Source organism: Hyperoodon ampullatus, assembly GCF_949752795.1.
Source record: "Hyperoodon ampullatus genome assembly, chromosome: 7".
Classification (NCBI taxonomy): Eukaryota; Metazoa; Chordata; class Mammalia; order Artiodactyla; family Ziphiidae; genus Hyperoodon; species Hyperoodon ampullatus.
The window spans coordinates 106008337-106152515 of NC_136920.1; the positions used below are offsets into that span (position 1 = coordinate 106008337).

The 144179-nt window shown below is 38.0% G+C and overlaps 2 protein-coding genes across 3 annotated transcripts; one reads left to right on the forward strand and one right to left on the reverse strand.

Annotated features, from left to right (window-relative positions):
* Positions 1-45: 45 nt before the first annotated feature.
* On the forward strand, positions 46-3878 carry SLN (sarcolipin; the record flags this gene model as incomplete). The annotated part of the gene is made up of 2 exons (XM_079709118.1): positions 46-129; positions 3709-3878. The coding sequence occupies exon 2, from the start codon at positions 3783-3785 to the stop codon at positions 3876-3878; it is 96 nt and encodes a 31-aa protein (XP_079565244.1). The 5' UTR covers positions 46-129; positions 3709-3782.
* Positions 3879-45787: 41909 nt separating this feature from the next.
* ELMOD1 (ELMO domain containing 1) lies at positions 45788-116853 on the reverse strand (the record flags this gene model as incomplete). Of its 2 annotated transcripts, XM_079708625.1 has the most annotated exons (11): positions 45788-45960; positions 56118-56251; positions 57348-57398; positions 60326-60349; positions 60853-60921; positions 64574-64707; positions 93271-93400; positions 96706-96803; positions 97653-97681; positions 97819-97964; positions 116837-116853. In XM_079708625.1, 11 exons carry the CDS (start codon positions 116851-116853, stop codon positions 45788-45790), a joined length of 1005 nt encoding a protein of 334 aa, XP_079564751.1. The 2 variants fall into 2 exon arrangements, with proteins under 2 accessions (XP_079564751.1, XP_079564750.1); XM_079708624.1 differs by lacking the exons at positions 60326-60349; positions 116837-116853 and having other exon boundaries at positions 97819-98095.
* Positions 116854-144179: the final 27326 nt, after the last annotated feature.

Below are 144179 nucleotides of genomic sequence, written 5' to 3' on the forward strand. Positions count from 1 at the left end.
AGACTACTTTAGGCCCTGCCCAGAGCCCAGGAGTCCAGACAGCCTGGGAGACGAGCAGGAGTTGGAGCCCACGTTGGAGAGAGAGAGAAGAAGCCTACTGCAGCCCAGTGTGTCCTTGACCCTGTTCAGGTAACAGCAGGATTTTTAAGCTTAGCATACAGTGTGTATATGTGTACAAGTTGCAAATGAGAAAAGCAGAGGAATATTTACATTTCTTAATAAAATAGGCAATGCCTATTGTACACAGTATTTCTTAAAGTAGAAAGTGAATATTATTGATTCTTGTTTTCCTCTTTTTACCTTATGCATTTTCTCCCTCCCAATTAAAAAATTTTTTCCATATCATAAAGTATGTCTTCCATGTTTTCAAAGTCTCCATTCAAAGAAAGTCAATGTCAAACAATTTATTCAGAGTTCTTTATTTCACCATATGGCAATCACTTTAGATCATATGGTGTGATCTTGACTTCAGGAAAGATTCAAAATGAAGCCAAAATTGTCTTTGCAGGTTAACAGCAGAAAAATGGAAGATCGCTGATCTGAGGTTTTACCTAACTTTGGTATAAATGTGTGTGAAAGTAGAGTCCACCCCCTACAGTTAGCATATGTGTTGATTGAATTGGATTCATTAGAAATTCTCACCTTAATGTTGTGCTTTATTATTTTAAAAATATACATAAAAAAACAGATGTTTACGTTCACCATCAAAGTGCAAGAAATAGTAAGAGGTAAACCATAGGAAATAAATAAGTGTTATGGGTAGCCTGTCAATTCAGAGACTATTGAAAAAATTGTGAAAAGTGTATAATACATACTGTTTGAACAATCATTTTAAGGCAACACCTATATAAATATCACCCAGGCCAAGAAATAGATCATTGGAGAACCCCAGAAGTCCATTCTTCATCACCTTCCCCTTTTGCCCCACCATAGGTAATCATTATCTTAATTGCTGAGATAATCTTATCCATGCTTTTCTTTATAGTTTTATCATCTCTGCATTCCTAAACAATATAATTAAGTTTCCTGTTTTTGGCTTTGTAGAAATGGAATCACATTCTGTGTTTCTTTTTGTAAATTCTTCTTTTGCCCAGTAGTTATGTTTGTGAAATCCACCCATCTGATTATGTGTTGCTGTAGTTCATATATTTTCTTTGCTCTATAGCATTCCAGTGTATGACTATACCACAATTCATATCCATTCTATTGTTGATGAACATTTGAGTTGTTTCCAGCTTAGGAATAATATGAAAATGTTGCTATGAACATTCTTGTATATGTATCCAGGTATATATGTGCATGAGTTTCTAGAGCAGCAGTGAAATAGCTGGATAAAAGGGAATGAGTGTTATCAACCTTAATAAAAAAATGTCAAATTGTTTTCCCAAAGGTCAAAAATTTACACTAGCCAGGACAGTTATTTGCAGTAATAACTCATTCATGTAATCACTCCTACGGAGTAACCACAATTCCAGCAACTATCTCCAGTCTGCCAGTTCTAGTTCTGCCTGTAACTTCCTATGTGTCATTACAGAAACAACTTAACATCTCTCTAAAAGTCATTTTCTCAGCTATAATCTTGGGAGAGAGAAAAATCAAGACAAAACTTGCCTGAGTTGTAAAGTTCACAGAGTTGTTGTGAAGGTCACATTAACAAAGCTGTGGACAACTTTCAGCAACCTTTTCTGAGTATGTTCTTGTTGGGCCACTATCCATGATTCCCTTTACTTAAGAGCTTTAATCTAATAAGATTTGGTGAGATGGTTATTTTGTCCTCCCTGAATTGGGTTGTTTTGATCATTATAAATAGGGATGCATATTTTTTGCATATCTCTGTATTTCTTCAGAACTTATCCAAACAAATTTGTGTTTTAATCAGGGTTCAATTTTATTAATAAATTCATAAGGAAGAATCTGCTTTAGCGTCTTTAGATTCCTTTACCCCTAAGCTCCTTACCTTCTTATTCCCCTCTGCTCTTGTGTACATTCCACACATTCTCTCTACTTCCTTTATACTTCATTTTCTTCTCTTTACTTTCTCCTTCAAACAAATTTTTGTAAAGATTTTCATTGGAAATTTACTATGTCCTTCATGTGGAGGGCAAAAATATGAATAAGAATTAAAAGGAAAATGAAACATAAATCAGTTATCATTGGTCATATTTTAAACCAAGATTCAACAACCTACTGGTTGATATCATCTTATTTGAACTTGTGTTGTTATACCAACAGTTACATAATATGAAAAAGGATTATTCAGCTGGTTTATACAATTAATAATTTGGTACACTAATATAACAAATACAGTAATTACAATTAATAATTCAGTCAGGTTAGATGGTTAAAAATACCATTCAGGCCAAAATCTTGCTAACAACATTTCTTGCCCCCTGAACTTCCACTCTTAGCAAATAAACAAAACGCTCTTTCCCCCTAAATTTTTCACTCCATAGTAGACTTTTGTCCTAAATATTTAAAATTTTATCTTTAATCTTTAATTTCATTTGGTTTGCATATACACAGTGCCAATTATGCCACATCACTGGAGGCAATACTTTTATGTTCTCAAAGTATGGTTTCCTGCATGTACTACCTGTACAGACTATAAAGATACCACTCTTGCTTTTTGAAGTGTTTACAAAATAGCACATCCTGGACTTGACTAAAAATAGCTGGCACAAGCCCTTGTTGAAATATAAGTACCCATGGGGTTTACACTTGCTCTTTGGACTGAGTGCCTGTTATGTGAGGGACTTTTGGTTGACCCCAGTAAGCTCTGTGCTCAATGCAGGGCTTTTTTAAGAGGCCAAGCAGCTGTTGAACTAGTTCATGCTTTCACAGGGTTAGACAAAGTTAGGTCAGCCTGAAACCTGAAAAATTATGGTATCCTATTTCTATATGTAATTCAAAGCAAGAACAATACTAAACCACATTTTTTCTGTTTTGGTGACCTTGCTTGCTGGTACTCTAAGTTAGCAAAGCAATCACACACACAGACACACACACACACAGAAATTGGAGAGAGAAAAATGGAATATTTTTTATTTCGTCAAAGCAACAATATAATGAGGACTATGTTGGTCGTTTTGATATAAGGAAAAAAAGCCAGGCTCTCTGTATAAGTCAGGGTTCTTCAGAGAAACAGAACCAATATGGTGTATGTGTGCATGTGTGTGTGATATAATTGGCTCATGTGATTGTGGAGGCTGGCAAGTCCAAAATCTGCAGGGTCGGTGGGAGGCTGGAGACCCAGGGAAGAGTAACAGCTCTAGTCCAAAGACAGTCTGGAGGCTAGAAATCTGAGATTAAAGTATTGGCAGGGCTGATTTCTTCTGGGGCCTCTCTCCTTGGCTTGCATATGACCATCTTCTCCCTGTGTCTTCACATGGTCTTCGCTCTGTACATGTCTATGTCCTAATCTCTTCTTCTTTTAAGGAAACCAGTCATATTGGATTAGGACCCATTTAATGACCTCATTTTAGCTTAATTACCTCTTGAAAGACACTATCTCCAAATATAGTCACATTCCTCAATAAAAAAATGAAAAATATATAGTCAGATTCCAAGATACTGGGGGTTAGGATTTCAACATGTGAATTTAGGGTGGACACAATTCAGCCAACACGTTCCTCTTCCATAATGCTTCTGTTTCCTTTGAGGAAAGAATGCTCACTAATTTCTTATGTTTTCTTTGTTACTTTCGGTTAGGAGGTAAGGACAAGCGGAGGTCTTTTGTGTGCCTTCAGAAGTCTGGCATCAGTTCTCACCAAGCTGCTCTGAGAATGGAACGATCCACCAGGGAGCTGTGTCTCAACTTCACCGTTGTCCTGATTACAGTTATCCTTATATGGCTCCTTGTGAGATCCTATCAGTACTGAGATACCACAGCTCCTGGAATTGCCTGCAACACTCCAGAACTGTCTTCTGTATGCGCTGAGATCCCACTGCTGTCATGGGATGCCTTTTCTGGCACCCCACGGCACTTCTGACCTGCTCACACAATATTTGGGCTGCCCCCAATGCTAGGATTGATTGTGTGATCTCTAAAGATGCTGCTCTCAATGGCTGCCAAGTGTTTGCCAGGGAGCATTAGATTTATTCCCCAACTCTTACTGCAAATGTGTCAGACAAGCCACAAGGTTAAAAGTAAACTGGATTCGTGATGACATAGAATTCTAACAAGCCCCTGGTATGTTTCACCACACATCCCTTCATCCCACACTCAGCAACCAAACTCTAAATCAACTGCCAGAAGAAAGAAATTGTTAAAGGAAGTCTTTGTCAGCCCCTATAGCTATCATGTGAATAAAGTTGTCAACCCCAAAAAATGACTTTTAGAATTTATTTTACCTTCTACTTGTGATACTGCATTTGACCCTTGGCTGGGATTGAAGTGACAAATATTACAGTATTTCTAGCATTTGAGATAAGCCAAGATCCTCCAACTGCTGAGGATTTGAAACCAAGTCAATTAAGAGTGTTATATTTCAAATAATTCCATTGGTTCAGTGCTCCTCAAACTTTCCCTCTGAACTAGTCCCAAAGGCGGAGGGAAAATAAATCCATTCTACTAGGAGGTCTGGAGCACAGCCTGAACTGTCCACTAAAAGCACAAAATTTCTTTGAAGCCTTGTGTTTTATTAAAATTCACAAAAAAGTATATTTTACTCTGTAATATCTCCATGTTTGCTTTAATATAAATATTTAAAATTATTTGTCACTGAGTAAAACTAGAACATGAGTCATGTCTCTAAGAGTAGCATATTCCAGTTTAGTTATTGTCATTATGCAAATAGAGCTAGTTACTAATAAACTACAGTTATAACAAAGAGAGAATAAAAAATGCAACATATATGTTTATGGAAGAGACATGAAATAGACATTTCTTAAACATGTTACTAGAATACCCCACACTAGACAGATCACATTTATTCCCTGTGCCAATTCTGAGGTAACCATGGAGAAAGGGAATATTGTTAAGCCTTATTTTTCATAGCACCTCTCATAAAGGCATTCCTTGCTGAATTTAGCCTATCACTGCCATTGCCTACTTAGCATTGTGATTCTCATCCCTGGTGGCACAGTTTATGTACTCAGGGGTGATTTTTCAAAATATTTATTCTGAGTCCTCCTCAGACCAATTAAATAAAAATCTCAGGGGGTAGAACCCAAGAATCTGCATTTTTTGAAAGTCCTTTAGATAACTATATTGTGTAGCCAGAGGTGAGAATCACTGATACCTACCAGTATTTCCCATACTTTGATGTGACTATGAATCACTGGGAAGCCCCTTTTAAATGAAGATTCTAATTCAGTTTGGATTCTGATACAGTCTGGACTGAGGCCTGAGATCTTGCATTTTAAACAAGCTCCTTAGTAATGCTGATGCTATAGTCTGTGGTCTCCACAGACTTAACAGATTAGAATTGTGGGATTAGCACATTAGAATCACCTAGAACCTTTAGAAAACGAACCAAGCTTGAGCCTTATTTCCAGGAGTTTCTAATGTAATTGTTCTGGGGTTGAATCTGAGAATTATTTGTTTTTAGAAGGACTCCAGATGATTCTAATGTGCAGCCAAGGTAAAGAACCCTGATATAAAGGGAAAAGTGTCATTATTTCGATGGGTTCCCACCAAATTTGGGAAATAGCAGTGTATGTTCATCAATGTAATGTTCCTAATTTCAGAGTCAGACCACACATATGGTTGTGCAATTGTTAATGTTTTAGTGTGCAGCATGCTTACATGGCTCCAGGCCCTTTGGTAGAGAGTTACTAGTCTTTTTCTTACTTAAAGAAAAACTAAGAAAATCTACCAGTGTTTATGAATGTGTTTGTGATGGTGTGTGTGTGGTGGTGGGGAGGGGAATGGACAAACCAAGTGACAACATTCCCTTCCCCTAAGTTTGAGTCTTGGTGCCAGCATTTACAACAGGTACCATTTACTGAGTCTACTGTATATGAAGCCCTGAACTAGGCACTTTCCATACATTATGTCATTTAGCAGATGTGGGAACTGAGGATCATAGGCCTCACTAACCAGATGTAAGTAGTGAAGCTAGGATGACAAAATACCATCTTAATTTCTTTTGGGGACTGCATACAAACCATGTTTCACTACAGATCTCCAAACCATTTGATTATAAGTTTTTACCATCACATTCTTTTGCATTCCAAAATATCAACTTAGTTAGATAAAGGTAACAGTTGTAATTCCCTATGCAATTTCTCTTTGCTTGTCCGTTCTCACCTGCTTTTCTCTCCTTATCTTCATATAATTGGGTCTACTGATAGGACCCATTTGTAGACCACATTATGGGTCACTTTTGAAGAGGTAGGACATCCTTTAGCTGGGGTTAGTAATTTTGCCTAATTTCTCCCATGTTCAGGAATCCTAGTCACTATAGTTAAATTCCATTCTCACTTACCAGTTTCGTTTTATGTATAATCTTCCTTGGTGCCTGGGGTTCCCTGAATCATCACATTACTACTTCAGTGTTAGCCCCAGTCACTCAAAAGCTGTCCAGTCACCCCCAAATAAGACGCCAGTTCTCCTCTGGAACCAAAGCATTGAATTCTGGTTGTTAATGTTCTAGCTCATGGGCTTGATCCAAACTAGCTTCTTTCTCTTTAGTTCATTCATTCATTCAGCTTATGTGAAATTATGTGTTGTATATTGTACTAGACACTAGAGATAAAATGGAGAATGAGGCAGACAAGCCCCATTCTCATGTAGCATATGATTTAGTGGGGGAGACATATATGAACAGGTGGTTATTATAACATAAGTTCTTTGACAAGGGAAGGATAAGGTGTTGTTGTGTTAGTTGCTCTACGGCATGTGAGATCTTCCTGGACCAGGGCTCGAACCCGTGTCCCCTGCATTGGCAGGCAGATTCTTAACCACTGCACCACGAGGGAAGTCTCTTAAATTATTTTTTAATACTTCTTTCTCTCTTTCTTTCTCTCTCTCTCTTTCTCTTTCTCTCCCATCTCTCTTTCTTTCTTCCTTTCTTTCTTTCTTTCTTCTGCACCAGATCTTAGTTGTGGTGTGCAGGATCTTCATTGTGGCATGCAGGATCTTTTCAGTTGCAGTATGTGGACTTCTTAGTTGCGGCATGAAGGCTCATGGTTGCAACGTGAAAACTCTTAGTTGCAGCACGCATGTGGGATCTGGTTCCCCTACCAGGGATCAAACCCTGGCCCCTTGCATTGGGAGAACAGAGTCTTACCCACTGGACCACCAGGGAAGTCCCTCAATTTTCAAGCTGCATAAGGTTAAGGTTAAACTGCACTTATAAACAGCATACTGCACACTTACTGTTTGTTAGGGAATTATTTTATTTAATTGTCTTTTACCTTGTGAAGTGTTTATTTTTATTCATAACTTATATCTTAAAAGTGAGAAGGCTGAGGCTCAGAAAGGACAAATAACCAGCCACCAAACATAGAGCTAATGAAAGGCAGAGATGAGAGGCAGATTCAGTTTTTCCAACTCAGATCAAGCAGAGCTCTTTCCAATCACCATGGCTGCTCCTTTGTGCTGTCAAGTAAGAGATTCTAGGGCAGAAGGCACATTCTTTTACTCTGGGCTAAAAGTGCCAAAAAGGCACATATCAGAGGCCTCTAGGCAGATACTTTAATTGTCCTACCACTCAATCATATAAGGTGTACAACTTATATTTACCAGGAGTTTAAAACAAAGCTTTGGTTTTTTTGTCATCTTTTCTTTGTTTTGTTTTGTTTTGTCATCTTTTCTTTGTCAATCAACAGAGCAGTAGATAAGAAGGAATAAGAATACCAATGGCTAATTAAGCTGATAGAAATTACTGTTGATCAAAATATTTGTTCCTTGATGCAAGGTTGGTTGTTGCCTGCCCTGGGTCCATCATGTCCCTCAGTGGTGGTATTCTTTGTCTGTGTCTGGGTGTGGGTGTGGGGGTGTGTATTTATATTTGCCTAGTTATGCACTTTTGGGGGAAACCAATCAGACATAGTGAACAAGCACAGAGATATATGCTGCTGGGGCAACATTTTATAGGCTATACATTTTATCAATTATATCAAATTATCACACAAACATTGTATACTTTTAGCAGTAGATTTAAAGCAAGTAGTGATACATGTAATAAGTAACTATACTCTGTGATAACTTCACTAAAAAATTTTCTTTCCATCCTGAACATTGAGGTGAAAGTACAGCTAAAAGTAAAGAAGAAGCTTTCCATTTTGATAGGGAGACAAACATTTGGTAAACAGTACAACTGAATTAGTAGGATGAGTCTTATAGGCCTGGTCTAGATTTTTGTGTCAGTTGTCTACCACTTCTGTTTTCTTCTTGACCTTTTGTAGGTGTCTTTTCTCCTCTATTTGAGCATTGTTTTTATGGTGAGTTTGAGGTCAGAAGTCCTTTCAAAAGACCAAGTTCAGGGGCCTTTTTAAAGTGGGAAATATAAATCCAAGAGTCAATTCCCTTCAGTTTCACTGCACATGAGCTAGTTAAGAGTACTTGATAAAGATTCTTCCATCTAGGTTGGAGAGAGTCCTTTAAATGATGTTTTTTCTAGTATGCACAATCTCCTGGTTGCTGTTGATGGAGCACCTGATCTTCATCCAAAGATATATTACTGTGGAGAGCTTCAAAATGAGCTTAGAATGTCCTTTTAATAATTCAATTAAACTTTACAATAATGTAACACAGCAACAAGGAGCCATCTAGGAAGTGAGTCTTAGTAAATACTAAACCTCAAAGACAATTAACAACACAACACTTAATATCCACAAAGGTATATTACTGATACAAGTTTTTAACTCTAAAATTACCCTCATTTCTACCAAATACAGCCAAATTAAGACTAATTTGTTGGCAAAATAAGTCTGGTTTCAATAAACTTGTCCTAATTATTTGTGTAAGTGTAATTGATCATATAGACTCATTTAAATTTGGCTTTGCTGGAACTTTTCATTAGGAATCTCCAGTTGAACTTTATAAAGACCTCTCAAGGGAATTCCCTGGTGATCCATTTAGAAATAACCAGTTTCAGGACAAAATCACTTTCTTTTTCCTTAACAAAAAAAAATTTTGTTCCTCGTACTTTCTCTTAGCAACACATATCTTACTTTACATATACAGTCCTTTTAAATTTTTAATTTCTAAAAACATATGCCACTTTATAATAATTTCTCAATAAAGCATATAATATAATATAATATAATATAATATAATATAGTCTCTCTGCAATAAGAGGTCAAAAGTAGGTAAACATGGAATTCTTTTATTTATTTATTTATTTAGGTTGTGCTGGGTCATAGTTGTGGCAGGCAGGCTCCTTAGTTGTGGCATGTGGGCTCCTTAGTTGTGGCATGTGAACTCTTACTTGTGGCATGCATTGGGATCTAGTTCCCTGACCAGAGATTGAACCTAGGCCCCCTTCATTGGGAGCATGGAGCACACACACACACACACACACACACACACATATATATATATATATAATATATATATATATATGTGTGTGTGTGTGTGTGTGTGTGTGTGTATGTATATTGTGTAACTAGAAAAAGAACAAACAAAACCCAAAGTTAATAGAAGGAAAGAAAACTCATAATGATCAGAGCAGAAATAAATGAAAAAGAGACTAAAAAACCAATAGAAAAGATCAGTGAAACTAAGAGCTTTGAAAAGATAGCCAGACTCACCAAGAAAAGCAGAGAAAAAATGAAAAAGGAGAAGTTACACCATACAGAAAAATAAACTCAAAATGGATTAAAGACCTAAATGTAAGATCAGATACTATAAGACTCTTAGAGAAAAGCATAGGCAGAACACTCTATTATATAAATCACAGCAATGTCTTTTTCAATCCATCTCCCAGAGTAATGGAAATGAAAACAAAAATAAACAAATGAGACCTAATTAAACTCAAAAGAGGAAACCGTAAACAAAATGAAATGAAAAACCAACCCACAGAATGGGAGAAAATATTTGCAAATGATTGATTGACAAAGGATTAGTCTCCAAAATTTACAAACAGTTCATGTGACTCAATATCATAAAAACAAACAACCCAATCAAAAAGCGGGCAGAAGACCTAAGTAGACATTTCTCCAAAGAAGACATACAGATAGCTAAGAGGTACATGAAAAGATGGTCAACATTGCCAATTATTAGAGAAATGCAAATCAAAACTACAATAAGATATCACCTCACACCAATCAAAATGGCCATCATCAAAAAATCTATAAACAATAAATGCTGGAGAGGGTGTGGAGGAAAGGGAATCCTCCTACACTGTTGGTGGGAATGTAAATTGGTACAACCACTATGGAGAACAGTATGGATGTTCCTTAAAAAACTAAAAATAAAGCCACCATATGATCCAGCAATCCCACTCCTGGGCACGTATCTGGAGAAGCCTTGGTTTGAAAGGATACATGCATCCCAATATTCATTGCAGCAGTGTTTACAATAGCCAAGACACAGAGCAACCTAAATGTCCTTTGACGGATGAATGGATAAGGAAGATGTGATACATATATATAATGGAATATTACTCAGCCATAGAAAGAAATGAAATTGGGTCATTTGTAGAGATGTAGATGGACCTAGAGCCTGTCATACAGAGTGAAGTAAGTCAGAAAGAGAAAAACAAATACTGTATATTAACACATATATGTCGAATCCAGAAAAATGGTACAGATGAACATATTTGCAGGGCAGGAATAGAAACACAGACATAGAGAACAAACGTGTGGGCACAGTGGGGAAGGGGAGGGTGAGATGAATTTGGAGATTAGGTTTGACATAAATACACTACCATGTGTAAAATAGACAGTTAGTGGGAGCCTGCTGTATTGCACAGGGAGCTCAGCTTGGTGCTCTGTGATGACCTAGATGGCGTGGGGGGTGGGGGGGGAGTGAGGTCTAAGAAGGAGGGGATATATGTATACATATAGCTGATTCACTTCACTGTACAGCAGAAACTAACACAACACTGTAAACAATTATACTACAATAAAAAAACACATAGCAGAAAAATAAATAAAAACAAAACCAAAAAACTTTCCACAAAGTGGGTATAGAGGAAAGATACCTCAACATAATAAACGCCATAAATGATAAGCCTACAGGTAACATCATACTCAATGGTGAAAACCTGAAAGCATTTCCTCTAAGATTGAGAAGAAGTCAAGTATGCCTACTCTTGCCACTTTTATTCAATGTAGTATTGGAAGTCCTAGTCACAGTAAACAGATAAAGAAAAACAAAAAATAAAAGAAATCCAAATTGGAAAAGAAGAAGTAAAACTGTCACTGTTTGCAAGGACATGATACACAGAAAATCCTAAAGATGCCACCAAGAAATTACTAGAACTCATCAATGAATTCAGTAAAGTTGCAGGGTACAAATTAATACACAGAAATCCGTTGCATTTCTATACACTAACAACAAGTGTATAGAAAGAGAAATTAAGGTAACAATCCCATTTGCAATCACATAAAAAAGAATAAAATACTGAGGTATAAACATACCTAAGGAGGTAAAAATCCTGTATCCAGAAAACTGTAAGAAACTGAGTAAGTTGAAGACAACACAAAGTGATGGGAAGATAGACCATGTTCATGAATTGGGAGAATTAATACTGTTAAAATCACCACATTACCAAGGCAATATACAGATTCAGTGCAATCCTTATCAAAATGCTAATGACATTTTTTCACAGAACTAGAATTTGTAAGGAAATTTGTAGGGAAACACAAAAGACCCCAAATAGCCAAAACAATCTTAAGAAAGAAGAACAGAGCTGAGGTATCTTGCTCCCTGACTTCAGACTATATTACAAAACTATAGTCATCAAAAGAGTATGGTACTGACACAAAAACAGATACATAGATCAATGGAACAGAATAGAAAGCCCAGAAATAGAACCACACATTTATGGTCAATTAATCTACAACAACGGAGGCAAGAATATACAGTGGAGAAAAGACAGTCTCTCCAATAAGTGGTGCTGGGAAAACTGAACAGCCATGTGAAAAAGAATGAAATTAGACCACTAGCTTACAACATACAGAAAAATTAACTCAGAATGGATTAAGACTTAATATAAGACCCGAAATCATACATTTTCTAGAAGAAAACATAAACAGTAGCCCCATTGACATTAGTCTTAGTGATATTTTTGTGGATCTGACTCCAAAGGCAAGGGAAACAAAACCAAAAATAAACAAATTGGATTACATCAAATTAAAAAGCTTTTATACAGTGACAGAAACCATCATCAAAATGAAAAAGTAACCCACTGAATGGGAGAAGATATTTCCAAATCATGTATCTGATTAAGGGTTAATATCCAAAATATGTAAAGAATACATACAACTTAACAACAAAAACCCCCACAAACAACCCATTAAAAATGGGTAGTGGACCTGAACAGGCATTTTTCCAAAGAAGACGTATAAATTGGTCAATAGGCACATGAAAATGTGCTCAACATTGTTTTCATCAGAGAAATGCAAATCAAAACTGCAATAAAATATCACCTCACACATGTCAGAATGGCTATCATCAAAAAGACCACAAATAACAAATGATGTGGAGAAAAGGGAACCTTCATGCACTGTTGGAGGGAATGTAAATTGGTGCAGTCACTATGGAGAAAAAGTATGAAAATTCCTGAAAAAATTAAAAATAGAACTACCATATGATCCAGCAATTCAACTCCTGGGTATTATTCAAAGAAAATGAAAACACTAATTAGAAAACATATGCACACCCATGTTCATAGCAACATTGTTTACAATAGCTGATATATGGAAGCAACTCAACTACCCATCAATAAATGAATGGATAAAGAAGATGTACATATATACATATACAATGGAATATTACTCAGTCATAAAAGAGAAGGAAATCTTGTTTTTTGGACAACATGGATGGGCCTAGATGGTATTATGCTAAATGAAATAGTCAGACAGAGAAAGACAAATACTGTATGATTTCATTTGTATGTGGAATCTAAAAAATAAAACAAATGAACAAACATAAAACAGAAACTGAGTTATAGATATAGAGAACAAACAGGTGGTTTCAAGAGGGGAGGGGGTTGGGGAGAGAAAAGAAATAGATGAGGGAGATTAAGAGATACAAACTTACAGTTGCAGAATAAATGAGTCATGGTTATTAAATGTACAGTGTAGGGAATATAGTCAATAACTATGTAATATCTTTGTATGGTGACATATAGTAACTAGATTTATCATGGTGATCATTTTGAAATGAATAGAAATATTGAACCACTATGTCATGTAACAGGAACTAACATAGTATTGTAGGTCAATTATATTTAAAAGCAAGCAAAGAAACTACTAAACTCATAGAAAAAAAGATCAGATTTGTGGTTATCAGAGGTGACTGGTATGGGGAGGGAGAACTGGATGAAGGCAGTCAAAAGGTATAAACTCCCAGATGTAAGATAAGTAAGTACTAGGGATGTAATACACAACATCATAAACACAATTAACACTGCTGTATGTTATATCTGAAAGTTAAGAGAATAAATCCTGAGTTCTCATCGCAAGAAAACATTTTTTTCTATTTAATTTTGTACCTGTATGAGATGTTGGATATTTACTAAACTTATTTTGATAATCACGTCATGATATATGTCAAATCAATATACTGTATACCTTAAACTTATACAGTGCTGTATGTCAATTATATCTCAATAAAACTGGAAGGAAAAAGAAAGATAAGGAGATCCAGATATCAGGAAGAAGTCATTGAGACACCCAAAGAGAGCTGTGAAGCCAGGGTTGGGGGGGTCAAGGTGCCCATGCTTGGTACCAAGTGCCAGTCCAAAGTAGACTCCAGTTGATTTCATTGGGTTTTTCTAATATCCTGCCTGCCAACTACACAAAGCAATGTCAATGAAAAAAAAATCCATAATAGGAATAGAAAAGTGTTTTATTTGAGCCAAACTGAAGACTAAAGCCTGGGAGACACAGATTCAAGAAGCACTTGAATTTTGTTCTGGTAGACTACAAAATGGGGGGGGGGGATTTATATAGGCAAAAACAGCAAAGTTACGTAAGTTGTTTGTAAATAATTAGGACTGTAGCTGGCAAGAAAGAAGGGTGCTTGTTAAATAAGTATTGGTTGGGGTCTGAAATGTTTGCAGAGTTGCAAGGGGAGACCTTGAGATGATAAGGTTGCAGCTGGCAGCTGCTATCAGCTATTGTTCTGAGTATGGCTGGTGGTGCCCTTGTGTTTGATACAGTTCAGAAAGTTCAAGTTCTCAGTGATGCAGGAATGTGTCTGAAACCACATCCCCAACAGCCACCTGGCTCCATTTTGGATGCCTGAACCACAATTACTCAATTTTGATTTTTAAATGCATTTTTTTCTTTAATGTTTAAAGCAGATGTGCAATCTATGTTTGACAGTGCATAAGACAGGCTATTTTAGTTAGCATAAAGCTCAAGCCAAATCAAATATAAGCCAGAATGACTTCCATATACCTCAATATGTGAAAATTTCTTTCATCATAGTTTCATCTAGAACATTAGCCAGTTACTGGAAACTAACACAACATTGTAAATCAACTATACTTCAATAAAAAAAATTAGCCAGTTATATACACTTGCAGGAATTTGTCACATCGGGAGATGTTTTCATCTCCCAATCATTAGATCATTTTAAAGTAAAGCATTGGAAAGAGCACAGTCTTTGAATTCACAGATTGTGTTTTGCTTACTAATATGTGACCTCAGACAAGGTACCAAACTTTTGTGAGTCACAATTTCCTTAGCTGTAAAAGTAGAGTATAGTATCTTCTTTGTAGGAAGAAGATTACATTAGATATTATTTAGATACCTTGTGTTTAATTAGATAATAGTGCCTGGAAGTTAGTAAATACTCAGTAAGTGGTACTTAATATTATTATGACATAAGTAAAGCATTTACAATGCTTGAAGCATAGTAAGCCCTAAAAAAAACCTGTTAAGTGTTGGTGGTGGGTAATGCTGCTGCTATTTCAATGCTTATCTTTTAAGAAAGAACAAAAAACACCTTGTGAAAGTTGAGGGATTCTTTTTTGAAAGCAGAGGAAAGAGAATTTCAGATTCATTTACTCCTGAAGAGACAGCGTATTTCTCAAAATGCAAAGCCTTGAATTACAATATCTGAAACACTTATTCAATTGTGGATTTCTGCACCAACCCCAGACCAACTGAAATGGAATCTCCAAAGGTGGGGTCTGGCTTGCTATATTTTAAATCAGCTCCTTCGATGATTCTTATACTCACATTTGAGAACCACTAATTTACAACTTACTCGAATGCCAATCCACAGGATTTGCATCTCTAATGTTATGAAAGATTTGGCACTGGTTGGACTGAGAAGTTCACACGTTTTTACTTTCTCAGAGGGATCACAGAATTCTCACCCTCATATCCTTGAACTACAAATTTACATTCTTCCCTTTCTTTCCAAGGAAAACTCTCTTTGCATTCCCACCCTCCATTTTTAGTCAGTTCCCATGCTGGATCTATCGATTCTCTTCCAAACAAGTTTGCTTCTTCGTATCTGCAGATTCAGACCTGATCTACAGCTCCACATAATAAAAGTTTTTTTTTTTTTTAACATGAGGTTATAGCTTGTATGCAAGATTTCTATTTTGACACATTTTCAGAAAAATTTTGGAGTTGTCATTCAGGTTTTAGTAGCTTCAGAAGCATTAAACATCAATAGATTTTTCCAAATTATGTTCCCATTTGACACTCACCTTTTTCCTGGCAGCCAGACTGTACCCCAGGGTAGAAAATCAGCATAGAGCAGTTTTCACTTTAGACCTCATATTTTAAAAACTCAGAACTTTGTTACTCTCTGCCTGGGTAGGAAAAATGAAAATTTATTCACTATTCTCAACAGTAGCCATTTCATCCAGGGTCTGCACAATGTGATATCAGTCTGGAGGAAGTGTTCACAGGCTCCAGCCTATTCTGTCTGATGCAGATCCAACTGTGAATTACTTTTCTTCCAATCACTTACACACTTTATGTTTTTCTGACACAGCTTCAAAAGAACCATGAAGTAAAAACTCTATTTTCAATACATGCTCTGTCTACAGTGATAACAAGTATAGTGAAACTCACCACCCATGAACTCACATACATTCTGCCGAACCCTAAGACAATTTGTCTTCACAATGCAAACTTTTCAGATGTTCAGAGTTCTCATGATGATTATCTAACAATTAACCCCCCAAACTGCTCCTGTTCTTTGCTGTATATCCCTTGAACTTTCCATCTTCATTCAGAATGACAGGGCATTTATAGTGTCTTAAAATCAATTTTGATATTTCTCTGTGTGTGGAAGAGCAACGCTTGGAATCAGGTGATATTGTAAGCACCCCCCCTTTATAAAATGAAGTATAGTTGATTTACAATATTGTGTTAGTTTCCAGTGTACAGCATAGTGATTCAGTATTTTTGAAGATTATACTCCATTTTAGGTTATTACAAGATAATGTGCTATACAGTATATCCTTGATGTTTATCTATCTTATATACAGTAGTTTATATTTGTTAATCCCATACCTCTAATTTGTTCCTTCCCCCTTCCCTCTCCCCTTTCGTAAGCACAAGTTTGTTTTCTATATCTGTGAGTCTGTTTCTGTTTTGTATATATAGTACATTCATTTGTATTTTTAAAAAAATATTTATTTATTTATTTTTGGCTGCATTGGGTCTTTTTCTTTTTTTTTAGCATCTTTATTGGAGTATACTTGCTTTACAATGGTGTGTGAGTTTCTGCTTTATAACAAAGTGAATCAGTTATACATATACATATGTCCCCATATCTCTTCCCTCTTGCATCTCCCTCCCTCCCACCCTCCCTATCCCACCCCTCTAGGTGGTCACAAAGCACTGAGTTATCTCCCTGTGCTATGCGGCTGCTTCTTACTAGCTATCTATTTTACACTTGGTAGTGTATATACGTCCATGCCACTCTCTCACTTTGTCCTAGCTTACCTTCCCCCTTCCCACGTCCTCAAGTCCATTCTCTAGTAGGTCTGTGTCTTTTTTTTTTTGTGGTACGCGGGCCTCTCACTGTTGTGGCCTCTCCCGTTGCAGAGCACAGGCTCCGGACGCGCAGGCTCAGCGGCCATGGCTCATGGGCCCAGCCGCTCCGCGGCATGTAGGATCTTCCCGGACCGGGGCACGAAACCGTGTCCCCTGCATCGGCAGGCTGACTCTCAATCACTGCGCCACCAGGGAAGCCCCAGGTCTGCGTCTTTATTCCTGTCTTGCCCCTAGGTTCTTCATTGCTGTGCAAGGGCTTTCTCTAGTTGCGGCGAGCGAGGACTACTCTTTGTGGCGGTGCACAGGCTTCTCACTGCAGTGGCTTCTCTTGTTGTGGAGCATGGGCTCTAGGCGCACAGGCTTCAGTAGTTGTGGCTCACGGGCTCTAGGGTTCAGGCTCAGTAGGTGTGGTGCTTGGGCTTAGTTGCTCCATGGCATGTGGGATCTTCCCGGACTAGGGCTCGAACCCGTGTCCCCTTCATTGGCAGGTGGATTCTTAACCACTGTGCCACCAGGGAAGCCCCCATTTGTATTATTTTTAGATTCCACTTATAAGTGATATTTGTCTTTCTCTGACTTATTTCACCAAGCATAATTTTTTCTAGGTCTATCCACGTTGCTGCAAATGACAGTATTTCATTCTTTTTTATGGCTGCATAATATTCCATAATATTTCAACATTTTCTTAATCCAATGTTCACTCAGTTTTCTTCCATGTCTTGGCTATTGTAAATAATGCTGCTATGAGCACTGGGGTACATGTGTTTTTTAGAATTAGTGTTTCCATTTTTGTCTGGATATACCCAGGAGTGGAATTATTGTATCATATGGTACTTCTATTTTTAGTTTTTAAAGAAACCTCTATATTGTTTTCCATAGTGGCTGCACCAATTTCCACCAACAGTGTACATGGGTTCCCTTTTCTCCACATTCTCTCCAACATTTGTTATTGGCAGGCATTTTGATGATAGTCATTTTGACAGGTGTGAGGTGATATCTCATTGTGGTTTTGATCTGCATTTCTCTGATGATTAGTGTTGTTGAACATCTTTTCATGTGCCTGTTAGCTACCTGTATGTCCTCTTTGGAGAAATGTCTATTCAGGTCTTCTGTCCATTCTTTGATTGGGTTGGGTTTTTTTTTTTTTTTTCGATATTGAGCTGTATGAGCTGTTTGTATATTTTGGATACTAACTCCTTGTTGCTTTCACTGTTTGCAAATATTTTCTCCCACTCTGTAGGTTTTTTCATTTTGTTGATGGAAAGTTGTGTTTCCATTTTCACTTGTCTTGGGGTATTTTGTGACTTCGTCTTTGATCTCATCATTGATTCACTGGTTTTTTAGTAGCATGTTGTTTGTTCTTTTACCATTTTTCTTTCTGTAGTTGATTTCTAGTTTCATACCATTGTGGTTGGAAAAAAATGCTCAATATAATTTCTATCCTCTTAAATTTGTTGAGGCTTATTTTGTGACCTAGTATATGATCTACCTTGTAGAGCATTCTATGTGCTCTGGAAATGAATGTGTATTCACCTGCTTTTGGATGTAATGTCCTGTAGATATCAATTAATACCAACTGGTTTATTGCATTATTTAAGAATACTGTTGTCTTATTGATTTCCTGTCTGGTTAATATGTCTATGATGTCAATGGGGTGTAAAGTCTCCTACTATTGTATTATTGTCAATTTCTCCCTTCATGTCTGTTAGTATTTGCTTTATATATTTAGGTGTTCCTGTATTGGGTGTGCATATGTTAATGAATGTAATATCCTCTTTTGTATCAATCCCTTTATCATTATATAATGCCCTTCTTTGTCTTTCTGTACAGGCTTTGTTTTCAAGTCTATATTGTCTGATCTGAGTATTGCTATCCTCACTTTCTTGTTTTTGTTTGCATGAAATATCTTTTTCCATCCCCTCATTGTCAGCCCTTGTGTGTCTTTCACCCTGAAGTGAGGCTCTTGTAAGCAGCATATAGATGAACCTAGGTTTTTATTCAGTTAGTCACCCTATATATTTTGATTGGAGCATTTAGTTCATTGACATTTAAAGTTATTATTGATAGGTTTGCACTTACTGCCATTTTAATCCTTATTTTCCAGTTGTTTTGTAGTTCTTCTGTGCTCATTTCTTTCTGTTTTTCCACTTGTGGTATGATGATTTTATTTTGTAGTATGCTTGGGTTCCTTTCTTTTGTTTTTTTGTGTATCTATTGTAGGTTTTTTATTTGTGGTTACCATGGGGTTCATATATGATGAACCATAATTATATCTACTTGATTTAAACTGATAGTCATTTAAGTTCAAACACATTCTAAAAGATCTATATTTTTTAGTCCCCTCACCCTCATTTTGTGCTTTTGATGTCATATTTTATACCTTTATGTTTATTCCTTTACTGTTTATTGTAGTTATAGTTTCGTTTACAACTTGTCTCTTTTAATCCATGTACTGGCTTATTTAAGTGATCTTCAATCCTTTCTATATATTTTCCTTTCCTACTGTGATTTTCCCTTTCCTATAGATTCTTCTTTTCTATTTAGAGAAGACCCTCCAACGTTTCTTTTAGGGTAGGTTTAGTACTGATGAATTCTTTTGGTTTTTGCTTAACTGAGAAGTTCTTTATCTCTCTTATTCTAAATTATAATCTTGCTGGGTAGAATATCTGAGGTTGCAGGTTTTTACCTTTCAGCACTTTGAATATATCATGCCACTCCCTCCTGGTCTGTAAAGTTGCTGCAGAGAAATCAGTTGATAGTTTTATTGAGATTCCCCTGTATATGACTTTGCTTTTCTCTTGATGCCTTTATTTTTTTTCAAGAGGGTACTAAATCATTTAATAATTACACATGATAATGGATGATACACAGGCTTCATTCCCATCTATGACTTTATCTGGTACCATAATTCAATTTAGATATATTGCATAGGATGTGCCAACAATCATATTCATAACTAAAAAACTCCATGACTTTGCTTGGGTGACCCTTTTAATTGTGAACTCCAGGTCACAACACAGTAACTGTCAGTTCAACTACACCAAGGTTTCTGAAGACAATGGCTTCTCCACTCAAGCAGGTTGTAAATAAATTTCAAATGGAACTTGGTATCTTGATGCCCTTAGAATTCTGTATCTTTAACTTTTGCCATTTTAATTATGATATATCTTGGTGTGGGTGTTTAGGTTCATCTTGTTTGGGACCCTCTGTGCTTCTTGTATCTGGATATCAGTTTCCTTCTTTAGGTTTGGGAAATTTTAGCCATAACTTTTTCAAATACATTTTTGATCATTTTTTCTCTCTCTTCTCCTTTTGGAACCCCTATAATGGGGATATGGCACATTTAAAATTATCTCACAGATCTTGTATGCTGCCTTCATTTTTTAAAATCTGTTTTTCTGTCTGCTGTTGTGATTGAGTGATGTCCATTATTCTGTCTTCCAGATCACTTATGCATTCTTTTGTGTCATTTAGTCTGCTGTTCATTGCTTCTAGAGTGCTTTTTATCTCAAATATTGAATTATCTATTTTTAATTGGGTCTTCTTGATATTTTCCAGTTGTTTTATTACCAATGCTTGAATTCATTGTCTGGTAGACTGATTATCTCTGTTTCATTGTTTTTTGTTTGTTTGTTTTTTGTTTTTTTCCTTGCTCTTTCAATTGAGATCCTCTGCCTTTTTGTTTTATTTAACTTTCTCTGTCTCTATGAATTTAGATGAGACAGCCACCTATTTTGGTTTTGAAGGGGTGTTCTTATGTAGGAGTATCCCTATGCAGACTGTGTGTCCCCCGTGCCCTTGGGGGGAGGGCTGGATATGATGTGGATGCCAGTCACCTCTTTCCTCAGGTCTGCTGACTGCTATCATCTGGTACGGGGTGTGGCTGGTTTTGGAAGAGCTAGAGAGTTCTCATGGTGTGAGGTGGGACATCGTCTCTAGTCAGTGGTCATCACCACCATGTTAGGGGTGGCATTTGCTCCCAAATTGCTTAAGCAAAAGCCCTGAGGTTTGGGCTTGAGCTGGGTCTGTTCCCTTTAAGTGTGTGTTTTTTCCTTCTCCCTTCACTGGGACTTTGCCCCAAAGGAGGGGAGTGCTGTTGTAACTGGGGCTTGTGTGCTTACAGAGGCCCGCCTGTTTAAGTGTCTTTGGCTCTGTTCAGATGCAGCCCATGGTTGTGTCTTTTTCTCTGTTCTGTCCACCTGAGATCTAGTGCTAGCTTGTGGCATGGAGTAGGCGGAGCTGGAGCATTCACTTGGCTAAAGCTGGGGAGTGTGGTGTGGAGGTTGTGGAAGTTCAAGTGGCTGCACTGATGTCAGAAGTGTAGGCTGCTTCTATGGCACTGTTTAAGTGCCAGTAATGGCCACTGCCAGCCCACCTGGACAACACTGTGTTCCTGGGTTTCCTCTGTGTCCCTAGATCCCATCTTTTCCCTGGTCCTTGCCAAGCTGTGGCTTGGAGTGAGTGGGACTGGGGTGTTCACTTCACTCAGACTGTGAAGGGGCGTGGAGGTAGCAGCTGCTAGGGCAAACCTCTCTCTGCCCTGCCTAGGGCAATCTAGAAACACCTTCTCACTCCTCAAGAGTGGAGTCTAGGCTTCTTCAGCCCTTCTATCTGTCCCAGTGGTTCCCCAAGTAGCCAAGAGAGGTTGTCTCCTATTTGTAGGACCCCAGGACTGGGATGCCCAGTCCGTGGTTTGACTATCTCACTCCTCAGGGCAAGTGTCCACCATTTGATCTCCCTTTTCCTCTGAGTCCCCTCCCAGGGGCACAGGTCCCAACCCAGTACTTTTCTTTCCATTCTACCTGATCATGTGTGTACCTTTCTTACAGTCTTTGTTGTATAGGAGTCCTCTGCCAGTTTCCAGTTAGTTTTCCATGAGTATTGTTTCATGTGTAGATGTATTTTTGACATGTTTGTAAGGGGAGGTGACATCCATACCTTGCTGTCTTGATCCCTCTCCTCTGTCAGGCCCTTTTTATAAGTCACTACTTCCAACTGCACTCTGTCAGAATGACTGGGGTGATATTCATATAGCAGACTAACCGAATAAGTGGAAAGCTAAACTTGTAAGATTTTATTTTGACACGTGATAATATCTTCAAACCTTGATTTTGGAAATGAGAGACAGCCATATATAATTTGAGAGATTGCCAACCTGAGATACATTATGCATTATACCATATGTCACTGACTTTAATGATGGTTTTGGACCAGTTCATTTTTAATGTCACTTATGAAAGATCATATCTTTGGTTTTTAATATTACTGATGGTTATTCCTGACTCATAAAGCATTCTCTGCCTGAAAAAGATGTGTATAACAAAATATATTTCCCTTGAAGATCTCTGCAGTTGGTTCCATCTTCCCTTTTCCATCTTTTCCTGGTATTTTCTGTGTCCCAAATATGCTTATTCTGATACCATAATGATTAATATGGACTTTTAGCTCAGGTTGCATTTAATCTGCAAACCTGTCCCCCCAAATAAAAGGATGTTCCTTCTATCTACAATGAAAAGGTAAAGTAAGCACAATGCTTCAGACTTAGATGTAAAGACCACATGACTACTCATATATGGAGATGAGCATGAAAAAATATCTCTTCTGGGAGAAAATGATGCAGTAGTATCTGACCGCAGGGCATATATTTTGATAAGTGCTATTTTTTATTTGCAATTCAAGTAAATTGGGAAACATTCTTCTGAATATCTTATTTCACATGTATACAACTGAAAGTGTTGATTGTGAGGCTATCTATGACCAGGTTTCTCTTGCCATGGACTAGAAAATATGTTGGCACATCATCCTGACTGGATGTCCAGGCCCCTCTATTAATATTCAGCTTTTTAATAGTACAATTACCTGAAAAGAGTGGGCTCAGAGGTGCTTGAATCAGAAGCCTGCCAAATCTCTCACTCTTTTTTATGGTAGTTTAATAATAAACACTTTAACTTTTATTATGGCTGGAAGTAGAAAGAGAATTTTAGCAAGTGTTGAAATTTTAGCTGTGTGTAGGAATAAATAGCCCTGTGACCTCTGAGATTTCCTACAATATCATTGGATGGTTTCCCTGAGAATTTTCTTTACAACTCTCAGATGCTAAAACCAGCTGCTTACAGATCTCTTTCCTTACTCTCAAAGAACATGATCTAAATATGAATCATCATAGGCAGCAAGATCTTGACTAGAAAATCCTCCTAGTGACACAGTATCCTATTGCTTGAGAGATGCCAAGGGAATTCTTTCCACAGTTTGTTCCTCAGAAGAGGGAATAGTGGAAAAAGCAGGGCTTTGACAACAATTAAACTTAAGCTTTAATCCTGAGTGAGCCACTTATTAGCTTTTGATTTATGACAAGTAAGTTAAATTTCCTAAGCCACAACTTTCTAATATAAAAATGGAGATAGTATCACCTACTTCAGAAGGTAGTGGAAAAAGTAGGAATAGTGCATATAAAGCACCCAAATATAGATATTCTGTATAAATTATACCTTGTAATTATGAATTTTAAGTTGAGTCTTGTTCCTAGAATGGAGCACCATTTCTATATACAAGGTAAGTTTTGAGAATTAAATGCCCCACCAAGTTTCACATGCTAAGCAATACATTTGTGTGTTGGAGGTAGGGGTATGCATGAGACAAGACAAGAATAAGAAATAAGATGCTGGGACTTCCCTGGTGGTCCAGTGGTAAACAATCCTCCTTCCAATGCAGGGGACACAGGTTTGATCCACGGTTGGGGAACTAAGATCCCACATTCTGCAGGGTAACTAAGCCCACGCACCTCAACTAGAGAGAGAAAACCTGCATGCCACAACTAGAGAGAAGCTCCAGCACCACAATGAAAGATCCTGTGAGTCTCAACAAAGATCCCACATGCTGCAAACAAGACCCGACACAGCCAGAAAGAAGAAAGAAAGAAAGAAAATATTAAAAAATAAATAAGATGCTAATTTTCATCTTTTTAGTAAAATTTAGTATTTTAGTAAAATTTTAGTATTCTCTTCCACCTTTCCTTTCTCATTCCTTTTTCTCATTAAAAAAAATAATACGTTAAGTAATACAGTATTTAAAGTATACTTTAAAATCAAAAGTAATACATCAATGCATTTTTATTTAAAAAATGAACACAAACATCTTTGTTATTCTGGTTTTTTTCTGACTGGGGAGAGTCAAAATAGCTGCTATTATAATGATGAAATGCTAGTAAGTAAATAACCAAGGCTGGCTCTCCCTGTTAGAAGTAAAAATTGTATTAACTATTCTCACACATTAACTATTACATATGAAGTTTAGAGTCAGTTTTTCAAATTTTACAAAAATTGAGATTTTGATTTTAATTACATTGATTTATAAATTGATTTTACAAAATGTAATACCATTTAAAGATTAAATACTTTCAGCCATGAACTTGGTGCATTTCTCCAAATTTCCTAGTATATTTTTTAAAAATGTCCTTCAGTAAAATTTATACAGTTAACCCTTGAACAACATGGTGGGGTGTAGGATTTCCTCCTTGCAAGGATTTCCTCCTTGCAGTCAGAAATCTTCACATTCATTGCTCCTCTGTATCCACAGTTCCACATCCAAGGACTTAACCAACACTTGCATTGTGTAGTACTGTAGTATTTACTATTGAAAAAAATCCATGTATAAGTGGACTCATGCAGTTAAAAAAGTTAATTGTAGTTTTATTTAAAATATCTTATATATTTCTCTTTTTAAAAGTTTCATAATTACTTTATTTTTTAAATTAAAGTATGATCAAAATAAAACATTATATTAATTTCAGGTGTACAACATAATGAGTCAATATTTTTAGATATTATGAATGGTCAGTACAATAAGTCAACATCCTTCACCATACATGGTTACACATGTTTTCTTTTGATGAGAACTTTTAAGGTTTACTTTCTTAGCAACTTTCAAATATACAATAAAGTATTATTAACTATAGTCATCATGCTGTACTTTACACCCCTATGACTTTTATTTTATAACTGGGAGTTTGTACTTTTTGACCTTCTTCACCCATTTTGCCTATCCTGTCTCTGGCAACCATTAAGCTGTTTTCTGTATCTTTTTTTTCTTTAGATTCCACATATAAGTGAGATCATGCAGTATTTATTTGTCATTTTCTGTCTGACATTTCATTTACCATAATGCCTCAAGGTCCATTCATGTTGTTATAAATGTCAAGAATAAATTCTTTTTTATGAATGAATACTATTCATATATATGTATATAACATTTTCTTTTTTCATTTGTCCATTGATGTACACACCACTTAGGTTGTTTCCATATTTTAGCTATTGTAAATAATGCTGTAATGAACATGGGAGTGCATACATCTTTTCAAGTTAGTGTTTTTATTTTCTTTGAATAAATACCCAGAAGTGGAATTGCTGGATCATATGGTAGTTCTATTTTTAACGTTTTGAGGAATCTCCATACTGTTTTCTATGGTGGCTGCACTAATTTACCTCCCCACTAGCAGTACACAAGCATTTCCCCAAAGGTTTTATATATCTGCTATTAGATTTATTCCTACATATTTCTTAGTTTTTTGCAATTACAAATGGAATATTTTTCTATTAATTAAAAAATTAATATTGCCATGAATAGTATGTATATTTTATTTTTTTAATAAATTTATTTATCTTTATTTTTGGCTGCATTGGGTCTTGCTGCTGCATGCGGGCTTTTCTCTAGTTGCAGTGAGCAGGGCTACTCTTCATTGCAGTGTGTGGGCTTCTCATTGGGTGGCTTCTCTTGTTGCAGAGCATGGGCTCTAGAGTGCAGGCTCAGTAGTTGTGGCACACGAGCTTAGTTGCTCTGCAGCATGTGATATCTTCCCGGACCAGAGCTTCCCATGTCCACTGCATTGGCAGACAGATTCTTAACCACTGTGCCACCATGGAAACCCAGTATGTTTATTTTATATCCAACCACGTTACCAAACTCTTGTTAGTTCCAGGAGTTTGGCAGTTGTTGCTTTGGAATTTCTAGGTGAACAATCACATATCAGGCTTGTAGTGATGTTTCATTTCTTCCACTCAAATTTGTATAGCTTATGTCCCTTTTATTCATGTTGCATTGGTTATGTTCTCCAATAATATGTCGATTAACAGTGATAATAGAGGACATCCTTTAGTTGTTTTTTTACTTTAATGTGAATGCCTCTACAGGTTCCCCATTAGGTATGATCTTTTTTTTTTCCCCCCGGTACACAAGATTCTTACTGTTGTGGCCTCTCCCATCACGGAGCACAGGCTCCGGATGCGCAGGCTCAGCGGCCATGGCTCACGGGCCCAGCCACTCCGTGGCATGTGAGATCTTCCCGGACCGGGGCACAAACCCGTGTCCCCTGCATCGGCAGGCGGACTCCCAACCACTGCACCACCAGGGAAGCCCCTAGGTATGATCTTTGATGTAAGCTATTAGCAGATGACTTTTATTTGGTAAAGAAAGTTTCTTTATATTCTGAATTTGTTAATTTAAAAATTCAGGGTATAGTTTTACTTTATCAAATGCTTTTCCAGCAACTATTGAGATGATCATATAGTTTTTTTCTCATTTGATCTAGTAAATAATTAAGCTACTTTTATCCCTGGGATGTATCCTACTTGATCACAATATGTTACACTTTCACTGTACTGTCAGAGTTAGCTTACTGTCTTATTTAGAATTTTTGCCTCTGTTCATAAGGGGGATTGTTTTTTCTTTTCTTTTCTGTGTTGTCCTTTTCCTTTCTGTGTTGTTCTTTTCTGTGTTGTCCACTCCAGGTTTGGTAATAGAATAACACCAGTCTTATAAAAGTTGGATAGCATTCAATTTTCCCTTTATAACTTGTAACATTTTATGTAACATTGGAATTATCCTTTATGGAGAATTTCATTGGTAAAATTATCTTGGTGGAATACAGTTATTATGAATAGATCTTAGACTATACAATTTCTTATATGATTACTAAGTTATCTAGATATTCTATTTCATGGGTCAATTTGTATAAATTATATTTTCTCTTAAATTTTTTAATTCTTCTTGGGTTTTAAATATATAGGAAGTAAGGAATTCAGACCAATACTTGTGAAAAAATAACTAGGAAAGCTGAAAAAAATATTTAAAAAATATGTTTGTAGATTTTAGGTAGCTAAGAAAGGAGTGAAGAATTACAAGGTCAAAATCATGGAGGAAAGGGAAGCCCAAGAAGTGAACTCAATATTTGGGAGTTTTCTTTCCCTATTAGTTTCTAGATTATGAAGTCACTGATAGGGTGAGTATGTTTTAAGCAGCCTTTAGGAACTAAAGGAATAAACATTTGAATTCAGAGTCCTTCAAGAAGAGGAGTAAGCTCCTAGTCTTTGGGTAAGCCCTCAAAATATTACCCTAGAAGTAAGATAAACCAGAAGTAAACTGGCCTTCATAGTAACTGAAATCCAGGTTTTTATTCAATCTGACAATCTCTGTTTCTTAATTTGTATGTTTGGACCATTTACATTTAATGTAATTATTGATATGGTTGGATTTAATACTATCATTTTATTATCTGTTTTCTATTGGCCCCCCTTTTTTGTTTTTCTGTTTCCATTTTCCTGTGAATGCTGTGTATTCCATTTAAATTTATCTATTGTCTTTTTGATTATATATCTTTGAATAATTATCTTAGTAGTTTCTCTGGGGATTGCAACATACAAAATTTCATGGTGTACTTAGAGTTAATATTTTACCACTTCAAATGAAATGTAAAAATCTTATAATCATATAGGCCGTTTTACCCTCCTTTATTTATATTGTAGTTGTCATATGTATTGCATACACTGAAAACCTCAAAATGTTATCATTTTGCTTTTAATAGCCATACATGTTTTAAAGAACTTAGAGAAAAAATAGCTTATTTATCTAGATCTTTACCATTTCTGTTGCTCTTTCTTCATTCCACGTATCATTCTGATATCATTTCCCTTCCCCCTCAAGAACTTCCTTTAACATTTCTTTTAGGGCAATTCTGCTGCCAACAGATTCCCTTAGTTTTCCTTCATCTTAGAATGTTTTTATTTGATTTTATCCTTGAAGGATATTTTCATGATATATAGAATTCAGGGTTGACCATTAGTTTCTTTCAGCACTTTAAAAATATTCTACTGTCTTCTGACCATAATGGTTTCTTATGAGAAGTCTGCAATTATTCAATTTGTTATGCTCTATACACAATGTTTTATTTCTCTCTGGTTGCTTGTAAGAATTTTTTCATTATCTTTGGTTTTCAGTAGTTTGGTCATTATAATTGTGGTTTTCTTTGAGTTTATCTTGTTTGAAATTCACTGAGCTTTTTGAATCTCTAATGTCATGTCCTTCAAGCAATTTGGGATGTTTTCAGCAATTATTTTTTCAAAACTTTTTTTCTGCATCAATTTATTTTTCTTCTTTTTTTTGGACCTTAGTAACAAAAATATTAGACCTTCTGATATTTTACTACAGGTCTCTGAAGCTCAGTTCAATTTTTTTAAAATTGATTTTCTATTTGTTGTTCAGATTTAATGGTTTCTATGCATCTATCTTTAACTTCACTTACTCTTTCCATTCTGATATTAAGCCCATCAGTGAATTTTTGTTTTAGTTATTTTACTTTTTAATTTTAAAAGTTTCCATTTAGTTCTTGTTTTATAGTCTCTATCTCTTTGCTTTGAAGTGCTCAAAAGTGACTACATACACAGGTTTAGGGGATCTATTTCTCCAGCTCTCTCCTTTCTATAATTTCCTGAATATATTTTAGCCATTTTCATGGTGCTTAGAAAGCAGAAGTGTTGGCCACTCCATGCTGTTACATACTTTCCATAACTGGGTCTGCCTTAGGAGCAAAGCGTAGAGAGAAAATCGAGAGAAAACAATTAAGAGTATTATTTCCCCAATACTCTTAAGACCACAGGAATTCCTTTTCCCAGTTCTTCTGTAATAAAATACTTTCTCTGAATTGTAGGTGCCTGCAAGATCATGACTGCTGCTCTGTTGCAAGAGTGCAGCTTCATGACTTGCCACAGGGCAGGGTCAGGAGATTAGTAAAAGAAAAAAGGGGGGATTACCTGCACATTTACAACCATGCAGGGCCCCTTACCTGGTCTTTTAACTAGAAAAAGAAAGTTTCTATTGGAGTTTTTCTGTTCATACCTGCTGTGCAGTTCTGGGATTTGGGTTGCCCTACAGTCTAAATTAGGAGATATGGGTAGAAAAACAAAACCCAGGAAATTCACCACTGTAATGATTGTTATATGAGTTTTGAGAAAGTGATAGCAAGTTTATTCATTTTAGCCAATACCAGAAGTCCTTGAAGTCTAGATTTGAATCATGTAATCCCTGATTGGCTTAAAGTGAAACAAAATTGTTAGCACCACAGTAGTCTGGCAGAGCAAATGAAAACTCTCACAAGAGAGACTTTCTATCATAATCCTGGGCTTCACTTTAATTAAAAATTTTTTTGTGCTTGCTTCTGTGCACATATATTAAAATTGGAATGATACAGAGAAGGTTAGCATGGCCCCTGTGCAAGAAAGAGATGCAAATTCATGAAGCGCTCCATATTTTAAAAAAATTTTCATATGCAATATCTGGCACTCAATAGAAAATAAATAGATATTTGAAGAGAAAAGAGAAAGTAATCAAAAATAAGAGAATGATGTTCTTGGATTAGAAGAATCAATATTGTCAAAATGACTATAGTACCCAAGGCAATCTACAGATTCAATGCAATCCCTATCAAATTACCAATGGCATTTTTCACAGAATTATAACAAAAAATCTTAAAATTTGTATAGAAAAACAAAATACCCAGAATAGCCAAAGCTATCTTGAGAAAGAAAAGTGAAGTTGGAAGAATCAGGCTCCCTGACTTCAGAATATACTACAAAGCTATAGTCATCAAAAGAGTATGGTACTGGCACAAAAATAGAAATATAAGTCAATGGAAGAGGATAGAAAACCCAGAAATAAACCCATGCACCTATGGTCAATTAATCTACAACAAAGGAGACAGGACTATACAATGGAGGAAAGACAGTCTCTTTAATAAATGGTGGTGGGAAAAATGAAATTATAACACTCAACACCATACTCAAAAAGAAACTCAAAATGGATTAAGGACCTAAATGTAAGACTGGACACTATAAAACTCTTAAAGGAAAACATAGACAGAACACTTTCAGACATAAATCACAGAAATATCATTTTCAATCCATCTTCCAGAGTAATGAAAATAAAAATGAAAATAAACAAATGGGACCTAGTTAAACTCAAAAGCTTTTGCACAGCAAAGGAAACCATAAACAAAATGAAAAGACAACACACAGAATGGAAGAAAATATTTGCAAACAATGCGACCAACAAGGAATTGGTCTCCAAAATTTACAAACAGCTCATGAGGCTTAATATCATAAAAACAAACAACCCAATAAAAAATTGGGCAGAAGACCTAAATAGATATTTCTCCAAAGAAGACATACAGATGGCCAAGAGGCACATGAAAAGATGTTCAACAGCATTAATTATCAGAGAAATGCAAATAAAAACTACAATGACGTATCACCTCACACCAGTCAGAATGGCTAGCATCAAAAAATCCACAAGCAATAAATGTTGGAGAAGGTGTGGAGAGAAGGGAACCCTCTAACATTGTTGGTAGGAATATAAACTGGTACAGCCACTGTGGAGAACAGTATGGAGGTTCCATAAAAAGCTAAAAATAGAGTTACCATATGACTTTGCAATCCCACTCCTAGGCATATATCCAGAGAAAGCCACGGTCCAAAAGGATACATGCACCCCAATGTTCATTGCAGCACTGTTTACAATAGCCAAGACATGAAAGCAACCTAAATGCCCATCAACAGATGAATGGATAAAGAAGAAGTGGTACATATATACAATGAACTATTGCTCAACCACTCAAAAGAATGAAATGCCATTTGTAGCAGAATGGTTGGACCTAGAGATTGTCATACTGAATGAAGTAAGTCAGACAGAGAAAGACAAATATTGTATGGTATCACTTATATGCAGAATCCAAAAAAAAAGTGATACAAATGAATATCATCAAAATAGAAACAGACTCACTGACTTAGAAAATGAACTTATGGTTACCAGAGGGGAAGGGTGTGGGGAGGGATAGTTACACAACATTGTTAATGAACTATACTCTAATATAAAATAAAATGTTTAAAAAAATAAGAGAAACAACAGACAATAAAGAAGACCCACAGAGAGTATAGCTAATGGAGTCATTAGACATGGACTTTAAAATAATTCTACTTAAAATGCTCAAGGAAAAATTATACATTGTTATGAAGTTGTCCCTTGTATTCTCTCATAGCTTTTAATATTCTTTGTATCTGCAATTTAGTCTTCTTTTAGAAGGATTGCCACCTTCTTGTTTCCATTTGTGGAAAGTGCAATACCCCAATCGAATCTGTGTCTCAGTTTCCTTATCGGTTAAAATGGTAGTACTTCCCTTTAAACACTGTTGTGAGGGCTGACTTGATACATTTAAAGTGCCTAGAATAGTGTATGTTACGGTGTAAGCACTCAATAAATTTAGCTGTATTATTGTTTTTATTATTAATATTTTAAAGCATCATTAGTTACCACTATATTAATTCTTTTTTTAAAATGAGGCCCTATCTTTTAAATAGCCTTTTAAAAAAATTTATATATTTTATTTTTTAATTTTTGGCTGTGTTGGGTCTTCATTGCCGCGTGCGGGTTTTTCTCTGGTTGCGGTGAGCAGGGGCTACTCTTGGTTGTGGTGTGTGGGATTCTAATTGCAGTGGCTTCTCTTGTTGTGGAGCACGGGCTTTAGGCACACGAGTTTCAGTAGTTGTGATATACGGGCTCAGTAGTTGTGGCTCATGGGCTCTAGAGGGCAGACTCAGTAGTTGTGGCACATAGGTTTAGTTGCTCTGCAGCATGTGGGATCTTCCTGGACCAGGGCTTGAACGCATGTCCCCTGCATTGGCAGGAGGATTCGTAACCACTGTGCCACCAGGGAAGCCCTATGTTACTGTTTTTAATTATTTAGATTGCTTTCATTTTAAAGTAACACTAAATGGGCATTTTTTATACATCTTTATTGGAGTATAATTACTTCACAACGTGGTGTTAGTTCTTGTTGTACAACAAAGTGAATCAGCCATATGCATACATATATTCCCATATCCCCTCTCTCTTGAGTCTCCCTCCCACCCTCCTGATCCCACTCCTCTATGTCATCGCAAAACACTGAGCTTATATCCCTGTGTTATGCTGCTGCTTCCCACTAACTATATATTTTACATTTGGTAGTGTATATATGTCGATGCTACTCTCACTTCACCCCAGTTTCCACCTCCCACACCCTGTGTCCTCAAGTCCATTCTCTATGTCTACGTCTTTATTCTTGCCCTGCCACTAGGTTCATCAGTACCCTTTTTTTGTTGTTAGATTCCATGTATATGCATTAACATATGGTATTTGTTTTTCTCTTTCTGACTTACTTCACTCTGTATAACAGACTCTAGGTTCATCCACCTCACTACAAAAAACTCAATTTTGTTTCTTTTTATGGCTGAGTAATATTCCATTGTATATATGTGCCACATCTTCTTTATCCATTCATCCGATGATGGACACTTAGGTTGTTTCCATCTCCGGGCTATTCTAAATAGTGTCACAATGAATATTGTGGTACATGTCTCTTTTTGAATTATGGTTTTCTCAGGGTATATGCCCAGTAGTGGGATTGATGGGTCATATGGTAGTTCTATTTTTAGTTTTTTTTTTTTTTTTTTTTTTTTTTTTGTGGTACGCGGGCCTCTCACTGTTGTGGCCTCTCCCGTTGCGGAGCACAGGCTCCGGATGCGCAAGGCTCAGCGGCCATGGCTCACGGACCCAGCCACTCCGCGGCATGTGGGATCTTCCCAGACCGGGACACGAACCCGTGTCCCCTGCATCGGCAGGCGGACTCTCAACCACTGCGCCACCAGGGAAGCCCTATTTTTAGTTTTTTAAGGAACCTCCATACTGTTGTCCACAGTGGTTGTATCCATTTACATTCCCACCAACAGTGCAGGAGGGTTCCCTTTTCTCCACACCCTTTCCAGCATTTATTGTTTCTAGACTTTTTGATAATGTCCATTCTGACTGGTGGGAGGTGATACCTCATTGTAGTCTTGATTTGCATTTCTCTAATAATTAGTGATGTTGAGCATCTTTTCATGTGCCTCTTGATCATCTGTATGTCTTCCTTGGTGAAATGTCTGTTTAGGTCTTTTGCCCATTTTTTAACTGGATTATTTGTTTTTTTGATATTGAGCTCCATGAGCTGTTTGTATATTTTGGAGATTAATCCTTTGTCTGTTGTTTCATTGCAAATATTTTCTCCCATTCTGAGGGTTGTCTTTTCATCTTGTTTACAGTTTCCTTGTTGTGCAAAAACTTTTAAGTGTCATTAGGTACCATTTGTTTATTTTAATTTTAATTTTTATTACTCTAGGAGGTGGGTCAAAAAAGATCTTGCTGTGATTTATGTCATAGAGTGTTCTGCCTATGTTTTCCTCTAAGAGTTTTATAGTGTCTCACCTTACATTTAAGTCTCTAATCCATTTGGAACTTTATTTTTGTGTATGGTGTTAGGGAGAGTCATAATTTCATTCTTTTACATGTAGTAGTCCAGTTTTCCTAGCACCACTTATTGAAGAGACTGTCTTTTCTCTATTGTATGTCCTTGCCCCTTTGTCATAAATTAGGTGTCCATGTGTACCTGGGTTTATCTCTGGGCATTCTATCCTGTATCATTGATCTATATTTCTGTTTTTGTGCCAGTACCATACTGTCTTGATTACTATAGCTTTATGGTATAGTTTGAAGTCAGGGAGCCTGATTCTTCCAGCTCCGTTTTTCTTTCTCAAGATTGCTTTAGGTATTTGGGTTCTTTTGTGTTTCCATATGAATTGTAAAATTTTTTGTTCTAATTCTGTGAAGAATGCCATTGGTAGTTTAATAATGATTGCATTGAATCTGTAGATTGCTTTGGGTAGTATAATCATTTTCCGAATATTGATTGTTCCAATCCAAGAACATGGCCTATTTCTTTATCTTTTTATGTCATGTTTGATTTCTTTCATCAGTGTTTTATAGTTTTCTGAGTACAAGTCTTTCACCTCCTTAGGCAGGTTTATCCTAGGTATTTTATTCTTTTTTTTGCAATGGTAAGTGGGAGTGTTTCCTTAATTTCTTTTTCTGATTTTTCATTGTTGGTGTATAGGAATGCCAGAGATTTCTGTGCATTAATTTTGTTTCCTGCAACCTTACCAAATTAATTGATTAGTTCTAGTAGTTTTCTGGTGGTATGTTTAGGATTTTCCATGTATAGTGTTATGTCATCAGCAAACAGCGATGGTTTTACTTCTTTTCCAATTTGTATTCCTTTTATTTCATTTTCTTCTCTGATTGCTGTGGATAGGACTTCCAAAATTATGTTGAATAAGAGTAGTGAGAGTGGACATCCTTGTCTTGTCCTGATCTTAGTGGAAATGCTTTCAGTTTTTCACCATTGAGTATCATGCTTGCTCTGGGTTTGTAATATATGGTGTTTATTTTGTTGAGGTAGGTGCCCTCTATGCCCATTTTTGGAGAGTTTTTATCATAAATTGTTGTTGAATTTGTCAAAAGCTTTTTCTGCATCTATTGAGATGATCATATGGTTTTTATTCCTTAATTTGTTAATGTGGTGTATCACATTGATTGATTTGCATATATTGAAGAATCATTGCATCCCTGGGATAAATCCCACTTGCTCATGGTGTATGATCCTTTTAATGTGTTGTTGGATTCTGTTTGCTAGTATTTTGTTCAGGATAGGATCTTTGCATCTATGTTCACCAATGATATTCATCTATAAGTTTCTTTTTTTGTGATATCTTTGTCTGGTTTTTGTATAAGGGTGATGTTGGCTTCATAGAATGAATTTGAGCTTGTTTCTCCCTCTGCAATTTTTTGGAAGAGTTTGAGAAGAATCGGTGTTATCTATTCTCTAAATGTTTGATAGAATTCGCCTGTGAAGCCATCTGGTCCTGTCCTTTTGTTTGTTGGAAGATTTTAAATTATGGTTTCAATTTCATTACTTGTGATATGTATGTTTATATTTTCTAATTCTTCCTCATTCAGTCTTGGAAAATTGTACCTTTCCAAGAATTTGTCCATTTCTTCGTGGTTGTCCATTTTATTGGCATAGAGTTGTTTGTAGTAATCTCTTATATCCTTTGTATTTCTACAGTGTCAGTTGTGATTTCCCCCTTTTCATTTCTAATTTTATTGATTTGCATCCTCTTCCTTTCTGTCTTGATGAGTCTGGCTAAGGGTTTATCAATTTTTCTTATCTTCTCAAAGAAACAGCTTTTAGTTTTATTTATCTGTGCTATTGTTTCTTGATTTCTACTTCATTTATTTCTGCTCTGATCTTTATGATTTCTTTCCTTCTACTGACTTTTAGTTTTCTTTGTTCTTCTTTAGTTGTTTTAAGTGTAGGGTTCTATAGTTTATTTTAGATTTTTCTCTTTCCTTGAGGTGAGATTGAATTGCTATAAACTTCCCTCTTAGAACTGCTTTTGCTGTGTTCCATAGGTTTTGGGTCATTGTGTTTTCATTGTCATTTCTTTCTATGCATTTTTTAATTTCTTCTTTGATTTATTCAGTGATCTCTTGGTTATTTAGTAGTGCGCTGTTTAGCCTCCATGCATTTGTTTTTTTACAGTTTTTTTCCTGTAATTGATTTCCAATCTCATAGCATTGTGTTCAGAATAGATGCTTGATATGATTTCCATTTTCTTAATTTTTCCAAGGCTTGATTTGTGATCCAAGCTATGATCTATCCTAGAGAATGTTCCATGAGCACTTGAGAATAAAGTGTATTCTGTTGTTTTCGGAAGGAATGTTCTATAAATATCAATTAAGTCCATCTTGTGTAATGTATCATTTAAAGCTTGTTTTTCCTTATTTATTTTCTGTTTGGATGATCTGTCCAGTGGTGAAATTGGGGTGTTAAAATCCCCAACTATTATTGTGTAACTGTCAATTTCTCCTTTCATTGATGTTAGCATTTACCTTATATATTGAGGTGCTCCTATGTTGGGTGTATAAGCATTTATATATGGTATATCTTCTTCTTGGATTGGTCCTTTGATCATTATGTAGTGTCCTTCCTTTTCTCTTGTAACAGTCTTTATTTTAAAGTCTATTTTATCTGATACGAGTTTTGCTACTCCAGCTTTCTTTTGATTTCCATTTGCATGGAATATCTTTTTCCATCCCTTCTCTTTCAGTCTGTATATGTCCCTAGGTCTGAATTGTGTCTCTTTTAGACAGCATATATATGGGTCTTGTTTTTATATCCATTCAGCCAGTCTGTGTCTTTTGGTTGGGGCCTTTAATCCATTTACATTCAAGGTTATTATCGATATGTATGTTCCTATTACCATTTTCTTAACTGTTTTTGTGGGTCTTTTTCTTCTCTTGTGTTTCCCACTTAGAGAAGCTTTTAGCATTTGTTGTAAAGCTGGTTTTGTGGTGCTGAATTCTCTTAGCTTTTGCTAGTCTGAAAAGCTTTTGACTTCTCCACTGAATCTGAATGAGATCCTTGCTGGGTAGAGTAATCTTGGTTGTAGGTTTTTCTGTTTCATCATGTTAAGTATATCCTGCCACTCGCTTATGTCCTGCAGAGTTTCTGCTGAAACACCAGCTGATAACCTTATTGCGATTCTTTTGTATGTTATTTTTTGTTTTTCTCTTGCTGCTTTTAATATTTTTTCTTTGAATTTAATTTTTGTTAGTTTGATTAATATATGTCTTGTTGTGTATCTCCTAGGTTTTATCCTGTATGGGACTCTGTGCTTCCTGGACTTGGGTGACTATTTCCTTTCCCATATTAGGGAAGTTTTCAACTATAATCTCTTCAAATATTTTCTCAGATTCTTTTTCTCTTCTCTCTCTGGGACCCCTATAATTCAAATGTTGGTGTGTGTAGTGTTGTCCCAGAGGTCTCTGAGATTTTCTTCAATTCTTTTCATTCTTTTTCTTTATTCTGCTCCTCAGCAGTTATTTCAACCATTTTGTCTTCCACCTCACTTATTCGTTCTTCTGCCTCAATTATTCTGTTATTGATTGCTTCTAGTGTATTTTTCATTTCAGTTATTGTGTTGTTCATCTTTCTGTTTGTTTTTTTGTTCTTCTAGATCTTTGTTAAACATTTCTTATATTTTCTCAATCTGTGCCTCCATTCTGTTTCCGAGATTCTAGATCATGTTTACTATCATTACTCTGAATTCTTTTTCATGTAGATTGCCTATTTCCTCTTTGTTTACCTGGTCTTGTGGGGTTTTACCTTGCTCCTTCATCTGTGACATATTTTTTTGCCGTCTCATTTTTTTTTTTTTTAAGCGTGGGATTGTATTCCTGTCTTACTGGTTGTTTGGTCTGAGGCCTCCAACACTGGAGTTTGTAGGCTACTGGGTAGAGTTGGGTGTTGGTGCTGAGATGATGAACTGTGTGAGACCTCACTCTGATGAATATTCCCTGGGGTCTGAGGTTCCCTGTTAGTCCAGTGGTTCAGATTCAGAGCTCCCACTGCAGGAGCTTCTGCCTGACCCTGGACTCATGAACCAAGATCCCACAAGCCACCTGAAGTGGCTGAAAATAACAAAGTAAAAAATAAAATTAGACTAGGAAACTAACAGACATGTTAGAAAGAATAGGTCCCATGCCCATATGTGGGGAGGGCCTATGCTTAGGACCCACAGGGCTAGAAAAGGCCCTGTGTAGGTGTGGGTGGGGCTTAGGCTCAAGCAACAGAAGGGACCCAGGCGTCCCCCCACCTCTGGTCTCATAGGGCAGGGGATCTCACCTGGGAGCCCAGCAGGCTTCCTGGGCTTGAGTGGGCAGGGTTATTGCACTCCTCTCCTCTCCTGCTCCTCCTGGATGGCTCGTCCTGCTTACCTCTCCTGATCTCCCCAGCCTCCCGCCTATGCCCCCAGCACCCACGTGGCCTGGATGGGGCTTTGTGGGGGGGTACCAGCTTGGGAGCTCAGCAGGCTCCCTGGCTCAAGTGGGCCAGGCAATCGCCCTCTGCTCCTCTCCTGCTCTTCCCAGAGAGTCCCTCTCACCTACCTTTCCTGATCTCCCTGGCCTCAGGGGCACCGATCTTGTCTGGCCTCCAATTCTCTTCCCCCCTCAGTCCCCCTACATTCTACTGGTTCACTTGGGGTTCCTCCTGTCTCCTTGTGCATCAGAGTCTCCCACCAGTGGCTGACAAGTGCCCTACTTGTGGGGAGACACTGACTCCACATCTTCCCACACTGCCATCTTGACTCCACCTCCCCTGCATTATTTTGATTGTCATCCTCTTGGTGCTTTCAAGCTCCTGGGTTCGTTCTAGGCTCAGACTTCAAATAACTTCTCTGATAATTGCCAAGTTGCAACTAGGTGGTTTCTATTCAGGTAAAAAGTTTGGTTAGTAAGTGAAGACTTTATTTGTTTTCTCCATCATGTAGGAGGTTGGCCACCTTGACTGACACCTTGAGAGAAGGAAACTCTTTGAGAATGGCCATCAATGGGAGTGTGCTTCTGGGGCAGCACCAGCTTTGGCTACTGTAGGAAGCTTCTCAAGAAGCATTTGGGGTGGGAGGGCAGGCCATCCACCTGGGACCTGTGTCCATATTGATGTCAATTTTGTGGGGTTGCTATAACAAAAATACTATGGAATGAGTGGCTTAAACAACAAACATTTGTTTTTCACATCTCTGGAAGTTGAAAAGTCCAAGATCAAGATGCATCTTTGGTATCTGGTGAAGACACACTTCTAGGTTTGTAGATGGCCATCTTCTCACTGTATCCTCACAGGGGAGAGAATGAGAGAGAAAGGGAGAGAGTATGGAGAAAGAGACAGAGAGAAAGAGAGGGGGGGAGAGAAAGCTCTATCCTGTCTTTTCTTATAAGGATAAGAAAGGGCTCTTATGAGGGCTTTCCTATAAGAGCTCTAATCCAATTCATGAGGGTTTTACCCCCAAGGGCCCCACCTACTAATTCCATCACATTGGGGGTTAGGATTTCAACATATGAATTTGGGGGGACACAAACATCCAGTCCATAACAGCCCTCCACCTTCTCCATATTAACTCCTGTTTGTGCCTCTGGGTGGATGACAACAAAACATGTAGTCCTTTGTTAGAGGTGGGCACAGGGTCAAGTTATATTGACAAAGTAAGTTGAGGGAAAACAAAGGAAGTGTTTGATTTACTTCTAAACTATTAAAAATTGAGACTAAACCTCAATATCCTCTAGAGCAGTACTTCTCATTCAGTAGGTCTGGGAGGGGCCTTCAATGATTCATTTCTAACAGTGCTCATGCTGGTGGTCTAAAGACCAGACTTCAAGAAGCAAGGCAGTAGATTTTAACTATGAGGTCCATGAGACCAAAGGCACCATATTCTTTTCCAGTTTTTCCCCAGACTTGCCATGGTGCCTGGCACAAAAATAAGTTCTCAATAAATGCTTGCTGAATCAAATTAATGGGAGACGTGGGCTTCAAGGACAAATTTTATAGCTTAATTTTCTGTTAGAATAAGCTCACAGCCAAAAACCAAATAGATAAAAGCCAACCATAATTAGACATGTGTTTAGTACTTTGGAGTTTCCCAAGCACTTTAATTAATGATAGCTTATTTGAATTCCACTCTTACAATAATCTTCTGAAAGTGAGCTGTCATTATTATTTTTCCATTGCAGATGGTAAAAGCCAAGTCAGAGAGGGTAAGTAATTGGCCTAAGGAGGCTAGCAGCACATACACTGGAATATGGGTCTTCTGCTTGCTAGTTTTTCCTGCTGTACTCTGCATAAATAGTAAAAACTCTTGTTATCATACTGCTTGAGGCTGTTGATGTTCCTGTTCCACAGTAATTGCTACATACTTGGCACAGAAGAGCTAATACACCTAGAATTAAGTGCATGGGTGTGATATGAGATTTGGCAAAAAATAACTCACAAGCTCTCTCTGGGCTTCTGGGACAAACCAGATGCTCCTGAAGGCTCTTCACTCTCTCAGCAAAAGGAGCTACATCCAAGCTCAGCTCCCCTGAGGACCAGAGTTTCCCTTCCTCAAGGTAGCATCCCATAGACCCCAAAGTCTACAGGACAGGGCAGCTAGCAACCAGATCCAGACTGTGAGGCTACAGAGTGTACCCGTCAGATCATTCCCTCTGCCAAGGTTGCTTTCAGGTTTGCCCCCAAAGACATGAGAACAGTAAGGGTCAGGAGCTTTCCACCTGAACCCAGACCAACAGTGTGCCACAGCACACAGGCCCTGGTGGCCTTGGGACAATGGGAAGCATTTACACCATTTTTTCTCTTACTAATCCTTGCTTTAGAAAATTTCCTAGTAAAATCTATTCCAAACCCATGTCTTGGGATGATGTGGAATTCACTCGAGCCCTTGTATGGTAGGTGGCAATCACGAAGGGACTCCCCCCACCCTCCCCGCCCTCAACACCGCCTTAACTCACCTTGCATAACAGAGGGGGTTTAACTGTTGTTTTACAAATTTAATCTCACCTTTCTCTTCTCTTTGCCACACTTTCCTAGTTGTCATCAACTTTCTCCTATAGCCTCTTTTGCAAGGCATACCACAGTGCTAGGTACATAATAGATAAAATAATGGGAAGGTGCCAAGTCAACATTTTATTTTTTACTACTCTACCCTGGTCTCCGTGAAGCATCCCAGGGATGTTAACAGATGACATCACACATGTTAGTGTGCCTGTGAGTAGTAGCATTCTGGAGGCTAAGTCAGGTCAAAGGGGCACAAGAATCTTGGCAGTGAAAGGAATGTTTTATTTACAAAGAGTTCACATGTTTGAAGTTCTATGAGTTTCTCTTTGCACAGATACATCCTGAGTATATCGCAGCCAGGCCCTGCAAGGCCCACTTTGCTGAGGTTTCCCACAGGGGGGCCAGAAGGAGTTATGCAGGTTTCCATTGCTCTTGGGGGGAGACAAGGATCAGGAGACAGAGCTCACAATCTTGTCGGAATTGTTCTTTCTGTATCAAGGAAGAAATTCTGGCCAAAAATGTGGGAAGTCCTGAGGGACAGTATGGCAAGTATGAATTCATCCTACAGACATCTGAGAAAGAAATGTTATTTACATATAGTATATTATCACTTGGGGGGGTAGGTGTGTACATGTGTTTATAATCTACACTGTACAGTAGAAAATAATTCCAATTAAGTAGATAGCATAATGATTAAGTCAAGGCTTAAGGCCCTGGGTTTAAGATCTTGTTATGCTGTCTTATCTATCTCTATTATCTATATCTATCTATCTATCTATCATCTATCTATCTATCTATCTATCTATCTATCTATCTATCTATCTATCATCTATCTATCTATCTATCATCCATCTAACATCTATCTATCTACATGTATTACCTTTTGACCACCTTCACCCATTTGGCCCACCCCACACCTCATGCCTCTGGCAACTACCAATCTGTTCTCTGTATCTAAAAGTTTTTTTTTTTTGATTTCACATATAAGTGAGATCATACGGTATTTGTCTTTCTCTGACTTATTTCACTGAGCATAATGCCCTCAAGTTCCATCCTTGTTGTTACAAATGGCAGGATTTCCTTCTTTCTCATGGTTGAATAATATTCCACTGTGTATATAAATATATCATGTTTTATCCATTCATCCATCAGTGGACATTTAGGTTACTCCCATGTCTTGGCTATTATAAATAATCCTGCAATGAATATGGAGGTGCATGTATCTTTTTGAGTTAGTGTTTTTCTTTCCTTTGGGTAAATATCCAGAAGTGGAATTTCTGGATCTTATGATAGTTCTTTTATATTTTTTAGGAACCTCTGTACTGTTTTCCATAGTGGCTGCACCAATTTACATTCCCACTGACAGCACACAAGGGTTCTCTTTTCTTCAAATCCTTGCCAACACTTGTTATTTCTTGTCTTTTTGATAATAGCCATTCTAACAGGTGTGAGGTAATACCTCATTGACGTTTTCTTTCTCTTGAGACCTTTGGTAATATATTTTAAATCTCTAAGCCTGCTTGTCTAGAAAAGCAAGCATGCAGTCTCATTTTGTATGTTGCTGAGGAGATGAAATCATGCAAGGGAATGGCTAGCACAGTCCTGGCACATGGCATCAGAACTCACTAAATTTTAGCTCTTGAAAAGGAATCCATACCAGTATCTCTTTCATCTTCTAGGACTTGATGTTATACTTTGTCCGGCTTTTCTGCCATTTTGTTTCTAGATTAGAGCAGTTACTTCTGTCAAGCTCCCTGAAGAGTCAGAGGGACTGCTTTGTTGGAGTACGCGTCACTACAGCTCAGTTTCCTAGATGTTGCTATGGACCTAGCTGACACTTTCCTTTTTGTCTGTCTCTTCTTTTCTTCTCTCCATCTCCCATCCCCTAGCCCTACACTCCACCAACCCTGGTCCCCTCCTCATTCCTGTTCAGTTTGGATGGCCCCCTATGTTTATGGATCAAGATAATTTGTGGCCATGGAGTTTGATGGCCAGGTTTTATTTCCCCATTGCTGACTTCCTACAAGCCCAACCTGTTCAGCTGACCTTCCAGCTCAGACCAAGCCCATACCTCTGATGGGTCTTTAAGATTTTGGGTAGTATACATCAAAATGTCTATGTCCCTATGATGTATTTCTCCTGCCAGAGGTTAGAAAGTGAAGAAATTAGGTTGCATTTGTCTAATTGAGTTGTGGGTAGACGATCCTTACTTATATCTGTCTCTTTGTCTCTCGGTCACCTAACATCTCAGTTTCCTCAAACTGTCCCAGTTCACCCTACTGTCCTAAAGAAATTATTAACAACATCCTCTTTTTCTCTCAAAAGTGTCCTGGTTTGGAAGATATATCTTCCAGACCTATCTTTTAGGTCTGGTATATATTTAAGCTTCATTTCAAATAGAAAAGATGGTACGTTACCAAGCAAAAAATATTTTTTTCAGTACAATAACAAGAACTGTGAGAAGAAAAGTCAGACTGAAGTCATAATTTTCAGAAATGGTGCTCCAAAGAGTTTTCTTTCTGTAGTGCAAACTGGAATGTGTTTTTAATCATAGCAAGTAGTGTTTTGAAAAACTTGGTAGAAGCATGCTACATAATTTACATTTTAAGTGGTCAACTCTTGTTCAATGAAGTATAAGCAAACTAAAAATGCTCAAGGGAAAAACACAAACACATCACACATTTTTTAATGCCTTGAAAGCTTCTGCTCTTTTTTTTCTCGCCTCACTTCATATTACAGGGTAGAATGCATCTTCCACAAAGAGGTGCAAACAAGAAATCTAATAATACTCAGAACTAGAAGGAGCTGGCAGAGTTTGTTCATCCTAAAATTGTGCAGCCATGTTAAGATATAACAGAAAGAAATCATTCAAGGAGCTGGGAGGGAAAGCTCCTAGCTTTGTTACCATCAACTATCTCTACCTGAACAGAAGAGACATGAGCTGGTATAGGTGCCACATATTATCAAGCCATGTTAGTGACACAGGACCATAGTGGATAGGAAGAGACAATGCATACATGTGGCTTCAAAGGCTGTACTGAACATGGAAGAACACCTTTATATATAGCAGCTACAGCAAATTCAGGGCTCCCAAGGCAGACCATTTACTGGGTTCACAAATTCTCACTTACTCTGGAGAGGAATATATATTCTTGTCACTACTCATGGTATATATCATGCTTTAACCAACTCCTTCCCTTCCTCATTCTAAGAAAGGACACAGGGCTATAAACGATGCAATGCAAAATCCTGCCACCTGGCATACAGCTGAAAGGTAAGGAACAGCAAAATCCCAGAGGAGCTAGAATGGACCAGGAAACAACAGGCACCTTAATGTTTTCTATATCAGCTGTCTAGCAGTAGACAAATCAGGCTTCAGAGGAAGCTGCAAAGAAAAAGCTTGATTTTATTCTTTCATTAAAGCAACACCAGGCCTCAAGATTCGTTAAATAAAAGCAGTCTCTCAGACATGACATACTGGAATTCACACCTGATTACTCTGAACGCTGGCATGATTTATGTTCAGCTTCAGCTTGTCTGTCTTTGACATTCTACCCACTCACATATCTGCATATTCAGAAGCTGTACAAGCACAAAAATATTAAAATGAAATACACTATACATTACAGTAGAATGACATGTAATTTATTCATAACTGAGTTAGGCAGTACTCAAAATTCACTTAGATAAGCAAGTGAGTACACAAACATCTAATAATACTAAAACTGATAGTCAGAAGGTATAAAATACCATGGGTATGAAATGCCATGGTAAATACTATTCAACAGACTACAATCATAATTAATTCCAAACTAAATCATGTGGTTTTTTTTTTTTTTTTTTGCGGTACGCGGGCCTCTCACTGTTGTGGCCTCTCCCGTTGCGGAGCACAGGCTCCGGATGCGCAGGCTCAGCGGCCATGGCTCACGGGCCTAGCCGCTCTGCGGCATGTGGGATCTTCCCGGACCGGGGCACGAACCCGTGTCCCCTGCATCGGCAGGTGGACTCTCAACCACTGTGCCACCAGGGAAGCCCTAAATCATGGTTTTTAAAATGATTTTAAGCAGTTTTGAAATGACTTGGTTTTGTTCTCCTTCCAAGCAATTTATTTCTTCCACTGATAAAAGACAAGGTCATTAGTTTCAAGAAATATTACAGAATGACATAGCTCAGGTTCTTCTCTTGCAACACATTTTCTTGCAAATTGTTTTTTAATATTACCTCTTGACATAGACAACAAACCAGCCAGCACTCAGTGCCCCAAGCAAGGATGCCTGGATCAGAGCAGTGCCAGGGTGTAACTCTGAGTTCAGCAAGAGGCAGGCAGTGAAAAAGCTTTTGGAGCTTTTGCAGTGTGCATACTTCTTTTTTGAGGCTCCAAGCATCATAAACATATTTAGGCAACCAAGCCAGTAAAATTATGGGAATAAAATAATTTGATGTCCAGATGACTATGCCACAATTACAACTGGAGGTAAATTACAATACAATTCTGTGGTACTTCAAAAAACCCCAGCACCTACCTAAATTTGCTTCTTGTTAGCCTCGTTACATTTTCATGAAGTGCAGCAGTATTTGCAAGAATGATTTGTCTTATCATGTGTCTGTTTGTATTATTTTAAAGTCATACTTTATTGGAATGAGGTCTAAGCATGAACCTGGCTTGAAGAGCTAGCAGCTATAGTCATGAAACATATCAATAAATTAAAAGGCTTTCACAGAACAAAATTCAGTTAAATCTTTTACATATAAAATACAGCTAGAGAAATACAATTCTTCAACACTAATTTATGAGGGAGAGGAAGCCAATTTAAAAAAATAGAAAACTCTCTCCATACCAGGTGTCAAGGCAAGATGTAACACTGCATGATGCCACAATATGAGCAGTCACTGGATGACAGATACTGCAGAAATTGTGGTATTTGGGGATCTGGTAATTATGATGAAGATGTGAAAACACTGTACCAACAGGCATGCATACAAACACTGTGTGCATTCAGTGTGTGAGCTGGGACCTAAGCAGAGATCTAACACAAAAATGAGGCACTGTCCTGGGGTATCCATTAAAACCAGTGTGGGTGACTATATGTTGATTAAACCTTCCGAGGCAGCAAAGTGTGGGCACAATGCCATGTCTGGATTCTGCAGCTGTTTTATGATCCTCTTGCGGAATTTCTCCCGCACACGATTAAATTCCATTATGTCCATGGGGTCCTCTTCAATCCAAAACTTATGAAACTCGTGCATCAAGTAGCCTGTTAGAGATAAGACAGTGACAAGAATGCAAGGGAAAAAAATCCTTAATCGTATTCAAAATCACCCTGAATGCTGAAAAAGGTGTCAGACCAACGAACAGCAACCATGTCACTCAAAGATAAGATCAAAATACAGCAAATACTACTGTTAAAATTATTCTTTAAAACCAGTGCAGTAGAAGCTACCAACCTGCAAGATTTTTGCAATTGGTCCTAGAATTATTCTCACTCTGCTCAAGCAGGAAGAAAAATCAATTCTGCCATTTCTAGAATATGAATAACAACTGGAACATATTTTGAAAGGTCGACAGTGACTACTTCATTCTTCACCTCCTGATTAAATTAACATAATGGTGTGATTTTTCAAAAGTACTCCACTCAGCCTTTTTTCTCTTGATATTTGATTTGAGTGAAGTTTTAAATTACCCCGACAAATCAAAAGAATGCGTTCTGACAATCTATTATGAGAAAATAAAAACTGCAAATTAACTCTGAACAATAGAGTGGTCATTAAACTATATGAAATTGTTAATAAGAGATCTTTGCTCTGAAGCATAATTTCATATTCAAATACTTTTTTGTCTCAAAAATGTTATGTGGATTGGGAATATTTTTGGAATAAATGTTAAATATTTGATATGAGAACCTACTTATTGTTTTGTTTCCCCACTGTACCCCTCCCTCCTCATTTAGAATTGAAATGTGAATAGCTTTTTAAAAGACAGTAATAAGTATTTGCATGTAGTAAAGCAAAAGTAAGCTCAAGTGTCTCTATAATAAGAAAAAAGTATTTAAGGAAATAATACTAGTTAGAAAAGTGGAAACCAAACATTACACAAGCTTTACTTTGTCTTAATATTAGAAGGCAGTAGGAGATAGTTCAGAGGAAGGATTCTGGAGCCAGAAACCTGGTTTAAGTCCTAACCCTTCACCTCCATGGGAAAGAGTAAGCAGCAGAGATGACAGAGGGCAGGGGAAGAGAACTTTGGAACAAATATACTCAATTCTAATAGTAAAAAAAAATTCAATAGCTTTTGTTTTTCTGGTAACTAGCTACTTATGGGATAACTTTTAACATAGTTCCATAGACAGATTTTTAAAAACCTTTATTCATATCTCACTGTAATACAAAATTAGAAATGACCTTCCTTCATACCCCCAACACACACTGCCAGATGTGGGTCTATTTCCACAAACTTACCTGGTTACTCATTCATTACATTGTTAAGTATGCTTGTACATCTTAAAGTATATGGTCTTTCTCTTCAACTATACGGGGAAGGGTAGTAAGGAGAGAGAGAATTTATTTTATTCTTTCTTTGGGTTGACTCTTTCCCTCTAGGCTTGGACTGCCTCTGGGCTCTCTATACACATTAACACATCTTGTTAATCTGTGTTAACACAAGTTAACATATTGAATGCTTTTAACATCTCAGATGGGAACACATACCAACCCTCACCCAAATGCCTCTGGGCTACACCAGCCAGGGCCCACTGCCACTGTAGTGGGAACGTGACCATATCAGAGAAGCCCCAGATCAGAGGTATCAGCAATCCCAGGAGCCATCCGTCTGTCTCTGATCCATCTGATGCTTGGATTCCCTGTGGCAGCACCCAGTATTGAACTTTTCTGGTGACAACACTGACATTAGCCTGCTCCATGAATGAAGGATCTGATTCTTTAGAGGTGCTTTCTCACACTGGGCCAAAATTTCTTGCCCCATATTTCTTGGAACAAATTCAATCCTTCTCCAACTCAAGTATCTGAAGTGCCCTTTATGCCATGAAGTTAAGCATCCCCATTTCTTCTTACCATTTCTCATATGTCATGACTTGGAGTCTGTTTATCATCCTGGTTGTTTCATCACACACCAACAGAAATTCTTTCCTCTCATCTCAGTATCTTATTCAACCAAAAGAATTCAATCATCTACCCATCCGAAAGTATCCCAAGAATGGCATGAGGTACTTGTAAAAAATGAAGACCCTCCCAGATTCAACCAGACATCGCAGTTCAGTAAGATGAATCTCATGTCACTGAAGTTTGAGATCCATTGGTTTAGAAGATGCCCTCTTTTTAAGTTCCCTTGGCTTCTTTCTGAATGTTATAATTTTTATGGTTCTAAATAAAATCTGTGATCATTTATAATTTCTTCTTCCTTGCTAAATAAAATACACACATAATTTTCCTGACTTTGCTTCTGAGCTCAAATAAACATACCTGACCTGTTTTGTATATAGAGTCAGGTTTCCAATACTGATGAATTAAAAACATCTCATTGGTATCTCATGATTAATAAGTTATTTACCCCTATTGACAATAATAAGTAGGCACTGTGAAAAATACTTTAATGAGAAATTCACTTTTCCACAATGTACATTCTCACTCTAGAAATGGTCTAGGGTAGCATAGAGTTTTAGAAGAATACAGATCCCTTTGGTTTCACCATTTTTCTACCTTACATGCAACTACAGTAAAACATTTTGAAAGGTTTAAAAGACAGGCTAGGAGAAGAGTAGAAGGGAGAGGGGTGGTTAGTAATCTAAAACCATTCTCCTTTCTCTCAAGGCTACAAAAGTCAAGGTGTAAATCTTGCAAACTGATTCCCTAAGACTCTCTTTATCCAGTCAGAAAAATAATTAGACACTGTATAACATGATTTTTTATCAAAATGTAGAAATGGTGGCTTGGCTTCCAGGGTACATATCATAATCATAAAACTCCACTCATTTATATAACATTACAGAGTGTTCATAAATGCATGTGGCCAATTGATCAGTTGGCCCATCTGCCAATTAACAAATATGTAACAGATACAAGAAAAAGGTAGAGTTCTTATGCTCCCCAATTCTCAGTTTCTTGGAGAGGGACCAAGGTAGAAGTTTTCAGATGATGATTTGCTAGCTAAGGAAGCTAACAAAATGGCGTGAAGAGCAGAGGATGGAAAGAGGGGCCAGGGTATTGCTTATAGTCTATTATTTAATTCTTACAGCAGCTTTATGGAATAGGTAATGCAGATGAGGACATTGGGTTTAGAAGAGATACTTATACCTGGAAGCTGGAAGCCAGTACCTGAAATCAGCTGCCTTTTCCAGTATACTTTCTTTTTCTGGTTCTTATTTTTACTGAATAGCTCCTTTTTTTGAAGGTCAAAGAAAAGCTAATTCTTTATTCTCTTCTTGCTATTGTACTTCCTTCTGCTCACTACACCTAATCTTACTTTATTTCAATGTAGCTGCCTGTTCAGTGGAGCTTTAGATTGAATGTGATTTTCATAGCATACTGACTTGGCAGTGCAGTGCTCACTGAATAATACTGTAAAGTCAAAATGATAAGACCTATTATATTCTTATATTCTTTCACCTAGATGAAATACCTGTTTGGAATAATAATTTGGTTTTCCAACCCAAGACTGCAGCATATTTGTTGTTGCTTGAATGTGTCTTGGTTTTGCTTCACTGCATTCGGTTAGTAGACTGCAGAGATACAAGGACACAGGTAATTGCAAGAATACTACAGCGAGGAAGCGCAAAACTGATCATGTCTGATAGATGAGCAACGAATTCCGGGCACAGTTTGCTTCTTCTAGAGAGACCCGAGTCCCTCTGCCTCACCCCAGTCCACAGGGGGGTTGCTGCTGTTTCTAAAACCTGGTGAGGGCCTTAAAAAAAAGTAATCCCACTGCTTGCTTACTCACCCAGGTTAAGATTCTCTTGGAAGCCTATCAATTCAGGCCAAGGCCAAATTTTTCCAGAGTAACTAGACTTCCTTTCTCCTGAAAAGGACACCAGCCAATATTTTTGCCTCCCATCCATCCATCCATCCAACAAATATTTACTGAGCACCTATTCTGTACTAGGTTCTGTGCTGTGGATATAGTCATGAACAAAACAAATATTCCTGCTCTTATATGTCAATTCCTATGATTCTAACTTTGATTCTCTCCTGCAAGAACTCCCCACTGTATGGCTCTGATTTTCTCCTTAATGCTAATGAATCCCAAATCTGCCCTTGCAATTCTTCAGAGCTCCACAACCTTATATTAGAATGCCCACTATTCATTAGAATGCCAACTATTTCCCAAAAGGAACGCACCCCTGGTATACCTAAAACTAAACTCATTCTATTTTCCCTCAGAATTGCTTCCCTGGCTTCCCTAAGGAACATAGTAACTATAGAATAGGGTAAATACGAGGGGTAGAGAAACAAAGCAAGGGGTCCTATTTATCTACGTTTATGCTCTTTCAAATGGCTTACGAAACTCTTTCAAGATATCCCCCTTCCCCATTCCTGTTCTTACTACTGTCATCTCTAGACACCCCTCCCCCCACCCCAAATCCTATGCTCTATTCCTTGAATCCACCACGCTGTTTGTCTTGTGGCCTTTGCCTGTGCCACTCCCTCTCACTGGACCACTAGGCCACCACTGCTATATTTCCTGCTACCTATTTTTCAGTTCTCATGGAAAGTGGAATTTGCTTTAGGAAGCTTTCCCTGACGCCCAGACTGAGTGAGATTTTACTTCTTCAATAACAAAATTCTTCCCACTGTGTTTTATTTGTTTAGATGTCTGTCTTCCTCAACACAGAATCTGATCTGTAGTAAAACCTCAATATTATTTGCTGGAAATGGTCAGAATTGTTACAGGAGTAAATATAATCATCTAGTTGTCAAAGTAGGAGCTGTAATCATAAATGTAGGGGACTTACATTTTCCATTAACAAGTCATAAAGATGTATGTATTTTACAATTTGCTTTTTCATTCAACTTATACATAATTTATTTTATTTATTTTTTATTGATGTATAGTTGATTTACAATGTTGTGTTAATTTCAGGTGTACAGCATGATTCAGTTATACATATATATGTCTATTCTTTTTCATATTCATATTATAGTTCTCTGTGCTATACAGTAGGTCCTTCTTGGTTATCTATTTTATATATAGTCATGTGTATATGTTAATCCCAACCTCCTAATTTATCCCTCCCCATCTTTCCCCTTTGGTAACCATAAGTGTGTTTTCCATGTCTGTGGTCAGTCTATCTCTGTTTTGTAAAAAAGTTCGTTTGTATTTTTTTGTTGTTGTTAGATTCCACATATAAGCAATATCATATAATATTTGTCTTTCTCTGGCCTACTTCATTTAGTATGATAATATCTAGGTCCACCCATATTGCTGCAAATGGCATTATTTCCTTCTTTTTTATGACTGAGTAATATTCCAGTGTGTGTGTGTGTGTGCATATATACATATATATCACTTCTTTATCCATTCATCTGCTGATGGACATTTAGGTTGCTTCCATGTCTTGGCTATTGTAAGTAGTGCTGCAATGAACATTTGGGTGCATGTATCTTTTCAAATTATAGTTTTCTCCAGATATATGCCCAGGAGTGGGATTGCTGGGTCATATGGCAGTCCTATTTTTAGTTTCTTAAGCAACCTCCATACTTTTCTCCACAGCGGTTGTACCAACTTACATCCCACCAGCAGTGTAGGAGGGTTCCCTTTTCTTCACACCCTCTCCAACATTTATTATTTGTAGAGTTTTTGATGATGGCCATTCTGACCAGAGTGAGGTGATACCTCATTGTAGTTTGATTGGTATTTCTCTAATAATTAGTTATGTTGAGCATCAAATTATACATAGAGTCAAATAGTTTAATAAGTCTTGTTACAAAAAGCAAACAAAAACCCAGCAACACTTCCTGTCCTAATTCCTGCTTCCTTAAAGCAGCATTTCAGCTCTTCCAGCTGATTCTTTGATTATTGACCTCCATAGCTCTAAATAACATATTTTCCATTGCTTGATTTTTTGACTTGCCTCATCTTGAAGATTCTCTTCTCTTTCCTCTCCTATCGTTTTCCCTCCTCTCCCTTCCCCTCTTCTCTTCTCTTTTTTTTTCTCATGGATTTCCTGCTTTCTGTACCTCACTTATTCCTCTTAGGATTACTCTCTTATTTTATGGAAAAATATCTTTCAGTGGCTTCCTTATAAAGGTACAAGAAGGTAAAATGTTTAAGACCTTGTGCTCAAAAAAATGTGTTTATTCTACTCCACACTTAATTGGTAAGTTGGACTGGGTATAGAATTCAAAACTGGAAATCATATTCCCTTAGATTTTAAATAGTATTTGCTTAAATTTTTGAAGACATTATCCCACTCTCTTCTAGAATACAGTGTTGCTGTTGAGAAATCCAATGTCATCTTGACTCCCAATTCTTTATGTGACAGATTTGGAAATTTTTAGAATCATCTCTTTCCTATGTATTAAAATTTCACAATGATATGGACCTGAGTGTGAATCCATTTTAATCTATTATCCTGGTGCTTACTAGTTTAAATATGAGAAGTCATCCTTCAGTTCTGAAAATTTTTCTTGATTTATTTGTTTGATTCCCTCCCCTTAGTTTCACTGTTCTTTTTTCTGGCACTCCTTTTATAAGACTTTCAAGAATGGTCCTTTAATTTCTCAACCTTTATTTTCTATATTTCATCTATAATTTCTGTTCTACTTTCTGGAAGTTTTCAGCTTTATCTTCTAATCCTTCTTGGAAATTTCATACCTGTTATCTGACTTTTAATTTCTAAGAACACTCTTTTATTCTCTGAATGCTCTTTCTATGGCACCTTATTCTTGTTTCATAGTAGCAATTTCTTCTCTTATCTCTTGAGGATATTAATGATACATATTTTTGAAGTTTTCTTCTCTCTGCATGGTTTCTGTTTCTTTATAGTGGCTTTATTTATGCCTGTTTTAGACACTCTTTCATGTTTGAGGCTTTCCTTACTGTTCTTGTTATCTAGGGCTGCTTAAGAAATTATTCCAAAATTCAGTGGCTTAAAAAAAACATTTTAATATTCTCATGAATTCAGTGGGTTTGGAATTCAGAAAGGGTAGAGGAGGAATGGATCCACAATGTCTGGAATCTCAACTAGGAAGATCTGAATGTTGGGGGTGACTTGACAGCTGGTGGCAGGAATCATTTAGAGGCATCTTCACTCACAAGTCTAGTGGTAGATGTTATCAGCTGGGACCTCATCTGGGGCTGTCAGTCAGATTACCTACATATGATTGCTCTGTATGTCCTGGACTTTTTTACAACACAGAGGAATCAGATACCTTACATGGTGGCTCATGCTTCCAAAGGCAGCTCAATCCCTGATCTCCCGATCAAAGCCTTTTCTCTAAAAAAAAATTTTTTTTATTGATGTATAATTGTTTTACAATGTTGTATTAATTTCTGCTGTACAGCGAAGTGATTCAGTTATACATATACATATATATACATATATATATATATATATATATATATATATATATATATATATATATACACATTCTTATTTTAATATTCTTTTCCATTACGGTTTATCATAGGATATTCAATATAGTTCCCTATGCTATACAGTAGGACCTTGTTGTTTACCATTCTGTATATAATAGCTAACATCTGCTAACCCCAACCTCCCACTCCATTCCTCCCCCAACCCCCTCTTCCTTGGTAACCACAAGCCTGTTCTCTATGTCAATGAGTTTGTTTCTGTTTCATAAGTAGGTTCATTTGTGTCATATTTTAGATTCCACATATAAGTGATATCATATGGTATTTGTCTTTCTCTTTCTGACTTCACTTAGTATGATAATCTCTAGTTGCATCCATGTTGCTGCAAATGGCATTATTTCATTCTTTTTTATGGCTGAGTAGTATTTCATTGTATACATGTACCACATCTTCTTTATCCACAGAAGAAAGACTTTTCTAATGTAGCCCTAAAAGTCACATAGTGTCAAATCTGCTTATTCTCTTGGTCAACCAACTGGTCAGCCCAGTAGGGCTGGGTGAGAGGAACATAAAAACCTACCTTTTAATGGGAGGACTATCAAAGAATTTGAGAACATGTTTTTAACCATCACACTCAAACATCTGGTAATATTTGGTTACCTGTAAACATTTTTTACTAAATAAAAATCCAACTGGATTAAAAGCTGATTGGAAGCTCTGAGCACGTAGGTAGGGTTTGTTGATGGTGAGCATGACTGTAAAGTGATATGACTGGGCTGCTTCACTGGGGAGACCCAGAGGTCAGCATCTTCAGCTATCTTCTCTTGAGATGTTCAGATTTCAGAGAAGGCCCTTGTCAGTCTCTTGCCAAAGTGATAGGAATTGGGTAGGAGAAGGAGCCTGGGTCTCTGTCTTCATCATCACTTTCAGTATGGTTTGTCATCAGCTGTACTTGATTCTCATCAGACCAGAGACCCTTTATTTTTCTCTCCCTGTAAAGTACACCAGCCTCTGCTAAGAAGGGGTAAGGACAGAAGCTGTCTCCTGGGGAAGGGGATTTAGGCCTCTAAGTGCTTCTTAATGTATTTTCAAGCAATCTTGCTATTTTTGGTCTTATTATGTTAACCCTCATTTCTGAGATATCTAATGCTGCCAATTTTTGAACCCTTTGGGGAGTCCTGTGGAATAAATCAAGTTGCTTCTTACCTTTCCATGCCACCTATTAAGGATTTGCTCTCTCAAGACTACTAAATCATTTACCACTTAATCTGTTTTCCAGATTTCAAAATGAGATTTTCATGCTTTGTTTCTTTTTTTTTTTTTTTTTTTTTTTTTTGTGGTATGCGGGCCTCTCACTGTTGTGGCCTCTCCCGTTGCGGAGCACAGGCTCCGGATGCGCAGGCTCAGCAGCCATGGCTCACGGGCCCAGCCGCTCCGCGGCATATGGGATCCTCCCAGACCGGGGCACGAACCCGTATCCCCTGCATCGGCAGGCGGACTCTCAACCACTGCGCCACCAGGGAGGCCCTTCATGCTTTGTTTCTGATTTTTATCCTTGTGGGTTATGCTTTCTTGGGAAAATCCCTTTCTATTAACTTTAGTGTAATTTCAGAAGGGAGCATAATGCATACACTAATTATGTCATCTTTAACTGGAAGTCCTGCTTAAGCAGATATAAAAGAAGGCAGAATCCTAGATAACATAATCACTATTAATTTAGGAATTTAGATAAAGTAAATGGCTGTTAACTTGTGACTTTATCACATTTTAAAATTGAACTGGGGAACAACACTCTCCTGTGGTAGATTTGGGGTGGAATGATTGTGTCTTAACCATACTTAGAAAGAGTGGCAGACCTGTTTAGCAACATAACAACAGAAAAAAGGCTGAAAGAAACATAAGGAGAAGAATTTTGAAATTTTCTTGCTAAGAAAGCTCAGGTACAAGGCCCTCAGTGCAGTAAGCCTGGTTTAAACGGTTTAAAAGACATTTCTCCTTTAAATTGCTTAGATTGCTTGAAGACTTGGTAGACTATTGTTCTATATTCCTCCATATCAGTTTATGTCTGGCCAGCAAGGATCATAATGACACACAGCTACCTTTTAGGATTTTGCCTCTAAAATTAGAGAATAGCATCTGAGGGCTCTACTAAACGGTCTCGGTCTTTATCTTCTGAAACCTCAGCACAACTGCAACCTCAAAGGATACCCCTCAGGCAAGGACAACATAAGGCTCTGGTTCAGGGTCAAAAATACTTCTCTCTACTAGCACCTACACTTAGAAAGGGCTGCAAACACTACCCTCTGTAGCACTAGTAGTGGTAGCAGTAAAAGCAATACCAATGAGAACTCTACCACCATCTATATCACCCATTAAACCACCACCTTCTCTTTCTAATGTTCACTGAGCACTACTATGGGACTAGCTAATAAAAAGCCTTTTTATCCTCATCTCATTTTACCTCCATAGCAGCTCTATGAAGAAAGGACTCATTTTATAGATGAGATAGCTGAGGCATAGAGATGGTAGTTAATGTAGATCTGGGAGTCAACTCAGGCTGTCTTTAGAGCCTGCACTCTTAAGTGTTATGCCATGCTGGATCAGAGGAAGAAAGACATCTCTGATGTCTTTAAGTCAGATGGGAAGTTGATACATTGAATATTTATTAAGCAAGAGCTGGGAATGAGGAAAGATTCATGATGCCTGAAAATATGTGTAGGTTGTGAATGAGAAAACAAAATCAAAACCAAAGAAGGAAGTTCAAAGGCTCCAATGCAGCCAAATCATAAAGATGTCTCAGCTTCAACCCTTGTCTAGAGTGTTCTATAGAAACCTATATCAATAATTAAGCAACAGGACACTTACAGAATGTTTGCTGGAAGTGAGATAATGTTGGAGCTTCTGGAGCGATGTTGTAGAAATGAGTTTTTAGAGCTCCACTCACCAGTAGATTATATGTCAGATCAGTTATATTGATGCCCACAATTGCAAACGAGTACCTGTAAAGTGCAAGCCACACCAACTGTATATCACAAATGAGAAGTAAGCATTTCAAAAAATGATAATTTGATATTTAAATTGCTATTATCAGAGTGTCAGATTTCCCTTCTCTCCCCAACTTATCAAAACCCTGAATCTTATAAATTACCAGAAAATTTTAATAATATATGCCAAGAGAATTGAAAGTTCGCATGCTTTGAATTGGTAATGCCATTCCCAATTATATGAGAGAAAAAAATGGAAAATGGCAAAGTTTTATATGCAATGATAGTCATTACAGCATTATTTATATGGCAAAGATGTAAACTATTCATATATCCTAAAAAAGATGATTGGTGAAATAAATTATGGTAATCTCATATAACATATTACAACTAGTAAAAACCATACTCCTAAAGATTATTTAAGCAGGATATAAAACATTATGTATAGAACAAGCCAAGTTTTATTATACACACAAATGTGTAGAAAAACTAGAGTGAAATGCCACAAAATATTAATATGGGTATATTAGCGTAATATTATGATGATTTGTTTTGTTTACTTTCCTATATTTTTGAAATTTTCTATAATAAATCTTATATTACCTTTAAAATGAGGAAAAATTTAACTAGTATTTTAACACTCAGGGTATATTTTCTAGTCCATTTTCTACATGTCTATCTAAAATTAAGTGAAACTGAGTTCTTAAGTCCTCTCTGGTATTATAAATCCAGCACATAAAAAAAAAGGAGTTCTCTGCTCAGAAAAATTTTTGGATGAAATGGGGCATTATAAAAAAAGACCTTCTAAAGTAAACTTTTAACTAATAGCCTGATACTTGATAGAAATCCTTAAAAGAAGACTAGCAAATACAATTCCAAATTATGATTTTTGAAAATCATTTCCATACAGTTATAACTTTCTAAACTTCATCACTTGGTCACAGGCAAAGTAGTATCATATAATCATACAAGTAAATACAAAAACATATAAACAGGTCCTTTCCAAAATTCAACTGGATTATGTATTTCCATCAGGACAAGTGCATTTTCATCCTTGTCATTTTTTGCAGTGCTCTTCTGACTACCTTTATATATGAAGTCCCACACTCACCCAATTGCTTTATCCATCCTTTTCTTCTCCCATTCTGCTTTGCTGAATTTGCTGAATAAATGAATGAATGAGTAAATAAATAAATAAGACTTCTCTAATTGATACCTGTTCTCTTTTAATGTTTTTCTTTAAACTGTTGACTAGTTGTGGGGATGTCTGTAACTCAGTTATCAAACACTAATCAATTTAAATGTTAATAACTTAATTAACTAAAAAGCGACAATACAATTTATATGGAGCTCAGAAATGGAATTATTTAAAGCCATGCTACTTATCCCTTATTCACTATAGTACAGCAGTGAGAGACAGACCTAAAGGCCAAACATACTCTTTTATATTATCCATTAATTATCAAATAATACCTCCTCCTCTAGCAAGATGCTACCTCAGTAATGATTCCCCACTGCATTTCGTTTGGTTTTCCCTCATGGCAACTATCTTACTCAGCCTTATTTGTGATGTCTGGCACACAGCAGATGCCAAATAAATGTTTACTGATAAATAATTGAGTTAGTGAAAAAAGGAAAGAAGGAAAGAATAAAAGGGAGAGAGGGAGGGAGGGAAGAAGGGAAGGAGGAACTTATAGGTTTTAAAAATTCTGTTCCAACAAGTGCTGTGGCATTTCCTCCGGCTAAGCTAAGACAGCTAAATCATAGTAGCTCCATTTTAATTCATTTTTATAATTTGAGTTTCTGAATAAGACTGAAGAAAGGGTTCTATAATAAAAGCATTCTGAAAATACAGACTTGCATTCTATTACTTTGTGTACTTTCTTATTCCCCCTATTCTCACCCACTTCCATACTGCCAATATCTTGTAGGCAGGAACCATGTTGCACTCTTCTTTGTGGCCAATGTGAACTTTCATTCAGTGTTCTACACTAAAAATTGTGGTTAACCTTGGAATTAAATAAAAATTTAAAACTAGAGTTATTATGAACATTTAGCTTCCATCTAAGTAGGAGGAAGGAGAGTTCTTTATAAAACAATGCAAACACTACATTAAAAGACACGCATGTAACACACACAAAACACAGGCCCACAAAAACATGATGCAAACTGTTACTTTACTATACTTACTTTCTACTCTGTAAATGACTGGCTCTAATTCAAAGTAACTGTCTTTAATTCATGTTAAAATAAGCCACTTCTTTTTAAAGTGCAACAGCCAATTAAACCAACAAGTCAGCCAAAGAGGCATCAGGAGATTTTTACCTTAAAAGACTCATATCCAAACTAAAATGAGTTAGGTGTGAAACTTAAGAAATTTTATATAAACAAATTTATAAGGACCTATATTCTCTTCAACAAAGCTTTGTAAATACATAGTATCTCTGTATTTTGTTAAATTAAATCTATCTGCATTGGAAATATAAGAAAAGGCCAAATGACCTCCACTCATTTGATTACTTATAGGATATCCTGGCCCAAACAGAAGGAATTCCTCTCTTCAGGAAACACACACCCAACAAACAAACAAAAATACAACCATCAGAATTCTTCTCTTAAACTTGAACCTACTTTTATCTCTCAAGTTACTTCAGAATTCAATAGATTGATCTTCACAAGAGCAATAACGTATAATGCTTGCTGAAGGGTAGACAGGAAAGAACTTTCCTTAGTATTTTATGGTTTCTCCCTATTCAACACCTGAAATATTCAGGGCCTGAAAAAACCTATGTTGATATCACTATGGGTTAATATATAATTCTTTCAGACATTTGTGAAGGACAGCAGCGTTTTCAAAACATTCTTATTTGTATTCAATGACATTTACCATCAATTTGAAGTGATTAATACTTGAACTTCATCTAGTCAATTTTATTGTAGCTTGAGGGACAAAGTGTGTGCATGCCCACACAGACACACACATACACACACACACACACACACAAATACTAGTCTCTTCTTAAATCAGAGTAATCACACCCTCAAATAATTCCTCTCTAGGGGCCAACACAGGATTTAAAATTATAAAGCCTTTCTTTGAGAATGGCTCATAGACAAAATCAATCCCTCTCCAATGGTTAATAAAAAAAAAATATTTTAAGCTTATTGTCACTTCCCAAGGACCATGGAGGATTCATGTCTTTTAACTGATGCTTCTCCAAGGAATGTCAGTGCACACAGACTCCCCAGCCAATTTTAATCAGAGAAGTTTCAGAGTCTCTACATTACAGAAACATGTAATTCAGACAATGTAGTTAAAAAATGAAAACAGTTTGATTTTAACCATGTGATATATGAAGAAAAAGTTATGATTTTAGTGCTGTTTTCAAAGTAAATAAAACATAAAGAAAATGAAAATTTAAACTTATAAAAAGGTTATAGTTATAAATTTGGGAAGTATAGGATAATTTAATGAATCTTAGCCAATGGAAGCTAGAGTACGTATAATAGTAAGATGGGAGGGGAGCCACAAAGTCAACGTGTTTATAGATTTTGAGAGTTGTATGATAAAATTTGGGACGTATTTAGCAAACATGAACACTAACAAGATAACCTCTCATGCTGAGGAGAAAAAAGTGATACAAAACTATGAGTACAAAATAGAAAAACTCCTATAATAAGAGTAACTAAAGCATGTATACACTCTTTATAGTAATACAATTAGAAATACATTAATAGAAGAGGAGATTTGCTCTGTGCAGCAACATTCCCAGATGAAATGTCCCTCTCTTGGAGTAGATGGGGGAAGAAACGTGTGGTAATGTGTTCAGCCTTTAGATGAAGTTTCAAAATGTTTCTCCAACAGACATGGCTGTAGAAAGGCTCTTTGACATTTTCTATCAGGTCAGTCTAATCTGGTTTTTCCTTCATCAAAACACAGCCCAATATAATGAACTATATTACACAAAAAGTTGGGAAATGCTTGCTTTTTGAAAAACGTTCATGAATTTATATTACTTTAAAAATTCATACCCATACTTATTCTAAAATAACATAAAAGCAAGAAAAAACAAAAACAAAGAAAAATACCTTATTTCCTCTTTAGTGATATCTCTAACGTAATCAGTTAAAGACAAAAATTTAGAAACGTAAATGAAAATGCAAACAATTTAGAATCTAGAATTTTATTAAGAAAAAAAAAAAAAGAGCTTCAGCAATTTTAGACTTTCTCACTTGGTCCCTGACTTCAAGACTTCCATTCTTCCCTCTATTCCCCCACTGTGGTCCCTTGTCGCTGAACTCTTTCTTCCATACTCTGCTTTCTCCTTCTTCTATGTCCACCTCCTCATCTTCCTAGACTCCAGAGATGTTATCAACCCCTCAAGTACACATCTCACTTGAACAGTGCCACTTTACATCCTAAATCCTGTAACAAGTACCTGACATTATAACCTTCCTATTCAGCATTTGTCAAAAGGGCTTGTTTGGAAGAGCTTTAAGCCTCACTTCTGGTGGGTTGACTCTCTTGAGAATCTCATCAATAGAGCCAAATAGGAGATGAAATTAATTCTACCTAATCCCCAAAGCCTAATCCACCTTTCATTTTCAACAATTACCTGCATTTTGGATGAAGAGAATCAGATAGGACCTGCTGAGCTGCTGCAGCATCCCTTTCTGCAAAATACCTGCAGTTGGAGGGAAAGAAAACCATAATTCCATACCTTTTGAATACATTCATTTCAATCCAATTTGAGGCCATTTTGGATTCAGAGATGGACACTAGCATAAGCATACAACCTGTGTCAGCTCCTGCAGAGAATGAACAGCTTTTCATAATAGAATTTTCCAAATATAATGACAGTATAATAGGGTAGTTGTAAAACCCACAAAGATTTAGGAATGATTCTAGTAGGTTTGAAAATTTAATTATGAACTTTACCATTCCCTAGCGAGCCAAAGATATTCTTATTAATGAGGGTTATAGATTTTTATTAGGAAGGCAGGATGAGGCCTCTCAGAAGGCAGAAAAAATCTGGATGAAGGGACATGGTAAGAGGCTGTGACAGCCAAAGTGAAGAGAAAGGATGAGACTAGAGGAGGTGATAAAAATTCAAATGTATTTTCTTGGAGAATGTTCACGAGGTGTTAGAATTCTGGATGAAAATATCTTATGGAGCTTAGAGATGTTAAAAAAAATTCTGTTCTGAGAAGAAAGGGGCAATGAAGCTTACAAAAAGCTTACATACCTTCAAACATATATCATAAAAAATACTTCATAAAGACAATTATAAAATACAACTACATATAGCATGTATTATTTAATTTGATGTGTATTTCCTGCATATATCTAAAGGATAAAACAACCTCTTAAATTTTCTCTCAGAAAAGTTCAAAGCTAGTCAGCAAATTTAGTAAACATGTCCATGATTATTAATGAAATTGAGTCTCTTCATACTTTTGTTGGTCATTTAGGTTTATAGAATAGGTTTAAATTAGAATTAGGTTTCTGTTCACATTTCTTGGTCCAGTATATCTAAAAATGTCCTCAAATAAATAAGCCTACAGATAATAATATACTGGATATAGATCCTTTATCAATTATGTGAGTGTAAGTCTTGGCTTTCTTTTCATTTGATTTATGGTGGCTTATAGAAGATTTTGATTTTAATGTGTGAGGTTTATTGATTTGTCTTTTACAGTTTGTGCTTTTTTGGTTTTTATCTTTAAGAGATCCCTCCTTACTCACATATCTTAAAGATTTTCTTCTAAATGTTGTAAATATTTGTTTTTGACATTCAATTTGTAAACTGAGGCAAGGTAGAGATTTAATTTAATTTTCAAATGGAAGGCCAATTGCCCCAGCTCTACTTATTTAAAAGCTCAGCCTTTACTCACTTATTTGTAACACCACCTTTGTCATCAAAATTTACTTTTTTATTCACTCACATTACATGATAGTGTAACATTTAAAACATTTACCAGTGGGGAGGGGGAGGAGGGAAAAAATAGGAGTGGGGGAGTGGGAGGTACAAACTATAGGTATAAGATAGGCTACAAGGATGTATTGTACAACACGGGGAATATAGCTAATATTTTGTAATAACTGTAAATGGAGTGTAACCTTTAAAAATTGTATAAAAAATTTATCATTTTAAAAAAAAGCATGGGTGATTATTAAACTTCCTAAATTTAAAATAAAAGATCTTAGGGGGAAATGGGTGCCATTAAAAATGCCATTTTTTCTTTTAAAAATATATCACTATCCTCACTAGTAGGGTAATGTCAAAGGACACAAGAACCAACCTAAAAGAACTCCTTTTTTCTTGAAAAATAATGGCTACAAATGACCCAATTTAAGCATGAAAAAAATGAGCACAATTATTAAATCACATAAACATACAAAAACAAGGAGTTAAAATGATAATTTAAAAATATAAAGCCCCCCCAAAAAAGTTTGATCACTAACAAGGGGACTAGGGCACCAATTCCTCACTCTGAAAATTGGCAACTTATTTACTTGAGCAGCTGTCCTGCCTATATTTTAATTTATTTATTTTACTTATTAAAAAAAATTTTTTTTTTGGCTGTGTTGTGCCTTCTTTGCTGCGTGCGGGCTTTCTCTAGTTGGCGGTGAGCGGGGGGCTACTCTTTGTTGCGGTGCGCGGGCTTCTCATTGCGGTGGCTTCTCTTGCTCCAGAGCATGGGCTCTAGGCATGCGGGCTTCAGTAGTGTGACACATGGGCTCAGTAGTTGTGGCTCGCGGGCCCTAGAGTGCAGGCTCAGTAGTTGTGACACACTGGCTAGTTGCTTGGCAGCATGTGGGATCTCCCTGGACGAGGGCTCGAACCCATGTCCCCTGCATTGGCAAGCGGATTCTTAACCACTGTGCCGCCAAGGAAGCCCCCTGCCTATATTTTAGATAAACCAAATAACCATATTTAATAAAGGAAACTGTGTTTACAGAATTTTAGGCAACAACTGTAGAAAGAATAACAGAATTAGAAAAGCACTCTTTGCACAATTAATTGGTTCAGTGAAGATAACTGGAGGAAATGCTTAGATAAAGGGCTGATGGGGACTTTCTAACGGAGCCATCAGGCTGTGATTCCTCTGATCCATCTCAGCATAAGACTGAGAGTGGGGATGCTGCAGGCCTCCCACCAAGATGTCAACATGAACCTATTCAAGCCTTTCCAAGTACCTCTGATTTTCAGGGCGTACCGGGGTTGGGTACAAATGCAAACAGACAAATACAGATTGTTGGATATTTTATAGGACAGTTGACCTAGAATCTTGCGTGAATTAATGACATGATGGAGGGGCAAAAGGAGAGGAGGGAGGAGGAGAGACTGATTTAATTAAAAAGGACCAGAGAGCAAAGTAGAAATAGAGATTCTGAGGTAGAGAACAAACGTATGTCTACCAAGAGGGCAAGGTGGGGGGTGAATTGGGAGATTGGGATTGACATATATACACTATGATACTATGTATAAAATAGATAACTAACAAGAACCTACTGTATAGCTCAGGAAACTCTACTCTATGCTCTGTGGTAACCTAAATGGGAAGGAAATCCAAAAATGAGGGGATATATGTATACGTATAGCTGATTCACTTTGTTGTACAACAGAAACTAACAGAACATTGTAAAGCAACTATACTCCAATAAAAATTAATTAAAGAAAAATAAGATGACAAAAAAAAAAGACGAGAGAGATATAATCACTAAGTGCAATGCATAGATCTTACATGGAACTGTATCAGATCAAACCAGCTGTAACAAGACATATTTGAGAGAATTGGGTAATTTGAATATGGTCAGGATATAGATGGTACCAAGGAATCATTGTTAATTTTGTTAGGTGTAATAATGTCATTGGGGTTAATGTAAGGTAATATTGATGTCTTTTAGAGCTATATATTGAAATATTAGGATGAAAAACAAACAGTATAGGATTTTCATTAACACACTTCAACCAAAAAAACAAGTGTTGCAAGTATTCCAAAATCTCAATAGTTACTGAATCTGGATGATCAGTGTAAAGGGGGTTCTTTATAACCTTTCCTCTGTTTTTGAATACAATTTAAATTTTTCATAACACAAAATTAAAAATAAATTTGAGATTTGTTTAAAAGAATCCATGAAGTTTGCCAGATAAAAGGAAGATGGTAGTAGCTTTTTAAATTTTATGAACCTGAGTTCGAGTCAGAGGACTTGAATGTTTTCCTGGAGTCTCCTGGGAAGTGGCTTTTGGGACTAATAAGTCAACTTTGACATTTCAGTGTGAGGAGACCAGAACACCACTTTAAAACTCAACCATTTTTCATTTTACTTACTGCAAATTGTACAGTCCCAAAAGTCCCATTCCTCGAAAATCTGTTTTAGGATCATCACCTTGGAAACCAATTTCACACCACTGCTTAGAAATCCGGGATTCCAGCGGAGTATTGGGCTTCAAGAATTTCCATAACTGAAGAAAAGAAAAAAATTAACCTGTTGATATACACACATATAATACTCTTTCTTATTGACTGAAATTTAGTAACCTACATTATTAGGAGGAACTTTGGAAATCTGAATATATGCAAATACATTACAATTGAAGATTTGATCATCTTTCAATTATCTATCACAGCAGTTCTCAAAGTATGATCAAAAGACTCCTAGGAGGGACCCTAAGACCTTTCAGAGAGCCTGGGAGGTAAAAACTATTTCATAATAAAACTAAGAGGTTACTTGTGTTTCACTCTCATCTTCTCATAAGAATACAGTGGAATTTTCAAGAGGCTGAATGACATGTGATGATCTCATTGCTCTGAAGGCAATGGAATGTACACTTGAATATTTTGGTGTTTTTAATCTTTCTGTTTTAGCTCCTAAACAGAAATGTGTGTGTGTGTGTGTGTGTGTGTGTGTGTGAGTTTGTATATATATATATATATATATATATACACATACACACACATATGTATGTATGTATGTATAAATATATATACATACACACAATCTTCTACAAAAGTTCTTTGGAGTCTTCAAAAATATTAAGAGAATAAAGGGAACGGGAGAAGAGGAAAAAATTTGAGGGTATGCATTATTCAAATCCTCAGATGATTATTTCACTTTACAAACAAAACTTTTAGCAGCATTGTTAATAAAAAGAAAAGTGAACTGACGAGTTTCATTTCTCATCTATAACAAGGGTGAGAGTAAACAAGCATCATATAGCTGAATAAAGAAAGATCAGTAGGGATACCTTCAAGAATGCAGAAGAGTAAGACGTGGAGATCACCTTCCTCCCCACAAATACATCAGAAATACATATGCATGTGGAACAACTCCTACAGAACACCTACTGAACGCTGGAAGAAGACCTCAGACCTCCGAAAACGCAAAAAACTACCCACGTACCTGGGTAGGGCAAAAGATAAAAGAATAAACAGAGACAAAAGGATAGGGATGGGGCCTGCACCAGTGGGAGGGAGCTGAGAACGCGGAAAAGTTTCCACACACTAGGAAACGCCTTCACTGGCAGAGATGGTGGGTGGCAAGGGTGGGGGCGGTGAGCTTCGGAGCCATGGAGGAGAGTGCAGCAACAGGGATGCAGAGAGCAAAGCGGAGAGATTCCCGCACAGAGGATCAGTGCCAACCAGCACTCACCAGCCTGAGAGGCTTGTCTGCTCACCCGCCAGGGCAGGTGGGGTCTGGGAGCTGAGGCTCCAGCTTCTGAGGTCAGATCCCAGGGAGAGGACTGGGGTTGGCTGTGTGAACACAGCCTGAAGGGGGCTACTGTGCTACAGGTAGCCAGGAGTGTGTCCGGGAAAAAGTTTGGACCTGCCGAAGAAGCAAGAGACTTTTTCTTGCCTCTTTGTTTCCGGGTGCGCGAGGAGAGGGGATTAGGAGCGCCGCCTAAACGAGCTCCAGAGACGGGAGCGAGCTGCGGCTATCAGCGCGGACCCCAGAGACGGGCATAAGATGCTAAGGCTGCTGCTGCAGCCACCAAGAAGCCTGTGTGCAAGAACAGGTCACTATCCACACCTCCCCTCCCAGGAGCCTGTGCAGCCTGCCACTGCCAGAGTCCTGTGATCCAGGGACAACTTCCCCAGAAGAATACACGGTGCACCTCAGGCTGTTGCAACGTTATGCCGGCCTCTGCCACCGCAGGCTCGTCCCACATTCCATACCCCTCCCCCCCCAGCTGAATGAGCCAGAACCACCTAATCAGCTGCTACTTTAACCCTGTCCTGCCTGAGCGAAGAACAGAAGCCCTCAGGTGTCCTACACGCAAAGGTGGAGCCAAATCCAAAGCTGAACCACAGGAGCTGTGCGAACAAAGAAGAGAAAGGGAAATCTCTCCCAGCAGCCTCAGGAGCAGCAGATTAAATCTCTACGATCAACTTGATGTACCCTGAATCTGTGGGATGCCTGAATAAACAACAAATCATCCCAAATTGAGGCGGTGGACTTTGGGAGCAATGCTATATATATTTTTCCTTTTTCTATTTTTGTGACTGCGTATGTGTATAGTTCTATGTGTGATTTCGTCTGTATAGCTTTGCTTGTACCATTTGTCCTAGGGTTATGACTGTCCTTTTTTCTTTTACTATAGTTTTTAGCACTTGATATCATTGGTGGATTTGTTTTTTGATTTGGTTGTTCACTTCTTTCCTTCTTTCTTTCTCTTCTATATTACTTTTTAATTTTTTAATTTTTAATAATTATTTTTTATTTTAATAACTATTTTATTTATTTATTTTTCCTTTCTTTCTTTCTTTTTTTCTACCTTTTATTCTGAGCCGTGAGGCTGACAGGGTTTTGGTGCTCCGGCCAGCTGTCTGCCCTGTGCCTCTGATGTGGGAGAGCCGAGTTCAGGACACTGGTACACCAGAGACCCCCCAGCTCCATGTAAAATCAAATATCAAAAATGTCCCAGATATCTCCATCTCAACACCAAGACCCAGCTCCACTCAACGACCAGCAAGCTGCAATTCTGGACACCATATGCCAAACAACTAGCAAGACAGGAACACAACCCTACCCACTAGCACAAAGGCTTCCTAAAATCATAATAAGGTCACAGGCACCCCAAAACACACCACCAGACATGGATCTGCCCACAAGAAAGACGAGATCCATCCTCATCCACCAGAACACAGGCACTAGTCCCCTCCAAAAGGAAGCTGACACAACCCACTGAACCAACCTTAGCCACTGAGGTAGACACCAAAAATAACGGGAACTACAAACCTGCAGCCTGTGAAAAGGAGAGCCCAAAAACAGTAAGTTTAGCAAAATGAGAAGACAGAGAAAAACACAGCAGATAAAGGAGCAAGGTAAAAACCCACCAGACCAAAAAAATGAAGAGGAAATAGGCAGTCTACCTGAAAAAGATTCCAGAGTAATGATAGTAAAGATGATAAAAAATCCTGGAAATAGAATGGAGAAAGTACAAGAAATGTTTAACAAGGACCTAGAAGAACTAAAGAACAAACAAACAATGATGAGCAACAAAATAAATGAAATTAAAAATTATCTACAAGGAATAAATATCAGAAAAACTGAGGCTGAAGAACAGATAAGTGACCTGGAAGATGAAATAGTGGAAATAACTACTGCAGAGCAGAATAAAAAAAAAGAATGAAGAGAATTGAGGACAGTCTAAGAGACCTCTGGGACAACATTAAATGCAACAACATTTGAATTGTAGGGGTCCCAGAAGAAGAAGAGAAAAAGAAAGGGACTGAGAAGATATTTGAAGAGATTATAGTTGAAAACTTCCCTAATATGGGAAGAAAATAGTCAATCAACTCAAGGAAATGCACAGAGTCTCATACAGGATAAATCCAAGGAGAAACATGCCAAGACACGTATTAATCAAACTATCAAAAATTCAATACCAAGAAAACATATTAAAAGCAGCAAGGGAAAACAACAAGTAACATACAAGGGAATCCCCATAAGGTTAACAGCTGAACTTTCAGTAGAAACTCTGCAAGACAGAAGGGAGTGGCAGGACACATTTAAAGTGATGAAAGGGAAAAACCTACAACCAAGATTACTCTACCCAGCAAGGATCTCATTCAGATTTGATGGAGAAATTAAAACCTTTACAGACAAGCAAAAGCTGAGAGAGTTCAGCACCACCAAACCAGCTTTACAACAAATGCTAAGGGAACTACTCTAGGCAGGAAACATGACAGAAGGAAAAGACCTACAATAACAAACCTAAAACAATTAAGAAAATGGTCATAGAAACATACATATTGATAATTACCTTAAATGTAAATGGATTAAATGTTCGAACCAAAAGACATAGACTAGCTGAATGGATACAAAAACAAGATCTGTATATATGCTGTCTACAAGAGACCGACTTCAGACCTAGGGACACATACAGACTGAAAGTGAGGGGATGGAAAAAGATATTCCATGCAAATGAAAATTAAAAGAAAGCTGGAGTAGCAATTTTTATATCAGACAAAATAGACTTAAAAACAAAGACTATTACAAGAGACAAAGAAGTACACTACATAATGATCAAGGGATCAATCCAAGAAGAATATATAACAATTGTAAATATTTATGCACCCAATATAGGAGCACCTCAATACATAAGGCAAATGCTAACAGCCATAAAAAGGGAAATCGACAGTAACACAATCATACTAGGAGACTTTAACACCCCATTTTCACCAATGGACAGATCATCCAAAATGAAAATAAATAAGGAAACACAGGCTTTAAATGATACATTAAACAAGATGGACTTAATTGATATTTATAGGACCTTCCATCCAAAAACAACAGAATACACTTTCTTCTCAAGTGCTCATGGAGCATTCTCCAGGATAGATCATATCTTGGGTCACAAATCAAGCCTTGGTAAATTTAGAAAATTGAAATCATATCAAGTATCTTTTCTGACAACAACGCTATGAGACTAGATATCAATTACAGGAAAAATATGTAAAAAATACAAACACATGGAGGCTAAACAATACACTACTTAATAACAAAGAGATCACTGAAGAAATCAAAGAGGAAATAAAAAAATACCTAAAAATAAATGACAATGAAAACAATACGACCCAAAACCTATGGGATGCAGCAAAAGCAGTTCTAAGGGGGAAGTTTAGAGCAATACAATCCTACCTTTAGAAACAAGAAACATCTCAAATAAACAACCTAACTTTACACCTAAAGCAATTAGAGAAAGAAGAACAACAAAACTCCAAAGTTAGCTGAAGGAAGGAAATCATAAAGATCAGATCAGAAATAAATGAAAAGAAATGAAGGAAACAATAGCAAAGGTCAGTAAAACTAAAAGCTGGTTCTCTGAGAAGATAAACAAAATTGATAAACCATTAGCCAGACTCATCAAGAAAAAAAGGGAGAAGACTTAAATTAACAGAATTAGAAATGAAAAAGGAGAACTAACAAGTGACACTGCAGAGATACAAAGGATCATGAGAGATTACTACAAGCAACTATAAGCCAATAAAATGGACAACATGCAAGAAATGGACAAATTCTTAAAAAAGCACAACATTCCGAGACTGAACCAGGAAGAAACAGAAAATATAAACAGACCAATCACAATCACTGAAATTGAAACTGTGATTTAAAATCTTCCAAAAAACAAAAGCCCCGGACCAGATGGCTTCACAGGCGAATTGTATCAAACATTTAGAAAAGAGCTAACACCTATCCTTCTCAAACTCTTCCAAAATATAGCAGAGGGAGAGCACTCCCAAACTCATTCTATGAGGCCACCATCACCCTGATAACAAAACCAGACAAAGATGTCATAAAGAAAGATATCACTCATGAACACAGATGCAAAAATCCTCAACAAAATACTATCAAACAGAATCCAACAGCACATTAAAAGGATCATATGCCATCCTCAAGTGGGGTTTATCCCAGGAATGCAAGGATTCTTCAATATATGCAAATCAATCAAAGTGACACACCATATTAACAAATTGAAGAATAAAATTTTTTTCTTCCTCCCAATAGATGCTGAAAAAGTTTCGACAAAATTCAACACCCATATATGATAAAAACCCTCCAGAAAGTAGCCATAGAAGACATTTTCCTCAACATAATAAAGGCCATATACGACAAACCCACAGCCAACATTGTCCTCAATAGTGAAAAACTGAAACCATTTCTACTAAGATCAGGAACAAGACAAGGTTGCCCACTCTCACCACTATTATTCAACATTGTTTTGGAAGTTTTAGCCACAGCAATCAGAGAAGAAAAGGAAATAAAAGGAATCCAAATCGGAAAAGAAGAAGTAAAGCTGTCACTGTTTGCAGATGACATGATACTATACATAGAGAATCCTAAAGATGCTACCACAAAATTACTAGAGCTCATCAATGAATTTGGTAAAGTAGCAGGATACAAAATTAATGCACAGAAATCTCTCGCATTCCTATACACTAATGATGAAAAATCTGAAAGAGAAATTAAGGAAACACTCCTATTTACCATTGTAACAAAAAGAATAAAATCCCTAGAAAAAACCTACCTAAGGAGACCAAAGGCCTGTATGCAGAAAACTATAAGACACTGATGAAAAAAATCAAAGATGATACAAACAGATGGAGAGATATACCATGTTGTTGGATGGGAAGAATCAACATTGTGAAAATGATTATATTACGCAAAGCAATCTACAGATTCAGTGCAATCCCTACCAAACTACCAATGGCATTTTTCACAGAACTAGAACAGAAAATTTCACAATTTGTATGGAAACACAAACGACCCCAAATAGCCAAAGCAATCTTGAGAAAGGAAAATGGAGCTGGAGGAATCAGGCTCCCTGACTTCAGACTATACTACAAAGCTACAGTAATCAAGACAATATGGTACTGGCACAAAAACAGAAATATCCTCTTCAATGGAACAGGATAGAAAGCCCAGAGATAAACCCATGCACATATTGTCACATATTGTCACCTTATTTTTGATAAAGGAGGCAAGAATATTCAATAGATAAAAGGCAGACTCTTCAATAAATGGTGCTGAGAAAACTGTTTACAGTTACATGTAAAATAATGAAATTAAAACACTCTGTAATACCATACACAAAAATAAACTCAAAATGGATTAAAGACTTAAATGTAAGGTGTATAAAGCTATAAAACTCTTAGAGGAAAACATAGGCAGAACACTCTATGACATAAATCACAGCAAGATCATTTTTGACCCACCTCCTAGAGTAATGGAAATAAAAACAAAAATAAACAAATGGGAACTAATGAAACTTCAAAGCTTTTGCACAGCAAAGGAAACCATAAATAAGAACAAAAGACAACCCCCCGAATGGGAGAAAATATTTGCAAATGAAGGAACTGACAAAGAACTAATCTCCAAAATTTACAAGCAGCTCATGCAGCTCAATATCAGAAAAACAAACAACCCAATCCAAAATTGGCCAGAAGACCTAAAGAGACATTTCTCCAAAGAAGCTATACAGATTGCCAACAAACACATGAAAGAATGCTCAACATCATTAATCATTAGAGAAATGTAAATCAAAACTACAATGTGGTACCACCTCACATCAGTCAGAATGGCCCTCATCAAAAAATCTAGAAACAATAAATGCTGGAGAGGGTGTGGAGAAAAGGGAACACTCTTGCACTGCTGGTGGGTATGTGAATTGGTAGAGCCACTGTGGAGAACAGTATGGAGGTTCCTTAAAAAACTAAAAATAGAGCTACCATATGACCCAGCAATCCCACTACTGGGCATATACCCTGAGAAAACCATTAATTCAAAAAGAGTCATGTACCACAATGTTCATTGCAGCACTGTTTACAGTAGCCAGGGCATGGAAGCACCTAAGTGTCCATTGACAAATTAATCGATAATGAAGATGTGGCACATATATACAATGGAATATTACTCAGCCATAAAAAGAAACGAAATTGAGTTTTTTGTAGTGAGGTGGATGGACCTAGAGTCTTTCATTGAGAATGAAGTAAGTCAGAAAGAGAAAAACAAATACCATACGTTAACACATATATATGGAATCTAAAAAAAAAAAAAAAAGTCATGAAGAACCTAGGGGCAGGACGGGAATAAAGATGCAGACCTACTAGAGAATGGACTTGAGGATACGGGGAGGGGGAAGGGTAAGCTGGGACAAAGTGAGAGAGTGGCATGGACATATATACACTACCAAATGTAAAATCGATATCTAGTGGGAAGCAGCCGCATAGCACAGGGAGATCAGCTCGGTGCTTTGTGACCACCTAGACAGGTGGGATAGAGAGGGTGGGAGGGAGGGAGACACAAGAGAGAGGAGATATGGGGATATATGTATATGTATAGCTGATTCATTTTGTTATAAAGCAAAAACTAACACAATTTTAAAGGAATTTTACTCCAACAAAGTTGTTAAAAATAAATAAATAAATGAATAAAGCAAAGTAAAAAAAAAAGAAGAAAAATCAGTCATGTTCATGAATAAACCTCAAAAGTTATTATCATCTTTAAGAGTTACCTGAAATAATTTTAATTATGATCAATTATACTTTAATGGACAAATATAAATTCTAAACACTATGCTCTTCACTGCTTAAGAAACTGGTTGTACTTTTTAAACTTTGCATAGAAAGATAGACTCAGCACATGTCATTACTTGAGAGAGGGAGAAAGACTGAGATCCACAAAATTACATGTATAAACATGTAATTTCAAAACATAAGTTCTTTCTAGTAAGTAAAGATGGGCATGTAAACAAATTTACTTTTTAGACTATTAATAATATTTTATTTTATATCTTCATAGATATAATGAAGGGACAGGGACATATATAAAATTTCCTATTACTACTTAAGACATAATTCATCTTTTTTTTTGAATTTTATTCTTTTATTTTTTTTATATAGCAGGCTCTTACTAGTTATCTATTTTATACATATTAGTGTATATATGTCAATCCCAATCTCCCAATTCATCCCACCACCACCACCCTCTCCCCAAACCGCTTTCCCCCCTTGGTGTCCATACGTTTGTTGTCTACATCTGTGTTTCTATTTCTGTCTTACAAAACGGTTCATCTGTACCATTTTTCTAGAGTCCACATATATGCGTTAATATACGATATTTGTTGTTTTTCTCTTTCTTACTTACTTCACTCTGTATGACAGTCTGTAGAGCCATCCACGTCTCTACAATGACCCAGTTTTGTTCCTTTTTATGGCTGAGTAATATTCCATTGTATACATGTACCACATCTTCTTTATCTATTTGTCTGTTGATGGGCATTTAGCTTGTTTCCATGTCCTGGCTATTGTAAATAGTGCTGCAATGAACACTGGGGTGCATGTCTCTTTTTGAATTATGGTTTTCTCAGGGTATATGCCCAGTAGTGGGATTGTTGGGTCATATGGTAGTTCTATTTTTAGTTTTTTAAGGAACCTCCATACTGTTCTCCATAGTGGCTGTATCAATTTACGTTCCCACCAACAGTGCAATAGGGTTCCTTTTTCTCCACACCCTCTCCAGCATTTGTTGTTTGTAGATTTTCTGATGATGCCCATTCTAACTGGTGTGTGGTGATACCTTGTTGTAGTTTGGATTTGCATTTCTCTAATAATTAGTGATGTTGAGCATCTTTTTATGTGCCTCTTGGCCATCTGTATGTCTTCTTTGGAGAAATGTCTATTTAGGTCTTCTGCCCATTTTTTGATTGGGTTGTTTGTTTTTTTAATATTGAGCTGCATGACATAATTCATCTTTTAAATTGTTAATTCTATGTTATATGGATTTTAAAGCTTATACAGGACAGTAATATGCAAACATCTTGCGTTATAGTGAACTGTCACATTTGACATAGTATAAAGCAATGTCCAAGATAGGAAATACTAATCAAAAAAAAGTTGTAATTCATCAAAGTTATTTTACACAGTAATCCAAAATTACTTATTATTCAAATGATACAATATTTTATGTTTTGGCACAATAGGTTAATTCAATCTAAAGGGTGAGACAAAAGTTTCAGAGGAAAGAAAGTAAATCTATCATGCTTGAAAGCAAAACATTGGCATAAGAAATCTCTTTTTATATTATACATATAAGAATTTGCCAGTGCTCTGTATTCTTCAAAACAGAAAATGTTTTAATTCATCAGAAGAGTACTAAAAACTGAGAAAAAATGTCTCCTTTAAAAAATCCTTTGGCAACTGATTTGGTTACTGCCACAATGAAAACAAAACAAAACAAAAGGAAACAGATTGCAAAGCTCATCACATTCACCTGAACAATGATTGGAAGTAATCTCAGGGCCCTACACAGTTTAAAAATATATGGTCTCATCAAGTGAGTGGAGTAAAATGGCAACAGCAAGCATTTCATTTCTACAACTAAGTTATAAACCTCCTTCATTCAAGGAATACTTTGGGAGAGTAAAAGCTTTGAATAATAAAATATTTCAAAAATAAATTACAAAAAAAGAAATTCTATTTTAATAATTTCATGTACCACAACAAACAAGATTAATGGCTAAAAAGTGTTCTTAATAAGTTCTTAATATTGTCTGCTTTAATACGGGTCACTTTCATGGAAAATGAAAGTTGATTATGCTAAACCACTTATACGAAATACTACCAAGTATTACATTTCTTGTAAGAATTCTTGAGTTACTGGATTCTCTTCTGATAGATAAGTTCTTCCTTGAAAAATAAAGGGAGGAGGGAGTGTAGCTCTGAAAAGGTAAGGTCATTTCTTGTACCTAGGAAGCTGACTGGAAATCTGAACTAAGGTGGTGGGCCTCTGGTGGGGGGATCTGAGGAGTCTAGCCATCTAAAGCTGTACTACTGGGAGTAGAGTTATTACAAAGCCACCTGCCAAGTGCAGGAGATGAGAGCTAGGAAGGGTGATTCCCAAGGCAGGTGACAAGCTACAGATGTGGAGGCTGCACGCTGAGTCAGCCCATCATTCATCATGGCCTGTGCTCTGTTTAATTCTCTTCTCTTTGCATTCAGTCTTTATCTCAAGCTTACTTGAACACTTCTGCCCTGTCTCAGGTCTGCTGCAGAACAGAAAGAGCAAGGGTATTTGTCCATCCATTCATTCTAGGAGAAGCAGCTCTACCCATCAGGAGATCTTTTAATTCTGGATTATATTTTTTTCTATTAAGTACATGAATCCACCTAAATTTTTACCTTTACTATTATTTTGGTTAGAAAACATTTAATAGAAATGTCCTTTTGAATAACTCATATGGACAGTGCTACATGAATGTAAAGTGATGTGATCAGTTTTATCCCAGCCTATGTTTAAATGACCATAAAATCCAGGTTTCTTTTTCATAGTCTGTAAGTAAAAACACTGATAATGTTCTCCTACGTTTATATAAATGAAATCAATTAAACAATATGGCAATATATCACCCAAGCCTCTAAACCAGCAAAGTTTGCCTATAAAGGGCTAGATAGTAAATATTTTAAGCTTTGTAGGCCATAAGGTCACTGCCACAACTACTTAATTTTGCCAATGGAGTACAAAAGCAGCAAAAGACAGCATATAAATGAATGAGCGTGGATGTGTTCCTATGAAACCTTACTTAGAAAAGTGGATGGCAGGTCAGATTTGACTTACAGGCCTTAATTTGCTTACCCTAGCTCTAAATAATTTTATGAAGTAGATAACAAGGGTATAATTACCCATTTTAAAGATGAAGAAGCCTAAGCTCAAGAAGTTAAATACAAACCATGGGCCAGCCTCTGGAAATACAAATGTGAACAAGACATGGTTTTTCCCTCAAGAGATAGTGTAGTGCAGGAATTAAGAGCCCTTTCTAACTATGTGAAAAATGAGGATAATACCAATATCTCACTACAAGGTTATTGTGACAATTAAATGAAATAATGCTATAAAACACTTACTTTAACAACTAGCACATACTAAACACTCAATGAATGTGTTATTATTATTGATTTCATTATCAGATGTGCAATTTGAATTAACCGAAGAAGAGAATAAAGATCCCACTCCTGAATTTGCTAGAGAAGATTTCAAAACTCAATGAGTAATAATTTAAAAAAAAGAGCCAGATTCTACTCTGAGAATAATGGGTAACAGGGAACCGCATGAGCAAATATCTGGGCATATAGGATGGCATGGGTCATGGTGAATGACAGAGCATGGAGGAAACAGGCTGTACATAATGGGATAGAGGAGAAATAGCTTAAAGAAATAAACTGGAGGGCTTCCCTGGTGGCGCAGTGGTTGAGAGTCCGCCTGCCGATGCAGGGGAAACGGGTTCGTGCCCCGGTCTGGGAAGATCCCACATGCCGCGGAGCAGCTGGGCCCGTGAGCCATGGCCGCTGGGCCTGTGCGTCCGGAGCCTGTGCTCCGCAATGGGAGAAGCCACAACAGTGAGAGGCCCACATACCGCAAAAAAAAAAAAAAAAAAAAAAGAAAGAAACTGGAAAGGGTCCAAAATGCATGCTAAGATGCATGGGTTTTCTACGATCAGACACAGAGAACCTGAAGTTTGTAACCTAGAGAATAACATGACTAGATAATCCCTCCAGTGGTACTTTAGAAGACGGAAAGGAGGAGGTTAATGGTTAGTGGTAGAATTAAAAGACTATTTTAATAGTTCAGGTTGGAGATGATGGCTAGAATAAGGCAGTGGGAACAGAAAACATTTGAGAGGTATTTTGGAGAAGCTCTATGGATAAGATTTAGTGATTTTTGTAGATGTAGAGTACCTCCCCAATTAGAATGCAAGCCACTTGAGGGTAGAAAAGGTGCCTTTCCTTAAAGTGCCTATTGTCGGGGTGAACAGTCCTGGCTTTATAATATACTAGCTGTGTGACTCAGAGCCTGGAATAAAATGCTTGTAATTTGCTTATCTCTAAAGTAAACATAATCAAGGTTAGCCAAGATGGCGGAGTAGAAAGACCTTGATCTCACCTCCTCTTATAGGCACACCAAAATCACAACTATCTGCAGAGCTACCATCGATGAAAAGGATCAAAACCTACAAGAAAAGATCTTCTACAACTAAAGATAAACAAAAGGAACAACAAAAAGATGGTAGGAGTGGGTGGAGTTGCAATAGAGTCAAGTCCCATACCCCAGGTGTGTGATCCACAAATGGGAGAATAATTACAAATGCAGAGGTTCTCTCAATGGAGTGAGAGGTCCAAGCCCCACATCAGACTCCCTAGCCTGGGGGTCCTGCACTGGGAAGATGAGCCCCCAGAGCATTGACTTTGAAGGCCGGTGGGTCTTTCTTTCTGAAGTCCCAAGGGGCTGGAGGAAATAGAGACTTGACTTTTTTTTTTTTTTAAATTAATGAATTAACTTATTTATTTTTGGCTGTGTTGGGTCTTCGTTTCTGTGCGAGGGTTTTCTCTAGTTGCGGCGAGCGGGGGCCACTCTTCATTGCGGTGCACGGGCCTCTCACTATCGTGGCCTCTCTTGTTGTGGAACACAGGCTCCAGATGCTCAGGTTCAGTAGCTGTGGTGTACGGGTTCTAGTTGCTCCACGGCATGTGGGATCTTCCCAGACCAGGGCTCGAACCCGTGTCTCCTGCATTGGCAGGCAGATTCTCAACCACTGCGTCACCAGGGAAGCCCCGAGAATTCAATCTTAAAGGGCACACACAAAATCTCACATGCTGCAGGACCCAGGGAAGAAGCAGTAATTTGATAGGCACCTGCTGATCTTGGAGAGTCTTCCAGAGAGGAAGAGGCAACTGCAGCTCACCCTGAGAACATAGACACTTATGTTGATCTTGGAGAGTCTCCCAGAGAGGCAGGAGGCAACTGCAGCTCACCCTGAGAACATGGACATTTATGGCTGCTATCTTGGGGAGTTCATTCTACCACATGGAAAATGGTGCTGGCAAGCACCATTGTAGAATCCTCCCTCTAGCTAATTAGACCCAGGAACAAGCCTTGCCCTGGCCCACCAGTCTGTAGGCACCAGCACTGGGGTACCTCAGGCCAAGGAACTGACTGGATGGAGACACAGCCCCACCCACCAGCAGATAGGCTGCGTTAAGACATCCTAAACTGGCAGCTGCTTCTGGATATGGTCATGCCCACCAGAGAGCCAAGGATTCAGCTCCACCAACCACTGGGCAGGCACCAGTCCAAGAATCATCTGGGCCCCGGCCCTGCTCTCCAGGGTACCTGCTCTAGCTTCCAGAGAAGCCTCACCCACCAGGGGGCAGACAACAGCCACAAGAAAACCACAGTTCCTCAGCCTGCATACCTGGCCTGCCTACCAGTAGGCCAGGCCCCATACTGGGGTCAGCTATGAAAAAAACAATACAAGCTTCAGGATGCCCCAGACCCTGCATCCAACTGTATCAGGAACTGACACCATCCACCAGCAATCTGACAGCAGCTCTGGGACCCCTGCGCCCTGCAACCAGACTCTTGGACCTTGACTCCACTCAGTGTGCTAGCACTAGCCTCAGGGCCACCCAGGATTCTGCAGCCAGCTGCCTTCTGACCTAGTCCCACCAGCCAGCAGCCAACAGCCCCCACACAAGGCAGAGTCTGGCAACCAACCAGATCAGTGACCAACCAAGCCTACCAGATTGCCCACATAGTCAGCCCACCACAACAGAAAGACCCATGCAGTCCTCATAGGGGGAAGCCCTAGAGCATATATAGCTCAGGTAAAGAGAGGGAAGTTCGCTGCTGGGATACATAGGACATCTCCTACAAAAAGCCATGACTCCAAGGTTGGGAAATGTAACTAACCTACCAGATTCATAAAAATAAAAACAGCAACCAAGTCACAATGAGGCGACAAAGGAACATGTTCCAAATGAAGGAACAAGATGTAGCTCCAGAAGAAGAAATAAGTGAAGTGGAAATAGCCAATCTACTTAAGAAGGTATGCAGGGTAGTGATTATAAAGATGATCAAGAACTTGGGAGAAGAATGGCTGCACACAGCAAAAAGTTAGTTTTTAACAGAGAGTTAGGAAATATAAAGAAAAACTAGAGGTGAAGAATATAGTAGCTGAAATGAAAAATACACTAGAAGGAATAAACAGCAGACTAAATGATACAGAGGAATGGATCAGCGAGCTGGAATAGAGAGTGTGTAAATCACTGATGTTGAAAAGACAAAAAAAAAGCATGAAAAGAAATGAGGACAGTTTAATGAGGACCTCTGGGACCACATCAAGCACACTAATATTTGCATTAAAGGGGTCCCAGAAGGAGAACAGAGAGAGAAAGGGGCTGGCTGAGGACATATTTGAAGACATAATAGATGAAAACTTCCCTAACCTGGGAAAGGAAACATCACCGAAGTTCAGGAAGCACAGAGAGTTCCATACAGGATTAAATATTAAAAGCAGCAAGGGAAAAACAACACATTACATGCAAGGGAACTCCCATAAGTCTGTCAGCTGACGTTTCAACAGTAACTCTGCAGGCCAGAAGGGACTGGCATGATATATTTAAAGTGATGAAAGGGAAGAACCTGTAACCAAGAATACTGTATCTGGCAAGGCTCTCATTCAGATTTGATGGAGAAATCAAAAGCTTTATAGACAAGGAAAAGCTAAAAGAGTTCAGCAGCATCAAACCAGCTTTGCAAGAAATGTTAAAAGGACTTCTGTAAGTGAAAAAGAAAGGGCTACAACTAAAAACATGAAAATTACAAGAGCTCATTGGTAAAGGCAAATGTACAGTAAAGATAGGAAATCATCTACACACAAAGATAGTGGGAAGGTTAAAAGGCAAAAGTAGTAAAATCATCTACATCCACAATAAGCAGTTAAGGGATACAAAAACAATTAGATGTAAAATATGATTTCAAAAACAGTAATCATGAGGGGAGGAGAGTACAAATGCAGGGTTATTAAGATGCATTTGAAATTAAGAGATCAGCAACTTAAAACAATCAAGTGCATATATATAATACATAAAATATAAAAACCTCATGGTAACCACAAACCAAAACTCTATAATAGATACACACAAAAAAGAAAAAGGAATCCAAACATAACACTAAAAATAGTCATCAAATCACAAAAGAAGAGATCAAAGAAGAAAAGACCGAAAAAGAACTACAAAACAACTCCCAAACAATTAACAAAATGGCAAAAAGAACACACCTATCAACAATTACTTTAAATGTAAATGGAATAAATGCTCTAATCAAAAAATATAGAATGGCTGAATAGGTACAAAAACAAGACCTGTATATTTATTGCCTACAAGAGACTCACTTCAGATCTAAAGACACACACAGACTGAAAGTGAGTGGTGGAAAAAGGTATTCCATGCAAATGGAAATAAAAAGAAAGCTGGGGTAGCAATACTTATATCAGACACAATAGACTTTAAAATACTAGTATAGGATACAAGGAAGGACATTACATAATGATCAAGAGATCAATCCAAGAATAAGATAAAACAACTGTAAATATATTTGCACCCAACATAAGAGCACCTAGATACATAAAGTAAATATTAACAATGTAGAGGGAGAAATTGACAGTAACACAATAATAATAGGGGACTTTAACACCCCATTTACATCAATGGACAGATCCCAGACAGAAAATCAATAAGGAAACACTGGACTTAAAAGACATATTAGACATATATGGATATATATATATCCATATATGTGTGTGTATGTGTATATACACACACACACATACACACACACACAATGCATTCCATCCAAAAGCAACAGAATACACATTCTTTTTGAGTGCACATGGAACATTCTCTAGGATAGATCACATGCTGGGCACTAAACAAGCCCCAGTAATTTCAGAAAATTGAAATCATATCAAGCATCTTTTCCGACCACAATGCTATGAGACTAGAAATCAACTACAAGAAAAAAACTGCAAAAAACACAAACACATGGAGGCTAAACAATGTGCTACTGAACAACCAATGGATCACTGAAGAAATAAAGGAAGAAATTAAAAAGTACCTGGAGACAAATGAAAATGAAAACCCAATGAACCAAAATCTACAGGATGCAGCAAAAGCAGTTCTAAGAGGAAAGTTTATAGTAATACAAGTTTACCTCAGGAAACAAGAAAAATCTCAAATAAACAACCTTACACCAAAAGAACTAGAGAAAGAACAAATAAAACCCAAAGTTAGTAGAAGGGAAGAAAAGTTATAATGATCAGAGCAGAAATAAATGAAATAGAGTCTAAAGAAACAATAGAAAAGATCAATTAAACTAAGAGCTGGGTTTTTGAAAAGATAAACAAATAGATAAACCTTTAGCCAGATTCACCAAGACAAAAAGAGAAGGGGCCCAAATCAATAAAATCAGAAATGAAATAGGAGTAATTAAAACTGACACCACAGAAATATAAAGGATCATAAGAGACTACTATGAATAACTGTATGGCAAGAAAATGAACAACGTAGAAAAAATGGACAAATTCCTAGAAATGTACGATCTCCCAGGACTGAATGAGGAAGAAATAGAAAATGTGAACAGATCAATTGCCAGTAATGAAATTGAATCAGTAATTTAAAAAACTCTCAACAAACATAAGTCCAGCACCAGCAGTCTCCCAAGGCAATAGAAGTAAAAAGCAAAAATAAATAAATGGGGATAATCAAACTTATAAGCTTTGCACAAAAAAGGAAAACATAAACAAAATGACAAGACAACCTATGTATTGGGAGAAAATATTTTCAAACAATGTGACCGACAAGGGCTCAATTTCCAAAATATACAAACAGCTCATACAACTCAATGACAAAGCAACAAACAACCCAACCAAAAAATGGGCAGAAGATCTAAACAGACATTTCTCCATGGAAGACATACAGATGGGCAATAGGCACATGAAAAGGTGCTCAACATCGCTAATTACTAGAGAAATGCAAATCAAAACTACAATGAAGTATCACCTTACACCAGTCAGAATGGCCATCATTAAAACTTTTACAAATAACAAATGCTGGAGAGGGTGTGGAGGAAAGGGAACCCTCTTACACTGTTGCTGGGAACGTAAACTGTTGCAGCCACCGTGGAAAACAGTGCAGAGGTTCCTCAAAAAACTAAAAATAGAGTTGCCATATGATCCAGTAATCCCACTCCTGGGCATATATCTGGACAAAACTATAATTCAAAAAGATACATGAACCCCAATGTTCATAGCAGCAATATTTACAACAGCCAAGATACAGAAACAACCTAAATTTCATTGACAGATGAGTGGATAAAGACATAATACAGCTCAGCCATAAAAAAGAATGAAATAATGCCATTTGCAGCAACATGAATGCACCTAGAGATTATCATACTAAGTGAAGTAAGTCAGACAGAGAAAGACAAATACCATATGATATCACTTATATGTGGAATCTAAAATATGACACAAATGAACTTATTTATAAAACAGAAACAGACTCACAGACATAGAGAACAGATTGTGGTAGGGGAGGGATTGATTGGGAGTTTGGGATTAGCAGATGCAAACTATCATATATGGAATGGATAAACAAGTTCTTACTGCTATATTCAATACCCTGTAATAAACCACAATGGAAAAGAATATATATATATATATATATAAATATATATATATATTCTTGAGTGTGTGTGTATACATATATATATGAAACTGAATCACTTTGCTGTACACCAGAAACTAACACAACATTGTAAATCAACTATACTTCAATAAAAATAAAACTTAAAAAAAAACCCAATTAAAAAATAGGCAGGCAGGAGGAAGATGGCGGAAGAGTAAGACGCGGAGATCACCTTCCTCCCCACAGATACATCAGAAATTCATCTACACGTGGAACAACTCCAACAGAACACCTACTGAACGCTGACAGAAGACCTCAGACCCCCCAAAAGGCAAGAAACTCCCCACATACCTGGGTAGGTCAAAAGAAAAAAAGAATAAACAGAGACAATAGGATATGGACGGGACCTGCACCAGTGGGAGGGAGCCGTGAAGGAGGGAAGGTTTCTACACACTACAAGCCCCTTCGCGGGCGGAGACTGCAGGTGGCGGAGGGGGAAAGCTTCGGAGTAGCGGAGGAGAGCACAGCAACAGGGGTGCGGAGGGCAAAGCAGAGAGATTTTGGCACAGAGGATCGGTGCCCTCAGGCACACACCAGCCCGAGAGACTTGTCTGCTCGGCCGCCAGGGCGGGCGGGGCTGGGAGCTGAGGCTCGGGTATCGGCTTTCAGTCGGAGCGCAGGGAGAGGTCTGGGGCTGGCGGCAGGAAGAGACCCTGAAGGGGTTAGTGCTAGCCCGGAGGGAGTCCGGGGAAAGGGTCTGGAGCTACCGGAGAGGCAAGAGACTTTTTTCCCTTTTGTTGCCTGGTGCGCGAGGAGAGGGCATTCCCCTCCCTCCCCTCTGCCTGAGTGAGCCAGAGCCCCCGAATCAGCGGCTCCTTTAAACCCGTCCTGTCTGAGCGAAGAACGGACGCCCTCCGGCGACCTACGCGCAGAGGCGGGGCCAGGTCCAAGGCTGAGACCCGGGAGCTGTGAGAGCAGAGACAGGGAAATCTCTCTGTGCAGCCTCCGAGGCAGCGGATTAAAGCTCCACGGTCCATTTGATGTGCCCTGCGTCTGTGGAGTGCATGAATGGACAGCGAATCATCCCAAATTGAGGAAGTGGACCTTGAGGACAAGATTTAAGACTTTCCCCCCCCTTTTTTTCCCTCTTTTTACAACGAATTATCTCAAATTAAGGAGGTGGACTTAGCAAGATTTCAGACTTTTCGCCCTTTTCCTCTTTTTACAACGAATTATCCCAAATCGAGGAGGTGGACTTGGAGAGCAAGATTTTTGATTTTTCCCCCTGCTCTCTTTTTGTGAATGTGTATGTGTAATCTTCTGTGTAAGATTCTCTCTGTATAGCTTTGCTTCCACCATATGTCCCAGGGTTCTATCGGTCCATGTTTTTTTTCAATAATTACTTTTTAATTTTAATAACGCTACTATATTTCATACTTTATTCTATTTTACTTTACCTGCGCTTTCTTTTTTTCCTCCCTTCCCTTCCTCCCTCCCTCCCTCCACTCCTCCTTTCCTTCTTTCTTTTTCTTTCCTCCATCCCTCCCTCCCTCCCACCCTTCTTCTTTCCACTTTCTTTTTCTTTCCTTCCTCCCTCCTTCCCTCCCTCCTGTCTTTCTTTCTTTCTTTCCTTCCTCCCTCCCTCCCTCTCTTCTTCCATTCACTCTTCCTTTTGCTTTCATTCCTCCCACCCTCCCTCCTTTCTTTCCTTCTTTCTTTCCATCCTTCCTCCCTCCCTCCTTTCTTTCTTCCTTCTTTCCTTCCTTCCTTTCTTCCCTTCTTCCTTTCTTTCAATCTCTCTTTCTTTCTTCTACTAATTATTTCTCTCTACTTTTTCTCACTGTTATTCTGAGCCGGGTGGATGAAAGGCTCTTGGTGCTGCAGCCAGGAGTTAGTGCTGTGCCTCTGAAGTGGGAGAGCCAACTTCAGGACACGGGTCCACAAGAGACCTCCCAGCTCCACATAATATCAAGCAGCGAAAATCTCCCAGGGATCTCCATCTCAACACCAGCACCCAGCTTCAGTCAACGACCAGCAAGCTACAGTGCTGGTCACCCTATGCCAAGCAACTAGCAAGGCAGGAACACAACCCCACCCATTAGCAGAGAGGCTACCTAAAAACATAATAAGGCCACAGGCACCCCAAAACACACCACCAGACGTGGACCTGTCCACCAGAAAGACAAGATCGAGCTTCAACCACCAGAACACAGGCATTAGTCCCCCCCACCAGGCAGCCTACACAACCTACTGAAACAACCTTAGCCACGGGGGACAGACACCAAAAACAACGGGAACTACGAATCTGCAGCCTCCAAAAAGGAGACCCCAAACACAGTAACATAAGCAAAATGAGAAAGCAGAAAAACACACAGCAGGTGAAGGAGCAAGATAAAAACCTACCAGACCTAACAAATGAAGAGGTAATAGGCAGTCTACCTGAAAAAGAATTCAGAATAATGATAGTAAAGCTGATCCAAGATTCTATTTCCCAGATCCAAAATCTTGGAAATAGAATAGACAATATGCAAGAAACAGTTAACAAGGACCTAGAAGAACTAAAGATGAATCAAGCATCGATTAAAAACACAATAAATGAAATGAAAAATACTCTAGATGGGATCAATAGCAGAATAACTGAGGCAGAAGAACGGATAAGTGAGGTGGAAGATAAAATAGTGGAAATAACTGATGCAGAGAAAAATAAAGAAAAAAGAATGAAAAGAACAGAGGACGGTCTCAGAGACCTCTGGGACAACATTAAACGCACCAACATTCGAATTATAGGGGTTCCAGAAGAAGAAGAGAAAAAGAAAGGGACTGAGAAAATATTTGAAGAGATTATAGTTGAAAACTTCCCTAATATGGGAAAGGAAATAGTTAATCAAGTCCAGGAGGCACAGAGAGTCCCATACAGAATAAATCCAAGAAGAAATACGCCAAGACACATATTAATCAAACTGTCAAAAATTAAACACAAAGAAATCATATTAAAAGCAGCAAGGGAAAAACAACAAATAACACACAAGGGAATCCCCATCAGGTTAACAGCTGATCTCTCAGCAGAAACTCTACAAGCCAGAAGGGAGTGGCAGGACATAATTAAAGTGATGAAGGAGAGAAACCTGCAACCAAGATTACTCTACCCAGCAAGGATCTCATTCAGATTTGATGGAGAAATTAAAACCTTTACAGACAAGCAAAAGTTGAGAGAGTTCAGCACCACCAAACCAGCTTTACAACAAATGCTAAAGGAACTTCTCTAGGCAAGAAACACAACAGAAGGACTATACCTACAATAACGAACCCAAAGCCATTAAGGAAATGGGAATAGGAACATACATATCAATAATTACCTTAAATGTAAATGGACTAAATGCTCCCACCAAAAGACACAGAGTGGCTGAATGGATACAAAAACAAGACCCATATATATGCTGTCTACAAGAGACCCACTTCAGACCTAGAGACACATACAGATTGAAAGTAAGGGGATGGAAAAAGATATTCCATGCAAATGGAAATCAAAAGAAAGCTGGAGTAGCAATTCTTATATCAGACAAAATAGACTTTAAAATAAAGACTATTAGAAGAGACAAAGAAGGACACTACATAACGATAAAGGGATCGATCCAAGAAGAAGATATAACAATTGTAAATATTTATGCACCCAACATAGGAGCACCTCAATACATAAGGCAAATACTAACAGCCATAAAAGGGGAAATCGACAGTAAAACAATCATAGTAGGGGACTTTAACACCCCACTTTCACCAATGGACAGATCATCCAAAATGAAAATAAATAAGGAAACACAAGCTTTAAATGATACATTAAACAAGATGGACTTAATTGATATTTATAGGACATTCCACCCAAAAACAACAGAATACACATTTTTCTCAAGTGCTCATGGAACATTCTCCAGGATAGATCATATCTTGGGTCACAAATCAAGCCTTGGTAAATTTAAGAAAATTGAAATTGTATCAAGTATCTTTTCCGACCACAATGCTATGAGACTAGACATCAATTACAAGAAAAGATCTGTAAAAAATACAAACACATGGAGGCTAAACAATACACTACTCAATAACGAAGTGATCACTGAAGAAATCAAAGAGGAAATTAAAAAATACCTAGAAACAAATGACAATGGAGACACGACGACCCAAAACCTATGGGACGCAGCAAAAGCAGTTCTAAGGGGGAAGTTTATAGCAATACAATCCCACCTTAAGAAACAGGAAACATTTCGAGTAAACAACCTGACCCTGCACCTAAAGCAATTAGAGAAAGAAGAACAAAAAACCCCCAAAGTTAGCAGAAGGAAAGAAATCATAAAGATCAGATCAGAAATAAATGAAAAAGAAATGAAGGAAACGATAGCAAAGATCAACCAAACTAAAAGCTGGTTCTTTGAGAAGATAAACAAAATTGACAAACCATTAGCCAGACTCATCAAGAAAAGAAGGGAGAAGACTCAAATCAGTAGAATTAGAAATGAAAAAGGAGAAGTAACAACTGACACTGCAGAAATACAAAAGATCATGAGAGATTACTATAAGCAACTCTATGCCAATAAAATGGACAACCTGGAAGAAATGGACAAATTCTTAGAAATGCACAACCTACCAAGACTGACTCAGGAAGAAATAGAAAATATGAATAGACCAATCACAAGCACTGAAATTGAAACTGTGATTAAAAATCTTCCATCAAACAAAAGCCCAGGACCAGATGGCTTCACAGGCGAATTCTATCAAACATTTAGAGAAGAGCTAAAACCCATCCTTCTCAAACTCTTCCAAACAATATCAGAGGAAGGAACACTCCCAAACTCATTCTACGAGGCCACCATCACCTTGATACCAAAACCAGGCAAGGATGTCACAAAGAAAGAAAACTACAGGCCAATATCACTGATGAACATAGATGCAAAAATCCTCAACAAAATACTAGCAAACAGAATCCAACAGCACATTAAAAGGATCATACACCATGATCAAGTGGGGTTTATTCCAGGAATGCAAGGATTCTTCAATATACGCAAACCAATCAATGTGATACACCATATTAACAAGTTGAAGGAGAAAAACCATATGATCATCTCAATAGATGCAGAGAAAGCTTTCGACAAAATTCAACACCCATTTATGATAAAAACCCTGCAGAAAGTAGGCATAGAGGGAACTTTCCTCAACATAATAAAGGCCATATATGACAAACCCACAGCCAACATTGTCCTCAATGGTGAAAAACTGAAACCATTTCCACTAAGATCAGGAACAAGACAAGGCTGCCCACTCTCACCACTCTTATTCAACCTAGTTTTGGAAGTTTTAGCCACAGCAATCAGAGAAGAAAAGGAAATAAAAGGAATCCAAATTGGCAAAGAAGAAGTAAAGCTGTCACTGTTTGCAGATGACATGATACTATACATAGAGAATCCTAAAGATGCTACCGAAAAACTACTAGAGCTAATCAATGAATTTGGTAAAGTAGCAGGATACAAAATTAATGCACAGCAATCTCTGGCATTCCTGTACACTAATGATGAAAAATCTGAAAATGAAATCAAGAAAACACTCCCATTTACCATTGCAACAAAAAGAATAAAATATCTAGGAATAAACCTACCTAAGGAGACAAAAGACCTGTATGCAGAAAATTATAAGACACTGATGAAAGAAATTAAAGATGATACAAATAGATGGAGAGATATACCATGCTCCTGGATTGGAAGAATCAATATTGTGAAAATGACTCTACTACCCAAAGCAATCTACAGATTCAATGCAATCCCTATCAAACTACCACTGGCATTTTTCACAGAAGTAGATCAAAAAATTTCACAATTTGTATGGAAAAACAAAAGACCCCGAATAGCCAAAGCAATCTTGAGAACGAAAAACGGAGCTGGAGGAATCAGGCTGCCTGACTTCAGACTATACTGCAAAGCTACAGTAATTAAGACAGTGTGGTACTGGCATAAAAACAGAAAGATAGATCAGTGGATCAGGATAGAAAGCCCAGAGATAAACCCACGCACATATGGCCAACTTATCTTTGATAAAGGAGGCAGGAATGTACAGTGGAGAAAGGACAGCCTCTTCAATAAGTGGTGCTGGGAAAACTGGACAGGGACATGTAAAAGTATGAGATTAGATCATTCCCTAACACCATACACAAAAATAAGCCCAAAATGGATTAAAGACCTAAATGTAAGGCCAGAAACTATCAAACTCCTAGAGGAAAACATTGGTAGAACACTCTATGACATAAATCACAGCAAGATCCTTTTGGACCCACCTCCTAGAGAAATGGAAATAAAAACAAAGATAAACAAATGGGACCTAATGAAACTTCAAAGCTTTTGCACAGCAAAGGAAACCATAAACAAGACCAAAAGACAACCCTCAGAATGGGAGAAAATATTTGCAAATGAAGCAACTGACAAAGGATTAATCTCCAAAATTTATAAACAGCTCATGCAGCTCAATAGCAAAAAAACAAACAACCCAATCCAAAAATGGGCAGAAGACTTAAATAGGCATTTCTCCAAAGAAGATATACAGACTGCCAACAAACACATGAAAGAATGCTCAACATCATTAATCATTAGAGAAATGCAAATCAAAACTACAATGAGATATCATCTCACACCAGTCAGAATGGCCATCATCAAGAAATCTAGAAACAATAAATGCTGGAGAGGGTGTGGAGAAAAGGGAACACTCTTGCACTGCTGGTGGGAATGTGAATTGGTACAGCCACTATGGAGAACAGTATGGAGGTTCCTTAAAAAACTAAAAATAGAACTACCATATGACCCAGCAATCCCACTACTAGGCATATACCCTGAGAAAACCATAATTCAAAAAGAGACATGTACCAAAATGTTCATTGCAGCTCTATTCACAATAGCCCGGAGCTGGAAACAACCTAAGTGTCCATCATCGGATGAATGGATAAAGAAGATGTGGCACATATATACAATGGAATATTACTCAGCCATAAAAAGAAACGAAACTGACCTATTTGTAATGAGGTGGATAGACCTAGAGTCTGTCATACAGAGTGAAGTAAGTCAGAAAGAGAAAGACAAATACCGTATGCTAACACATATATATGGAATTAAAAAAAAAATGTCATGAAGAACCTAGGGGTAAAACGGGAATAAAGACACAGACCTACTTGAGAATGGACTTGAGGATATGGGGAAGGGGAAGGGTAAGCTGTGACAAAGGGAAAGAGAGGCATGGACATATATACACTACCAAACGTAAGGTAGATAGATAGTGGGAAGCAGCCGCAGAGCACAGGGAGATCAGCTCGGTGCTTTGTGACCGCCTGGAGGGGTGGGATGGGGAGGGTGGGAGGGAGGGAGATGCATGAGGGAAGGGATGTGGGAACAGATGTATATGTATGACTGATTCACTTTGTTATAAAGCAGAAACTAATAAAAAAAAAATAGGCAGAAGACCTGAATAGGCATTTTTCCTAAGAGGACATAAATTTGACCAACAGGCACTGAAAAGATGCTCAACATCATTAATCATCAGAGAAATGCAAGTCAAAACCACAATGAGATATCACCTTATGCCTGTCAAAATGGCTATCATCAGAAAGGCCACAAATAATAAATGTTGATGAGGATGTGGAGAAAAGGGAGCCCTTGTACACTGTTGGTAGTAATATAAATTGGTGCAGCCACTGTGGAGAATAGTATGGCAGCTTCAGAAAACTAAAAATAAAGCTACTATATGACCCAGCAATTCCACTCCTGGGTATATATTTGAAAAAATTGAAAACACTACTTTGAAAGGATACATGCACCCCAATGTTCATAGCAGCATTATTTACAGTTGCCAGGATATGGAAGCAACCTAAGTGTCCATCATCAGATAAATGGATAAAGAATATGTGGTTATAGGGACTTCCCTGGTGGTGCAGTGGTTAAGAATCTGCCTGCCAATGCAGGGGACAAGGGCTCAAGCCCTGGTCGGGGAAGATCCCACATGCTACTGAGCACCTAAGCCCGTGCACCACAGCTACTGAGCCTGTGCTCTAGAGCCCACGAACCACAACTAGTGAACCTGTGTGCCACAACTACTGAAGCCCACATGCCTAGAGCCCATGCCCCACAACAAGAGAAGCCACCTGCAATGAGACACCCACACACCACAATGAAGAGTAGCCCCTGCTTGCCACAACTAGAGAAAGCCCGCACGCAGCAACGAAGACCCAATGCAGCCAAAAATAAATAAATAAATAAATTTATTTTTAAAAAAAGACTATGTGATGTGTGTGTGTGTGTGTGTGTGTATATATATATATATATATATATATATATATATATATATATAAAATGGTGGTATATATATTCAGCCCTAAAAAGAATAAAATTTTGCCATTTGCAGCAACATGGATGAACTTGGGAGGTACTATGCTAAGTGAAATAAGTCAGACAGTTAAAGACAAGTACTGCATGATATCACTTATATATGGAACCTAAAAAAATAAAACAAACTAGTAAATAAAACAAAAAAGAAATAGACTCACAGATATAGAGAACAAACTAGTGGTTACCAGTTGGGAGAGGGAAGCATGGAGGGTCAAGACAGGGGTAGGGGATTAAGAGGTACAACTATGTATAAAATAAGCTACAAGGATATTTTGTACAGCACAGAAAATATATCCAATATTTTATAACCATAAATGGAGTATAAGCTTTAAAAATTATGAATCACTATGCTATATAACCTGAAACATATAATATTGTACACCAACTGTACCTAAATAAAAATGTTTTTTAAATAAAGTTAATGATGAAAAAATAAAGATAACTGTCACCTTGCCTACCTCTTATAGCTGTGACTATAAAAAATAATACCTACATACTCAAATTGTAACCACAGGTAAAAGTCATATCATAAAAGTTCTTGACCTGTATCTAATGACTTCAATAATTCATGCATTCAATCATATTCATTGAAAACCTATGTGCCAGCACACATACAACAGATCAACTAAGATGACATATAGCAGGTACCCAAATGTCATTGATTCAGAGGGCATTTCAGCCATTTTAATGAATTGTTCAGGAGCTGTGGCCAGTCTGTTAATTATAACACCTCTTTTCTCTTTCATCACCTCTTATTTCCCACCTTGAGTTAGTTTTATTAAACTTGACTATCTCTATCAGAACATAAGGAAAAAAGCAGTCAAAGAGATGAAGCTCAGCCAGTATGTTGGCTAAAATTAAGCAGAGGAGAAAGGGAAGAAGAAACCATTGGTAAGAATGAGGCCTCTTTAATTTTTTTTTTTTTTTTTTTTTTTTTTTGCGGTACGCAGGCCTCTCACCGTTGTGGCCTCTTCTGTTGTGGAGCACAGGCTCCGGACGCACAGGCTCAGCAGCCATGGCTCACGGGCCCAGCCGCTCCGCGGCACGTGAGATCTTCCCAGACCTGGGCACGAACCCGTGTCCCCTGTATCGGTAGGTGGACTCTCAACCACTGTGCCACCAGGGAAGCCCAGGCCTCTTTAATTTTAATGATTGACATCAGGTCTAGCACTAATTAGTGGAGACAAATGAATCATCTGCTTAAGTACCTACATACACAAAAATACACACTCCACACAAAAACACAACAGGATACATTTTTAAAATGGCAGCTTCTATTTACATCTTTCAATAAAATAAAGTTAAGGCATCTAAACAAATGTATTCCTCCAATTTCATTACTGCATTTTTGAATTCTAGGAAAGGATAAAGAAGCACTCCATCCTAAAAAGCATCTATTTTCAGAAATGAATTTATAAAACATTTCAGATTAGTAGTTCTAAAGGTTTGTCTTAATTTTTTTGTCTTAATTTTTTAAAGTTTTATTGATGTGTCATAATACACTATCAGATCAGATATGATTTTTAAGGTTTTGTTTGACAGCCAAGAAGGAGTATTTATAACTGCACATTATTCTTCAAACAGCTTTAATACACCATATGTAAACCTTTACTTACTCTTCTAATACTCAAGTTACATGAATAAATAATCAGCATTAAGATCTTGGGTAATTTCCCCAGGGAGCTATTGTGGAAGCAGAAACCAACTTCATCTTCTTTGATGTCTATTAAAAGTCATAAATGGAAATCCTAGGTCACTCTTTGACAAATTCTATTTCTCCTATTGGCTTTCAACACAGTTAAACAATCTAAACTTGAGCCAAATGTGAGAGGCCATAGAAGTCACCTCTGATGCTTTCTCAGATTCCAAATGAAAATTGGCATTATATTTAACTTCTCACATGAATTTTCTATTGAAAAAATTTACCTACAACATCTGAACCAGCAAGAAAATGTAGGCTTTACCAATTAGTTCAGTGTCCATGTCGTATTCACCTTTGTGCCCCGCCATGTCCAGAGCAGTGTCTAGCACACAGCAGGAGCTTGGCAAACATTTAGCTGACCTAAGCGAATAACTGAAATGTGTTCAAGGACTAACCTTCAAAAGCATTTCTTCATGTTGGGGATTATCAGAGTCATAGGGTTCTCTGCGCAGTTTTTCCACATCTGCCATAAGGTTTCTGTACCCAACAATTTGCAGAAGGCAAGCTTGAAGAGAGATTCCCAACCTAACATGTTAAAAAATAGAAGAAACACACATGAGGAAAAAAACCCACATTCTCTGGCATTTGTTCACTTGATGTATGCACAATAGGACTTTTCATATTTATATAATATTTGGAAATTGCTCAAATAGGATCTATCTAATAGCAGCACAATTTTTAACTGAAGCTCCACATGGACAGTTGTGGAACTTGGCTAAAATTTACCTCTCATTCCAGCCTTTTCTTAAGCCAAATTGCAATAATATGGCTTAAAAACAAGGGAACACTTTATGCAAGTGATATGAAAGATGTAGAAAATATAGGTGATCATGGTTTCTTAGGGATCATTTAGCTCCCCTAGGTAGATATATCAGAAACACTTCAAAGGGGTGTGTGTGGGGAAGTGTCAGTGAGAGAGAGAGAAATAGCCCTCAGGGGCTTAGGGGTAAGAAAAATTTCAAAGCAAATAAAAACAACAACAATAAAAATACCTCTGCTTGCAGAGCACCCCTGACAGATAAGGCAATGCCAAGAGAAAGAACTCAGTACTTTACAAAATTTCCCATTCCATTCTGACTGCTCTACTTATCTGAATGCCTATTCTTATGCTGAAACAAAATCTGCTTTCTTTATTACCAAGTGGTTCAAACGCTGTTCTCAGAGCAAATTCATTTCCACTTTTTCCCTGCCATGCCTATTCGTTTTAAGACAGGAAGAATTCTTTCTTCTATTCTCATCTCCAGGATTAAAAACAAACAAACAAACAAAAAAACTCCCCTCTTCCTTCAATTCCTTCTCATGGGACATGGTTTTCAGATGTTTTACTATCTTGCTCAGTCTTCTTGAATGCACAGTTTGTATGATTAACAGTCCCCTTAAAACGTATCACTGGAACAAAAAAGAATCTGGCAAGCGTGACATAGAGAGGATCATTACTTCCTGTGATCTGAATGCTGTTTTTCTCTCCTACAACACAGAAAGTAAAATAGGGTCTCTTTAAGCAGTCACATAACATTACAAGTTTATGAAACAGGTGGCTAAATAATCACCAAGATCCTTTTTTCCTATAAACTACTGTTACATAAATTATCTTTCTGTACTCATTTGATGGCATTTTTAAATCTAAAGGTAGTATTTCATGTTTATTTTTTCCTGCTAATTTCTTTATAGTTATTCACTTTTGTGATTCAACAATAGCAATTGCATATGATTCAGCCTAGGATTTACTGTTCAATATACTCCAACTTCTAATTCACTCACTAAATTTAAGCATTGTTTTTGGAGTTGGGGGGGTCACCATAATCACAATGAATGTCATAATCATATTTTTGGGGGGAGATGAGATGTATAGAGGTTAAGTGTAAAGTTGGGGGCAATAGAAAAATTTAAGTTTTCGGATTGTATGCTTACTCCAAACATAGAAGGCAGTGTCAGATAACCCAGAATACTAAACTTAAATAAAATTGAATGTTCAGTTAAAAAAAAACTAAATCAGGTATTTAGGAAAATGGCACTGTGGTACTCGTCACCCATAAAATCAGCACAGGACTGAGAAGAGAGTTAATTTGGTTTTTTTTGTGGTACGCTGGTCTCTCACTGTTGTGGCCTCTCCCGTTGCGGAGCACAGGTTCCGGACGCGCAGGATCATCGGCCATGTCTCACGGGCCTAGCCGCTCTGCGGCATGTGGGATCTTCCTGGACCGGGGCACGAACCCGTGTCCCCTGCATCGGCAGGCGGACTCTCAACCACTGTGCCACCAGGGAAGCCCAGAGAGTTAATTTTGAGGGAAAGAAAGGAGTGAGAGAAATAAAAAAGAAGAAAACAAGGGACCCAATTCAATTTTACTGTAGTAATTCTTACCACCACTGTTAAGTGGTACCTGAAAAAAAATGCATAAAACAAAGTAAAGTTAATAGTATTAATGGCTTGATAAATTACAAGGTATTTCCCCCAGCCCTCTCTATTTCTTGATTTTTTTCCAGAAAATTATTCAATTAAAAAAAATCACATTTTGTCAATGTCAACCTGGAAAAAAACCCCACTAAAATCCATATTGAGCTTTAAAAAACACAATCTACTACCTATAAGGATTTTTTTCTCCCTAAAGGAAATCAAAAGAATAGATGGTAAGGAAACACCTTTGAATGAAATATATAACTTTCATAAAAGAGACTGAAAAGATTTGCTATTAAATCTAACCCAATCTCTAAATATGATTATAGGTCTAATATATCTCTCATGCCTAATTGTAATCATAAATTTTTGGTTCAACTTAATTTAAAATGAATTTCATTCTTACCAGCTTCCCAGAGAAATAAAATATGTCAGAAGGTTTCAAAAAGACATTTACTGTATAATGAAATCACACTTAATGGCTGAATAAGGAAAAGGCAGCTAATTAGCTGAAGCTTCTACAGAAGAATACTATGGAGACTACGTGGAAATGGAGTTTTGTGATGAGCCTCAATCAGCTAGTACTAGAATCCCTTCAAGATACAGACCCATGCAAAGTGCACTCTGAAATTCCCTTTGACTACAGCTCCTCATCTTTGGCAAGTAAAAACTTTCTTTAGTGACAACATCTGAAGTTCTTAAGTATGCACATCTAAAAGACAGTTTGTTACTTACCTAAACTTTATCTGAATATATCTGCATACAGAATTTATTCTACCCAATATCCTTAGCCTAAAATTTTACCGAAAAATTCCTGTACACAATGGAAAATATAAAGCAAATTTTAAATGTCATGTACATCGCCAAATGTATTTTAATGCTTTCAAGATGAGATGACTAAATTACAAAGTTCTAAAGTCTTCATATAAAAACTATCTATCTCTCTCTCCCACACACGCCTGTCTCCTTCACAAGCAGGTAGAAACTGTCTCTAAGATTATCAGCCTGTCATGAACTGAAGAAATATTCTTTATGGAGCAGAATCAGCTCAGGCACATTTACAATCTGAACATTTACTGTTAATGTAAAACACAGGCATCATATGGAGCGACTGTTGATGAATGGGCTCCCTTGATTTCATCTTCTGATATCAGGGGTATCTACTAGATTTCTTACATTCATTGCATCTCAGAAGCATAAGTATAAATCACAACAGAAGTACAAAGCTGCTACTATTTACAAATATGAAAAAGGCATCTTTTTTCTTTATTTTTCATCTGAAAGTCACAACATGCAGATGATTATTTGGGGCAGGGAAGAGAGAGAGAGAGAAAGAGCGTGTGAGAGCATAGTTAGAGAGAGAGTACTTAGAACTACTAAATATGTGGCATGTGACTGCCGTTTTATATTTACAACATAATAAACATATTCTTACTGTGGATTTATGTCAGGGTTAATTTTTTTCAGTTCCATAATGTCTTCTATAGTTTTTTCAATAGCATCAGGATGAACACTCACTGAAGTCTGCAGTAGCTGGAAAACATGTTTCAATCAGTTGCTTTGTCATGAACACTGGTGTCTTAAGTGGGGTCTATTTAAATAGGGGCCTCAAATATTTGTTTAAACCTTCTATATGAAGATAAGAAACTAAACTAAAGGCAAAAACTGATGTAGTATTTGAATTCTAGTAAATTTGATATTTTCACATTGGGGGTAGTACAATTTTCCTGATTAAGGTAATTAACATAACAAAACAAAAATACGTAAGTTTTTCTTTTACCATCTTCATCTGTTTTAAGCTACTTACATAGAAATATTATATTTTCCTTTTCTCACTCAACACACATGGCTTCCATTGTTAATGGGCATTATGTCTATGACTGTGTGAAGTACATGGGGGATATAGTCCTAAGGATGCCAAAATTAAATTAAATATTCAAGAATCTTGAGAAGCAGATTTTTCTTTCTTATGTGGATGCTTAACTATGTGCTATAAATGCTAGCATAGTGGCTTCTTTGATTTTCTTGGAAAATCTTGAGTATAAAGTTAAATGATTTGGATATTGATGAAATACCAGAGAGTTACCACTGCTCTTATTTTCATGGAATATTTATTTTATGATTTGGAAAGAGGTATAAAAAAGGATTAATTCAACAATGAAGTAATATGTGTGTCATAAATCTGCCTAGAAATTCTTGAGTGGCTGCTTTCATGTAAAAAGTACAGTGGTTTGTGATGGGAAAACAATTCATTCTTCTCAGTTTGCATTAGTACTCATAGCCAAAAGTATATTTTTCTTTCTTAAAATTTTTACTTTTTGATGATGGAGGTAAGTCTTCAATTGAAAAGTTGCTGAAAAATATAGGAACAATTTTACTTACCTTACTTTTTGAATCCCTCAGTGATGTTTCTGGAAAAGAGATGATTTAAAAAGCCATTCAAAAATTATCTTTTACAAGTGGTTTACAATTACTATACTGAAAAATAACAGTGTATCCTCAATTCCAGAAAGCCTACATTTTGCTTACTGCTTTCTTTCATGCTTACCGATTTTCATAGTTCTAGAAGCTCCAGGCTTGGTATTATAACAGATCCGTTGCAGTTCACATCTTCCAGTCAGCTTTCTCATTACAAATTTCAGACAACGCCACAAAAATTTACAGTAAAAATACAGGCACACCTGGATCAGCATTCTGTCAAAAACAAAAGATAGCACTCTTCCAATTGAACTCTGTAAGAGAATAGAAAGCAGCCACCACCAGCAAGGAAACAAGCCCAGAAGAAAATCAACCATTAGACTTCTGGGTTTACAAGCATATTTCATTATTCTAACCCCATGTTATTTTATTTGAGGTAGCTACAAAACCCATCATTGGGAGGGAAGCCCAAGGTCTGTAAGCACACACTTACTATGACTGCAAGCTCCAGAATGCCCTATTCTAGTAAATTTGACACACCAACAAACTAAGAGTGAAGCACAGGGATCCATTCTTTTCCTACATTTTCCTAAAAATATTTTCAAAGCAAATCAGTACCTCGAAAACAGAACACTTGTGTTTTAGAAGCTGTCCCCCATAGACACAGGGAAAGGGCATGCTGTGTCATCTGCTATCTTCTGCCCCCACGAATAGCCTCTCAACCAGCCCCAATTCACTTCCATCTTCTCCTTAGTGTCTTATTTTTGGCTTCTGTGTTATTTCTTCCCCTGCTCCCATTTTTTTCCCCCTTCCCTCTGCTTTCCTTTCTGTACTGTTGTCCTCTTTGAGGACTTTGTTGTGTGGCCACCATCTTCTCTGCTGACAAATCCCAATACTTCTTGGATGTGCCAGAATGCCTCCACAACAGTTCACTGAACAAGCATGTTGACCTTTGGTTCTTCAACATTCTCTGATTTAAACCTTCCAAAAACTCCACCTCTTGACAATTTGTTCTTGACTCCTGCTAAACAAAGTTTTCTTCATTGCATACCCTATCTCACTCCAATAATCCCTTAACAAACTATAAAGTATATGGTCACCAATCATGCACTTATTCACAATGCCTCTGGCACATGTGAATTTGTGTTTTATGCCAACTTTTAGTTTTTAATATGTGAGTGTCTACTACTTCATGGAACTGCTCAGCATCTCAAAATGACTCAAGCTATAGAAGTAAAGAGGACTTATCATCCAGGAACTTATATTCAACCCATCTTCTCTGAATACTAGAGTTTTCCTATAAGGCAGAATTATTTTCCTAGAAGGCAGAATTATTTATATTACTTCCTATTGGTGTCATTTCTAAAAGATATTTCTTTTTCTCATATGTTCACTAATTCCCCCCAGCTCTAACATAAGGTGATCCAGGGTCATTAAGATGAATTTGTGTAGTTAATTAATATCCTCAATGATGTGATTAATCCCTGAATTTGAACCAAAACCTTGATTGTGTTCCTTTGTTCAATTGCTCTGGCTCCAATATCTTGAACAGCCTGTGTTAAAAATAACAATTCCAACTGACTTATACAAAAGCATGGTCTGTATCATATAAATGCACTGGGACAGAGACCTTCAAGATGGCGGAGGAGTAAGACATGGAGATCACCTTCCTCCCCACAAATACATCAGGAAAACATCTACATGTGGATGTTCTGTAGGACAGAACACCTACTGAATGCTGGCAGAAGACCTCAAACTTCCCAAAAGGCAAGAAACTCCCAACGTACCTCTGTAGGGCAAAAGGAAAAACAGAGACAAAGAATAGGGACAGGACCTGCACCTCTGGGAGGGAGCTGTGAAGGACGAAAATATTCCACACAGTAGGAAGACCCTTCACTGGCAGAGATGGGGAGGGGGGGAAGCTTCGGAGCCATAGAGGAGAGCGCAGCAACAGGGGTGCAGAGGGCAAAGTGGAGAGATTCCCACACAGAGGATCAGTGCTGACCAGCACTCACCAGCCTGAGAGGCTTGTCTGCTCAACTGCCGGGGTGGGTGGGGGCTGGGAGCTGAGGCTCCGGCTTCGGAGGTCAGATCCCAGGGAGAGGACTGGGATTGGCTGCGTGCACATAGCCTGAAGAGGGCTAGTGCACCACAGTTAGCCGGGAGGGAGTCTGGGGAAAAGTCTGGAACTGGCTAAGAGGCAAGAGACCATTGTCTCGGGTTGCATGAGGAGAGGGGATTCAGAGCGCTGCCTAAACAAGCTCCAGAAATGGGTGTGAGCCACGGCTATCAGTGAGGACACAAGAGATGGGCATGAAACACTAAGGCTGCTGCTGCAGCCACCAAGAAGCCTGTGTGCAAGCACAGGTCACTATCCGCACCTCCCCTTCTGAGAGCCGGTGCAGCCTGCCACTGCCAGAGTCCTGTGATCCAGGAACAACTTCTATGGGAGAACACACGGCGCACCTCAGGCTGGTGCAACGTCATGCTGGCCACTGCCACCACAGGCTCACCCCACATTGTGTACCCTTCCCTCCCCCCCGGCCTGAGGGAGCCAGAGCCCCCTAATCAGCTGCTATTTTAACCCTGTCCTGTCTGAGTGAAGAACAGACACCCTCAGGTGACCTACACACAAAGGTGGAACCAAATCCAAAGCTGAACCCCAGGAGCTGTGCAAACAAAGAAGAGAAAAGGAAATCCCTCCCAGCAGCCTCAGAAGCAGCAGATTAAATCTCCACAAACAACTTGATGTACCCTGCATCTCTGGAATACCTGAGTAGACAATGAATCATTCCAAAATTGAGGTGGTGGACTTTGGGAGCAACTGTAGACTTGGAGTTTGCTTTCTGCACTTAATTTGTTTCTGGTTTTATGTTTATCTTAGTTTAGTATTTAGAGTTTATTATCATTGGTAGATCTGTTTATTGATTTGGTCGCTCTCTTCCCTTTTTCTTTTTAATATATATATATATATATTTTTTTTTTCCTTTTTCTCTTTTTGTGTGTATGTGTATGCTTCTTTGTGTGATTTTGTCTGTATAGCTTTGCTTTTACCATTTGTTCTAGGGTTCTGTCTGTCCGTTTTTTAAAAATTTTTTTTAGTATACTTTTTAGCACTTGTTATCATTGGTGGATTTGTTTATTGGTTTTGTTGCTCTCTTCTTTCTTTCTTTTATTACTTTTTAATTTTTTAATTTTTAGTATTTTTTATTTTAATAACTTTATTTTATCTTTTTCTTTCTTTCTTTTTTTTTCTCCCTTTACTTTTGAGCCATGTAGCTGACAGGTTCTTGGTGCTCCAGCCATGTTTCAGGCCTGTGCCTCTGAGTTGGGAGACCCGAGTTCAGGACACTGGTCCACCAGAGACCTCCTGGCTCCACGTAATATCAAATGGTGAAAGCTCTCCCAGAGATCGCCATCTCAATGCTAAGACCCAGTTCCACTCAACAACCAGCAAGCTACAGTGCTGGACACCCTATGCCTAACAACGAGCAGGACAGGAACACACCCCCACCCATTAGCAGAGAGGCTGCCTAAAACATAATAAGGTCACAGACACCCCTAAACACACCACCAGATGCAGTCTTGCAGAAAGACAAGATCCAGTGTCATCCACCAGAACACAGGCACCAGTCCCCTCCAACAGGAAGCCTACACAAGCCACTGAACCAACCTTAGCCACTGGGGGGCAGACACCAAAATCAATGGGAACTACGAACCTGCAGCCTGTGAAAAGGAGACCCCAAACACAGTAAGTTAAGCAAAATGAGAAGACAGAGAAACACAGCAGATGAAGGAAAAAGGTAAAAACCCACCAGACCAAAAGAATGAAGAAGAAATAGGCAGTCTACCTGAAAAAGATTTCAGAGTAATGATAGTAAAGATGATCTAAAATCTTGGAAATAGAATGGAGAAAACACAAGAAATGTTTAACAAAGACTTAGAAGAACTAAAGAGCAAATAAACAATGATGAACAACACAATAAATGGAACTAAACATTCTCTAGAAGGAATCAATAGCAGAATAACTGAGGAGGAAGAACAGGTAAGTGACCTGGAAGATAAAATAGTGGAAATAACTACCACAGAGCAGAATAAAGAAAAAAGAATGAAAAGAATTGAGGACAGTCTCAGAGACCTCTGGGACAACATTAAACGAACCAACATTAGAATTATAGGGGTCCTAGAAGAAGAGAAAATGAAAGGGACTGAGAAAATATTTGAAGAGATTATAGTTGAAAACTTCCCTAATATGGGGAAGGAAATAGTCAGTCAAGTCCAGGAAGCGTGAAGAGTCCCCTACAGGATGAATCCAAGGAGAAACATGCTAAGACAGATATTAATCAAACTATCAAAAGTTAAATACAACGAGAAAATATTAAAAGCAGCAAGGGAAAAACAACAAATAAATGGATTAAACACCTAAATGTAAGACCAGACACTGTAAAACTCTTAGAGGAAAACATAGGCAGAACACTCTATGACAGAAATCACAGCAAGATCTTTTTTGACCCACCTCTTACAGAAATGTAAATAAAAACAAATGGGACCTAATGAAACTTAAAAGCTTTTGCACAACAAAGGAAAACATAAACAAGAAGAAAAGACAATCCTTAGAATGGGAGAAAACATTTGCAAATGAAGCAACTGACAAAGGATTAATCTCCAAAATTTACAAGCAGCCCATGCAGCTCAATATCAAAAAAACAAACAACCCAATCCAAAAATGGGCAGAAGACCTAAAGAGACATTTCTCCAAAGAAGATATACAGATTGCCAACAAACACATGAAAGGATGCGTAACATCACTAATCATTAGAGAAATGCAAATCAAAACTACAATGGGGTATCACCTCATACCACTCAGAATGGCCATCATCAAAAAATCTACAAACAATAAATGCTAGAGAGGGTGTGGAGAAAATTTACATTGCACTGTTAGTGGGAATATAAATTGATACAGCCACTATGGAGAACACTATGGACGTTCCTTAAAAAAACTAAAAATAGAGATACCATATGACCCAGCAATCCCACTACTGGGCATATACCTTGAGAAAACCATAATTCAAAGGGTCATGTACCACAGTGTTCACTGCAGCTCTACTTACAATAGCCTGGACATGGAAGCAACCTAAGTGTCCATGTGGCACATATATACAATGGAATATTACTCAGCCATAAAAAGAAACAAAATTGAGTTACTTGTAGTGAGGTGGATGGACATAGAGTCTGTCATACAGAGTGAAGTAAGTCAGAAAGAGAAAAACAAACACTGTATGCTACATATATATGGAATCTAAAAACAATGGTTCTGAAGAACCTAGGGGCAGGACAGGAATAAAGATGCAGATGTAGAGAATGGACTTGGGGACATGGGAGGGGAAAGCATAAGCTGGGATGAAGTGAGAGAGTGGCATGGACTTATATACACCACCAAATGTAAAACAGATAGCTAGTGGGAAGCAACCATATAGCACAGGGAGATCAGCTTGGTGCTTTGTGTCCACCTAGAGGGATGGGATAGGGAAGGTGGGAGGGAGAAGCAAGAAGGAGGAGATATGGGGATATATGTATATGTATAGCTGATTCACTTTATTATAAAGCAGCAACTAACACACTACTGTAAAGCAATTATACTCCAATAAAGATGTTAAAAAAAAGACAATAAAGATGTTAATAAAATTTTTAAAGATGCACAGGGAATGGAGGAAACATATAAGTAACTAAATTTCTACACTAAAATGTGGTAGAATCCTTTGTAGGCATTAGAATTGTATTCTGGAGTAACTAATAACATAAAATGTCCATAATATGCTTATCAAATAGAAAAATGTTTGGAAAGAACATGTGTGGAATAATATATTTTTCTTTAGTAAATAAAACCAAAAATTTAATGATGATATATAAACGAGAAGAAAAAGACTGGCAGGATATACAACAAAAAGATTAACAGTGGTTTTTCTGGGTAATGGAATTATGAGTAATTTTAATTTTCTTTTCTGGTTAAGTATATTTTCTTTTTTAAATATGTATATATTATTTTATTTAAGAAGAAAGTTATAACTACAATTAAAATGTATAAAATGATCACCAAAAATCATTACAAAAGTACATATGAAGTTTCTATGTGGAGTCATATTCTGCTGAAAGACAAAAAATGGATTTACTATGTTGTGAAGTCTGAAATTCAACTGTTTTAGACAAATATGTTCTAAGATCTGTTATGATTTAGATTATCAGCTTCCAAAAAAAAGTAACCCTGAAAATAATTAATGAAACATTTTAATTAGATGAGTGAGAAATTTTACAAAACAACAACATGGTCTCTTGGAAAAAGTTTTCCATTCTTCCAACTATTGGATAGCTATGACAGAAGAAAAGATTGAGAAATATCCTTGTTAACTTGTTATCAGCCTAATGGTAATGATATTAATAACTGGTTGGCATTAATCCTATTACAAGTCAGGGAAAAATCTTTCCATTATATCTGCCCTTATGGTACCAATGTGCAAATTCCAGTAAAGTTTGCCCAGTATGTGGGCCAGGTTCTCAAATGACGCCTCTTTTAAGTCTATGCATTAGGACTCCATAATAATCAGGTTCTTGTACTACTAAATCGTCCTAGAGAAAAAGGTTCTAATTACAGTTTAAGGAGTATTTTTGTATTCAGCCTACTTAGGATACAAGCCAATTAAATTAAACTACAGAAAGTTTCCCCTATGAAACTTCTTCATCAGATCTATACAAAGATGTGGCTTGAGACCTAGAGGTGTCATCCTAGGTGTCAGGAAGCATCCAGATGTGAGTGACTTATAGCCCATCTAAAATTTCTCCTACTGGCCTCCTTGCATATGAGAAGAAAATGCCTGGGGAATTGTTTTGCATCAAGACAGTCTTATATAAAAGGAGAGAAAAGACATCATGTTCTATGCTTTTCTTTTTTCTTTTTTTCAATTCCCCTGAGGGTATTCAGACTGTCAAAGACAGGGAAACCCAGTGGAAATCCACAGTGAGGAGTTAGAGATGATGCATCATTTCTTAGGGCTCACTGCTCTGTGAGGTGTATCACAGCCCTCTCACGTAATCACAGAAACAATAACACAAATCATGAAAGAGAAATGCTCATTTCAATTGTGAACTGACATTTATACACTCCTTCCTTACCCTTTCATAATTTCTGGGCGAGTGTCCTGATAATGTTATTTATTATCCAGGATATATTTTGATTTTTTCCTTTTTTTGTAATGGGCCAACAGGCCTACAAATATTTCATTAAAAACCAGCTTGTTATGCTAAGCACTGTACTTTCTTTCTATGTTATGTATTACATTTTTTCAAACAAGATCATCAGATCAAACAATGCCTTGACAGATACAATTTATTTTGCACTTAGATCGATCATAAATGTAAGGCATGGTCAGAGATGGAAATACCAGCGCTACCCCTTACTTTGGAAGCCCGATTTTTTCTTTTTTTTTTTCTGTACGTGGGCCTCTCACTGTTGTGGCCTCTCCCATTGCGGAGCACAGGCTCCGGACGCGCAGGCTCAGCGGCCATGGCTCACGGGCCCAGCCGCTCCGCGGCATGTGGGATCCTCCCGGACTGGGGCACGAACCCGTGTTCCCTGCATCGGCAGGCGGACTCTCAACCACTGCGCCACCAGGGAAGCCTGGAAGCCCGATTTTGATGAGCGAACAAATACCCAAGTTGCTTTCTCGTGAAAGGACCAGATCAGCAAAACCTCCATATGAGCATCTCAGGATGGCTGTTCTTCACCATCAATCGCTACCAAGAGATCACTTCTTAAATGTTTGGTCCTATTTAAGTGCCTCAATTTGTGGGAAAACTACTTAAGGTAGAGAGAACAATCAAAATGATTAAATATTTGGGGAGAATGTTAAATTGGTTTGGCATGTTTACCCTTAAAGGAAGAAATGAATCATTAAAGCTTTAAAACTACTCAGTAGTTGGTTTAGGAAAAAAGAAAGAAAGGAAGGAAGAAAGGGAGGGAGGGAGAAAGGGAGGGAGGGAGAAAGGTAGGAAAAGTGTGTCCCTTTCCAATCTGAGTTTAGGAATAGGAACTTTTGTATTTATAGTACTTTTCCTCCTTTTAATTTCCTTTATCTCCTTTATGTTTCTGACTACATGCCTGGAGTGAAGGCATCTCAGATGTACCTGTGTAGCAGATCCCATTTGCTTTCTCTAATCCTATCCCCCTGTTCCTATTCTTAGAAGAAGAATTACTGCCACACTCTCTCCACCATCTGAACCCTATGTGCTGTGTTTAGATGTGTTTTAGATGTGCTTGTTTTGTTTTTATCTCCTAGCCTGAATCATCAAACCAATAATCTTAGTTTTATTTACAGGAATATTTTGCTTTTATTCTTCATAACACTAGACTTAGTTTTCTTATTTCTGATTGAAGATTCGCAAATCACTATTGAAAAGATCTGCTACATTTTGTAGGAACAACAATCAAATTGTCAAGACTACAAGGAGAAAATACTGATCACCATCTCTTATTTTTTTTACATGTGTGTTTTTTGTTCGTTTGGTTGGTTTTTGTTTTTGTTTTGTTTTTTTTTTTTGCTGTGCTGCGTGGCTTGCTGGATTTTAGTTCCTCAACTCAGGGATTAAACCAGGGCCCTCCACAGTGAAAGTGTGGAGTCCTAACCACTGGACAACCAAGGAATCCCCACCATCTCCTATTTTTAATAACTATATGCATAGATGGCAGTTTTTTTGTGTGTGTTTGTTTCTGTGTTTTCAACCATAGCTTTCTGATTGTGTTCCAAAAGGAGCCACTGTAGTTTCCAAAGATGAATGCCTTGCTTAAGCACTGGAAGAATCTGATTTAATAAAAAGAGCTACTTACACATGTTCTATTTCCAACATTTTCTGTTACTGCCATTTACTGATATGCTGCAGAGTGAAGTTTATGCTGAGTTCACAGCAGTGTCCTTCCATAAGGCAATTATGATCACTTTTATCATTTAACATTCATCCTCTAGCTGGCACAAGAATAGCCACCCAATATAAATAACTTATTCAAAATGAATCATATTTCTGCTACCAAATAAAAGTGAGCTCCTGTCTTGTGCTTCTTTGTTAGAGGAATCCATTCAGCAGGGATGAGGCCTCTGAAACAGGAGATGCACCTAGGACCATGCAGTCTCCTGCCTCTGGGGTGAGGGGGTGTGGGTACCTGTAGTACAACACTACTCCATCATCTTAAATTTGTGACTCTGACATCTTCTTTTGGAATAGTAAGAGAAAAGTGGCTTATTTTGAACAGTTTCAATGAATTTGCTAATGAAAGTTAATTCTTGCTTGAAGAAATCCTGTAATAAACAAGAAGTACACTGTTGGTGAGGAAGCATACATACAAAATAATCACAATTCTTGGATCAAAATCAACTTTTCTAAACAGAACACTTTTCATCTAAACGGCCATAAAGAACAGCAGACTGCTCAATGTTTCCAGCATTTCATGTACTTTCTAAAATGACATTTAAAAAAATTTTAGCTGCTCTGTTGAAGTTCCTAATTAGGGGCACTGACAGTCAGTTGGAAATTAATTTGTCAACAGGTATTTGGCCTAGTAAATGGGCCCCTCTAAATAATGAGCATCCTACTAGGAAAAGAGGCTGCAGAGGACTTGATACTTGAACTAGAAATGTGAAATCATACAAAGAAACCATTTGTGTGTGGGCCTCTAGAAAAACAAGATTATTTCCGCACATTGAGCAGTGGTGCAGCAGTGTGGAGCCCCTGGTCTTTTCCATCTTTTTTTTTTTTTTGGTCATGTGGCATGTGGGATCTCAGTTCCCCGACCAGGGATCGAATACAAACCCCCTGCAGTGGAAGCATGGAGTCCCAACCACTGGACCGCTTAGGAAGTCCCCCCTTTTCTATCATTCTTTACCTGAAGAGATCATGCTGCTTTTTAAAGGTAGTGGGTATAAATCTATCATGGATAGATATTATTACAAATTCTATTGCTATAGTAAAGGGCACTATTTTAATTCCAGGGAAATTTCATACGAGGGATTAGAGAGCAATAGCTGACTGTGGTAAATCTAAAATAATAAATAAATTAATGGTTTATCCTTTTCCTTTCAAAGAAAGGGAGACAAGTTTCTCTTAGATTACTAATGACATCACTATTCAAATAAAAAATTAATGATTAAATACATACACTTTCCAAGATTTATTTTTAAAATTCAGATTTTTTTCTAATTGGATAATACATTTATTAGCTTATTTATAAGGGAAGCAGCAAACACATTATGCTTTGACACTTAAGAAGCATTTAGCTGGGAATCGGGAAGATGGCAGAAGAGTAAGACACGGAGATCACCTTCCTCCCCACAGATATACCAGAAATACATCTACACGTGGAACAACTCCTACAGAACACCTACTGAACGCTGGCAGAAGACCTCAGACCTCCCAAAAGGCAAGAAACTCCCCACGTACCTGGGTAGGGCAAAAGAAAAAAGAATAAACAGAGACAAAAGGATAGGGACGGGACCTGCACCAGTGGGAAGGAGCCTTGAAGGAGGAAAGGTTTCCACACACTAGGAAGCCCCTGGGGGTGGTGGAGGGGAAAGCTTCGGAGCCGCGGAGGAGAGCGCAGCAACAGGGGTGCAGAGGGCAAAGTGGAGAGATTCCGGCACAGAGGATCGGTGCCGACCGGCACTCACCAGCCCGAAAGGCTTGTCTGCTCTGCCACCGGGGCAGGCGGGGCTGGGAGCTGAGGCTCAGGGTTTGGTCGGAGCGCAGGGAGAGGACTGGGGCTGGCGGCGTGAACACAGCCTGAAGGGGTTAGTGCACCACGGCTGGCCGGGAGGGAGTCCAGGGAAAAGTCTGGACCTGCCGAAGACGCAAGAGACTTTTTCTTCCCTCTTTGTTTCCTGGTGCGCGAGGAGAGGGGATTAAGAGCGCTGCTTAAAGGAGCTCCAGAGACGGGCGCGAGCCATGGCTAACAGCGCGGACCCCAGAGACGGGCATGAGACGCTAAGGCTGCTGCTGCTGCCACTAAGAAGCCTGTGTGCAAGCACAGTTCACTATCCACACCTCCCTTCCGGGGAGCCTGTGCAGCCCGCCACTGCCAGGGTCCCGGGATCCAGGGACAACTTCTCCGGGAGAACGCACGGCGCGCCTCAGGCTGGTGCAACGTCCCACCAGCCTCTGCCGCTACGGGCTCGCCCCACATCCGCACCCCTCCCTCCCCCCGGCCTGAGTGAGCCAGAGTCCCCAAAGCAGCTGCACCTTTAACCCCGTCCTGTCTGAGCGAAGAACAGACACACTCCGGCAACCTACATGCAGAGGCAGGACCAAATCCAAAGCTGAGCCTGGGAGCTGTGAGAATAAAGAAGAGAAAGAGAAATCTCTCCCAGCAGCCTCAGAAGCAGCGGATTAAAGCTCCACAATCAACTTGATGTACCCTGCATGTGTGGAATACCTGAATAGACAACGAATCATCCCAAATTGAGGAGGTGGACTTTGAGAGCAAGATTTAAGATTTTTTCCCCTTTTCCTCTTTTTATGAGTGTGTATGTGCATCTTTCTGTGGGAGATATTGTCTGTATAGCTTTGCATTCACCATTTGTCCCAGGGTTCTATCTGACCTTTTTAGTTTTTTTTCTTAATAATTATTTTTTATTTTAATAAATTTATTTTATTTTATCTTACTTTGTATTATTTTATCCTTTTATTCTGAGCCGTGTGGATGAAAGGCTTTTGGTGCTGCAGCCAGGAGTCAGTGCTGTGCCTCTGAGGTGGGAGAGCCAACTTCAGGACACTGGTCCACAAGAGACCTTCCAGCTCCACATAATATCAAATGGCGAAAATCTCCCAGAGATCTCCATGTCAACACCAGCACCCAGCTTCACTCAATGACCAGCAAGCTACAGTGCTGGACACCCTATGCCAAACAACTAGCAAGACAGGAACACAACGCCACCCATTAGCAGAGAGGCTGCCTAAAATCATAATAAGTCCACAGACACCCCAAAACACACCACCACATGTGGATCTGCCCACCAGAAAGACAAGATCCAGCCTCATTCACCAGAACACAAGCACTAGTCCCTCCACAAGGAAGCCTACAAAACCCACTGAACCAACTTTAGCCACTGGGAACAGACACCTAAAACAACGGGAAATACGAACATGCAGCCGGCAAAAAGGAGACCCCAAACACAGTAAGATAAGCAAAATGAGAAGACAGAAAAACACACAGAAGATGAAGGAGTAAGATAAAAACCCACCAGACCTAACAAATGAAGAGGAAATAGGCAGTCTACCTGAAAAAGAATTCAGAATAATGATAGTAGAGATAATACAAAATTTTGAAAATAGAATAGAGAAAATGCAAGAAATATTTAACAAGGACCTAGAGGAAATAAAGATGAAACAAGCAATGATGAACATCACAATAAATGAAATTAAAAATACTCTAGTTGGGATCAATAGCAGAATAACTGAGTCAGAAGAACGGATAAGTGACCTGGAAGATAAAATACTGGAAATAACTACTGCAGAGCAGAATAAAGAAAAAAGATTGAAAAGAACTGAGGACAGTCTCAGAGACCTCTGGGACAACATTAAACAAACCAACATTTGAATTATAGGGGTTCCAGAAGAAGAGATAATGAAAGGGACTGAGAAAATATTTGAAGAGATTATAGTTGAAAACTTCCCGAATATGTGAAAGGAAATAGTTATCAAGTCCAGGAAGAACAGAGAGTTCCATACAGGATAAATCCAAGGACATACATGACAAGGCACATATTAATCAAACTGTCAAAAATTAAATATGAAGAAAACATATTAAAAGCAGCAAGGGAAAAACAACAAATAACACACAAGGGAATCCCCATAAGGTTAACAGCAGATCTTTCAGCAGAAACTCTGCAAGCCAGAAGGGACTGGCAGGACATATTTAAAGTGAGGAAGGAGAAAAACCTACAACCAAGATTGCTCTACTCAGCAAGGATCTCATTCAGATTTGATGGAGACATTAAAACCTATACAGACAAGCAAAAGGTGAGAGAGTTCAGCACCACCAAACAGGCTTTACAACAAATGCTAAAGGACCTTATCTAGGCAAGAAACACAAGAGAAGAAAAAGACCTACAATAACAAACCCAAAACAATTAAGAAAATGGTAATAGGAACATACATGCATGAAATATAAATGCATTAAATGCTCCCAGCAAAAGACACAGACTGGCTGAATGGTTACAAAAACAAGACCCATATATATGCTGTCTACAAGAGACCCACTTCAGACCTAGAGACACATATAGACTGAAAGTTAGGGGATGGAAAAGGATATTCCATGCAAATGGAAATTAAAAGAAAGCTGGAGTAGCAATTCTTATATCAGACAAAATAGACTTTAAAATAAAGACTATTAGAACAGACAAAGAAAGACACTACATAATGATCAAGGGATCTATCCAAGACGAAGATATAACAGTTGTAAATGTTTATGCACTGAACATAGGAGCACCTCAATACATAAGACAAATACTAACAGCCATAAAAGAGGAAATTGACAGTACCACAATCATAGTAGGGGACTTTAACACCCCACTTTCACCAATGGACAGATCATCCAAAATGAAAATAAATAAGGAAACACAAGCTTTAAATGATACATTAAACAAGATGGACTTAATTGATATTTATAGGACCTTCCATCCAAAAACAACAGAATACACATTTTTCTCAAGTGCTCATGGAACATTCTCCAGGTTAGATCATTTCTTGGGTCACAAATCAAGACTTGGTAAATTTAAGAAAATGGAAATTGTGTCAAGTATCTTTTCCGACCACAACGCTATGAGACTAGATATCAATTACAGGAAAATATGTGTAAAAAATACAAACACATGGAGGCTAAACAATACACTAATTAATAACGAAGTGATCACTGAAGAAATCAAAGAGGAAATCAAAAACTACCTAGAAACAAATGATAATGGAGACATGATGACCCAAAACATATGGGGTGCAGCAAAAGCAGTTCTAAGAGGGAAGTTTATAGCAATACAATCCCACCTTAAGAAACAGGAAACACCTCGAGTATACAACCTGACCTTGCACATAAAGCAATTAGAGAAAGAAGAACAAAAACCCCCCAAAGTTAGCAGAAGGAAAGAAATCATAAAAATCAGATCAGAAATAAATGAAAAAGAAATGAAGGAAACGATAGCAATGATTAATAAAACTAAAAGCTGGTACTTTGAGAAGATAAACAAAATTGATAAACCATTAGCCAGACTCATCAAGAAAAAGAGGGAGAAGACTCAAATCAATAGAATTAGAAATGAAAAAAGAGAAGTAACAACTGACACTGCAGAAATGCAAAAGATCATGAGAGATTACTACAAGCAACGCTATGCCAATAAAATGGATAACCGGGAAGAAATGGACAAATTCTTAGAAATGCACAACCTGCCAAGACTGAATCAGGAAGAAATAGAAAATATGAATAGACCAATCGGAAGCACTGAAATTGAAACTGTGATTAAAAATCTTCCAACAAACAAAAGCCCAGGACCAGATGGCATCACAGGCGAATTCTATCAAACATTTAGAGAAGAGCTAAGACCTATCCTTCTCAAACTCTTCCAAAATATAGCAGAGGGAGGAACACTCCCAAACTCATTCTACAAGGCCACCATCACCTTGATACCAAAACCAGACAAGGATGTCACAAAGAAAGAAATCTATAGGCCAATATCACTGATGAACATAGATGCAAACGTCCGCAACAAAATACTAGCAAAGATAATCCAACAGCACATTAAAAGGATCATACACCATGATCAAGTGGGGTTTATTCCAGGAATGCAAGGATTCTTCAATATACGTAAATCAATCAACGTGATACACCATATTAACAAATTGAAGAAGAAAAACCATATGATCATCTAAATAGAGGCAGAGAAAGCTTTCGACAAAATTCAACACCCATTTATCATAAAAACCCTGTAGAAAGTAGGCATAGAGCGAACTTTCCTCAAAATAATAAAGGCCATATATGACAAACCCACAGCCAACATTGTCCTCAATGGTGAAAAAAGGAAACCATTTCCACTAAGATCAGGAACAAGACAAATTTGCTCACTCTCACCGCTCTTATTCAACATAGTTTTGGAAATTTTAGCCACAGCAATCAGAGAAGAAAAGGAAATGAAAGGAATCCAAATTGGAAAAGAAGAAGTAAAGCTGTCACTGTTTGCAGATGACATTACACTATACATAGAGAATCCTAAACATGCTACCAGAAAACTAGTAGAGCTAATCAATGAATTTGGTAAAGTAGCAGGATACAAAATTAATGCACAGAAATCTCTGGTATTCCTGTACACTAATGATGAAAAATCTGAAAATGAAATCAAGAAAACACTCCCATTTACCATTGCAACAAAAAGAATAAAATATCTAGGAATAAACCTACCTAAGGAGACAAAAGACCTGTATGCAGAAAATTATAAGACACTGATGAAAGAAATTAAAGGTGATACAAATAGATGGAGAGATATACCATGTTCCTGGATTGGAAGAATCAACATTGTGAAAATGACTCTACTACCTAATGCAATCTACAGATTCAATGCAATCCCTTTCAAACTATCACTGGCATTTTTCACAGAACTAGAACAAAAAATTTTACAATTTGTATGGAAACACGAAGGACCCTGAATAGCCAAAGCAATGTTGAGAATGAAAAACGGAGCTGGAGGAATCAGGCTCCCTGACTTCAGACTATTCTACAAAGCTACAATAATCAGGAGAGTATGGTACTGGCACAAAAACAGAAAGATAGATCAATGGAACAGGAGAGAAAGCCCAGAGATAAACCCACGGACATATGGTCACCTTATCTTTGATAAAGGAGGCAGGAATGTACAGTGGAGAAAGGACAGTCTCTTCAATAAGTGGTGCTGGGAAAACTGGACAGGTACATGTAAAAGTATGAGATTAGATCACTCCCTAACACCTTACACAAAAATAAACTCAAAATGGATTAAAGACCTAAATGTAAGGCCAGAAACTGTCAAACTCTTAGAAGAAAACATAGGCAGAACACTCTATGACATATATCACAGCAAGATTCTTTTTGACCCACCTCCTAGAGAAATGGACATAAAAACAAAAATAAACAAATGGGACCTAATGAAACTTCAAAGCTTTTGCACAGCAAAGGAAACCATAAACAAGACCAAAAGACAACCCTCAGAATAGGAGAAAATATTTGCAAATGAAGCAACTGACAAACGATTAATCTCCAAAATTTATAAGCAGCTCATGTAGCTCAATAACAAAAAATCAAAAAACCCAATCCAAAAATGGGCAGAAGACCGAAATAGATATTTCTCCAAAGAAGATATACAGACTGCCAACAAATACATGAAAGAATGCTCAACATCATTAATCAATAGAGAAATGCAAATCAAAACTACAATGAGATATCATCTCACACCAGTCAGAATGACCATCATCAAGAACTCTAGAAACAGTAAATGCTGGAGAGGGTGTGGAGAAAAGGGAACACTCTTGCACTGCTGGTGGGTATGTGAATTGGTACAGCCACTATGGAGAACAGTATGGAGGTTCCTTATAAAACTACAAATAAAACTACCATATGACCCAGCAATCCCACTACTGGGCATATAACCTGAGAAAACCATAATTCAAAAAGAGTCATGTACCAAAATGTTCATTGCAGCTCCATTTACAATAGCCCAGAGATGGAAACAACCTAAGTGTCCATCATCCGATGAATGGATTAAGAAGATGTGGCACATATATACAATGGAATATTACTCAGTCATAAAAAGAAACGAAATTGAGCTATTTGTAATGAGGTGGATAGACCTAGAGTCTGTCATACAGAGTGAAGTAAGTCAGAAAGAGAAAGTCATATACCGTATGCTAACACATATATATGGAATTTAAGGGAAAAAAATGTCATGAAGAACCTTGGGGTTAAAAAAGAATAAAGTCACAGACCTACTTGAGAATGGACTTGAGGATATGGGGAGGGGGAAGGGTAAGCTGTGACAAAGCGAGAGAGAGGCATGGACATATATACACTACCAAACGTAAGGTTGATAGCTAGTGGGAAGCAGCCACATAGCAGAGGGATATCAGCTCGGTGCTTTGTGACTGACTACAGGGGTGGGATAAGTAGGGTGGGAGGGAGGGAGACGCAAGAGGGAAGGGATACGGGAACAGATGTATATGTATAACTGTTTCACTTTTTTATAAAGCAGAAACTAATACAGCATTGTGAAGAAATTATAGTCCAAAAAGGTAAAAAAAAAAAAAAGATTGTTATTAATTTGAAACCAATGGTCAATGAAAATCCTCAAGTTTCTTTCTTGATGTGTAATTTATTATGCTAGCTTCAGTTTCACACAAATTATCAATGTTAAGTCATATTTATAAAACAAATGTGTCAAGTTAAAAGAGAAAAATTTGTATCAGAACACATAACTGATAAGGATATGCCAGTTCCATTACCCTTGGTGCTGCTCTGTGTGAAATTAGAGTGGTAGATTTTTCACTATATCATTTTTAAATCATCAAATACAAATTAATTTAAAAATATAATCTCTATTAAACATAGTGTTGCACTTATTCAATTTAACAAAAACTAACAGAAACAAATGTTACTATTTCTCCTAAAGTGGCTGGTTTTGAGCACACTCAAGTTTTTCTAAGACAAAAACACTGAAGAAATTCAGTAGTACAAGTCTTGGCACAAACTACACCACTACCACCTCCCCTTTTACAAAAGGAGCTCCTGACTTCTAAGCTTCAGCTAACACTAAAGCTCTCTGTTAACACGATTCTACAGCTAAAAAACACGACGTTTACACTCAAGGGGGATTTATAGATACCAATTTTTCATGTGTGAGTAAACAGATATGTTAATGTCATGGCAACCAAAAATGTATCGAGTTAAATACTTTGGTGGTAAATGACCTAGTGATTTTTCAAATATTATCTTTTTACACATCTGAGATAAACAGGCTGAGGAGTATTCTGTATAATAAAACAAATGTTAATGCCTGTAAATGGTTTAATAATGACCTTCTGAGAGGTTTTCACAATTCTAAGATTGAATTGTGAAACACCAGTAGCTACACCAAAACATAGTGAATCCCACCCAAAATGACCTAGATGCTCCAGAATTACAATGCAATGAAAACCAGTGGGTAAAAGAAAATCTTAAATTGCAGCCACTGAAAGAATTAAGTCACTTCCTAAAAGAAGTAAACCCACTAATTATTTTCTTAGAGAAAATAGCCAGAACAAGGGACGAGAATATGCAATATAGGTAGGCCACCATCTTGCAGGAAAGAAACTCAATGTTCTCGAAAGTGTGTCTTATTTTCTAACTTTCAGGACCAAATTAACTTTATTTTGTCATATTTTAATATAATGTAAAATTTCTCTGAGAATTTTATTTATAGAATTGTGAATGACAGTCAATACTCTTGAAAATAATTATAACTATAGGTCCAGCTAAATGACTTTCAAAACAAAACATGATCACTCTAAAACACACAAACATATATGGTACGCTATACAGCACAGTCTTCAGGGAACCAAAAATTAATGCAGATTTAAGAGACATCACTGAGGCAGGAAAAGCAAAAGCTTAGAACATATATTTTTCACCAAAAACGAACATTAGAAAATGCTTGTATGGGTTGGCCAGCCAGCCAAAATCTACATTTAAAATTACTTTTTTTAAGGAAAATGATTCTACACAAATTATATTGATTCCTTGACTACTAATGCCTCAAACCTGAACCTTGGGGCTTTAGAAACACAAGGCATCAAAGTGTGTCTGCCCCATGGTTTTGTGTCTATATTCTTTTATAATATCTTTAATCTCCTACTTGTAAGTGCTCTCTCTTAGCATCAGTATGGCTATAGAGTTGGCAGAAGAACCTTATGGCAAAATTGTTCTTAGCCAAAATACAATGCCATTTTACGCAGTCCTAGAGAACTGGTTATAGGATCACAAATGGTGAACACAAATATTATACTAATTGTTAAGGAAGTTTCTCCATTTCAGAGTGCTCATCCAGGAAACCATAAATACTTACCTCAGGAAGTGCTTCATTGTGCCTGTTTTGATTATCCAGGTGTTATACAAATGGTTCTCAAGTAATTGCTTCCAAATTTGCCTATGTCAAAGTAAATGTAACCTGTGGAAGAAATTAGATATATTTACTGTTAATGGAGCTGGAAATCCCAACCCCCAAATTTCTGCTTACCTTAGTAAGCAGATAAGGTACTATGCACCCAGAACTTTACCAGCTGAACTGCCCACACAGCAATACAATTCAATGGATGGCAATTATAGCTAAAGCCTTTCACTTTATAATTACACAATTAGTCTCTCATTTTAAGTCACTTGCTGGAGAAATTGTTAGTTTCACGAGCAATCCCTTCAATAGTAAACTTTTCCTCTATTTTGGATACTGTTCCTATATTTTGAAGAACAGTATTTGTATGAAAGATAAAAATGAAGAACCATTAAATTAACTATTCTGATTTCCAGATAGCAAATGTTCTTAAATCTGGCAGCCTCAACCTTCCAGAAGTACAACTCAAAAAATAACTAAAAGCAACTGGTATTGTCTCTAAGCTAAAAAATAGCTGATAAAGAGCAAGTACTCCAAACAAATGAATGATATGCCCCATTTTTGGGGGCTCTGTGAATAAAACAGTGAAATTATACAATTGTTTAGCACATTTCAGTTTACAATATACTTTCACAAAATCCACTATATCAAGTTATTGGTCTTCCAACAAGGAAGGACACCAGAAGCTGCCTATAAAGCAGCAAATTGGTATGAGATGTGAAGAAACAGACTAGAGAAGAGAGAGTGGCTGGAAGCAATAGCAGAATGAAGTTACCTCATGAGAGAGAGAGAAACGGAATGCTAGCTGCAACAGCAAGGTAAGGTACTAAATGTGTGGACAAATAGCTTACGGCAGAGACACAATTACCCACTAGAACAGCCCAGGGAATATGGAAACTCGGCCTAAACAAAAGCCAGTCTTTTCCCTTTTTTTAAAAATTGAGGTATAGATGATTTACAGTATTACATAAGTTTAGGATGTACAACATAGTGATTCACAATTTTTAAAGGTTATACTCCATTTATACTTATTGTAAAATATTGGATATATTCCCTGTTCTGTACAATATATTCTTGTAGCTTATTTATTATATGTACAGTAGTTTGTATCTCTTAATCCCCTATTTGTCTCTTGCCCCTCCCCCATCCCTCACCCCACTGGTAACCACTAGCTTGTTCTCTATATCTGTGAGTCTGTTTCTTTTTGCTATACTTACTATTTTTTTTAGCTTCCATATATAAGTGATATCATGCATTATGTTATTCTCTGACTTATTTCACTTAGCATAATACCCTTCAAGTCCATCCATGTTGTTGCAAATATCAAAATCTTGTTCTTTTATGGCTGAGTAGTATTCCATTGTGTATATATACCACATCCTTTTTACCCACTTATCTGTTGATGGACACTTTAGTTGCTTCCATATCTTGGCAACTGTAAATAATGCTGCTATGATATTGGGGTGCATGTATCTTTTAGTGTTTTCATTTTTTTTTGGAAACATACCCAGGAGTGGAATTGCTGGCTCATATGGTAGTAATATTTTTATTTTTTTGAGAAGGGCTACTGTTTTCCACACTGGCTACACCAATTTACATTCCCAACAGTGGACGAGATTTACTTTTTTTCCACACTCTCACCAGCATTTATTGTTTGTCAACTTTTTGATGATGGCCATTCTGACCAGTCTGAAGTGATACCTCATTGTAGTTTTGTATTTCATTAATAATTAGTGATGTTGAGCATCTTTTCATGTGCTTTTTGGACATCTGTATGTCTTCTACAGAGAAATGTCTATTTAGATATTCTGCCCATTTTTGATTGGGCCGTCTTTTTTTTTGATATTGAGCTGCATGAGCATATTTTGGAGATTAATCCCTTGTCAGTCACTTCATTTGCAAATATTTTCTCCAATTCTTTGGGTTGTCTTTTGATTTTGTTTATGCTTTCCTTTGCAATGCAAAATTAGTTCCCCATATGTTTATTTTTGTTTTTATTTTCATTATTCCAGGAGGTGGATACAAAAAGATATTTCTGCAATTTATGTCATTAAGTGTTTTGCCTATGTTTTCCTATAAGAGTTTTATAGTATCTGGACTCACATTTAGGTATTTAATCCATTTTGAGTTTATTTTTGTGTATGGTGTTAGAGAATGTCTGAACATTCTTTTTCATTCTTTTACATGTAGCTGTCCAGTTTTCCCAGCACCACTTATTGAAGAGGCTGCCTTTTCTCCACTATATATTCTTACCTCCTTTGTCAATAGATTAATTGACCAGAGGTGAGTGGGTTTATTTCTGGGCTTTCTATCCTGTTCCATTGATCTACATTTCTGTTTTTCTGCCAGTACCATAATGTCTTGATGACTGTAGCTTTGTAGTATAGTCTGAAGTCAGGGAGCCTGATTCTCCAGCTCTGTTTTTCTTTCTCAAGATTGCTTTGGCTATTTGGGGTCTTTTGTGTTTCCATACAAATTGTAAAATTGCTTGTTCTAGTTCTGTGAAAAATGCCATTGGTAATTTGATAGGGATTACATTAAATCTGTATATTGCCTTGGGTAGTATAGTCATTTTGACAATATTCATTCTTCCAATCCAAGAACATGGTATGTCTTTCCATGTGTTTGTGTCATTTTTTATTTAGTTTTTTAATTAAGTTACTTATTTTTGACTGTGTTTGGTCTTTGTTGCTGTGCACAGGCTTTCCCTAGTTGCAGCGAGTGGGGGCTACTCTTCATTGTGGTGCATGGGTTTCTCATTGTGGTGGCTTTTCTTGCTGCAGACCAGGGCTATAGGCACGCGGGCTTCAGTAGTTGTGGCACACAAGCTCAGTAGTTGTGGCTTGTGGGCTTAGTTGCTCCGTGGACTGTGGGGTCTTCCCAGACCAGGGATCGAGCCCATGTTCCCTGCATTGGCCACTGCACCACCAGGGAAGCCCTCATCGTCAATTTCTTTCATCAGCGTCTTATAGTTTTCAGAGTACAGGCCTTTTGCCTCCTTAGGTAGATTTATATCTAGGTATTTTATTCTTTTTGATGTGATGGTAAATGGGATTATTTCCTTAATTTCTCTTTCTGATCTTTCATTGTTAGTGTATAGAAATGCAACAGATTTCTGTGTATTAAGTTTGTATTCTGCAAATTTACCAAATTCATTCATGAGCTCTAGTAGTTTTCTGGTTGCATCTTTAGGATTTTCTATGTATAATATCATGCCATCTGCAAACCAAGTTGGTCTTACTTCTTCTTTTCCAATTTGGATGGCTTTTATTTTTTTTTCTTCTCTGATTGCCCTGGCTTGGACTTCCAAAACTATGTTGAATAAATGTGGTGAGAGTGGACATCCTTGTCTTGTTCCTGATCTTAGAGGAAATACTTTCAGCTTTTCACTGTTAAGTATGATGTTAGCTGTGGGTTTGTCATATATAGTCTTTATTATGTTATGTTATAATAAAGGTATGTTCCCTATATGCTCACTTTCTGGAGAGTTTTTATCATTAATGGGTGTTGAATATATACTGTTCATCTCTGTTTGTTTGTTCTTTAAAGCTTCTAGCTCTTTATTAAACTTTTCTTGTATCCTTTCAGTCTGTGCCTCCATTCCTTTTCTGAGATCTTGGATCATCTTTACTATCATTACTCTGAATTCTTTTTCAGGTAGATTGCATACCTCTACTTCACTTAGCTGTTCTTCTGAGGTTTTATCTTGTTCCTTCATCTGGAACATCTTTCTCTGTCATCTCATTTTGTTTAACTTTCTCTGTTTGTGGTCTCTGTTCCTCAGGCTGCAGGACTGTAGTTCCTTTTTCTTTTGGTGTCTGACCCCTGGTGAGTGACACTGGTCTAGAAGGTGTGCAGCTTCCTGGTGGGAGGAAATGGTGCCTGCCCACTGGCGGGTGGAGCTGGGTCTTATCCCTTTGGTGGGAAGGGATGTGTTTAGAGCTGGCAGTGGGCTCAGAATGACTTTAGGCAGCCTGCCTGCTGATGGGTGTGGCTGTGTTCCCACCCTGTTGGTTGTTTGGCCTGAGCATCACAGTGCTGGAGCCTGCAGGCTGTTGCATGGGGCCAGATCTCATGCCAAAATGGTGTCCTCCAGGAGAGCTTACACCAATGAATATCTACTGGGGCCTCTACCACCAGTGCCCTCGCCCCCACAGTGAGCCATGACCACTCCCCATCTGCCAGAAGACCCTCCAAGAAATGTAGATAGGTCTGGCCCAGGCTTCTATGGAGTCACTGTTTTGTCCTGGGTCCCAATGCATGGGACCCACACACAATACCTTGTGTGTGACCTCCAAGAGTGGAGTCTCTGTTTCCCCCAGTTCTGTGGAGCTCCTGCATTCAAACTCCACTGGCCTTTCAACAGCAGATGTTTTGGAGGCTCCTCCACCTGATGCCAGAACCACAGGGTGAGGAGCATAATGTGGGACTCACAACTCTCACTCCTGTGGGAGAACCTCTGCAATATAGTTATTTTCTAGTTTGTGGGTCACCCATCTGGTAGATATGGGATTTGATTATATTGCAAAAGCACCCTTCCTATCATCTCGTTGTGGCTTCTTCTTTGTCTTTGGGTGTAGAATATCTTTTTTGGTAGGTTCAAGTCTTTTTTATTGATGGTTGTTCAGCAGTTAGTTGTGAATTTGTTTTTTTCATGAGAGGAGATGAGATCAATTTCTTCTGCTCTGCCATCTTGTCTCTTGCCCCTCTCAATCATATGGTTTTTATTCTTCAATTTGTTAATGTGGTATATCACATTGATTGGTTTGTGGGTACTGAACCATCCTTGCATCCCTGGGATAAATTCCACTTGAGTATGGTAAATGATCCTTTTAGACTGTTGGATTCAATTTGCTAATATTTTGTTGAGGTTTTTGCATCTATGTTCATCAGTGATATTGGCCTGTAATTTTATTTTTGTGTGATATCTTTGTCTAGTTTTGGTATCAGAGTGATGCTGACCTCATCAAATGAGTGCAGAAGCATTTTTTCCTCTGCAATTTTTTGGAATAGTTTGAGAAGGATAGGTGTCAACTTTTCTCTAAATGTTTGGTAGAATTCACCTCTAAAGCCATCTGGTGGCTGGACTTTTGTTTGTTGAGAGTTTTGCCAGTATTTTCTTTAATACATAGCTATTTCTGTAAATATTTCATGCATGCTTGAAAAAAATGTCTACATGTCAACTTAAGATTGTGGTTGCTTCTGGGAAAAGAGGGAGTGTTTTAGGATTTGGGAGTGGGAAAATGACCTTCAATTTTATAAGTGTTTTATTTATTAAAAAGCAAAATAAAGAGGAAAAATGTGTTCATTTTGAGTGGTGGGAATGTATATTATTCTTGTACTTTTGGGTCTTTTAGAAACAAATCCAAATTTTAATTAAAAACTGTTAGTGCCCACCCAGAGCCCAGATCATGGTTTCAAATACATTCTCCAGTTAAAGGAACCAGGGCTCCTTGGAAAAATGGTTGATTCTAGTGTTTGGGAAGGACATATACAAGGTAAGCCTGCTATGTCTTCTTGTGCCAGAAAGTAAGGAAGTGCTCAAAAGACAAACAACTGGGGATATATCAAATAAACACAGGAGCCAACTGAAAAAGCTCCTGATGGTCAAAGCAGAACAATTTGAGTAACAAAATAAAGTATTATTGGATAATAACTCAAAGTATAAAATAAATATCCATGACTACATACTGATATAAATAAATGACTGAATACATAAATAAATGTACATAAATCTTTCACACAAAAGAATTCCAAATAATTTCTGTAGATACCCTGTCCTCAAGGAGGTGGAGCATAACTCTTTACCCTTTAAATACAGGCTGGACATACAAGCATACCTTGTTTTATTGTGCTTCACTTTATTGTCTTCACAGATATTGCATTTTTTTTACAAATTGAAAGTTTGTGGAAATCCTGTGCTAAGTGAGTCTATTAGTGACATTTTTCCAGTAGCATTTCATTACTTTGTGTCTCTATGTCAGATTCTGGTAATTCTTACAATATTTCAATATTTTTCATTATTATTATATTTGTTATTGCAATCTGTGATTATGATCTTTGATGTTACTATTGTAATGTTTTGGGGCACCATGAACTGCTTCCACATAAGATGGCAAACAATTGATAAATGTTGTGCGTATCCTGATTGCTGCACCAACCAGCCATTCCCCTGTCTTTCTCCTGCTCCTTGGGCTTCACTATTCCCTGAGACGCAAGAATATTGAAATTAGGTCTGTTAATAACCTTACCGTGGCCTCTAAGTGTTCAAGTGAAAGGAAGAGTCACACATCTCTCACTTTAAATCAAAAGCTAGAAATGATTAAGCTTAGTGAGGAAGGACTGTTGAAACCAAGGTAGGCCAAAAGCTGAGCCTCTTGCATCGAACAGTTAGCTGAATTATGAATGCAAAGAAAAAGCTTTTGAAGGAAATTAAAAGTGCTACTCCAGTGAACACACAGATGATAAGAAAGTAAAACAGTCTCACTGCTGATATGGAGAAAATTTTAGTGATCTGGATAGAAGATCAAACCAGCCACAATACTCCCTTAAGCCAAAGCCTAATCCAGAGGAAGGTCCTAACTCTCCTCAATTCTATGAAGGTGAGGAAACTGCAGAAGAAAAGTTTGAAGCTAGCAGGGGTTTGTTCATGAGGTTTAAGGAAAGAAGCCATCTCTATAACATCAAAGTGAAAAATTCAGCAAGTGCTGACGTAGAAGCTGCAAAAAGTTATCCAAAAGATCTAGCTAAGATAATTCATGAATGTGGTTCCTCTAAGCAGGTTTTCAATGTAGACAAAACAGTCTTCTATTGGAAGAAGATGTCACCTAAGACTTTTACAGCTAGAGAGGAAAAGTCATTGCTTGGTGTCAAAGCTTCAAAGGACAAGCTGACTCTCTTGTTAGGGGTCAATGCAGCTGGTGACCTTAAGTTGAAGCCAGTGCTCATTTACCATTCGGAAAATCCTAGATCCCATAAGAATTAGGATAAATCTACTCTACCTGTGCTCTATAAATGGAACAACAAAGCCTGATGACAGCACATCTCTTTACAACATGGTTTACTGACTCTTTTAAGGCCACTGTTGAGACCTTCTGCTAGAAAAAAGGATTCCTTTGAATATATTACTGCTCATTGTCAATGCACCTGGTCACCCAAGAGCTCTGATGGAGATGTACAATGAGATTCACATTGTTTTCATGCCTGCCAAGACAACATCCATCCAGCAGTCCATGGGTCAAGGAGTCATTTCAACTTTAAAGTCTTATTATTTAAGAAATACGTTAGTAAGGCTATAGCCACCATAGATGATTCCTCTAGTGGATTTCAAAGTCAATTAAAAACCTTTTGGAAAGGATTCACCATTCTAGATGCTACTGAGAATGTTCATGATTAACAGGATTTTGGAAGAAGTTGATTCCAACTTTCATGGATGGCTTCGAGGGGTTGAAGACTTCAGTGGAGGAAGTAACTGAAAATATGGTGAAAACAGCAAGAGAACTAGAATTAGAAGTGAAGTCTGAGTCTGTGACTAAATCGCTTCAATCTCATAAAATTTGAATGGATGAGGAGTTGCAAAGAAAGTGGTTTCTTGGGATGGAATCAACTCCTGGTGAAGATGCTGTGAAGACTGTTGAAATGACAAAAATGGATTTAATAAACTTAGTTGATAAAGCAGTGGCAGGGCTTGGGAGGACTGACTCCAACTCTGAAAGAAGTTCTTCTGTGAGTAAAATGCCATCAAACAGCTACAGAGAAATTGTTCATGTAAGAAAGGGCCAAACGATGCACCAAACTTTGTTGTTGTCTTATTTTAAGAAATTGCCACAGCCACACCAACCTTTAGCAACCACCACCCTGATCAGTCAGCAGCCATCAACATCAAGGCAAGACCCTTCACCAGAAAAACACCTAAGGAGGGATATACCAGTAAATATCCAGTATTCCTCAAAACTCTCAAGATCAAAAACAAGGAAAATCTGGGAAGCTGTCTCCAGAGGAGACATGATTACTAAATGCAATGTGGTATCAAGGATGGGATCCTAGGAAAGAAAAAGGACATTAAGTTAAAACTAGGGAAATCTAGGAGGGATATGGGAAGATGGCAAAGAAGTAAGACACGGAGATCACCTTCTTCCCTACAGATATATCAAAAATACATCTACATGTTGAACAATTCCTTCAGAATGCCTACTGAATGCTAAGAAGACCTCAAACCTCCAAAAAGGCAGGAAAATCTCCATGTAACTGGGTAGGGCAAAAGAAAAAAAAGAGAGACAAAGGAATTGGGATGGGACCTGCATCTCTGGGAGGAAGCTGTGAAGGAGGAAAAGTTTCTGCATGCTGAGAAGTGCCCTCACTGGCGGGGATGGGGGGAGCTTTGGAGCCTCAGAGAAAAGTGCAGCAACAGGGGTACGGAGGGCAAAGCACAGAGAATCCTGTACAGAGGATCAGTGCCGACCAGCACTCCCCAGCCTGAGATGCTTGTTTGCACACCAGGGCAGGTGGGGGCTGGGTGCTGAGGCTCGGGCTTTAGAGGTCAGACCCCGGGAGAGGACTGGGATTGACTGCATGAAGACAGCCTGAGGTGGCTAGTGCACCACAGCTGAGGGAGTCCGGGAAGAAGCCTGGGCCAACCAGAGAGTAAGTGACCATTGTTGTGGGATGCTCAAATAGAAGGAGGGGCCTGCCATAGGAATTTCTTTCTCCATGCACTCACAGACAGCAGGGCACTGCCTAAATGAGCTCCAGGTTGGCGCGAGCCGCGGCTGCTACCTCGGACCCCAGAGGTGGGTGCGATGGCTACCACTGCCTCCATTGCCACCAAGCATCCTGAGACCAAGCACAGGTCACTGTCCACACCTTCCCGGGAGTCTCTGCAGCCCTCCATTGCCAAGGGTCCTGCAATCTGGGACCAACTTCCCTAAGAGAGTGCACGGCATGCCTCAGGCTGTTGTAACTTCCTGCCGGCCTCTGCCACTGCAGGCACTCCCCACAGAACCCAACTGTGACTGCAATCCCTCCTTCTTCCCGGCCTGAGTGAGCAAGTGAACCCAAATCAGCCACTGCTTTCTCGCCCTCTTGCCTGGGGGGAGAACAGACGCCTGAGGGTGGCCCACATACCAAAACCACATGCTTTGGTTTTGGTGGGGCCAAAACCAAAGCTGAACTCCAGGGGTAGTGTGACCAAAGAAGAGGAAGGGAAATCTCTCTGTGCAGCCACAGGGGCAGCTGATTAAATCCCTGCAATCAGCTTGGTAAACCCTGCATCTGTGGAATATCTGAAAAGATGAGCTTTCCCACAATTGAGGCTGTGGACTTTGGGGGCAAGTACACAGAGGAGCTGGGCCAGGTCAGAGTCTGAGCTGGCTCCACAGTGCCCACAGCAGGTCCAGAGACCTACCTAGAGTTTGCTTTCTGCTTTTGATTTGTTTTTGGTTTTTTATTTTTGTTAGTTTAGTTTTTAGTGTTTGTTTTCATTTTTGGCTTCATTTGTTTGTTCAGTTGCTCTCTTTTATGTTTTCTCTTGTTTGTGTGTGTGTGTGTGTGTGTGTGTGTGTGTCTGTGTCTGTGTTTGGTTTTGCTTTTACCATTAGTCTTGGGGTTTTTTTGTTCATTTATTTTTTCCTTTCCTTCTGTGCCATGTGGCTTGGAGGGTATTGCTGCTCTGGACAAGGTTTGGGCCTGAGTCTCTGAGGTGGGAGAGCCAAGTCCAGGATGTTGGACCAACAGAGAACTCCCAGTCCCAGGGAATATTAATCAGCAAGAGCTGTCCTAGAGGTCCCCATCTCAGCATCAAGACACAGCTCCACCCAACGCCCAGCGAACTCCAGTGCTGGAGGCCTCACACCAAACAACTAACAAAACAGGAACACAACTCCACCCATTAGGAGAAAGGCTGCCTAAAGTCATACTAAGCTCACAAAACTCACAAAACACACCACCAGACATGGCCCTGCCCATCAGAGGGACAAGATCCAGCTCCACCCACCAGAACACAGGCACCAGTCCCCCGCTCCAGGAAGCCTACACAAGCCACTGGACCAAGCTCACCCACTGGGGGCAGACACCAGAAGAGGAATTACGATCCTGCAGTCTGCAGAAAGGAAATCCCAAACACAATAAGTTAAACAAAATGAGAAGACAGAGAAATATGCTGCAGATGAAGGAGCAAGGTAAAAAACCATAAGCCCAAACAAATAATGAGGAAATAAGCAGTCTACCTGAGTTATGATAGTAAAGGTGATCCAGAATCTCAGAAACAGAAGGGAGAAAATACAAGAAACATTTAACAAGGACTTAGAAGAACTAAAGAACAAACAAAGAGTGATGAACAACACAATAACTGAAATTAAAAATACTCTAGAAGGAATCAATAGCAGAATAACTGAGGCAAAAGAATGGATAAGTGAGCCGCAAGATAGAATGGTGGAAATAATTGCTGCAGAGCAGAATAAAGAACGAAAAGAATTGAGAACAGTCTCAGAGACTTCTGGAACAACATTAAACTCATGAACATTCAAATTATAGGGGTCCCAGAAGAAGAAGAGAAAGAGAAAGGGTCTGAGAAAATATTTGAAGAGATTATAGTTGAAAACTTCTCTAACATGGGAAAGGAAATAGTCAATCAAGTTCAGGAAGTGCAGAGAGTCCCATACAGGATAAAACCAAGGAGAAACATGCTGAAACACATGTTAATCAAACAATCAAAAATTAAATACAAAGAAAAAATATTAAAAAGAGCAAGGGAAAGCAACAAATAACATACAAGGGAATCCCCATAAGGTTATCAGCTGATTTTTCAGCAGAAACCCTGCAGGCCAGAAGAGAGTGGCAGAACACATTTAAAGTGATGAAAGGGAAAAACCTACAACTAAGATTACTCTACCCAGCAAGGATCTCATTCAGATTCAACAGAGAAATCAAAAACTTTACAGACAAGCAAAAGCTAAGAGAATTCAGCACCACCAAACCAGCTCTACAACAAATGCTAAAGGAACTTCTCTAAGTGGAAAACACAAGAGAAGCAAAAGACCTACAAAAACAAATCCAAAAAAATTAAGAAAATTGTAATAGGAACATACATACTGATAATTACCTTAAATATAAATGGATTAAATGCTCCAACCAAAAGACACAGACTCACTGAATGGATACAAAAACAAGAACCATATATATGTTGTCTACAAGAGACCCACTTCAGACCTAGGGACACATACAGACTGAAAGTGAGGGGATGGAAAGGATATTCCATGCAAACATAAATCAAAAGAAAGCTGGAGTAGCAATACTCATATCAGATAAAATAGACTTTAAGATAAAGGTTGTTACAAGAGACAATGAAGGACACTACATAATGATTAAGGGATCAATCCAAGAAGATATAACAATTATAAATATATGTGCACCCAACATAGGAGCACCTCAATACATAAGGCAAATGTTAACAGTTATAAAAGGAGATATTAACAGTAACACAATAATAGCAGGGGACTTTAACACCTCATTTACACCAATGGACAGATCATCCAGACAGAAAATCAATAAGGAAACACAAGCCTTAAATGACACAATAAACCAGATAGATTTAATTGATATTTATAAGACATTCCATCTGAAAACAGAAGAATACACTTTCTTTTCAAGTGCACATGTAATATTCTTCAGGATAGATCACACCTTGGGTCACAAATCAAGCTTTGGTAAATTTAAGAAATAGGAAATTGTACCAAGCATCTTTTCAGACCACAATGCTATGAGATTAGAAATCAATTACAGGAAAAAAAACTGTAAAAAACACAAACACATGGAGGCTAAACACTGTGCAACTAAATAACCAAGAGATCACTGAAGATATCAAAGAGGAAATAAAAAACTACCTAGAAACAAATGACAAATAAAACACAATAAAAAACCTATGGGATGCAGCAAAAGCAGTCCTAAGAGGGAAGTTTAAAGCAATAAAACCTTACTTCAAGAAACAAGAAAAATCTCAAATAAACCATCTAACCCTACACTTAAAACAACTAGAGAAAGAAGAACAACAGCAACAAAACCCCCAAATTTAGTAGAAGGGAAGAAATCAAGATCAGAGCAGAAATAAATGAAATAGAAAAAAAAGAAAACAACAGCAAAGATCAATAAAACTAAAATCTGGTTCTTTGAGAAGATAAACAAAATTGATAAACCTTTAGCCAGACTTACTAAGAAAAAGAGGGAGAGGACTCAGATCAATAAAGTTGGAAATGAAAATGGAGAACTTACAATGGACACCACAGAAATACATAGCATCATAAGAGACTACTACAAGCAACTATATGCCAATAAAATGGAAAACCTGGAAGAAATGGACAAATTCTTAGAAAGGTATAATCTTCCAAGACTGAACCAGGAAGAAATAGTAAATATGAACAAACCAATCCCAAGTAAGGAAATTGAAACAGTGATTAAAAATCTTCCCACAAACAAAAGTCCAGGACCACATGGCTTCACAGGTGAATTCTATCAAACATTTAGAGAAGAGCTGACACCCATCCTTCTCAAACTATTCCAAAAAATTGCAGAGGAAAAAATAATTCTGCACTCATTCGATGAGGCCAGCATCACCCTGAAACCAAAAGGTATCAAAGATATGACAAAAAAAGAAAATTACAGAGCAGTATCACTGATGAATATAGACACAAAAATCGTCAACAATATACTAGCAAACAGAATTCAGCAAAACATTAAAAGGATCATACACCATGATGAAGTGGGATTTATCCCAGGGATGCAAGGATCCTTCAATATATGCAAATCAATCAATGTGATACACCACATTAACAAACTGTAGAACAAAAACCGTGTGATCATCTCAATAGATGCAGAAAAAGCTTATGACAAAATTCAACACCCATTTATGATAAAAACTCTCCAGAAAGTGGGCATAGAGGGACACTACCTCAACATAATAAAGGCCATATACGATAGACCCCAGCAAACATCATTCTCAATGGTGAAAAACTGACAGCATTTCCTCTAAGATCAGTAACAAGACAAGGATGTCCACTCCTGCCACTATTACTCAACACAGTTTTGGAAGTCTTAGCCATGGCTATCAGAGAAGAAAAAGTAAGAAAAGGAATACAAATTGAAAAAGAAGTGAAACTGTCACTGTTTGCAGATGACATGATACTATACATAGAAAATCCTAAAGATGACACCAGAAAACTACTAGAACTAATCAATGAATTTGGTAAAGTTGCAGGATGCAAAATTAATGCACAGAAATCTCTTGCATTCCTATAAACTAACAATGAAAGATCAGAAAGAGAAATTAAGGAAATATTCCCATTCACCATTGCAACAAAAAGAATGAAATACCTAGGAATAAACCTACCCAAGGAGGTAAAAAACCTGTACTCAGAAACTATAAAACACTGATGAAAGAAATCAAAGATGACATAAACAGATGGAGAGATATATCATGTTCTTGGATTAGAAGAAACAATATTGTGAAACTAACTATACTACCTAAAGCAATCTATTGATTCAGCGCAATTCCTATCAAATTACTGATGACAGTTTTTAAGGAACTAGAACAAAAATTCTTAAAATGTGTATGGAGACACAAAAGACCCCAAATAGGGCTTCCCTGGTGGTGCAGTGGTTGAGAGTCCACCTGCTAATGCAGGGGACATGGGTTTGTGTCCCGGTCCAGGAGGATCCCACATGCCATGGAGTGGCTGGACCTGTGAGCTGTGGCTGCTGAGCCTGCGTGTCTGGAGCCTGTGCCCCACCATGAGAGAGGCCACAACAGTGAGAAGCCCGCATACCACAAAAAAAAAAAAAAAGACCCCAAATAGCCAAAGCAATCTTGAGAAAAAAGCAGAGTTGGAGGAATCAGGCTCCCTGACTTCAGACTATACTACAAAGCTACCGTAATCAAGACAATATGGTACTGGCAGCAAAACAGAAATATAGATCAATGGAACAGGATAGAAAGTTCAGAGATAAACCCATGTACCTATGGTCATCTAGTCTATGACAAAGGAGACAAGAATATAAAATGGAGAAAAGACTGTCTCTTCAGTAAATTGTGTGGGGAAAACTGGACAGCTACAGGTAAAAGAATGAAATTAGAACACTCCCTAACACCACACACAAAAATAAACTCAAAATGGATTAAACACCTAGATGGAAGACCAGACACTATAAAACTCTTAGACGAAAACATAGGCAAAACAGTCTTTGACATAAATCACAGCAAGATATTTTTGACCCACCTTCTAGAGTAATGGAAATAAAAGCAAAAATAAATGGGACCTAATGAAACTTGAAAGCTTTTGTACAGCAAAGGAAAACATAAACAACACCAAAAGACAACCCTCAGAATGGGAGAAAATATTTGCAAATGAATCAATGGACAAAGGATTAATCTCCAAAATATATAAACAGCTCATGCAGCTCAATATCAAAAAACAAACAACCCAATTCAAAAATGGGTGAAGACCTAAATAGGCATTTCTCCAAAGAAGACATACAGATGGCCAAGAGGCACATGAAAAGATGCTCAACATCACTAAGTTTTAGAGAAACGAATATCAAAACTACACTAAGATATCACCTTCCAATAGTCAGAACGGCATCATCAAAAAATCTACAAACAATAAATGCTGGAGCAGGTGTAGAGAAAAGGGAACCCTCTTGCACTGTTGGTGGGAATGTAAATGGATACAGCCACTATGGAGAACAGTATGGAGGTTCCTTAAAAAAATAAAAATAGATTTAACATATGACACAGCAATCCCATTACTGGGTATATACCCAGAGAAAACCATAATTCAAAAAGACACATGCACCCCAATGTTCACTGCAGCACTATTTACAATAGCCACGTCATGGAAGCAACTTAAATGCCTGTCGACAGATGAATGGATAAAGAAGATGTGGTACATATATACAATGGAATATTACTCAGCCCTAAAAAGGAAAGAAATTGGGTCATAGAGATGTGGATGGCCCTAGAGACTGTCATACAAGTGAAATAAGTCAGAAAGGGAAAAACAAATATCATATATTAACGCGTATATGTGGAATCTAGAAAAATGGTACCTGTCTGCAAAGCAGAAATAGAGACACAAACGTAGACACAAAGGTAGAGAACAAATGTATGGACACCAAGGGGAAATGGGGGGGTGGGATGAATTGGGAGATTGGGATTGACATATATACACTAAAACGTATAAAATTGATAACTAATGAGAACTTGTTGTATACCACAGGGAACTCCATTTCTCTGTACAGCAGAAACTAACACAACATTGTAAAACAATTATACCCCAATTAAAAAAAAGGAGGGAAATCTGAATAAGCATAGATTTTAGTTAAAAATTTGGTATCAATATCAGTCCATTAATTGTGACAAATGTATCATATTAATGTAAGATGTTAACAATAGAAGAGACTGTGTGCTAGTATAAGGAAACTTTCTGTAGTATCTTTGTAATGTTTCTATAAACCTAAAACTATTCTAAAAATTAAAAAAAAATTATTACAATATGTTACTGCCTACTATGCTCTAGACACAGAGTTAGGCACTAGGGATACAGGGTGAACAAGAGGGGCATGAATTCCATCCTCCAGTCCCAACAGTCTTGAGGAAGAGAGAGGAGAAGATGATATGCAAAAACAAATAGGCACTTAACCACAATATTACAAGTGGAAATAGGTGCTGTGACAGTGAATGTGAGAGATGCTTACCTTAGATGTAGGATTCTGCAGGTTCCCCAAATAGCACATGCAAATTCCTAGAAGCAAGAAAATACACAATGTATAGAGGAGAAAACATTCAATATGACCTAGTGTGGTGCTCAATGAGAGGAACAGGTAAAAACAGGGATGGCAAAATACAGAAGGGCAAGAAGGGGTCAGATCATCAAAGGCTTTATGCAATATTAAAGACCTTTGAACCTTATCCCATGAGCAGTGAAGAACTATTGAAAATTATAGATCGGGATGTGACATAATCACAGTTCTAGTTTTAGAAATGTAATCTCACTGTAGTATAGAGAATAAATTAGATTGTGGTGAAATTATAGGTAGGGGCATCATTTGTAAGGTTACAATCACCTAGGCAAACATAATAATGGCAGGATAAAGCAAAAGACAGAGACAGAATATTTTGGATTGGCGAGATATATAGAAGACAAAATCAATAGGACTTTTGTTGATTGACTGATTGGGGGGTTAGTTAATGAAGGAAAAGGAAGAGTCAAACATTATGCCCATGTTTATGGCTAGCAGCTAGGTAGACAGTATAATCTTTCACTAAGATATGGAATTCTGGAGATACAGATTTGGGGGTCTAGGTGTATTTGGGGATCTTTGGTTCACTTTGAATTTTCAGGGTAAGTGGGAATGTGGATATATAATACATGGATCTGAAGATCAGGAGAGAAATCCCAGTTGGATACAAAGATTTGGGCTTCCTCAGCATATAGATGGTAATTAAAACCATAGCTTAGACAAAATACTAAATAAACAGCATATGCAACATTTGTTTGTGATAACAATATTTATTGTCATTAGGATAATATTAAATTAGAACTATCATACTACTGAGGCAAAAAAGTAATGGAATACATTTCAGAAAGATTTTATAAAAATTAAAAAATATATCCTTAAATAGTTTAATTTCAGTTAGCCAGAAAACTGGTTCACCTAAAAAACTCATTCATAATGATGTGGAATAAATGAAGTATTATAATATTTCAGCTTCCAGTCCTGTACATAGGGGTTCCTGAGTCTGTCCATTAAAACAAAACAAAACAAAAAAATTCTTGAATGTTTATGTGCCCAGCACTGTTCTGGTAATGCAACATAGTTTAATATGGCAAAGGATCTTTACTATTTTTTTTTCAAGTGGAAGATAATTTTTTTTTTGCTTTATAAGAAATTTATTCAGTTATACATATACATATGTTCCCATATCCCCTCCCTTTTGCGTCTCCCTCCCACCCTCCCTATCCCACCCCTCCAGGCGGTCACAAAGCACCGAGCTGATCTCCCTGTGCTATGCGGCTGCTTCCCACTAGCTATCTACCTGACGTTTGGTAGTGTATATATGTCCATGCCGCTCTTTCACTTTGTCACAGCTTACCCTTCCCCCTCCCCATATCCTCAAGTCCATTCTCTAGTAGGTCTGTGTCTTTATTCCTGTCTTACCCCTATGTTCTTCATGACATTTTTTTTCTTAAATTCCATATATATGTGTCAGCATACAGTATTTGTCTTTCTCTTTCTGACTTACTTCACTCTGTATGACAGACTCTAGGTCCATCCACCTCATTACAAATAGCTCAATTTCGTTTCTTTTTATGGCTGAGTAATATTCCATTGTATATATGTGCCACATCTTCTTTACCCATTCATCCGATGATGGACACTTAGGTTGTTTCCATCTCCGGGCTATTGTAAATAGGGCTGCTATGAACATTTTGGTACATGTCTCTTTTTGAATTATGGTTTTCTCAGGGTATATGCCCAGTAGTGGGATTGCTGGGTCATATGGTAGTTCTATTTGTAGTTTTTTAAGGAACCTCCATACCGTTCTCCATAGTGGCTGTACGAATTCACATTCCCACCAGCAGTGCAAGAGTGTTCCCTTTTTTCAACACCCTCTCCAGCATTTATTGTTTCTAGATTTTTTGATGATGGCCATTCTGACTGGTGTGAGATGATATCTCATTGTAGTTTTGATTTGCATTTCTCTGATGAGTAAAGATGTTGAGCATCCTTTCATGTGTTTGTTGGCAGTCTGTATATCTTCTGTGGAGAAATGTCTATTTAGGTTTTCTGCCCATTTTTGGATTGGGTTGTTTGTTTTTTTGTTATTGAGCTGCATGAGCTGCTTATAAATTTTGGAGATTAATCCTTTGTCAGTTGCTTCATTTGCAAATATTTTCTCCCATTCTGAGGGTTGTCTTTTGGTGTTGTTTATGGTTTCCTTTGCTGTGCAAAAGCTTTGAAGTTTCATTAGGTCCCATGTGTTTATTTTTGTCTTTATTTCCATTTCTCTAGGAGGTGGGTCAAAAAGGTTCTTGCTGTGATTTATGTCATAGAGTGTTCTGCCTATGTTTGCCTCTAAGAGTTTGATAGTGTCTGGCCTTACATTTAGGTCTTTAATCCATTTTGAGCTTATTTTTGTGTATGGTGTTAGGGAGTGATCTCATCTCATACTTTTACATGTCCCTATCCAGTTTTCCCAGCACCACTTATTGAAGAGACTGTCCTTTCTCCACTGTACATTCCTGCCTCTTTTATCAAAGATAAGGTGACCATATGTCCGTGGGTTTATCTCTGGGCTTTCTATCCTGTTCCATTGATCTATCTTTCTGTTTTTGTGCCAGTACCATACTGTCTTGATTACTGTAACTTTGTAGTATAGTCTGAAGTCAGGGAGCCTGATTCCTCCAGCTCCATTTTTCGTTCTCAAGATTGCTTTGGCTATTCGGGTTCTTTTGTGTTTCCATACAAATTGTGAAATTCTTTGTTCTAGTTCTTTGAAAAATGCCAGTGGTAATTTGATAGGGATTGCATTGAATCTGTAGATTGCTTTGGGTAGTAGAGTCATTTTCACAATGTTGATTCTTCCAATCCAAGAACATGGTACATCTCTCCATCTATTTGTATCATCTTTAATTTCTTTCATCAGTGTCTTATAATTTTCTGCATACAGGTCTTTTGTCTCCTTAGGTAGGTTTATTCCCAGATATTTTATTCTTTTTGTTGCAATGGTAAATGGGACTGTTTCCTTGATTTCACTTTCAGATTTTTCATCATTAGTATATAGGAATGCCAGAGATTTCTGTGCATTAATTTTGTATCCTGCTACTTTACCAAATTCATTGATGAGCTCTAGTAGTTTTCTGGTAGCATCTTTAGGATTCTCTATGTATAGTATCATGTCATCTGCAAACAGTGACAGCTTTACTTCTTCTTTTCTGATTTGGATTCCTTTTGTATCCTTTTCTTCTCTAATTGCTGTGGCTAAAACTTCCAAAACTATGTTGAATACGAGTGGTGAGAGTGGGCAACCTTGTGTTGTTCCTGATCTTAGTGGAAATGGTTTCAGTTTTTCACCATTGAGGACGATGCTGGCTCTGGGTTTGTCATATATGGCCTTTATTATGTTGAGGAAAGTTCCGTCTATGCCTACTTTCAGCAGGGTTTTTATCATAAATGGGTGTTGAATTTTGTCGAAAGCTTTCTCTGCATCTATTGAGATGATCATATGGATTTTCTCCTTCAACTTGTTAATATGGTGTATCACGTTGATTGATTTGCGTATATTGAAGAATCCTTGCATTCCTGGAATAAACCCCACTTGATCATGGTGTATGATCCTTTTAATGTGCTATTGGATTCTGTTTGCTACTATTTTGTTGAGGATTTTTGCATCTATGTTCATCAGTGATATTGGCCTGTAGTTTTCTTTCTTTGTGACATCCTTGCCTGGTTTTGGTATCAAGGTGATGGTGGCCTCGTAGAATGAGTTTGGGAGTGTTCCTCCCTCTGCTATATTTTGGAAGAGTTTGAGAAGGATAGGTGTTAGCTCTTCTCTAAATGTTTGATAGAATTCGCCTGTGAAGCCATCTGGTCCTGGACTTTTGTTTGTTGGAAGATTTTTTATCACAGTTTCAATTTCAGTGCTTGTGGTTGGTCTGTTCATATTTTCTATTTCTTCCTGATTCAGTCCTGGCAGGTTGTGCATTTCTAAGAATTTGTCCATTTCTTCCAGGATGTCCATTTTATTGGCATAGAGTTGTTTGTAGTAATCTCTCATGATCTTTTGTATTTCTGCAGTGTCAGTTGTTACTTCTCCTTTTTCATTTCTAATTCTATTGATTTGAGTCTTCTCCCTTTTTTTCTTGATGAGTCTGGCTAATGGTTTATCAATTTTGTATATCTTCTCAAAGAACCCGCTTTTGGTTTTATTGATCTTTGCTATCGTTTCCTTCATTTCTTTTTCATTTATTTCTGATCTGATTTTTATGATTTGTTTCCTTCTGCTAAATTTGGGATGTTTTTGTTCTTCTTTCTCTAATTGCTTTAGGTGCAAGGTTACGTTGTTTATTCGAGATGTTTCCTGTTTCTTAAGGTGGGATTGTATTGCTATAAACTTCCCTCTTAGAACTGCTTTTGCTACATCCCATAGGTTTTGGGTCGTCGTGTCTCCATTGTCATTTATTTCTAGGTATTTTTTAATTTCCTCTTTGATTTCTTCAGTGATCACTTCGTTATTAAGTAGTGTATTGTTTAGCCTCCATGTGTTTGTATTTTTTACAGATCTTTTCCTCTAATTGATGTCTAGTCTCATAGCATTGTGGTCGGAAAAGATACTTGATACAATTTCAATTTTCTTAAATTTACCAAGGCTTGATTTGTGACCCAAGATATGATCTATCCTGGAGAATGTTCCATGAGCACTTGAGAAAAATGTGTATTCTGTTGTTTTTGGATGGAATGTCCTATAAATATCAATTAAGTCCATCTTGTTTAATGTATCATTTAAAGCTTGTGTTTCCTTATTTATTTTCACTTTGGATGATCTGTCCATTGGTGAAAGTGGGGTGTTAAAGTCCTCTACTATGATTGTGTTAGTGTCGATATCTCCTTTTATGGCTCTTAGTATTTGCCTTATGTATTGAGGTGCTCCTATGTTTGGTGCATAAATATTTACAATTGTTATATCTTCTTCCTGGATCGATCCCTTGATCATTATGTAGTATCCTTCTTTGTCTCTTCTAGTGGTCTTTATTTTAAAGTCTATTTTGTCTGATATGAGAATTGCTACTCCAGCTTTCTTTTGGTTTCCATTTGCATGGAATATCCTTTTCCATCCCCTTACTTTCAGTCTGTATGTGTCTCTAGGTCTGAAGTGGGTCTCTTGTAGACAGCATATATATGGGTCTTGTTTTTGTATGCATTCTGCCAATCTGTGTCTTTTGGTGGGAGCATTTAGTCCATTTACATTTAAGGTAATTATCGATATGTATGTCCCTATTCCCATTTTCTTAAATGTTTTGGGTTCGTTATTGTAGGTCTTTTCCTTCTGTTGTGTTTCTTGCCTAGAGAAGTTCCTTTAGCATTTGTTGTAAAGCTGGTTTGGTGGTGCTGAACTCTCTCAGCTTTTGCTTGTCTGTAAATGTTTTAATTTCTCCATCAAATCTGAATGAGATCCTTGCTGGGTAGAGTAATCTTGGTTGCAGGTTTCTCTCCTTCATCACTTTAATTATGTCCTGCCACTCCCTTCTGGCTTGTAGAGTTTCTGCTGAGAGATCAGCTGTTATCCTGATGGGGATTCCCTTGTGTGTTATTTGTTGTTTTTGCCTTGCTGCTTTTAACATGATTTCTTTGTGTTTAATTTTTGACAGTTTGATTAATATGTGTCTTGGTGTATTTCTCCTTGGATTTATTCTCTATGGGACTCTCTGTGCCTCCTGGACTTGATTAACTATTTCCTTTCCCATATTAGGGAAGTTTTCAACTATAATCTCTTCAAATATTTTCTCAGTCCCTTTCTTTTTCTCTTCTTCTTCTGGAACCCCTATAATTCGAATGTTGGTGCGTTTAATGTTGTCCCAGAGGTCTCTGAGACTGTCCTCTGTTCTTTTCATTCTTTTTTCTTTATTTTGCTCTGCAGCAGTTATTTCCACTATTTTATCTTCCACCTCACTTATCCGTTCTTCTGCCTCAGTTATTCGGCTATTGACCCCATGTAGTGTATTTTTTATTTCATTTATTGTGTTTTTAATCGATGCTTGATTCATCTTTAGTTCTTCTAGGTCCTTGTTAACTGTTTCTTGCATTTTGTCTATTCTATTTCCAAGATTTTGGATCTTGGAAATAGAATCTTGGATCATCTTTACCATCATTATTCTCAATTCTTTTTCAGGTAGACTGCCTATTACCTCTTCATTTGTTAGGTCTGGTGGGTTTTTATCTTGCTCCTTCTCCTGCTGTGTGTCTTTCTGTCTTCTCATTTTGCTTATGTTACTGTGTTTGGGGTCTCCTTTTTGCAGGCTGCAGGTGCGTAGTTCCTGTTGTTTTTGGTGTCTGACCCCAGTGGCTAAGGTTGGTTTAGTGGGTTGTGTAGGCTTCCTGGTGGAGGGGACTAGTGCCTGTGTTCTGGTGGATGAGGCTGGATCTTGTCTTTCTGGTGGGCAGGTCCACGTCTCGTGGTGTGTTTTGGGGTGTCTGCAGACTTTTTATGATTTTAGGCAGCCTCTCTGCTAATGGGTGGCGTTGTGTTCCTGTCTTGCTAGTTGTTTGGCATAGGGTGTCCAGCACTGTAGCTTGCTGGTCGTTGAGTGAAGCTGGGTGTTGGTGTTGAGATGGAGATCTCTGGAAGATTTTCGCCGTTTGATATTATGTGGAGCTGGGAGGTCTCTTGTGGACCAGTGTCCTGAAGTTGGCTCTCCCACCTCAGAGGCACAGCACTGACTCCTGGCTCCTCAATTTGGGATGATTTGTTGTCTATTCATGTATTCCACAGATGCAGGGTACATCAAGTTGATTGTGGAGCTTTAATCCGCTGCTTCTGAGGCTGCTGGGAGAGGTTTCCCTTTGTCTTCTTTGTTCTCACAGCTCCCGGGTCTCAGCTTTGGATTTGGCCCCGCCTCTGCGTGTAGGTCGCCGGAGGGCGTCTGTTCTTCGCTCAGACAGGACAGGGTTAAAGGAGCAGCCTCTTCGGGGACTCTGGCTCACTCAGGCCGGGCGGGAGCGAGGGGCACGGAGTGCGGGGCGAGCCTGCAGCGGCAGAGGCTGGCGTGACGTTGCACCAGCCCGAGGCGCGCCGTGCGTTCTCCCAGGGAAGCCGCCCCTGGATCCCGGGACCCCGGCAGTGACGGGCTGCACAGGCTCCCGGAAGGGCGGTGTGGACAGTGACCTGCGCTCGCACACAGGCTTCTTGGCAGCGGCAGCAGCAGCCCCAGCGTCCCACGCCCGTCACTGGGCTCTGCGTTTTCGGCCGCGCCTCGCGCCCGTCTGTGGAGCTCCTTTAAGCAGCGCTCTTAATCCCCTCTCCTCGCGCACCAGGAAACCAAGAGGGAAGAAAAAGTCTCTTGCCTCTTCGGCAGCTCCAGAGTTTTCCCGGACTCCCTTCCGGCTAGCTGTGGCACATTAGCCCCCTTCAGGCTGAGTTCTCCCCGCCAGCCCCCGTCCTCTCCCTGCGCTCTGACCGAAGCCCGAGCCTCAGCTTCCAGCGCCGCCCGCCCCGGCGGGCGAGCAGACAAGCCTCTCGGGCTGGTGAGTGCTGCTCGGCACCGCTCCTCTGTGCGGGAATCACTCCGCTTTGCCCTACCCAGGTATGTGGGGAGTTTCTTGCCTTTTGGGAGGTCTGGGGTCTTCTGGCAGCGTTCAGTAGGTGTTCTGTAGGAGTTGTTCCACGTGTAGCTGTGTTTCTGGTGTATCCGTGGGGCGGAAGGTGATCTCCGCGTCTTATCTTCCGCCATCTTACCCGGAAGTCCGTTCTTTACTATTTAAGGGAAATTTGGGCAAATATGGCAGAGAGCATGCATGGTAGTTAAGAGCACAAGTTTTGGAGACAGAGAATTCATGTCTGAGGCACTACCAATAGCCAAATGGCTTTAGAGACAAGTTGCTTAATCTCCCTAGTGTTCAGTTTTCTTCTCCTTAGATAGAGAGAGAAATCACAACTACCTCATATGACTGTTTTAAGGATTGAATGAACCAAAGCATGTAAGGTGCTTAGCATAGTTAGATGTATATAATATGCAATCAATGAGTTGCTACTTATTTCCGGTATTATTATTTTCTCATTCTTATTATATCCTCCTCTAATGTAAAAGATCATTTTGTCAAGTAAAGAATCACTTAGGAGACTGTTTAGATAAATTCTGGTAAATTGTGACCTGAACTGGGACACCAACAGTGGTGATGAAGAAGGTAGAATCAATTGGACTTGCTGATTGGATGGGACAGGTGAAGGGAACTAATAATTAGTTCTAATTATCTGTCCCCCAAAAGGAAACAAAGACAGCAATTAGTTCTAATTATCTGCCCCCAAAGAGGAAACACCAAAAATGGCTTTGGGTGGTAGAAGAAAGCCTTTTGCAAATGCTATTTAACTCACTGCTCATTGGGTGCTCATTAAATAACTTCTCTAAATGTTTTCCATAGAAAAGCAAAAAGAATTACTGCTTACTTTATTTTTAAATCTAGCTTTGTCCTAAAGGAGGCACACTTGTTAATGTCCTAATTACAGTTAACTAGAAAATCTATATAAAAGACAGGAACAAATCATAGTTGGTGTGCAATGTACGATACTCTGAGCCACTATTGATAAGAAATGTCCTTTGCCTACTAGAGAATGGACTTGAGGATATGGGGAGGGGGAAGGGTAAGCTGTGACAAAGTGAGAGAGTGGCATGGACATGCATACACTACCAAACGTAAAATAGATAGCTAGTGGGAAGCAGCTGCATAGCACAGGGAGATCAGCTCGGTGCTTTGTGACCACCTAGAGGGGTGGGATAGGGAGGGTGGGAGGGAGGGAGACGCAAGAGGGAAGAAATATGGGAACATATGTATATGTATAACTGATTCACTTTGTTATAAAGCAGAAACTAACACACCATTGTAAAGCAATTATAGTCCAATAAAGATGTAAGGAAAAAAAAAAAAAAAAGAAATGTCCTTTGAACTGTTTTTCCACGAGTGGTGCCGAGTTAATCTACTCCTTTGTAGCCAAAACAGCATTTCTCAAGTGGTTGGGCAAGGCCTAAACTCAGGAAGAATTTGAGTTTACTTTTTGTTTGCACAGCCCTCTAATAAAACGGTAGCCCTGATAGACTTCTCAAGTATTTTACACACCAGCCTGTTTTATGCACCAGACTTTAACTTGATGAAATATGTTACTTGTCTTGTTTATATCTGTCTAATTGAAAAACACTGATATATATTAACTTTTTGTTTAATTCAGACTTACTGAGTTATTATTTACATAAAGTTCACCCTTTTTTGGTCAGACATTAGCTCCAAAGCCACCTGTTCCACAGCACACAAGGAGAACACGGAAACAGCTCTGGGTGCTATTCCTTCCCTGTAACTTCGTTTCTAAAGAGGTTTTTAACCCAGGGTGGATAACAGAATTACGTGCTATATTTTAAATCTCTCCTATTGTTCTGAAATGATCTATTTCATGTTTCTTTTCCCTCTGGACTACATGCTCCTCTAGGGCACCAGGGAAGCCCCAGGGCCTCATACAGTGCCTGGTACATTCAGTGCTCAATACATATTTATTGAAATGAACTCTGCATCTTTCTCGAGAAATTCACTTCTTTAACAGCACTGTTCAATAACAGCACTAATAAAACAAACAAAAAATCTCCCCATTGGAAGAAAAAAAAATCCCTGTTTTTTTTTTTAAACCAAAGTAAAGAATATAATCATAATCTTGGTTTCCTGACCCTTTCCCCTTATCTGCAATAATTTCTCTCCATGTGTACAGGGATATTGTCCTGCCCTATTCTGAAGGGAAGGATCAAATGATTGTGCTCTGGAGATCGACTGACACTTCAGTGCTGTGTGCAGGGTTACATGAGCCTTGGGGCACAAGGAATGGTCTGTTGCTTCTGAAAATTCATCCTCTTACCTGGCATCGAGGAACCTGCCCTGCTTCCTATGAGCAAGAAGCCACCGAGGCTCTTTGTAAAGTACCACAAGGTGACCCTACCTCTTAGAAGCCAATCCATCTATTGAGCATTGCAGGGAATGAGAGACTTAATGACAGGGAAACTAATTCCTTTCTTTAAGATCTGAATCCCTACATGAGACGGAAAAGGCTACTCGGTGGGCCAAAAAGTTTGTTCGGGATTTTCCGAATGAACTTTTTGCCCAATACAATACTTTCTATGTAGTCCTTCAAATTCTAACTGACTGTATGCCCTGTAACAACCAAAATGCTTGTGGACTCATAATGTTTATACATAAATAAAAGACAATCCACAAAGCAAATACCGTTCCATTGTTATAATTTGCCTAGTTTGAAATGATGTTTTTTTAAATGTTGTATACAGTACATTTAAAAATAAAATTTAATTAAAATAATTTAGTCTCAGCTTAAGATTTTGTGAATAACAGCCAATATTTTCAAAGTGTTTACCATATGCCAGGCAATATTCTTTTATTTGTTTAAGTTTATTTCCAGTTTACCATTGTGGGCTGATGCTTTTTTTTTTTTTAACATCTTTACTGAAGTATAATTGCTTTACAATGGTGTGTTAGTTTCTGCTTTATAACAAAGTGAATCAACTATACATACATCCCCATAACTCCTCCCTCTTGCGTTTCCCTCCCACCCCCCTAGGTGGAGACAAAGCACCGAGCTGATCTTCCTGTGCCATGTGGCAGCTTCCCAATAGCTATCTATTTTACATTTGGTAGTGTATATATGTCCGTGCCACTCTCTCATTTCATACCAGCTTACCCTTCCCATACCCTGTGTCCTCAAGTCCATTCTCTACGTCTGCATCTTTATTCCTGTCCTGCCCCTTAGTTCTTCAGAAACTTTTTTTTTCATTTTTTTAGATTCCATATATATGTGTTAGTATATGGTATTTGTTTTTCTCTTTTTGACTTATTTCACTATGTATGACAGACTCTAGGTCCATCCACCTCACTACAAATAACTCAATTTTGTTTCTTGTTATGGCTGAGTAATATTCCATTGTATGTATGTGCCACATCTTCTTTATCCATTCATCGGATGATGGACACTTAGTTTGCTTCCATGTCCTGGCAATTGTAAATAGAGCTGCAATGAACATTGAGGTACATGGCTCTTTTTGAATTGTGTTTTTTTCACAATATATGCCCAGTGGTGGGATTGCTGTGTTGTATGGTAGTTCCATTTTTAGTTTTTTAAGGAACCTCCATACTGTTCTCCATAGTGGCTGTATCAATTTACATCCCCACCAACAGTGCAAGAGGGTTCCCTTTTCTCCACACCCTCTCCAGCATTTGTTGTTTGTAGATTTTTTGATGATGGCCATTCTGACTGGTGTGACATGGTACATCATTGTATTTTGATTTGCATTTCTCTAATAATTAGTGATATTGAGCATCCTTTCATGTGTTTGTTGAAAATCTGTATATCTTCTTTGGAGAAATGTCTATTTAGGTCTTCTGCCCATTTTTGGATTGGGCTCTTTGTTTCCTCTGTATTGAGCTGCATGAGCTGCTTGTAAATTTTGGAGATTAAGCCTTTGTCAGTTGTTTCGTTTGCAAATATTTTCTC